Source organism: Xiphophorus couchianus, chromosome 16 (genome assembly GCF_001444195.1).
Source record: "Xiphophorus couchianus chromosome 16, X_couchianus-1.0, whole genome shotgun sequence".
Classification (NCBI taxonomy): Eukaryota; Metazoa; Chordata; class Actinopteri; order Cyprinodontiformes; family Poeciliidae; genus Xiphophorus; species Xiphophorus couchianus.
Genome location: NC_040243.1, coordinates 443,381 through 565,276, shown reverse-complemented (window position 1 = coordinate 565,276; position 121,896 = coordinate 443,381). Strand labels below are relative to the sequence as shown.

At 46.7% G+C, this 121,896-nt stretch overlaps 13 protein-coding genes and 1 non-coding gene across 34 annotated transcripts in view; 9 read left to right on the top strand and 5 right to left on the bottom strand.

Moving 5' to 3' along the window:
* Nucleotides 1-321: 321 nt before the first annotated feature.
* LOC114159662 (zinc finger protein 646) lies at nt 322-12,679 on the bottom strand. 8 transcript variants are annotated; one of them, XR_003598637.1, is made up of 6 exons: nt 12,404-12,679; nt 5,677-8,454; nt 2,712-3,821; nt 2,214-2,621; nt 2,021-2,103; nt 1,793-1,908 (listed from the first exon to the last, which is right to left on the bottom strand). XR_003598637.1 is itself a non-coding variant. In XM_028041712.1 (5 exons), exons 2-4 carry the CDS (start codon nt 8,223-8,225, stop codon nt 2,543-2,545), a joined length of 3,738 nt encoding a protein of 1,245 aa, XP_027897513.1. In that variant the 5' UTR covers nt 8,226-8,454; nt 12,404-12,678; the 3' UTR covers nt 1,779-1,910; nt 2,531-2,542. The 8 variants fall into 8 exon arrangements, 5 of the variants coding, with proteins under 5 accessions (XP_027897509.1, XP_027897510.1, XP_027897511.1 ...); XM_028041712.1 differs by lacking the exon at nt 2,021-2,103 and having other exon boundaries at nt 1,779-1,910; nt 2,531-2,621; nt 12,404-12,678; XR_003598635.1 differs by having other exon boundaries at nt 2,021-2,621.
* A 949-nt stretch (nt 12,680-13,628) lies between these two features.
* Nucleotides 13,629-17,089, top strand: thoc6 (THO complex 6). 2 transcript variants are annotated; one of them, XM_028041754.1, is made up of 14 exons: nt 13,635-13,783; nt 14,328-14,497; nt 14,626-14,717; nt 14,798-14,862; nt 15,172-15,275; nt 15,535-15,572; nt 15,643-15,691; nt 15,761-15,832; nt 15,902-16,004; nt 16,075-16,124; nt 16,200-16,262; nt 16,337-16,447; nt 16,523-16,651; nt 16,733-17,089. In XM_028041754.1, the coding sequence occupies exons 3-14, from the start codon at nt 14,635-14,637 to the stop codon at nt 16,811-16,813; spliced, it is 948 nt and encodes a 315-aa protein (XP_027897555.1). In that variant the 5' UTR covers nt 13,635-13,783; nt 14,328-14,497; nt 14,626-14,634; the 3' UTR covers nt 16,814-17,089. The 2 variants fall into 2 exon arrangements, with proteins under 2 accessions (XP_027897554.1, XP_027897555.1); XM_028041753.1 differs by lacking the exon at nt 14,328-14,497 and having other exon boundaries at nt 13,629-13,783.
* A 440-nt stretch (nt 17,090-17,529) lies between these two features.
* Nucleotides 17,530-26,877, bottom strand: LOC114159669 (mediator of RNA polymerase II transcription subunit 15). 4 transcript variants are annotated; one of them, XM_028041729.1, is made up of 12 exons: nt 26,184-26,867; nt 25,803-25,913; nt 25,288-25,401; nt 25,101-25,216; nt 24,893-25,023; nt 24,012-24,146; nt 23,377-23,440; nt 21,003-21,069; nt 19,396-19,571; nt 19,161-19,327; nt 18,013-18,111; nt 17,530-17,922 (listed from the first exon to the last, which is right to left on the bottom strand). In XM_028041729.1, the coding sequence occupies exons 1-12, from the start codon at nt 26,538-26,540 to the stop codon at nt 17,786-17,788; spliced, it is 1,674 nt and encodes a 557-aa protein (XP_027897530.1). In that variant the 5' UTR covers nt 26,541-26,867; the 3' UTR covers nt 17,530-17,785. The 4 variants fall into 4 exon arrangements, with proteins under 4 accessions (XP_027897530.1, XP_027897532.1, XP_027897531.1 ...); XM_028041731.1 differs by having other exon boundaries at nt 19,396-19,553; XM_028041730.1 differs by having other exon boundaries at nt 25,803-25,910.
* On the bottom strand, nt 26,761-30,070 carry LOC114160364 (mediator of RNA polymerase II transcription subunit 15-like). The gene is made up of 7 exons (XM_028042940.1): nt 29,887-30,070; nt 27,818-27,911; nt 27,695-27,746; nt 27,591-27,614; nt 27,300-27,455; nt 27,023-27,164; nt 26,761-26,830 (listed from the first exon to the last, which is right to left on the bottom strand). The coding sequence occupies exons 1-7, from the start codon at nt 29,952-29,954 to the stop codon at nt 26,761-26,763; spliced, it is 606 nt and encodes a 201-aa protein (XP_027898741.1). The 5' UTR covers nt 29,955-30,070.
* Nucleotides 30,071-31,594: 1,524 nt separating this feature from the next.
* On the top strand, nt 31,595-42,797 carry nr1d1 (nuclear receptor subfamily 1, group d, member 1). 2 transcript variants are annotated; one of them, XM_028041728.1, is made up of 7 exons: nt 31,595-31,976; nt 37,216-37,455; nt 38,538-38,771; nt 39,757-40,304; nt 40,421-40,606; nt 40,997-41,207; nt 41,972-42,797. In XM_028041728.1, exons 1-7 carry the CDS (start codon nt 31,856-31,858, stop codon nt 42,190-42,192), a joined length of 1,761 nt encoding a protein of 586 aa, XP_027897529.1. In that variant the 5' UTR covers nt 31,595-31,855; the 3' UTR covers nt 42,193-42,797. The 2 variants fall into 2 exon arrangements, with proteins under 2 accessions (XP_027897529.1, XP_027897528.1); XM_028041727.1 differs by having other exon boundaries at nt 31,598-31,976; nt 37,213-37,455.
* Nucleotides 42,798-43,885: 1,088 nt separating this feature from the next.
* On the bottom strand, nt 43,886-47,647 carry LOC114159682 (uncharacterized). The gene is made up of 10 exons (XM_028041752.1): nt 47,139-47,647; nt 46,206-46,319; nt 45,915-46,008; nt 45,511-45,634; nt 45,201-45,358; nt 44,974-45,116; nt 44,725-44,902; nt 44,511-44,650; nt 44,276-44,438; nt 43,886-44,052 (listed from the first exon to the last, which is right to left on the bottom strand). The coding sequence occupies exons 2-10, from the start codon at nt 46,220-46,222 to the stop codon at nt 43,987-43,989; spliced, it is 1,083 nt and encodes a 360-aa protein (XP_027897553.1). The 5' UTR covers nt 46,223-46,319; nt 47,139-47,647; the 3' UTR covers nt 43,886-43,986.
* On the top strand, nt 46,943-54,437 carry LOC114159676 (WAS/WASL-interacting protein family member 2-like). 6 transcript variants are annotated; one of them, XM_028041742.1, is made up of 9 exons: nt 46,943-47,118; nt 47,654-47,733; nt 47,809-48,100; nt 49,901-49,930; nt 50,091-50,141; nt 50,576-51,199; nt 51,282-51,494; nt 51,634-51,735; nt 52,495-54,437. In XM_028041742.1, exons 2-9 carry the CDS (start codon nt 47,671-47,673, stop codon nt 52,533-52,535), a joined length of 1,416 nt encoding a protein of 471 aa, XP_027897543.1. In that variant the 5' UTR covers nt 46,943-47,118; nt 47,654-47,670; the 3' UTR covers nt 52,536-54,437. The 6 variants fall into 6 exon arrangements, with proteins under 6 accessions (XP_027897543.1, XP_027897544.1, XP_027897541.1 ...); XM_028041740.1 differs by having other exon boundaries at nt 46,944-47,118; nt 50,091-50,213; XM_028041743.1 differs by lacking the exon at nt 49,901-49,930.
* A 732-nt stretch (nt 54,438-55,169) lies between these two features.
* utp18 (UTP18 small subunit processome component) lies at nt 55,170-59,319 on the top strand. Its single transcript, XM_028041735.1, has 13 exons — nt 55,170-55,555; nt 56,063-56,211; nt 56,289-56,384; nt 56,778-56,848; nt 56,906-57,012; nt 57,108-57,233; nt 57,302-57,476; nt 57,554-57,654; nt 57,738-57,828; nt 57,911-58,034; nt 58,133-58,307; nt 58,380-58,522; nt 59,140-59,319. The coding sequence occupies exons 1-13, from the start codon at nt 55,337-55,339 to the stop codon at nt 59,162-59,164; spliced, it is 1,602 nt and encodes a 533-aa protein (XP_027897536.1). The 5' UTR covers nt 55,170-55,336; the 3' UTR covers nt 59,165-59,319.
* Nucleotides 59,320-61,446: 2,127 nt separating this feature from the next.
* On the top strand, nt 61,447-72,428 carry btr30 (bloodthirsty-related gene family, member 30). 2 transcript variants are annotated; one of them, XM_028041721.1, is made up of 14 exons: nt 61,524-61,580; nt 61,901-62,071; nt 64,807-64,942; nt 65,010-65,453; nt 66,242-66,346; nt 66,421-66,516; nt 67,586-67,819; nt 67,954-68,158; nt 68,228-68,317; nt 68,446-68,472; nt 69,047-69,073; nt 69,225-69,400; nt 71,102-71,257; nt 71,653-72,428. In XM_028041721.1, exons 3-14 carry the CDS (start codon nt 64,835-64,837, stop codon nt 71,860-71,862), a joined length of 1,878 nt encoding a protein of 625 aa, XP_027897522.1. In that variant the 5' UTR covers nt 61,524-61,580; nt 61,901-62,071; nt 64,807-64,834; the 3' UTR covers nt 71,863-72,428. The 2 variants fall into 2 exon arrangements, with proteins under 2 accessions (XP_027897521.1, XP_027897522.1); XM_028041720.1 differs by lacking the exon at nt 61,901-62,071 and having other exon boundaries at nt 61,447-61,580.
* A 3,278-nt stretch (nt 72,429-75,706) lies between these two features.
* On the bottom strand, nt 75,707-80,397 carry ube2m (ubiquitin conjugating enzyme E2 M). Its single transcript, XM_028042419.1, has 6 exons — nt 80,093-80,397; nt 79,224-79,318; nt 78,488-78,526; nt 78,160-78,263; nt 77,837-77,900; nt 75,707-77,232 (listed from the first exon to the last, which is right to left on the bottom strand). Exons 1-6 carry the CDS (start codon nt 80,205-80,207, stop codon nt 77,092-77,094), a joined length of 558 nt encoding a protein of 185 aa, XP_027898220.1. The 5' UTR covers nt 80,208-80,397; the 3' UTR covers nt 75,707-77,091.
* Nucleotides 80,398-81,605: 1,208 nt separating this feature from the next.
* Nucleotides 81,606-95,354, top strand: fbxl19 (F-box and leucine rich repeat protein 19). Of its 2 annotated transcripts, XM_028042416.1 has the most exons (12): nt 81,606-82,398; nt 82,562-82,615; nt 85,982-86,182; nt 86,811-86,954; nt 87,568-87,654; nt 87,737-87,922; nt 87,996-88,028; nt 91,227-92,440; nt 92,519-92,682; nt 92,775-92,936; nt 93,019-93,234; nt 93,310-95,354. In XM_028042416.1, exons 2-12 carry the CDS (start codon nt 82,568-82,570, stop codon nt 93,543-93,545), a joined length of 2,691 nt encoding a protein of 896 aa, XP_027898217.1. In that variant the 5' UTR covers nt 81,606-82,398; nt 82,562-82,567; the 3' UTR covers nt 93,546-95,354. The 2 variants fall into 2 exon arrangements, with proteins under 2 accessions (XP_027898217.1, XP_027898218.1); XM_028042417.1 differs by lacking the exon at nt 82,562-82,615 and having other exon boundaries at nt 81,612-82,398.
* A 771-nt stretch (nt 95,355-96,125) lies between these two features.
* On the top strand, nt 96,126-110,691 carry kpnb1 (karyopherin (importin) beta 1). Its single transcript, XM_028042418.1, has 22 exons — nt 96,126-96,423; nt 97,827-97,885; nt 99,091-99,273; nt 99,341-99,541; nt 100,230-100,382; nt 100,454-100,513; nt 100,600-100,689; nt 101,081-101,191; nt 101,275-101,376; nt 101,450-101,674; nt 101,740-101,931; nt 103,409-103,539; nt 104,116-104,263; nt 104,337-104,408; nt 104,484-104,628; nt 104,709-104,791; nt 105,679-105,786; nt 105,960-106,103; nt 106,733-106,838; nt 107,065-107,179; nt 107,362-107,523; nt 109,510-110,691. Coding segments are annotated over exons 1-22 (2,631 nt in total). The 5' UTR covers nt 96,126-96,383; the 3' UTR covers nt 109,511-110,691.
* LOC114160572 (small nucleolar RNA SNORA79) lies at nt 106,863-107,001 on the top strand. The gene has a single exon (XR_003598792.1). It is a non-coding gene; the product is annotated as a small nucleolar RNA SNORA79 (small nucleolar RNA).
* Nucleotides 110,692-115,632: 4,941 nt separating the features above from the next.
* The window catches only part of LOC114159837 (suppressor of cytokine signaling 7-like), a 13,679-nt gene continuing 7,415 nt past the window's right edge, over nt 115,633-121,896 (top strand). The window contains exons 1-3 of one of the 2 annotated variants that reach the window (XM_028042032.1): nt 115,633-117,523; nt 118,851-118,912; nt 121,030-121,134. In XM_028042032.1, the coding sequence (XP_027897833.1) occupies nt 115,983-117,523; nt 118,851-118,912; nt 121,030-121,134 (1,708 nt within the window). In that variant the 5' untranslated portion in view covers nt 115,633-115,982. The remainder of the gene's footprint in view (nt 117,524-118,850; nt 118,913-121,029; nt 121,135-121,896) is intronic. The other variant, XM_028042033.1, reaches the window with a different exon arrangement.

The following is a 121,896-nucleotide window of genomic DNA, read 5'->3' as shown; positions in this document are numbered from 1 at the left end:
ATAAAGTTTGACTGACCTATCTGACTATTTTGTTGACATTCCAATTAGCGCAGCTCCATCTAATGGATGCATAACGTAACTCCAGCCTCTACTGTAGCGTCTATTATATGCACCTTATAGTGCGGTGCGCCTTATATATGAAAAACGTTTTAAAATAGGCCATTCATTAAAGGTGCGCCCTATAGTGCGGAAAATACGGTAAATTGCAAGTTAATTTCTGGCCCTGAAATTAATACGTTTAAATTGAGTCTCACTACTATAAAAATAGAAATAGAAATCTGGCTGTTCTTTCTGAATGTTAAATTTCTGATATTTTTTTCCTCTGATTTCACTTAATTCAACCCAGTTCAGCTGAAAGTTGTGACTGGAAATCTGTAACGTTGAAGTTGAGCTCTTTGAGCCACCGTAGCAAACAGATGTTCTTCCAGCATCTGCACCGTTTCAGGGTTGGACCGGGAATGTTGAGACTGGTCCAGGACTGAACACCAAATTTCCTGTGCAGCGTCAGCGGCGGAGGAAAGAGTAGAGCAGTAGGAGAACTTGTTACGGTAAATCCGGACACTGTTGGATACAAACACGTATCTGTGGTTTGATAAATGCGAATGAAATGCGTTTTAACGAACTCGTTGGCACAGAAATCATCCGCTCTGAGTCCATGTGTGTGAACCAGATAATAGGAAGTGTCTCTCTGCTGCAGCACACATACGCGTCTTAAGTCTGAAAAAGTCCCACGAGTCTTTGCTGCCCGATGGCGGCGTGAAGGTCCGACAGCCGAGCTCCACTCGTGCTACGTTTTAGAGTGAGAAGGCTTTAAAACACTGACGAAGGCCACCAGAGGAACCAGCAGCGACCCGACGACCCCACAGTCCGGGTCAGGCTCAGGAGCTGTGGGGGGGCATCATGCAGGGAGGCATGGTTAGCAGAAGGTCTGTGTTTATCTGTCCTCGCACACACTGCCACCACACAACGAGGAGGACGAAGGTTCAGCTACGGTTTGGCACCACCCTGGACACCCGCTCAGACTAAACGAAAGGTCCGCCGGGCATGCCCAGGTAATTGGGTGCTGCCATTGCCGACGGTGGCGGCGTGGTGCCACTCCAGTGCACCTTCATGTGGTGCTGCAGGTTGGACTTGGAGGAGAAGCGCTTGTCGCACTGCTGGCAGGAGAAGGGCTTCTCCTTGGTGTGGATCCGGCGGTGGCAGATGAGCTGCGTGGACACCCGGAACGACTTCCCGCAGTCCGGGCACTGGTAGCGCTTGGGCTCTGTGTGAATGCGCCGGTGGTTCTTGAGGGACATGAGGTTGGGGAACTCCTTCTGGCAGGAGGAGCAGAAGAAGGTCCCGGTCTTGTGGCTGTTCTTGTGGTTGAGCAGTGAGCTAGCGTGGCGGTACGAGCGTCCGCACTGGTTGCAGATGTGGGGCTTGGCGACCTCATCGTTGCCCTCGCAGCCACGGCCTTTAGCCAAGCTGCCGGGATCGAGTCCTTGCTCTTGCATGAGGGTGAGGTCGAGGCCTGACCCCCAGCCCAGCTCCTGGGAGCCACCCGGCCGGTGCTGCTGGGGTCTGGGCTGGCGGGGTTGCGGCATCTGGCCGTGGGTGATCTCCATGTGGAGCCTGAAGCTGGCCTGCGTGGGGAAGGCTCGCTGGCAGGACCGGCAAGTCAGCTCCCGCTGCTTCTGGTGGACCCGCCGGTGGTTGTAGAGCTGCGAGGAGACGCGGAACGCCTTCCCACAGTCATGGCAGCGGTGGCGGCGGGTCTCAGAGTGGATGCGGCGGTGGTTCTTGAGGGCAAGCAGGTTGTTGTAGGTCTTGAGGCACACGGCGCAGTGGTAGATGCCGACGGTGTGGGTGTTCTTGTGGTTGAGCAGGGAGCTGGCGTGGCGGTAGGAGCGGCCACACTGATCACATCTGTGCAGAGACAAACGGTAAGAGGAGAGAGCGGGGGAGGGGCGGGGAAGAGACACAGACAAGTTAGTGACGGGAGGCAGACATGCAACATCACCTGATAAAGTTTACATACAGGTATATGATCTGAAATCCGGCTCAGAGCTTTCTACAAACTGGTGCACCAGCTAACGTTTCTACACAGGTCACTGGGGGGGACTGCTGTGTGGACGGGTGAGGGACGGGGACATGGACACACAAGCAGGAGGAAAGTGGGAAGTATCTGCTGCTTCCTGCACTGCACACACAGCCTCGGTCTGCCTCGGTACCTAAAGGGATGCACTGAGCGAGTCTGCTGCCCATTGGAAGAACCAGCCACAGCTACCCTAAATTCCTGGTTGGTAATACCGACGTGTGGACATGTGCAGTGCAGCTAGCTCCAAATACTCCCTGCTCTTCCCAAACAAACATCAAAATGCAGCAGCCTCATTCTGCTCAGCAGCCATCAGATCAGACACAGAGGAAAGCTTCAGTCAGAGAAGAAAACAGCATGTAAACAACATCTGAACATGACATGAATGATTGAAGGCAGCCTACAAACTACAATGTGTGATATGCTAACTGAAAGCAAACGGGGATGACTTATCTGGTCTCTAATTCAATCTGTCCAAACTTCAGAAAAATCCGAATTCCGGCACGCGTATGGTCCCAAGGAAGCCGGATTGGAGATCATATACCTGTAATAGACACGTAGAGACCTAAATTTATCTGCACTACTTCTTTTTGTTCCAACTTCGAAGAATCACAAACAACTGACAAGAACTCACGTGTACCGACACTCTTCTCCCTCTCCTGGGGGTGCAGCGGCCTTCCTCCTGACCTCCATGCCTACCTGGTTGTCCCCACAGCGGTGCCGGGCCAGACCGGACCTCCCCTGGAAACTCTTCCCGCAGCTGGGGCAGCCGAACGGCGTGGCGCCCTCTTCATGCACCTTCTGGTGGTTACGCAGGAACCTTGCCAACCGGAAAGCTTTCCCACACGTGTGGCAGATGTGTTTCTTGCGCTGCGTGTGGATGCGCATATGGTTGCGCAAGGCCATATAATTGGTGTAGGGCTTGTCGCAGAAGTTGCAGCGGAAGTTTCCGGTTTTGTGGGTGTGCTTGTGGTTGAGCAAGGAACTAGCGTGCTTATAGGTACAGCTGCAGAGGTCGCAGGCGTACGGCCGCTCATCAGAATCCATGTCCACAGAGCTCCTCTCCATGCTGATGTTGGCTGAGCTGCTGGTGGAGGAAGACGAAGGAAGGTGCTGAGCTGGGCAGTCGTGAGCAGACAGTTCGTCAGCCGTGGCGAATCCTTCGCAGCAGCCGTCGCACTCAAAGTCCATTTGGGCCCCAGGGCCCTGCGGGCCTTTGCACAAGCCAGCTGTAGTGTGAGTGGCAAGCTGCCGCTGAGTGCGAAAACCTTTGCCGCACTCTTGACAGTTGTGCTTCTTCTGGGCAAAGTGGAGGCGCAGGTGGTTCTTCATGGCCAACCGGTTGGGGTACGTGGAGTTGCAAACGTTGCAGTGGTACTCTCCAATTTTATGAAGGTTCTTGTGGTTGGCCAGGCTGCCGGCGTGGCGGTACGTCTTTCCGCATTCTTCACAGGCAAACGGTCTTCGCCCACTTTCAGCAGGGTCAAACTTCTGGGGCCTGGAGGTCCCGGCCGACGAGTAAGGCTTCTTAAAGCCTTGATGGCTGTACTTGACCCCCATGACTGGGCCCTTTGAGGACTCCGCTCTCATTGTCTGCATTTGAGATGGTCCAGGTTGCTGGAAGCGGGAACCGTTGGGACCGGTCCGGACAAGACCTTTGGCCCGGTGCTCCTCATGGAGACGAAGGTGGTTGATGAGCTGCTTTTGGATCTTGAAGGCTTTGCCACATTCCTCACACTTGTGCCTGGAGCAGGGACGACAAAACATGAAGGAGACACACAACAACCACAATGTTCCTACAAAGAGAAAATTCTGTACTACATACAACTGTTAGCAGAGAAAAGTAAGTGAGATACTGCCTGTGGTGTTCCACAAAGATACTTTCTAGGACCCATGTTTTTATCTTAAAAAGTAGACTGACTAAAAAAACATGATCAAGTTCTTCAAAACAAAAACATAAGCAGCATTACTTTCAACCAATTTCAATTGCACATTGTGATGCATTCGGTGTACTTTGGAAGAGACAAACTAACAGAGGTCCTACCAGGACATGGATGCTTGTGTTGATGAGGTTTTCTTAAACCTGGCCCTTGCTTGTAACTAAAAAGCATGAGCAATCCCACAACTGGAGAATAAGGTCATCATTTGTAAAGAATGTAACATTTCTTACTCTACAGAAAAGCACCTCTGACAGCTGACATCCCAGCAGATTCAGTCCAAAGCAGACAGAAATGACCAAACACCCCAGAGCTCTAATGGCCCCAGTTAGCAGGTTAAAGGTTCAATGACTGGAAGAGTTGAAAGAGAAACTATCTTTCCCTAAAACAAGATGGCAGCAGGACTTAGGTTAGCAACGCTGCATCTGGATGAAGGACAACACTTCTGGAAGATCCAAGCTGAAGCCGGGTCTAAACTGGATCAAGGCATGTAATCCAAGGCATGCCAAGTATTTCAACATAAACAGAGTTAATCTTTTAGTATAACATAGCAGAACATCAAAAGAATGCGCCCAAGCCATGGATCTGAAGCCCAGACACCGTTACAGGCCCAACCAAAAACAACGGCCACTCAACCCAGCAGAGGAAGGATCTGAAACCAAAGTCTTTGGGATCTGAGGGAGTTAAAGTTGCAGAGTTGAAACTGATAGTTTGGTATCGGTTCAACTGGTACAATATTTGTTACATTTTCAGCTGGTATGACTCTCTTACACACTACAATGAGTCAAACCAACCAAACCCTTTGAGCAGCCTGTTCCCCCCCTTGCCCTAGTTCAGGGCGCTGAACCAAGAACCACTGAAAGAAATGACACAAAAACCTGTGAAGAAGACACTGAGCACAACTTCCCTCTTTACCAAATGTCAACAAAAATAGAGTGGCCTCAGATTTTACCTACGTTTGTAAGCGGGCCAGAGTTCACTTTTTTGGTCTCTATCATAGTTCAATCTGCCCAAATGAACTGGACTGTCTAGCCAGAAACACTGGAGTTGGATTAAAGCTGGTTAACTCGGGCTGGTGGGAATCCAGAATTAAAGAAATTACGGAAGGCCACCACCACATGAGCCTGTGGCTTAATTTTACTCAACATAGGAAACCTCACCTAGGCTGGACATGGATGGACTGATCACTCTGTGATGGAGGTTCATGCTGTTGCTAGCTGACGTCTCTGGTGAGGCCAACAACAAACAAGTTTTTCACTTAGCGAGTAGTAAGCAATCCTGTACAGATGAAGTCTGACTCCTTTGGTGTTCAGTCACAACAGACAGAGCAACAACAGGACCGTGATGACCTTAATGTCCAGCCCCACTGGCCCCTCCAAAGGGAGCCCACGTTTCTACTAACATAGTGTTTGTTCATCTCTTTGAAAAACAGCATGATGTTTTTGGAAACAGCAAATCCAGATTTTCAAACTAAAGACATATTTTTCAAATAAGTTGCAGGGTTTAGCTTTCAAGACATTTACGATCATATTTAACCGTTCACAGACTAGTGAACATGTTTTGAGATTTCTTGTGGAATTTCAGATGATGTAATATAATTCTCCATAGCTCTCTTTTTAACTCCACTGTTTCATGACATTTAAAATTGAACTATAAGCGTACCTTTTGAGGTCAAAGTGGGTCCTTTGGTGGTTCTTTAGCGCCAGCAGGTTGTAGTAGCGTTTCTGGCACACCAGGCAGCGGAAAACGCCGGTTTTATGAGACTTCTTGTGATTGAGGAGTGAGCAGGGGTGTCTGTATCCTCGTCCACACTGGTCACATTTGTGTGGTTTGTCACTTTGATCAACCATTGGCCTGCGCCCATCGCCACTGGCTCCAGCTACACCTTCACTGCCAGACATCCCTTTGCCTCCATTTAGGCCAGACTTATTCATTCCTCGGTTCTTACCGGGGCACAAGTGAGTGACCAGGTGGTGTTGGTCGGTAAAAAACATGCCACAGTCCACACATATGTGGTTACGTCCATCCATCTTGTCATTGCCATTGGCTGAGCCACCGGTGATACCTTGCTGCTGGCCGTCTGGCCTCTGGGGGCCGTGGATTAACTGGTGATTCAGGAGGTCCTGCTTCCTGGAGAAGCTCTGGCCACAGGTGGAGCAGATCATCCTCCAGTCCTGATCCAGATTGGATGGTCCTGCTCCTATCGGGTTATTGGCGTGGCTGCGAAGGTGGCTTCTGAGAGCTCTTAGGCTGGCATAGTGATTGCCACATACCGAGCACTGATACACCTCTCCATCATCGTCGTCGTCTTTGTCGTTGCTGCCCATCCTCTTACCCCCGCTCTGGGAGTAGGGTCTCTGGCTGCTGCCTTCTTTAATGCTGCTGGAGCTCCCGGAGGGCATGGATGTCCCACCAGAGCTGTGGTAGTTCATGTTCCCCATGAAGCCATTAGACATGTTGCTTTGCTGCTGCTGTGGCGGTTGTTGCTGTCCACGGCGGGGACACATGTGCGACTTGATGCCCGAAACATCCCCGTACATCTCGCCGCAGTCGGCACACACGTGTCTGTCTGCCTGTCGGTGAGTAGAGTTGCTCTGGGAAAGCGAGCTGCCATCAAACCGATCATGGAACTCTAGGGAGTCCAACCCGCTGCTATGGCCGCCATCCGGCACAAAGTGAGAGGAATCACCAAGGTTTCCAGGCAGTGAGATTGGAGTGTTTGTGGTGCTGCCCTCCTGGACGTAGCTCTGCTGGGAATCCAGCGTGAGCGGCTCAGGAGACAGCCAGTCGCTGCTGTCGTTGCCGATTGGCTGGTTGGAGGGGCGGCCCTTGTGGCTCCGCAGGTGGCTATGAAGGGCCGCCAGGTGGGGGTACTGCTTACAGCAGATGGTGCACTGGTAGTGTCCAGTCTGATGGCATCGTTTGTGATTGACCAGACTCCCTGCATGCCGATAGCTTTTGCCGCATTCTCCACACTTGAAGCGGCGCTCTTCGTCATCTGGAGAATTGGCCTGAGGCACCCGGCCACCAGAGGGCGATGCCACTGAGCCCTGTGATCCAGAGCTGAGTGTGTCCGAGTTGAGTATGGAGCTGTCCTGACTGTGGGAGGGTGGATGAGGATCATGAGTTAGATAGTGAACTTTTAAAGTCTCTAGGTCTGGGTGTCCAGCCCCACAGTATGCACATGTGTAAATGGGGTTGTTGACTGGGGGACCCATGATTGGGTCGTACGGGCCCCTTTTATCTGCAGGAAGCGGGGGTAGGGGCAGAGGGTCACCCAGTGCCGGGGTGTACGCCGGGGACCGCACGGCACTCAGGTTGTGAGGCATGATGCCGGGGAAGCTGCGCGGCAGTCCGAGTGAGGGCGAGGCCGTGTTGTGCAGCAGGATGTGCTCCTGGAAGTCTGCCTTGTTCGGCAGCGCTATCTGACACAGGTGGCAGAAACAGGAGGCAGACTCATCGCTCTGAGATGACTGCGAGCTGGCGCTGCGCTCCGAATCATGGAGGCTGCTGCCAGCGCCGCTGCTCACCATGGTCACCCCTGGAGTCTTGAACTTTGAGTGAGTCCTCTCGTGGCTGTTTAGCGCAGCCAGATTGCTGAATTGTTTAAAACACACAGAGCACTTAAAAGTTCCTTGTTGGTGACACTTTTTGTGGTTCACCAGACTACCGTGATGCCGATAGGTTCGGTCACACTGGTCACACTTGAACGGTCTGTCCCAGGCGTCGTCAGATTCAGGGGAGCCTTTTTTCCCGTGGTCGTCTGTCTCGTGGCCAGGTAGGACACTATGTCCAACACCACTGTTGTTCAGATGGGAACGGCCAAACCCATCCGAGAGGTCCTGGGCCAGGCCGAAGCTCCTCTCGTCTTGGCCCGCCTCCTCAGGGGCCTCCTCGTTCTCCTCCTCTGTGTGTGCACTGCTTGGGGACAGAGTATGGATCCGAAGGTGGTTTTTCAGAGCTACCGCGTTCGGCAGCGTACGCGTACAGACTGGACACTGGAACGAACCCACTTCGTGAGACTTCTTATGGTTGGCTAGGCTGGCTGCGTGCTTGTAAATCCGTCCACACTGTTCACACTCAAAACGACCGCTCTCTTCCTGCTGATAATGTGCTTTCATATGCTCTAGAAGACTTGGAGTACTCGGGCAGACCATATCACATTCTTTACAGGGGAATCCCTTGGCACGACTCATATCATGCATTGCCATAGTACTCTACCCTGGAGCAGTTGGAAGGAGTCACGGTTCACAACGTAGTAATGAACAGTGAAGGGTTGGGGGGTCGGGGGGGATGGGGGAGGGGAGAAGACAAGGTTGCTTAGCTCTTTAGCTGAGACTCCAGGCCATATTCCACCACGAAAGGACATCCAGCCAATCACGGCCCGCCTTGGGGTGGCGGGCCAGCAGGGAGCGATGGGAACCAGCCAATGAGGAATCACTGTGGAGAGAAGAAGAACATAGTTACTGATGGATTCACACGGCTTCCAATCCAAAGTACCCGTCAACAACTCTTGATTTCTACAATCAAATCTTTAGTTTTGATGGGAAATGTTTACAAGTTCAATTATTGGGAAAGTCAAGGGTTAGTACTGGGGGTGTGCAATGTGAACTACTTATTTTCACAATATTTAATGTTATTTATTGTGATTTATTGTCACTGTGCTTGGTTTCCAGCTGCACAGTAAAAAGAGCTACCAAAAATGAATAATGCTTCAAGAACATCAAAGGAAATTCACAAAGACATCGATCCGCAGACAAGCACCGCTTCAACGGCTGTTTCAGATCGCTAAAGGCTACAACCGACAAACTGAGAAACCGTTTTTACCCATCAGGAAGATAGAGCACCTTACACCCGGTTTAAAGTCCCTCCACTGGCTCCCTGTAGCTCAAAGAATAGACTTTAAAATACTGTTGTTAGTTTATAAATCACTGAACGGCTTAGCACCACAATACATTAAAGATCTGCTGTTGTTGTATCAACCTTCCAGACCTCTCAGGTTCTGGTTCTGGTTCTGCTCTGCATCCCCAGAACCAGAACCAAACGAGGAGAAGCAGCTTTCAGCATCTATGCACCACAAATTTGGAACAAACTTCCAGAAAACTGTAAAACAGCTGAAACACTGACTTCTTTTAAATCTCCACTAAAAACCCACCTGTTTAGGATTGTATTTGAAATGTAATCAATTACAAATTTATTGATGAAACTTGACTTAATGATTGATTCTATGTTGCTTTGTGTTTCTGTGTTTGTAATGATGTAAAGCACTTTGAAATGTCTGCTGCTGAAATGGGCTATACAAATAACATTTGATTGATTGATCAGCCATCACTTCGCTCAGTGATCAGTTTGACCTCGCCTGTTTTTATGTCCATTTGAGTTTTCAGTTAACTTTTTATTCATAGTCTTGTTTTTCAATGTTTGATGTTACAATGACAGTAAAGATTCTATTTATTCAGCAGGTTTATTTGTATAAATCAATCACAGTTCTAATCTAAGTGTCTCTGTGGGCCAAAGCTGCGATTGTCGTTGGGCGTCACAAAGAATCATTCTGAGGGCTGCAGATGGCCCCCGGGCCACACTTTGGACATCCTGTGGCAGCCAATATTAGCCGAGTTAAAATCAGGCTCATGTTTGAAAGAAGAGGAGGAAAGAGTTTTGTTTGACTGGTCCGTTCCCTGAAGCAGCAGGAAGCAGCCGGTTCCAGTGTTGACCCGGCCCGTGTTTGTTCTGGGTCATGTGACCATCAGCGCTTCACCTGCCTGCAGGTTGACAGGAGGTACAATAAAACAGCAAACAGGAGCAGATCCCACTCAGAGCTGGACGTCCTCTCTGTCCCTCCACTTTCTCACACATGAAGCTGCTGATAAAACTTTTTGTTTTCTTATTTATGGTTGATACCACAGTAGGGCTGGCCATTCATCCATCATCATCTGTCATGATAAATTTCTTATGATTAGAATTTTGATTTATCATTGTCACAATAAATTCAAATTAATAAAGTTTAAAAACCCCACAAACTGTCCTTATTATCAGGACTAATAGTTTTATTATTTTCTCCACTGTTTGTTTAACGAAACCATCAATAAACACCAATAGGTTAGGAAATACAGTTACTGTGTGCAGTTTATTGATATAAATCTCTCTTCTTTGTGTGGCTGTTGTCCTAAAGACGCTCATTACAAATGGGAAAGTTTTTCAGGAACGTTATTTGAATTTGTGAAGCTATAATTGTTGTGCCATCCAGTCAGTCAGCTAATTAAAAAAACAAGTAATCAATTGTGTTTACACTGCAAAACAAAACCTTAGTAAACACTAAGATATTTATAGAAAACACAAAGATCATTTCTAATACAAATATCTTAAATGTAACTTTTCAACATGAAATATGAATCAATAATTCCTCGATATCGATGAAAAAGTTGTAATTCCATCGGCGGGAAAAATGTTTTGTTGTAAGTGAAATAACCTGCCAGCATGAATAAAACTTTTTCATCAAAATGAAAGTTATTTTTATCTTATTTCAAGTGTACTAAGATATTTTCACCAGAAACTACACCAAAAATACTTGGTAAGATTTTGTGTTTTTGCAGTGTATTGTCACTTTTATCACTATCAATAGCATCACAAAGATATCAGGATAAAACTTTAAGTCCATGTGACCAACTCATAGAACAGAGACTATTATTAGTTACTGTTTACATGTTTAACCATCTTCAGAGTTTGGTCCATATTTGGGCTCCATGCTGATAATAAAGCAATAAAAACTGATAAGTGTAAACAGCTGGACGGTTTTCCTGCAAACAACATTAGAAAAATAAAAGTTTTTCTGATGCAACCAATCAGAAATAAACTCATTTATAGTCATATTTAAGCTGATTTTATATATTATTATACAGTACATTATTGTTAAAAGCACATTTTTAAAATTGTCTATAAGTATTAAACACACTTTACATCAAACCACACTACTGTTTATAAAACTAGTTTTTTAAAAATCAGTCTGATGTAATATTCTAATTTTTAACGATTAATCCTTTTATTTCTGTCATAATTGACAGAAATAAAAGGATTAATTCATGGAAAAAAATCTACTTAACATTTAACACGAGAACTGGAAGACATTTTAAATATCCAAAATAAATAAACTAACAAATGGAGTAGAGACCAAAACACCAGACTGGAGACTTTTATCATTCAGATTTGGTAGAAAGAGAAAAACGATAATTAATGAAAAATGAAAATGATTGAGCTAGTTTTTATTTATGGTTTATTGCGACGGGCCAACTGGAGCCCCGTGATTCTGCCATGGTGGCTCTGGTCCAGGTTATGATCCCAGAACCCGGTTTTCCAGGAACTGTTCACACCTCAGCATGATGCTGCAGCAGCGGGTTCAGAGTTCAGGTGTGAAGCTGAGCTGCAGCCAATCACAACTTTCCCTTCAGCTCATCATGTAAACAAACCTGCTGAGGCCTCAACCCGACCGGAACGGCCCGGCTCCGTTCACACACCCCCGGTCTGACCCGCTTTAACGGTCCCCCTGCTGCTCCGGTTCCCCACCCGGTTCCTGGCCCGAACAGAGCCGGACCGGACCCAGAGAGCCGCCCGGGGCCGCCTGACCTTGGCCCGTCTCCTCCCGCCCCGGTTCGGCCTCGGCAGGAGTCCATCCGGACAAAGCGGGGCGATCCGACATTTCCAGCCGCGGACATTCTTCTCCGGGCGGGGAGCCGCGCTCCGTCATCCCGCTCCTCTGCGGTGGACGGCCGGCGCGGCGGACCACCGAGTGTTCCCGACATGATGCGGGGCGCCACCTGCAGCCATCAGCCCACTCCCACCGAGACCCACGAATATCTGAAATGGCTTTCAGCCGCGGCGGCGAGCCATTTTACCGCAGCTAGCGGGGTTAGCTCGCTTTGTAATCACAAACACAGACCCTCCTTGGTCCAACCGAGCTCCGAGCCCAGTCCACCGACCCAACATGGTGCCGAACCCCGGAAGAGGGTCCTGCGGTCATTTCAGAGTCAAATAACGGATATTTAGAGCAGAGGAGGCGGAGGAGGGAGCTGATGCTCGGCCGAGCTAACGGTTAGCGCCTGGCTAGCGATTAGCATCTTCGCGATGAGAGAAAACAGAAACGCGGACGTTAGGGACAACCAAACAGCAAGAGAAAAACGCACATCCAGCAGTCCCGCATAGCTGCGTGTCCGGCTTGGAGGCTGATCTCGGAATTTCCTCCACATTTAGTGCCGGAAAGCTGCCTCCGCTGCAGCAGCTAGCCGCGGTTAGCAGCGCAGCTAGCTCCCAGCTACACAAAGATCCCGACAAACACACCGCGGCCCCCCTTTCATGGAAAACATCGGCTTTCCTCCGTTTTCCGTCACAAACTCACCCCTCGGTTGGCCTCTGCGCCCGCAAGCAGAAGGATGCACGGCCTGGACCCACAGATTGTGCACCTTTCACAGACTAGACATGCTTATTTTCTCCTCCTGCTCACCCTCCGACTTTTTCTGCTGTGTCCCCCCGCCGCCGCTTCAGCAGCACACTTCCTGCCGCTGCCGCGCGCGGTCGAGTCGAGCGGCGCGGCGCATGATCCCAAACATGACAGTGTTCCGCGGCATCCAGGTCCAAACCGAGCCGAACCCCGCCTCTAAAGAAAACATCTTCAGATATTAGTCTGATAATTATGTAAATTAATCTGTGCGGTCAGGGCCGACCGAGGTCTGAATGGGGCCTTGAGCTGAATTTGATGTGGGGCCCCTTTTCCAGTTCAACAGTTTCAACACATATTTGTTAAAAAAAAAAAAAGGTCTCCGTTTAAGTGGCTGACCCTAAAAGCAGTCACACATAATTAGTTATTTGTGAACAAACCAAACTCAAACATAAAGAATTCAACTTTATGCTTGAGTTTGATTGAAACAATAAACAATGAAGATAATTCCTTTAAATCTCACTGTAAAATAATAAATACTTTAATTTATTAATGCTGAAAGTGTCAACAAATGTAATTATCTTCTCATTCTCAATAAACAAATGTGAAAAGTGCACATCATTGGTTTAAGCTAAAACGCAAGCATTAATGCAAGCTGTTGAGGGCCTGATGGGCCCTCAACAGCAGCTTAGTTTGCTTGTGTTTTGGGCCGGCCCATGGTCAAACAATAACACACCCAACCCAAAGGGAAAACACGTCAAGCTGGGGTTATAACAGTCAGTCATAATGAACACAACAAAAACTTGGAAATTAACACAAATGATGGAAAAACAACATAAACAAAGAAAAGAGAAAAAACTCAGAATAATGTAAAAAACACAAGAACAACAAACTGAGCTGCTGCAGGAAGCGCACATTTCAAACCCAGTCAGTTTCAGGAAGTTCTCAACTTCTGAAGTCCAAACTGATGAGTTGACCCTTTGCATAAACACACACACACACACACACACACACACACACACACACACACACACACACACACACACACACACACACACACACACACACACACACACACACACATACCAGTGCGCCTCAAAGATATGTAAAGTTCTGGTTCCACTTTGGGTTCTGAGTTTCTGAGCGCCCCCTGGCTGCTGCTGGACTACATGTCCCAGAATGTAGTGGCGTGTTGTGGCGCTGACGTCATATTCCAGCGTCCCGGTCGTGTTTTCCCTCCTGTGGCTCCGTTTGGGTTTCTGCTTGTTCCTGAGTTCTTTGTTTTTCCTGCAGTTTTTCCAGAACCAGGAGGATCCAGAGGCCAGGATGGGACCCGTAGAGGTGAACATTGTTTCAGTCAATATTCCTCCGTGTTTCCGTGGGATCTCTGGGAAGTTCAGGGACGGAAACGCTAAAACCCGCTGCGCTGTTTCTGTTCATCATATTTTAGAAGCAGCATTAAAACATTTTGAAATTCTTTCTTTAGCGAGCTGAGAAGCTAAAACATTAGTAGTAAAATTTTCTGTTAATTTTCTCCTTTTTCGGGCGCATAAGTTTTGTTCTTCACGAAGAAAAGTACTCAGTTTTAAATTAAGCAAAATAAAGATTTGTTTCCTTATTAATTAAAAGTGCAGATATCAAATGAAACATTAGAAAGAGTATCAGATTCGGTTCGGTGTAGCATTTAATTCGGGCTGACTCTGGATCAGTTTAGAGTTTGTTTTAAACAGGAAATGGTTTGACTTCTTGGGTCAAGGGTCACCAATCCCCAGGTCTTTGTTTCTGCAGGGCCTCGATTGGAGCCAGATGAAAACTGAGCATGCGCGCTTTAAGATGGGCCGTTAGTCCCCCAGAGGGAAACTAAATGCTGTTTTACTCCCATCAGGTTCTTCAGAGCTGTTGTAGGTGATGACGGCTCTGAGCAGGAAGAATCTCCTGTAGCAGTCTGCGTTACAGTGAATATGTAGAAGCTTCTGACTGAAGACATTGGTTCTGGTTCTGAGGAGGTTCAGGGTTATCCAGAAAAGCTGTCTAAGATCTCAGACTCACAAATAAGTTTGTTTTTAATCATTTCCTGAAAGTTTTCACCTTAGCATCATTTTGAGATTACCATGGTGACGTTTGATCCTCTCCAACTGGCTTTAACTAACGGCTCGTTGCCATGGCGCCTTCTCTGTCCTCAGCTCCTCCACATGTCGGTTTTCTCCCAAAGCTTTTCTCCCTGCGGCCGCTTCCTGGCGGCTGGGAACAACTACGGAGAGATCGCCCTGTTCAGGTGAGACGAAACAAACGCACCCACCTGCCTCACCTGTCCTCAGTGTGCAGCTCACACCTGTCACCACGCTGTGTTTTCAGCCTGTCTGCGGCTCTCAGTCCAGACGCCACGACGGCCAATCAGAAGCCTGTTCTGACGTTCACAGGTGAGACCTGCCAGCCTGAGCGGTGCGCTTGATTTATGAAAAATGAGTCAAATCTCACCTGTAAACTCACCTGAGTCAAGAGAAACACAGAAAATAGCTTTTAAAAGTAGAAAACCTGCAGATTATTGTTTCACGCAACAAAAATCTGTGATATTGGAGAGTTTTCATAGTATTATTAAAACAAGTCAACAGGTAAAAATCAACTTGGAAAATCTTAAAACAAGCACAAAAAAAAAAAAAAAACTGTTTTATAGCATAAACTAGAAGTTTGGTTCTGGTCCGGTTCTGAGTCCTGCCTGTCCTCTGCAGCTCATGAAGGTCCCGTCTTCAGTCTGCTCTCCACCGACTCCGTCCTGCTGAGCGCAGGGAACGGCGAGGTCAGCGCCTGGAACTGGACCGAACTCATCAAGAAGGTACGGAAGGCTGCGGAAAGCCATCAGAGCCAAAAGTCAGCATGTATTCAACCCATCAGTTCAACATGTCAGTGATGTAAAAGTGGTGAAACGCCCACAAGAATGAAACAACAGAGCAGAATGCGGTGCGTTCAATGACCGTACGCGTTTCAGGTGGTTTTTAGGAAATGTTTGATTATGGCTGTTAACAGCTTGCCATAGATTAATACATAGCAGCTGGAAGGTCAAGGGTTAAATGATGACCTTTGTGTCTCCTCAGAATGTGAAGCCGCTGTGGACGAAGAGGCCGAACTACAAGTGAGGACGAGCTTTCTACTTCCTGTCTGTCTGTCTTTTACTTTCTGTCTCATGTCTCTGTTGCCTTCAGGTCCAGTCTGGAGATTCCAGAGATCAACTCCATGGCCATCAACCCTCGAGTGAGAGCACACACTGACCTCTGACCTCTGACTGGCTGTAGCTTTTTGACGATGACTATGTGTTTCCAGGACGACAGCCTGGCGATCGGAGCGGGGGACAACAACGTCCACATCCTGGACCTGGAGCATGGCGCCTTCAAGGTGCATCTTCTTCTTCTTCCTCTTCTGCAGCTGATGTCTGGTCATGTGACTGACCTCTGACCCTTTCAGGCGACCCTGCAGGGTCACACAGACTACGTGCACTGCGTGTGCGTACGTGAGCGGGAGGCGGAGCTTCTGTCTGGCAGCGAGGACGGCGCTGTGCGGATGTGGGGTGAGCAGTGGGCGGCGGCGCCGTGTGGCCGTTCTGATGATGATGATGATGATGATGGTGTGTCGTTCAGACTGCAGGACGGGGCAGAGCGTTCACTGCATCGAGGTCCATAAGTACGAGGTGAGCTCTGTGCTTTGACCAGCTGACCTTTGACCTCTTCTTTCAGAGCTGCTGACCTTTGACCTCTCGTTTTAGAGCTGCGCCAGGCCTCAGCACGGGAAGTGGATCAGCTGCCTGACCACGGACTCTGATTGGATGGTAAGAGGTCATGTGATGAAGCTGCAGACCCAGACGTGATTTCATGTTACTGACCGGTTGCTATGGCGATGCAGCTGTGTGGCGGCGGCCCGTCTCTGTCCCTGTGGCATCTGCGCTCGCTGTCGCCGACCTCTGTGTTCCCGCTGAGCGGCTGCCAGCGCCGGGCCGCATTCCACCAGGACATGGTGAGGAGACGCACAGCGCCCCCGCAGGCCGGAGGCCGCACTGCAGCCTCACTGTGTGTGTGTGTGTGTGCACAGATCCTAGCTGTGGGCGACGGTGCCTTCGTCTCCCACTGCCTTCTGGGAGGAGAGGTCAAAGGTCAGATCCCGTGCACACCACCAAGCCTCAACACGCTGCAGCTGAACACAAAGAGCTCCGAGCACCGGGTGAAACCCTGAACGCACCATGGAGGGGGCGGGGCTAAGAGTGAGGGGCGGGGCCTGGTGACAGGTGTGTTGGTGTTCCAGGTGCTGACGGTCGGTGGCGGCAGCAGCAAGATTGACGTCTTCACCAACCTGTCCTACAGAGCCTTCTCCCTCAGCTTCTGACCAGAACCAGAACCAGGACCAGGACAGGATCGGATGAGGAGTAGAACCAGGACGAACTCTAAATAAAATTCAGTCTTTGTTACATTTCACTGATTGTAACTTTCGTCACTTGCAGTCCGCTGTCACTCGTTAATGCATCCAGAACCTCCCCTGGGTCCTTCTGGGCCGGAACCAGAACCAGAACGCTGATCCGTAAACAGGCCGTCGTCTTGTCGAATTTGCTCCTTTAGGAGATTTTAGGCAGGAAAATAAATTTTAATAAAAAATGAAAATGAATTTTTCTGAGCTCCGTATTTATGACACCATATTAGAACCAGACTCAGAAAAAAAAGGTGATTATAGAAAACATGGGTTGAAATGTTTTCATGTTTTCAACCCATGTTGAAACCCACCTGCGGTGAAAAAATACTAAAAAGTTAAATAAATATGAGAAATGCATTCAAACTTAATTTTAATGTCTGATATTTATCGGTAAAGAACTAAATTTAGCTTCTCAAAACTAATCAATTTCAAATGAGAGAAATGAATCTGATTAACTCAGACTTGCCCTGACTGATACCTTTAAACAACCTGAGCTGCTTGAACTCTGACCTCAGCTGAATGTTTACAGGATATTTATTCATATATTTCTGCTGATCTCATGTTTTTACATCCTGGCTCTTTAACGGAGGCGTGAAAACTTTAGTAAGAGACAAACCAGAGAAGTGACACTGCAGTTCATGATGAAATGGATTTTATTTATAAAAACAGCAGATAAATCTTTATTTGTTGCCGGGTTTCAAACATCTGACAGAAAAACTAAAGTGTGACGCATTCAGGGCTGGCGACTGATTGGTCGCCAGGTAACCAGGTGAGCAGCAGTTCATTTAATCCGGTAAGGTTTGAACCGGACCTGAATGTAGTGCGATACTGCGGTGGCTGAGTGGGCGGGGCTACATACAGTAGGCGGGGCTTCAGACAGTGGGCGGGGCTTCAGGCGGCGGACAGGCAGGCCTGCCGGACGCTCTGGGCCCAGGTGTTGAGCAGCTCCGTCACCGAGTGTTTGTCAGGGAGCTGCAGCAGTTTGGACGTCATGTTCCTGTGGACCGTCTGCAGGAAGCCGTTGGCGCCTGAGACACAGCAGAGACATTTAGACGCTTCAGAGGCGCCGCAGATTAAATCCTGGAGAAATAAACCCATCAGGACGCCTGTTTCCTCACCATACTGGTCTCCGTCGTCGGCCCAGTGCGGACTCTGATCCGGGTAGTCTGCAGGAACGCTGAGCTGCAGCGGAGGAACGCTGGGCAGGTTTTTATCGTCTGAGGGACAAAAAGAGCAACAAGGTGAGAAAACCAGAACTGGAGCTGATGGTCTTAGAAAACATAACGATTACAGCTAACGCATTAATGATAGAAAATGATTAGATCTGATATCCTGCAGCATTTCTGGTGAAAGAATCAACAGGAAGCACTTCCTTATATGGGCAGTGCCTTGGAGTTACAGCTGGTCATGTTGAAGCTAAAACCACTTCCTCTAAGCTTTGAGAGAACATTACGTTAGCAGAACGTTAGCTTCAGTTGGTTATTTTAAAGAATCAAACTGTTGAGAGAACTAATGGATCGAATAACGTCTTGCTTCTAAAGCCTGGTTTAGAAATAGTCAGCTGATTTTTCAAAGCTCACACATGACAATACAAAATAAAATAACAGCTATAACAGGTTTATGCATAATATATCAGATGGGAAATCTCTCAAGATCAAACGATAGTTCAGAGTAAGCAAACATGGCCGACGCGAAAAAAGCAGTGACGATATTTTGTAGATTTTCTGGTGCGCCATGGCGGTTGTTTTCTGCTTGGCTAAACGTCACATTCACCAGGCTGCGTTGTCATTGGTCCTCTGGGACCCAATCAACATGCTGAATATCATCGGTTATTGATCGCAGCTGATGTGAGAGAACCAGCTCAGTCTGAACTCACAGCAGGAAGATCGGTTCAGAGCTAGCGCCATAACAGGAACGTCTTTCGGTCGGAAACGGGAATAAAGATCTTGCAGGCTAATCACGCTGCGGTTCTGCAGTTCAGCCTGATTTAAGTGGAGGAATGTGAGGTTTGCTCCTTTGCTGAATCAAGCAGCTGCTGGTTATTGTGACACTGAGCACGGAGAGCTTTTATCTCCCCGGTTAATATGCTGGTTTGTTAGGTCTCCTCTTCATCCTCGTCAGGTAATTGTTCACTTCCTGAACTCAGATTTGAGCTGCAGACATTCAGTTTATCATTAATTTTCCATTTCTCACACATGAATCTAATCAATAGCAGTAATTACTGGAGCTAAATCAGAGGATCCATCAGCCAATCACAGCGTCTCACCCAGCTTGCAGATGAGGTGCACGGTGCCGTTGTTGCTGCAGAATGCCGGGTCCAGGTTGACCAGGAACTTGACGTCGAGGCGCGCTACCTCCCCCTGCAGGATGTTGGGGATGGTCTGCCGCTCGTCTTCCTCGTGCTTCCTCTTCCTCCCGCAGACGTTGGGCCCCCTGGGGAACAGAAAAGGGGGTCAGAAGGGGCGAGACGAAGCGGCGTGGAACGGAGGGGCGGGACCTACGTGATGGGCGGCTCGTGGATGGCGCTCATGGCGGGGGCGAAGGTCCGGTACAGGGAGTGGTTGAAGACCGGGGAGCGGATGTTGGCCATGACGGCGTCCAGCAGCGGCTGGCACAGATACTGCTGCTTGGTGGGAACCGGAGGGGGGGGTGGCGTCGGCTGAAACAGACGTGAATCCTGTCAGAACCGAGAACCGCCATTAAGACAGAACCTGAGAGGAGAAACTTTACTTTAACGAACGCCTGGTTAGCAAACGCTGGAACTCAGAGGTTGTTTTATTTTGGGATCTTTATTATTCTAAACAATATTCAGTGAAGTTAGAGTCAATGTGTCTGGGAACACGGAGTTACTGGCTGGAGCAATGTTTCTAGAGGCCGCTAGGGGGCACTGTGTGGCCTCCGAAGAGAGAATGAGAAAAAACATGCATGACTAAAATAAATTTAACAACATCTTTTATTCTTACATTTTTATCAGAAGTTTTGTTTTTCAATAATTTTTTGTCAAATACAAGTTGAAAAAATGTATTTAAATGTTATTTCTGATAATCTGCCAGTAAAAATCCTCTTTGCTCCTTAAGTTAGTGTAATGGCAAGAAATGAAAGTTTCTTAGAAAATAACCAAAGGAAAAAAACACAAGAACTGCCAGAATAAACTAAAATGTTATGTGATTAATAAAAGATATTAAATATTTTATTATAGTTAAAAGAAGGGATTGTGTTGAAAAGTCATAATATATTAAATGAAAATAAAATTTTCAGCAGATCCTCATCATGTGGACGTGACAAAAAAAGATGCTAAAAAAGTCGCCTGCACTTGATTTCCACGTGCGCCACGGCGCAAGACGTTACGGCACCCTAACTTATTAACTCCTTTCACAATAAAAGCTCACATCCTGTTCATGTTTAATCTACTGCAAGTAGATCAAACTACTGTAAGCGGCTTCAAGTTTAGACTTTGTTTTTATGCAGTTGCAAACAGAAATAACGTGTCGAAAATAATTGGGGACATTAAGCAAAGCTGAAAAACTCTGTTTCCAGCGACTTCTCTCACTTCTGGGTGGCAGAGGGTCACCTCTAGAACAAAACCAGCAAATATCAACCACATCTGATGTTTAATTTCAAAATAAAAGCCTTTTAAAATAAGACATTTTTATTTCTCTCCCTCTAAGTTGCCGTGTTTTTATATTGAAATTAAACATCAGATCAGGTTCATATTTGCTGGTTTTGCCACCCAGAAGTGAGAGAAGTCGCTGGAAACAGAGAATTTTCAGCTTTGCTTAATGTCCCCAATTATTTCCGATACATAATTTCTTTTTGCAACTGCATAAATACAAAGTCTAAACTTGAAGCCGCTAGAAATCGACTTGCAGTAGGTCAAACATGAACAGGATGTGAGCTTTTATTGTGAAAGAAGCTAATAAATTAGGGTGCCGTAATGTCTTGTGCCGTGGCGCACGTGAAAATCGAGTGCGGGCTTCACTGTCATTTTTGAAGAAACGCTAATTTATGAGCTTTAGCGCAGTCTAAAATAACAGTCGATTGGATGAAGTCAGGGCTTGAGCTCCAGTGAGGCGATAAAGGGTGAAACAGAAAGTTGAGCTCTTCTTACCACGGCCATGTCGTTCTTCAGCTTCTCCAAAGCGATTTCGCATTTCTGCAGCGTCTTCAGAGGACACCTGCAGGTCAGAAGAACAAAGAAGCTGCAGGTGAACCAGAGTCTCTCAGCTCCTGTCTAACTCCAGACCGGCCATGGCGCTCATTCTGACCGCCTGGTTTAATTATGGCATCAAATAAAATTATGTACATTTTCAGTAAAAAAAAATAATTCAGATTTTAAGTGCAACAGACAAATGAAACACCATCATTTCAATTTATTTTGGCCATTTTGTGCTGTTGTAGTTTGATTTTCCCAGGTGAGATCAAAACAGAACACCAAGGCGGTAAAGATGGCGGTGGTCGGACAGAGCTTTAATCTGCCTGGCCGCTCCAACCAGAGAGCTCCTGCTCCAACCAGAGTTCTTGAGCCAACCAGAGCTCCCGCTCCAACCAGAGCTCTCGATCCAACCAGAGAGCTCCTGCTCCAACCAGAGCTCCCGCTCCAACCAGAGAGCTCCTGCTCCAACCAGAGCTCCCGCTCCAACCAGAGAGCTCCTGCTCCAACCAGAGCTCCCGCTCCAACCAGAGAGCTCCTGCTCCAACCAGAGCTCCCGCTCCAACCAGAGAGCTCCTGCTCCAACCAGAGCTCCCGCTCCAACCAGAGAGCTCCTGCTCCAACCAGAGCTCCCGCTCCAACCAGAGAGCTCCTGCTCCAACCAGAGTTCTTGAGCCAACCAGAGCTCCTGCTCCAACCAGAGTTCTTGAGCCAACCAGAGCTCTCGATCCAACCAGAGTTCTTGAGCCAACCAGAGCTCCTGCTCCAACCAGAGTTCTTGAGCCAACCAGAGAGCTCCCGCTCCAACCAGAGCTCTCGATCCAACCAGAAAGCTCCTGCTCTGGCGTGCTGTGGTGGCATAGGAGATAGCGCGACCCATGCAGTAGCAATTTTACATGCATTGTTTGGAGGCCTTGAGTCCTCGACGCGGCTGTCGCCGGTTCGACTCCCGGACCCAGCGATGTTTGCCGCATGTCTTCCCCCCTCTCCTTCCCCCTTCCTGTCAGCCTACTTTCATATAAGGGACACTAGAGTCCACAAAAGACCCCCTGGAGGGGTACAACAAAAAATAGAGAGCTCCCGCTCCAACAGTCTGTTCACATCAGCTCTCATAAATTGGCGTTTCAAAACTGGAAGCCGATTTATATTGAAGGCTATAAATTGCTCCCCTCCCACACCTTTTTATGTCCTTTTACGTTCCAGTTCACACTCCATGCCAGTAGGTGGCTCCTTTAGTTTTACATTCGGCAGTAATAATAAGCAGCAGCGTCAGACTACAGCACAAAACATCTGGTATTTAAATCATAAAGAAAAAAAGCAGGAAAGTAAGCAGTTGTGTGCAAAGTATTTTCTATAACGAGTCAAACATATTGACTGCCGAATAGAGTTAGCATAATGGCGCTAAGCTAAGCAGGCTAATCATCGACACAGTAAATAATTTACTTTAGGGTAGAAATACACTTTATTTGCCCCTCTGTGGTAAACTTAATTTATATCAACAGGGAACTAACCAATGGAAGCACACACCTGCTCCTTATCTTCAGGACCTTTTAAAAGTTCAGTCTGCGTCCAGAATCCTACGATCAAATCATGACAATTCCTCGGACTCGACTTAAGAGGAAAGCAGATCGGGCTTTTTCTGTTGTTGCTCCTATTCTATGGAGCAATTTACCTTTCCAAATTAGATCTGCCCACTGCCTGGATCATTTTAAATCGCTTCACAAAAACATTTTTATTTTTTGGCATTTATTTGAAGTAGTGTTTTGATACTCTGTTTGATAACAATTTGTGTTATTGTCGTTCTAGTACAGAACTTTGGTGCAGTTTTACACCTGTTTTTAAAGTGCTATATAAATAAACTTGACATTAACACAGTAAAGATAAGCAGCTGTAATAAAATAAATATAATTGTACAACAGACACTAGCTTCCATAAAGTATATTAGAATAGAAATATCCTTTATTGTCCCAAAGAGGGAAGATGCAAACTTATAAGAAAACAATACTGAACAGTTATTAACATAACTTAACATGAACACTTTTACCATCTTGCTTACCGCTTTACTAAACAGAGAGATGATATTTTTAAATGATATATTTTCATAAATAATGGCTGAATTCTTCCCTGGGTTTGTCCTAATTAAGGAGACTACAGTTTTTTTTCATATTGTATTTATTCATAGTTTTTCTTAATGAGAAAGAAAATTGTGCCATGGTATAAAATATTTTTCTTAGCATCGGTATCGAGTTTACGTTTCAGCAGCGAGAAGCCTGAGTGCACTGAGGTCAAAATGGCCGTTCTGGTGTCAAAGTTCTGCAGACGGTACCGGTACCTGATGGTTGGATCAGTCAGGATGTTCAACAGACTCTTCATCTTGCTCAGGTCCTTCTTCCTGTCTGGCAGCACAACAACACAAACATCAACTTCCTGTCTTCGTACAATTTTACGTAATAAATACTCATCACTAAAAGTGGACCCAAACCGGTCCTCCTCAGCGTCCCGGTTCAGAAATTTACTTTTAAAATATTTAAAATGTAGAAACCTCAAATTATGAGACTGATTTTAACATTCGTCTTCAGGAGATTTTAATATTTTCTTTTATTAAGATTTTAAAAATGTTTGAGGAAGTTTTATTTGCTTTCAGATTTTAAAAGTTTTTTTTATAAATGAGACTTGCATATGATCCATTTCCATGGAAACCAGGTTTTAATACATAAATAAAAAAACATCAAAAATTATAATTAGAATAAAAAGATTTTGCAAAGACAATAAATATTTTATTAAGATATAAACAGAACAAGTAAATAAATCAAATAAAGGAATTGAAGATTAAAGAATAATACTGCAATTTAATAAAAAACATTTCATGTCAGAAATATTATTGCTTGATTTCTCTGCAGCCTTGCTGATGGTTTTTCTGAGGGGAACTAATCATCTGCAAAGAGAGGTCAAAGATCAGCCGCTCACCTTCATTCTTGTCGATCTTGTTGATCATCCGGCGAAGCGGCTCGATGTATTTGGACAGCTGCTTGAGCTTCTCCATGTACTGCTGCTCCTCCAGAGACGTGGCTCCAGCCGGACTCATTGCCGACCCGGGGTTACCTGAGCGCAGGAAGGAAGGGGGAGGAGCCAGCTGGAGTCACATGACACAGAACCGACTGACGGTTGTGGTTTCACTTTCACTAAACCATGCAACGGTTCTGTGTTTATTGGGCCTTGGGCCTCGAGTCCTGTTCTGTGGATTGGAGGTTGTTGGCCTCAGTGGCGCCTCCTACAGGTTTATCACACTCCCACTAACTGGTTCTGGACTGGTTGAGAACCTGTTCAGAACCCGTGGTTATGTGAATAAACACCAACTGAAAGTCTGAAAATGGATTAGGATGTTCAGTCAGAATGGATCCATATTTTGAACCTGTAGTACCAAGCAGGGCCACAAGGGGCGCTGCAGACCTGTCACTGTCAGTCTTATTCACCTACATACAGAATGGAATCGTCAGCCATATTGTGAGAGGCAAGTTAATCTCAGAAAATAAAGCCACTCCGCTTGCAACCTGGTTACAACTAACCTATTAAATTTAATAGAGTTTTTTACATTAAAGTGTTTTTAGTTGTGGATGTGAGAAATGAGGCTCACCTTAAGAGCCTTTTCTGTTAAACATATTTAAGGAAAAAAGATATAATTATTATTTTTTTACTATCTAATCTAATAGAGCAGAGGCTTGTGCTGACATAACATCAGCAATCTCTGGTTCCAGTCTGGAGGAAGAAAGCCACTCACAACATGGCCGCCGTCGCTGTTTAATCCCAGCTCCTCTGGCGTTGCATTCCACCCGCTGTATGATTGTTACCTGGCGTGTTGAGGGGCCCGGGCGAGGCCACCCCGTGGTTCTGCTGGGGGGTTCTGGCGGTGACCGGGCTCGGCGACGGCTGAGGGGAGGGGCTGGGTTGGAAGCCGCCTGGAGACGGCGTGGGGCCGGAGCTGCAGGCAGGAAGCAGGAAGCAGGAAGTGGTTAACAGGCAGAGAGAGGGGGCGTGGCCTCCAGGCTGCCGTCTTACCTGGCCGAGTTGGGCTGAGAGGAGGGGGGCTGCGGGGATGGCTGGGGGGGGGGCAGCATCTGTGGGGTGGGCACCTGCACAGGTGAGGGTGATGACATCATGGGATGCTGCTGCACCTGAGGAGAGCGAGAAGGACGGCTCAGCCTGCGCTCCTGTTACCTGGGTGACTCAGAGCAGAAGAACACACCTGTGGGGTCATCATCTGACTTCCGACCCCGGCCGTGCTGTTTGCAGGAGGGATGGCGGCGTTCAGAGGAGGTCGAGGGGGGCGGGGCAGATTCTGCATCGGGGGCCGTACCATCTGCAGAGGTTAGCATAACGTTAGCAATGTCGCTACGCTATCATAGCAATAAACTTTTGTAACAATAAAAGTGACAATATTCATTTCTTCTTTAAGTAACAGTGTGACTTTGTGTCACAGCAATTACAGTCCCACTAACACAAAAACATTCCCCCCAAAACGTTCTTCTTCATGACTCCGGTCACATGAAGCAGTGCATGATTTGTGTCACTGAGCTGTAACTGTATTTTTTAATTTACTGATAATTTCACTGAACAACCAGGAGAAAAATGTAAAACTTTCAACTTGTTTGGAATTTATCGTGACAACATCGAATCAAAGTTCTTATTTATCTTGATAAAAGGCCTCCCCTATCGTTAGCATGACGTTAGCATGGGGAGGCCAGCCTCGAGGTTTCTCACCTGTCCAGGCGCGGCCGCGGCCGCGGCAGCGGCGGCAGCTGCAGCGGCGTTGAGCTGCGCCTGTGCTGCAGCCTGCTGGGCCTGTTGCAGCGGCAGCGTGGTGCGAGCCTGCTGCAGACAGAGCAGAGCATGCGAGGGTTAGGGTGGGGAGCTGGATCCCCACCGCCTCCAAAGCTAACTATCTTAGCATCAACGTTTGAGCCGCTTTCATTTTAAAGATGTTAATAAACTTCTGATGACCCCTGGAAACTTTTTTACTAAAATGAAAGGGACACAAACCAAAATTTAACACTGATTTAGTTAGATGTGCAGGTGGAGGGGTGCGTCCAGCTTCAGTCCGGTGCAGTTCTGCTGCGCTTTGTTGGGCCAGTCCAAACCCACCTGGAAGGCCTGCATCTTGAGCTGCTGCTGCTGCTGCTGCTGCTGCTGCTGCTGCTGTTGCTGCTGTTGCTGCTGCTGCTGCTGCTGGCTCAGCGAGCTGATGGGGATGGACTGCGCCGGCATCTGACCCGGCAGAGACTGGGGGACGAGTCCGGGCTGGGAGTGAAGAGGCATCTGACCCGACTGGACCTGGACCTGCTGCTGCTGCTGCTGCACCATCTGCTGGATGGACTGGGCCTGCGCCTGGTGCTGCTGCTGTATCTGTAGTTGCTGCTGCAGTTGCTGCATCCGCGTCTGATGCATCTGCAGAGACAGGAAATGAGAGCTGGAGGACAGGAAGGAGCTGCTGACAAACATCACTGGAACCGTCAGAAGCAGAAACCGAGTGAAACATTTTACATTGCAAGAACCAGTTTCCACCAGCAGATGGCAGAGTTGCAGGTTGAGGGTGAAATTAACTCAAACAGCTTCGTTAATTCATTAATATCACTAAACATAAAGCAGACCAGAGTTTTATTAAAGAGGACCGGAGTCGGACTGAACAGAATTTTTGTGAATGCAGCCTAAGAGTGTTTGTCTACTTGGGCGCCACCATGTTGGAATGTGCTAATAACTGGAATGCTGCTCCATTGGTCAGACTTGGAGCTCTGAGGTAAATGGAATGCGGCCTGAATGCATCTGGACTCAGTTTTGCTGCTGGTTCTGCTGGGTCAATTTGTGGACAGACCTGGTTCTGCTGCTGCTGGTTCTGGGCGTGCTGCTGTTGCTGCAGCTGCTGGTTCTGGGCATGCTGCTGCAGAGCACGGAGCTGCTGCTGCTGTTGGAACTGCTGCTGCTGCTGCTGCTGCTGCTGCTGCTGCAACGCGGCGTTCTGCTGCGCCTGCTGTTGCTGCTGTGCCTGCTGGAACTGCTGGAACTGCATGGACTGCTGCTGCTGCTGCTGCACCATCTGCTGCACTGACATCTGGCCCGGGGTGCCCACTGCAGAGACACAGGGAGGGCAGGAATGACCCGGTTCTGGAGCCGGAGCCAGCCTGGAGTCGGCTCAACATGCCGAAGCAAGAAGAGAGAGAGATAGAGCGGCACGCTCGGCGCAGCAGCAGGAAACACACTCACTGGCTTGTGGGTTTCCCTGCACCCCGGCCATGGCATGCTGGCCTAGCTGCATCTGCCCCATGGCCCCCATGCCCCCCACCGCGGTGCCTGGGGGCCGGGGCCCCATGCCCATGCCCCCGCCTACCCCCGTCAGGTTAGTCAGGGCATTCATGGGATCTAGCAGAGGGCAAACAACAGACAACATTACGCAGCTCCGACATGCTCAGCAGAACCCCGATGAACCCGGTAGAGCCGGGTCCGGTCGGAGCCGAACCCCACCCAGAACCCAGCAGGGAGCAGAGCTCCACTCACCGGCTCCTCCCAGTGCCTTCTTATCTGCAACACAAAGCCCAGCGGCGGTTAGCCTCACCCAAACACAACTGGCAACCGGAGAGACAGGAAGCTGCAGAACTCACGGATGTCCCTGAAGTGGATGATGAGCCGGGCCACCAGGGACAGGTACTCCTCCTGAAACACACACACTGCTGTTAGCGTCGGCTGCTAACCCGTTTCCCATCAGCCACCGGGGCACAACTCACTCTGGTCTTGGCTTTGATGAAGACATGGTTCTCCATGTCCGTCCCAGACTTGTGTGTCGTGTTTCCAGAACCGGCCTTCCTCATGGCGTCTTCACTGAGGAAGACCAACACAAACCACTCAGCAGACTAAACATTCATTTTAACTGTCCAAAATATACAAAAAATGATCTCAGCAAAAACGACAGAGGAGCATTTCTCATTCCTCATATCTCAAACATGCAACTTCTTCAGACGCTTTTATTTATTTCACTTTCCTTGTGTGTCTCAGTGAGACACTACTTATAAAGAGACAGATTTATAAAGCAGAGAGCTTTATAAATCTTTGTCTCTAAATAGTTTCAGTGTTTTCAGCCTCAATTATCAGAATTTAACCTAAATTATATTAATCATAAATCCAACAGCTCAGCCAACCTCCAGGGTTTTAAGTTTTTTTCATTTTATTTATGCTTCAGCTGTGGTTATGTTTAAAAAGTTCATGTTTATTTTTCATGCTGCACGTTTTTCTAATTACTGTTAAACTGAACAAGTCAATCCATTTAAAATGTGCATTAATACGCCTCCTCTTTTTGGTCCTGGTGTTAAAATCCCTTCAAAATAAAAGGTTTTAATGATTTTAACTACTATAGGCCCATTTGAGAAGAAAAATGTATGTCTGCTGTTTAAGTTACATAAAACCTTTTTATTCTTCGCATCTTTCCTTCTAAATTATCTTTGCAGCAGTGACATGCGGTCAGGGGAGGCAGAGCCTCACCTGTCATCATGGGAAAATAATTTATAATGATAAAATAATTTTTATTGCTATTTTCACCTTGTGGTTTGTACTGTAAAGTATTTATTTTTCATTTAGCTTAACCAATTCTGATTATTTTTTCTTCAAAATTGCTGAATTTTCGCATTTTCTCATTCAAATGCCCGGAAACGAAGCTGGTGAGGCAGCAGCAGCTGAGCCTCACCGGGATTGATCCCAGACATTGTGCATGTCTTCGCCCCTCTCCTTCCCCCTTTCCTGTCAGCCTACTTTCATATAAGGGACACTAGAGCCCACAAAAGAAAGAAAGAAAGAAAGAAAGAAAGAAAGAAAGAAAGAAAGAAAGAAAGGAAGAAAAGATTAAGTGAGAGCCTCACCAGCTATGAACCTCACCGCACGTCACTGCCTTGCAGTCATGCGTAAATAGAGTTAGATACAAAGAATTCAGCAAGCATGAAAAGCCAAAAGTGCCATAGTTTAATAAATTAAAAAGTTAAAATACATCTGACCATTTAATCAAAACTTAATGTGGATGCATCAAATAAATCCATTAATCCCAAATAAAAAAATAATTTCCAAAAACTGAATAAATGGCTAACTTAAAAAAACACAGAAAATGTTTGTTATTTCTGCCTCCTACCTAGTGAAAGCATAAAACACGAGGCTCTAAGCCTCGTGTTTTATTTATTGAGCTCCTCAGTCACTCCTACAGCACACCTCACTGCTGTCTCACTCTCATACCTGTCCTGCACCAACATAACTGACTTCACTGCCACTCCACAGCTCCTCACTGCATCCTGTCTTATTCTTTTTCTACAGACACAGTGCAGCTCTCTTTACACTTCTCCCTAAGCACAATTTAAAGTAGTATACATGTCTTCATTAATCTGAATTAAATATGAAATCATCCGTCCAACAATGTCCCGCTGACTCCAATAGTTACTTTGGGTTTTATTTAGAGAAATTAAAAATGTTGCTTCTTTAACAGGCATCTCGATAGGATTTATATAAAACAATTGTGTTGTGGAATAAAAACGTATTGTTTATAATATTGACTAGCTTCAGCAGCTAATAATGCCAACAACAAAATCTGGTCAGAAAAAGACAAAAACAATGGATTTTAGACGTTTTATTTGTGCCGAATTAAACATCGGTTTCATACCCGTAAGACCACCTGAAATGCAGTAGAAGTTTAGCACCTGACGGATTTATATCTTCAGTTTTTCCTAAATTGGCAGTTTTTACAAAATGTTAGCAGTTAGCTAAACCAAAAGCTAGCCTAGCTGAACGCAAAACCGTGAAAAAGAAGCAACTTCCTCACATCTGAGCCACGACTTTCTGTCGGAACTGAGGGCTCCTCCAGTCGCTGTCGGCTCCAGGAACCTCCATGGCAGTATTGATCCAAAATTGACTTAATTTCTCTCGGTTCCGACTGTTTTCTCCTTCCTTCTTCCGCTGCAGAGATAATGGCGGCGGTTCGACGGATGTCAGCGCTGATGAACGCTTCCGCCTCCCACTGGTCAGATTTAGATACTACATGGCACCAAAACAACAACACAATGGCATTGTGTCATTTCTTTCCCCCATTTAGAGCCTCACAAAACAAATTAGAATATTTAATACGCATTTTAAATAGACAAATTGTATCTGTTTTTCGGTGTTAAAATAAAGAAAAGTCTAAAAACTTTGCAAATACATTGCAGGATATTAACGTCTGTGAAATACTTTTTCTTTCAAGCAAAGACAAGGGCAAAAATTGATAGAAAATAAGATTTCTGACTTTAACCTAAGAATATTTTTCCAGTGGCTCTATTTGTCTTAATGTCATTTAATTCTGGAAGTTCAGAGCAAATTTAAAACCAACAGAAATTATGCTAAAACCCACGTTTCTTATATACCAGTGGTCCCCAAAGTGTGGGGCGCGCCCCCTAGGGTGGGCGCTGTGCCATTGCAGGGGGGGCGGCGCAGGAAGCAGTATGGATGAATGAAAAAAAAAGACATTTACACTAAAGTGTTTCATTGTAAAGATGGTTTGTAGTTTGTTTTATTGCAACTTGAAGTGTGAAATAAACTTCAGTGGAGTTTGAAAATAAAATATGTGTTTAGGTTGAACCATGTGGGACCAGTTGATTCTTTTTCTTTTTCATTTTTGGGGGGATTTTATTGTAATCCATAGAGGGCCCAGAAAATCTTAGGGAACAACTGTCTTAAATATTGATTTATTTACATGTTTTTATTAAGAGTCATTGTGGAAAGTCCAAACATGGTGGTGGCAGTATCATGCTGTGGGGTTGCGCCTCAGCAGGAGACACTGGAATCTTGTAAAGCCAGGAGATAAATGAAAGCAACAGCAGAACTGTGGCTTCAGAGAACATTTATTATCCATAGAGGTGATGACCTAAAGCGTTCTGTAGCTACAGCTACACAGAGATGGTTTGAGGTTCTGGAGTGGCCTAATCAAAGCCCAGAGCTGTTCACAGCTGATCCCCACCAACCTGACAGGAAAAATGGAGGAAAACTGCAGCGTCCAGATGAGCAGCCCAAGGCACCAATGCTAAAAACTGACAGGAAGAGGTCACTCATTTGATGTTTAATATTTTTATTTAATGATTGATATTTTGTAGAAATCAGTTTTCACTTTGAAACTAAATCTTTTTCCCATTAATTTTTGTATAATATGACAGATTGTATTGATCATGATTGATTTGAAACAATGAAAGGATTATATTGCGGCTCTGTAATGTGACAAAAATGAAGTTTTCCTTTGTAGCTTTTTAGTTACTAACGCTAAACGGGATCAAGGATATCAAGGATATCAAGAAAAAGGGAAAAATAAAAATTATGATCTGAAAGAGTAAATTACGAAAAGTATAAACAATAAATGGACAATTCAAAGAACAAATTCTGTTTAATTACAATAAAAATATGTTATAGCTAAAATCTTAGGGATACAGGAGGTCAAGCAGAACCAGAACCCGCTGCAGTAACGGGAAAGAAGCGAACTACACTTCCCACAATGCCACTCTGCCTGCCCAGAGTAACAGTCTGCTTCCGCTCCACGTGCAAGGAGGAGGGGCGGGAAAGTGTGTCATTGGGGCACGAGGCGCTCCCCAGTCACGTGGTCCCGTTTTCTGCCGCGTGCGGCAGCAGAGAAGACCGGAACATGATGACGATGATGATGATAATGAAGGGTCTGCGCGCAGTTGGAAGCGCGAGCAGCAGCTGTGCCAGAGACAGAACCAGAACAACAGACTCTTCCTGCGGGATTTCTGCTCCTTAGCTGCTCCCGCATGTTCACGCAGCTGGCGGCGGCAGGTGTGCCTGACTATTACCGAGCACGCGCATGCGTGACTGGACGGCAGCTCGGCTTGACGACCACCGACATGGACTCAAACAACAACAATAACTCAGGTAAATAACGACTCTGGGTCGGGATCCTGGTCCACGGGGGTTAGAGTCGGGCACGGCGCGCGTGCACGGTGTTTAATGGGAATTGTTGAGCCGATGTGTCGGCGCGTGCGTGATGGTTGGTGCGCGGCTCGGAGCGGAGCAGAGGAGGTCACTGCGGCTGCGCTGCGGGGGGTTCGGGTAAAAACGGCCAGAACTTAACAGGAGTCCGGTCCAGTCATTTTTTTAACAGGAGTCCGGTTCTGCTCTAGGGAACGTTAGCCACACAGAGGGGGTGTGTTCCGGTCCGGTTTCGGTCATCAGCCGGGCCTTGGACCCCTCTTTCGGAGCCCTCGCGCACATGTCGGCCAGTCTGTCACGAGGACCGTCACCGTGAATGCGCTCGTGTTTACGGGAAGTGGGTCAGGATGACGGCAGGTCTTTCGGTTTCTGGTGGACGGTGCGGGCGTGTGAGTGTGTGTGTTCACATGGAGCGGCGCAGTCAGCCATGTGCGCTTTGTTTTCACGGAGCAGCACGGCCTCTGATTGGCTGCTGCGGTGTCTGAGCTCATTGCCCCACCCTCCCCTCCTGCTGTAGCCCCGCCCCCTGGAGCAGGTAGCAAGCAGAACAGGTGAGACGTTCTGGTAAATGCCCGGAAGCTGGAGTTTTGTTGTTAGCCGGAAGTTGAATCCTGTCAGATCCAGTCAGTGACTCACCTGCAGCAGGAAGCATTATCACACACACACACACACACACACACACACACACACACACACACACACACACACACTTATTGATCCTGCTTCCTGGATTTAAGAAGCATTGAAGGAATTTTGGGAAGATGTCTCCAGATTATGCTAACGCTAATTCCAGGATAATCTGGGTGAAGATGTGTGAAACGTGACAGGAAGCTGGTTCTCTCTTTCTGCTTCCTGATAGCAGACTGATCAGTGATTGATCAGTCCAGCTCGTTGACCTCTGGTGACCCCTGTCGTATTTCTGGTTCCAGAGGTTTGGATTGTTTGCGTCGCTTGGTGTTTGGAGATGACTTGAATCATTTGAAGCTGAAATTCTGACTCAGTCCAAACAGAAAGGTCTTGCTCAGGATGTCCAAAGGGCGGCCCGGGGGCCACTGGGGGCCTTGGGGTGATTGTGTGTGGCCCCCAGCTGCATTTCAGAAATGACACGGAGGTGGAGAAGTTTTATTTGTAGTCAGACTAACATTATTTCACATCATTTTCTTACAGGAAAATGTTAAGTTTTGCATTAAGCAGAGACTCTCAGCAAAAAGCATAACAATCAGCTTTTATTTAATTTTTTAAGTTTGGCTAAAAATAGCAGCATTTTGAAAGAAACCCAGATTCTGTTGTAGATACTTTTCTTTTAATTCAGAAATCTGCAACATTCCCTTTTAGGTTTTAGATTTACAATTAATATTTTTTTGGAATAAAAGTAAAATTTACTTTTTTTGCTTGAATACTTTTGAGACGACAACACGGTCTAGCTTCTCTGAAAGCTAACATATCACTGACTACGTTACCCATAAGTCTCTGCTACAGCTGGAGCCATCTCCATGGCTACCGTCTGTACCTTAAACTGACGTAGGTCAAAGGAACGTCAGGTTTCTATCTGTATGATGAAGCCCTGTCTTGCTCTCTGAGTGGCTGTGAAGCATTCTGGGAGTTGTAGTTCTCTGTGATGTGTTGTTTCCTGATGGGCAGCATGTGTTACCTGAACAGGTGTTTCCTGCAGGTGAGCTGTTGTCAGGTATGTCCTCTGTCCAGTCAGATCAGAGTCACATTTCCCAACCAATCAGGACGGACAGTTTTGTTTTCCCTGTAAAAGGAACGAGCCAATGGGCTGCAGCCGTTCTAATGTTACACACAGGTGTGTTTGACACACTTTCAGGGTGAAACACGTCCAGGTCATTTACCTGAGTTTATCAGAGACACACACAGCGTGACCTCAGAGAAAACGTCAGAAGATGGTAACTTTATTAAATTCTGTCCTCATCTCTTACTTGGTGCACTGTGAGATTGTCCTTCCTGTATAAAGTTTGTTCCTAAATGAGAATTAAAATGTTTTATTGTTGTTGGTAAAAGTGATCTAATGTAAATTAATATTCAAACCAGAGAAAGACAGAAAACGTCCAAAAGTAGTAGCAGAGGAACAGGCTGCAGGCTGAGAGAGGGCGGGACTTCCTGTCAATGTGACGTCACACTGACGGGTGGTGGAACGTGAGGACTGGGGGCGGGGCTTCCCACAGTCTCGTTGTGAGGCCGTGTGTGTGGAGGAGCCACGTGGCCTGGAGGCGTGACACCGCTGGCACAAAAAGGAGGAGGAGGAAGAGGAAGATGCTGCGTGAAGCTGTAGCCTCCAGACCTCCATTCTTCTTTACGGTCCCATTTCCTCTCCGGCGTCAGAGAGCCGTCAGGGCTGCAGGGATCAAACCTCTCCGTTTACACGCTTCATAGCTAGCTTTTATTTACACGTAGCCTCTAAAATATGACGAAGAAGACATTAAATTTCCTCACAGAGACGCAAAAAACACCCAGAAATGCAGGAAACACCCAGAAGGAGGTTGAACTAAAACCCAGAGGCAAAAGATTCAGAGGGATTAAAAACAACAACAAAAAGAAAATAACCTTCCAAGCAAATGCTAAGCTAACCCAGAGGGATGCTAAATTATGACACAGTTATGCTAAGCTACCCTACAGGGATGCTAAACTATCCCAGAGTAATGCTAAGCTAACTGAGATGTAAGCTAATCTAACCCAGAGCAATGCTAATGTAACCCAGAGTAATGCTAAGCTAACCCAGAAGGATGCTAAATTATGTCACAGGAATGCTTAGCTAACTCAGAGGTATGCTATTGTAACCCAGAGTAATGCTTAGCTAACCAAGAGTAATGGTAATGTAACACAGAATAATGCTAAGCTAACTGAGACGGCAGCTAATCTAGCACAGAGTAATGCTAAGCTAACCCAGAGGGATGCTAAATTATGTCACAGGGATGCTAAGCTACCCTACAGGGATGCTAAACTATCCCAGAGTAATGCTAAGCTAACCCAGATGGATGCTAATCTAACCAAGATGGAAGCTAATCTATGTCAATGTCAAATTTATTTATATAGCACCTTACAGCAGACAAGACTGCACCAAAGTGCTGTACAAAACAACAACACAAAAACAACAACACAAATGACAAAACAGAACACACATCATTTAAATGCCAGAGAGTAAAAGTGAGTTTTAAGAAGCGATTTAAAATGGTCCAGGCTGTGGGCAGATCTAATCTGGAAAGGTAAGTTATTCCATAAAACAGGAGCAGCAACAGAAAAAGCTCGATCTCCTTTCCTCTTAAGTCGAGTTCGAGGAACTGTAAGTAATAACTGATTATTTGATCGTAGCGTTCTGGACACAGACTGGAGATTTAAAAGGTCCCGAAGATAAGGGGGGGCTAACCCATTTAAAACTTTAAAAGTTAACAAAAGAATCTTAAAATCTATTCGATAAAAGACAGGCAGCCAGTGTAAAGATGCCAGAGTTGGCCTTATGTGGTCATGCTTCCTGGTTCCTGTGAGAAGCCGTGCTGCTGCGTTATGGATCATTTGAAGTCGCTGAATCTGTGATTTTTCCATCCCTCTATATAAAGAGTTGCAGTAATCCAGTCGAGTTGTTATGAAGGCATGGATAAGTCTTTCAAAGTCCTTAAAACCGAAATAAGATTTAACTTTTGCTAAAAGCCGAAGGTGGTAAAAACTCGATTTAACGACAGAACTAACTTGTTTATGTAGCTTTAGAGAGCTGTCAAAAGTGAAACCAAGATTCCTAGCAGAGGTCTGATAAGAGCGAGCTAAAGAACCAAGAATCTGATCTGGATTTGTAGTCTGAAGTTTCTGACCAAATAATAGAACTTGAGTTTTGCTTTCATTGAGGTGAAGAAAGTTTTTTTCCATCCATAATTTAACTTCAGCTAAACAGTTTAGCAACAGCTGAAGAGAATCAGTTGTACCATTTTGCAATTTAAGGGGCAAATAAATCTGGATATCATCTGCAAAACAATGAAAGGAAATATTAAATTTTTGGAAAATTTTACCAAGAGGCAGTAAATACAAGATAAACAAAATGGGCCCTAAAATTGACCCTTGGGGAACACCATACTTTAATGGTCTGGCCCCAGAACAGGATTGGTCAAGATGAACAGAAAAGGTTCTGTTTTCTAAATAAGACTTGAACCATTGGAATACTGAGCCTCGCAGGCCAACACAGTGTTTTAATCTATGTAAAAGAATTTGATGATCTACAGTATCAAATGCAGAGCTCAAATCTAGAAGTAATAAAACTGCAATGTTGCCTGAATCAACTGTTAATAGGAGATCATTATACACTCGGAGCAAGGCAGATTCAGTGCTATGAGCAACTTTAAACCCAGACTGGAACTTCTCAGTTATATTATTGTCTTTTAAAAACATTTCAAGCTGAATAAAAACTAATTTCTCAAGAATTTTAGATAAGAAAGGCAATTTAGAAATGGGCCTGAAGTTTGCTAGGTCACTGGGGTCTAGATTGGATTTTTTAAGAAGAGGTTTGACCACAGCATGTTTGAGAGTAGATGGTACACAACCTGACTGCAATGAGGTATTTATCACCTTAAGAATGTAGCTGCCAAAAATCAGAAAAATGTCTTTTATCAGACGAGTAGGAAGACAGTCCAGTGGATAATTTGAAGGCCGCAGATGGTTTATAACCAACTTCAGTTCATCCATGGAAACTGGCTGAAAGTGCTCTAGAGTTGCTGGGCATTGTGGCATTCCACAATCTAACCCAGAGTATTGCTAAGCTAACCCAAAGGGATGCTACATTATGTCACAGCCATGCTAAACTACATGTGGTGATGATGAAGCAGTCATTGAAACAGCAGAACGGTTTCCATGTGGCTGCAGCTTGGCTGCATCACTACTTCCTGTATCTGTTGCCTGAAACTCAGGCTGCTAGAAACGAGCCATCCTTCCATCTTTCTTCCTTTTTTCTCTGCTCCTTTCTTTCCTCATAGGGTAACAGACAGCGGCACTCTAGGTTTTATTTAGCGGCATCAGAATAAAGAGGGCTGGATTCATTCACATGCCGCACTTTTCAGATTTGATTTGTTCAAAAAGTCTTTGTCTTTCCTGAAAACATTTTGAAATTTGTGTTTGGACCGGGGTGTGAATACTTTGGGAAGGGGCCCATGCTCACCTGCAGGCCTCTGTCCTCCAGCAGGGGGCGTCATCTCCTACGTGGGCTCCTGCGGCGGCTCCCCATCCGGGGCCAGCCCGGACTCCGTGGACAGCGAGAACTCTGACGCCAGCTCTGCCTCCTCCTCTTCCTCGCTGCCGTCCTTCCTCAGCAACGACGGCTCCTCCTCCTCGGCGGGCGGCTCTCCGCGGGGGCGGGACGATGCCGCTGACGCCACTGGCCCTCACAGAGCATCGCCCAGCAAGTCTGTGGCCAGTTTGACCAGTAAGTGGTGAAGATGGATCCGTTTCCGGTTTCCTGTGAGGCAGTTAAACATCAGCAGCAATAATTTGGTTTATTTATCCTGAAAGAAAATGGAGGTTTATTTTCAAACTTATTTTCATTCATTTATAAATGTCACATTTTCAAACTAAATATATAGTTTACAAACAATTTAGTTTTCAAACTGTTTGGCGCTAAATATTTATTATTAATTTAGTCAAAGGTTTGCTGACTAAATGTTTAGTTTGGAACAAAATATTTATTTTGCAGGTAAATATTTTGCATAATGACTAAATATTTGGTTTAGAGCTAAAAACGTAGCTTGCTAACTAAACATTTAGCTAGCAAGCTAATAGTTAGTTTGCTAGCTAAATGTTTCATTAGAAACAAAACATTTCCTTTGAAGCTAAAAACTTAGCTTGCTAACTAAATACTTAGTTTGGAACTGTGACATTTAGAAATGAATGAATAACATTTAGAAAAAATAAGTTTGAAAAATCTATCTCAATTTTCTTTCAGGCTAAATAACTCTGGGTTACTCAAAATATGTTTTGGAAGCTGTTTTTTTTTTTTCAACTGAATTTGGACTTTGCCCTGCTGAATCCAAAAATGGGATCCATGTTTCTCAGTCAGGGTTTTATTCTAATCCGATCTTCTGACTAAATTGATTTTTGTGACTTAATTGATTCCGTCAAAATTTCTCATCCAAAACAAGTTCAAGAGAATAACAAGTTTTCTAAAAGTGTATTCATTAAATATTACAAACTTGGATTAATAAACTCTGATAAGGTTAATTACACCTGGAATCTCTCATTGATCCTCAGGAAACCGATCCACATGTGAGAACAACAAATGCATTTTGATGCTGATGTTGCTCCATAGTTCAGAAAGTTGACCTGATAGAGTAAAACCAATGTGATCTTTGGACACAGCTCATCAGAATGAGTCTAAAACAGTTGAAAAACCCCAGACAATGTTTTGGCTGCTGATGTTTGACTGCGTAGCAAACCGTGTGGCGGCTCTCTGGATGCAGCTAACTGTTACGTGAAGCTGTCTGCACTTCCTGACGGTCTGGTTTGTTTCAGAGCTGAACGGCATGGTGCTGCTCTGTAAGGTCTGCGGAGACGTGGCGTCCGGCTTCCACTACGGCGTTCACGCCTGCGAGGGATGCAAAGGCTTCTTTCGGCGCAGCATCCAGCAGAACATCCAGTACAAGAAGTGTGTGAAGAGCGAGAGCTGCAGCATCATGAGGACCAACAGGAACCGCTGCCAGCAGTGCCGCTTCAAGAAGTGCCTCTCTGTGGGCATGAGCCGAGACGGTGAGTCCGCCGCCGCCGCCGTCACACCGCGCTGTCACACCGCGCCGACACCCGCCGCTGCAACAGCCTGGAATCAGAGTCCACGGCGTTTCTCTCAAAAACATGACAGTTATTGAGTGAAACGTCATTAAATATAGAATCAATCATGTGTCGCAATTAAATGATCTGATTCTCTTTTAAGAACACAATATAATTATTTCATGATTGAATAAATTATTTCATGTTCCTAGTCTGAATCGTGAATTAATTTAAACTAGGGTAATTTAGGGTTATTATATAATTATACATAATAATTATATAATAAATATAATATATATAATAAATATATAATGATAATAATATATATATATATATATAACAATAATTATATATAATAGGACAGTTTCTACCCGATAGCAATAACAAAACTAAATGCAATCAAAAACAACCATTAATCATCATAAATGATGTATGTGAGAACATGGCTGTTCTTATTTATTGTTTTTTTTTTTTGCCAGTTTGTTGATTCTTGCGTTGTGTGTGAATTGTGAGACAGTTATTTTTTGTTTTTGGGCATGTGCACCGACTGATGGCACCTTTTGAATTTCGTTGTCCTTGTGACAATGACAATAAAGATTTATCTTATCTTATCTTATCTAATTTAACTTCAGCCATTAACCTCAGTGGGCAGGACTAGGGGAAACCCTGACATCTGATTGGCTGCTTCAACAAGTCAAGACAATTTATTCCTTGTTTGCTTCTCTGAAATAATTTATTAAATCATGAAATAATATATAATTTATTCTATATTTAATAAATTACTTTTGTATTTATTGTATATATTTAAAATGATGACATGTTTAAATATTTATAAGTCATTGTAATTTGTCGTAGATACTTGGTAGATTATGACACCTCACCTGTCCACCGGGGGAGCTGTCCAGGGTATCTCAGGCTCCGCCCCCTTCCTGCTCTCACCTTCCTCCTCCTCCTCTTCTTTCTGCAGCCGTGCGTTTCGGCCGCATCCCGAAGCGCGAGAAGCAGCGGATGCTGGCGGAGATGCAGAGCGCCATGAACAACATGGTGAACGACCAGCTGCAGAGCGACTTCCAGCGCGCCAGCCTGTCCTCTTCCTCCTCTTCCTCCTCTTCCTCACAAGAGGGCGCCATCGGCCCCCAGCCGTCTCCTCCTGTTCCTCCCCCTTCCTCGCCGCCCCTCAGCCCTGGGATCCACTCCACCATCAGCGCCATCGCCTGCGCGCACCGTGAAACCTTCCTGTACGCGCACGACAAGCTGAGCGAACCGCAGCTTAGCCCCGCCCACCGCCACCCTGGGGGGGCAGAGCTTTGTCCCAACCGCGTTTGGAACGGTTTCAGCAAAAACAATAATCACCAAAACACCATGGACTGCTTCCTGCAGCAGAGTCACAAGAACACAAGCAATCACCATGGCAACAAGGGGTGGAGTCAGCATTCCAGCAATGTGATTGGAGGACAGAGTCATATGACCCAGAGGCAGAGCTGTCCACCGAAGAGTCGCTCTGGGATTGTTCTGGTAAGACCCGGGTGCTAATGCCCATCGCTAACTGCTGCTAGCTTAACCTCCGCTAACAACTGCTAGCTTAACCACTGCTAAGTGCTGCTAGCTTAACGGGATCTTATCGTTCCCAGGCTTGTCCAATGAACTTGCAGCCCCATGCCGACCCTTTAAAGACGCCCCAGGAGATCTGGGAGGACTTCTCGCTGTCGTTCACGCCTGCCGTCAGGGAAGTGGTGGAGTTCGCCAAGCATATCCCAGGATTCAACGCTCTGACCCAGAACGACCAGGTCACCCTGCTGAAAGCAGGCACCTTCGAGGTAAACCATGATGTCATCACAGACATCAGGGTCATGATTTAGGAATTTATAAGTTTATACTTCTACCTAACAAAAACATGTTTTCTTAGCTAAGGTTAGCCTGACCTGTTTGTGCTCTAAAGAGATTCTGTTCATCAATTCTGTCAAATTTTATTTTAAAAAAGTTAGCTACTGTTAGCCAAATCCATATTTATTTGACTTATTAACCAAGAGAGTTTAGCGTCTGTCACTTTGTAAATAGACTCCTAATAATTATTTAAAGTTAGTGATTCTTGCCTAACTAAGGGAAACATTGAGAGAACATTTATACATTTATATATATTTATTACATATTTTATGTTCTTGTTTTTCTAGATAAAATATAGAAACGTTTGTTTCTTCTCGCTCCAGGTATTGATGGTGCGCTTCTCGTCACTGTTCAACATGAAGGAACAGACGGTGACGTTTGTCTCTGGCGCCACCTGCTCTTTGGAGGAGCTCCATGCGATGGGGATGAACGAGCTGCTGGCAGCCATGTTTGTCTTCAGTCAGAAGCTAGCTTCGCTGGCGCTGAGCGCCGAAGAGCTTGGGCTGTTCACCGCCGTGGTGCTGGTGTCTGCAGGTGAGCGTCAACACGCCTCCTGGACCCCCAGGTGTCTCCCTACCAGCTAACAGCCGTCCTCCTTTTGAACTACTTTGATTTGCAATGAAAAAGCCCACAGTATGGTGCTGCCATTGCCATACAGTTGGTACAACGTCCTTAGGTTTGAAAGTGACCCCAACCCTAAACAAACTAGATTAAGATTGCTGCGCATCCAGCAGTGGCTACTTTCTTTGATTGGCTGCCCTTTTTCATCCTGGCCGGTAACTGCAGCTGCCAGCACTGGCTAATGACAAAGAGGCTACAAGCTATGGGCTAGCGTTAGCTTTGGAGACTAGCATTCCTAAGCTGATGGCCTCCTACTGGATAGCCTTCTTCCTCTGCTGAATGTTAGCACAGATAAGCTAGGTTAAGAATAACATTGGTTAGGTTAGCTTTAGCAATGTACATGCTATCACTAGCCTTGAATGGGTTAGCGGTAACTTCGGATAGACTAGGGTTAGCAATAGATTGGTTAGCTTTATCATGGAGTAGGTTAACTTTAGCATTTGGTAGTTTAACATAGGCCTTGGATATGCTAGCATTAGCTTTGGATATGCTAGCATTAGCACTGGATAGCCCAGCTTTAGCATTGGATAAACTAGGGTTAGCAGTCGCTAGTTTGTTAGCTTGTCTAAAGCAAACACTAACAAGTAGCCTCCTCCTCCTTTGCTGGTTGCTAAGGTATGGGCTCTGGTTGCTAGGTAACTGGTGTCAGTGACCTAACTGCCATTATTCCTTCACAGATCGGTCCGGCATCGAGAACCTGTCGTCTGTGGAGCATCTGCAGGAGAACCTGATCCGGACGCTTCGCCGTCTGGTCAACAAGACGGCTGGCGGCGCCAACGGCGAACCGCCTGTCATGGATTCACCGCGCTTCACCAAGCTGCTGCTGCGGCTACCAGACCTGCGGACGCTCAACAACATGCACTCAGAGAAGCTGCTGTCCTTCCGCATCGACCCCTGATGACCCTGCAGCGCACTGCTGGAACAGACACATGCGCCCGCCAAAATAAGAGTCTGCTCGCCTGATCCGAACTATCATACATTCCCACTTCCTGTCAAGACCATCATCATCATCATCCCTGGTGCTCTCCAGAGCAGCTGGATGGAAACAAAGATCCTCTTCCAAAAGTCTCCTGCTTTTTGGCAGGACCCTCGTTCATAAAACATCTGCACCTGTCAGCAGATCGGCCCATCCAGATGTTTAGGAGCTCTGCTGATCCAGACTTCCAGCACTAGGTGCTTCAGGTTCAGCTCTTCCATTTGCTCTGAGGGATTAACTCTGCCCCCGTCGGCACCAGCAGCCAATGAGGAGAGGAGGCAGCTCCGTGGACCAATGAGACGGCGAGATGCTGAGTGGCGCCTCTGCTGAAAATTAGACCTGTAAATACTGAAACATCCAGATATACTTGAAGTGTTGCTATTTGTTACTCGTCTGTGTGAAACTCTGAAGCCTCTGGATGAGCAGCAGAGGCACAAAGTGTTCAGGCAGGAAATCTTCTCATGTCTGTATTTTAATGTTTGCAAAACCATTTAAGTATTTCTATAAATTCCCACTGAAGATGCTGATCTGTGACTCATTTCCTGCTTTCACCGCTTCGCCTGCCTAAAACCAATAAAACACCAAACAGCTTTTAATAATTAAAATCTTTATGATGGAAGGAGTTTAATTCATGATTTTTATAATAAAATGTTAAATTAAAAAATTCTGCCAAATTACTAAAAATCTCGCTGCACCCCTTCCGACGTGGATGGATGGATGGATGGATGGATAGATGGTTGGTCGCTCGCTCCTGTTGGGATAAATCCAACCAATCAGGCGCCAGCTGGCCGGAAGTGGAGCCGAGCTAAACTTCGAGTCAGTTTCCTGCTGAAATCACAGAGTTCGGCTTTAAACTGGACTGAAAGGTTCTGGTTCCGGTTCTGGTGTTAACCCAATGCTGAAAGAGATGAGTAGGAAGGGGAAAGTTTCAAACCTTCCGTCAGCAGAGGCAGACCGCCAGTCTGTATTTACCTGCAGTATTAATTTATTTTATCTGGTCACGTGACTCCGTGGCTGCACGCGCTCACCTGATCTGCGTCATCATCATCATCAGATCACGTGTGATTCATGAACATCAGCTGCAAGTTCAGACGGGGAGACATGCTACGTCACAGAGCTGCAGTGGAGGCGAACAGCGGCTCCTGGCGGCGGCTTGCAAAATGACAGCTTCGGTTTGTTTACTGTTAAAAACCGTTTCAACCATAAGCTGCTTAAATTCAGATTTTATTTACATTAGGAGGTTTTATGGTTTAGTTTCCATTGTATTTGTTTTATTTAGAAAAAAAACTACAGTGACTAATTTAATTCAAAGTATTTTTGATTTTATATACTATTTAAAATTTTTACATCCACCAGGAAATATTTTAAAAATTATTTCTAAAAATTATTTTTCTAGATTACATAATATGTGTAAATACATACAAATTAATCAATACAGAATATTCATATGACTATATAAACTAACTATATAGGTTCATAAATGTATATAAGTATTTTTATAACATATGGATCTAAATAGATATAGATAAGTAAATGTAGATGGATTATTTCCCCCCACAAACTTGAACCAGAAACATTAGAGAATATTTTCACGTGTGAAAAATGAATCCGTTACTATGGTTAGAGAGTTTATTTTATTATTTTATATCAAAGTAACACAAAAAAGAAAAGGGAGAAAAACCTGAGAGACAGACTGGAGGACAGCTTGTCCCTCCTTCAGATGAGCGGACTACTGCAGAGGAAAACCAGCCAGTCGGTCAGAGAGAGTTCAGCTTTACGAGGCTGGAAGACAGAAACAGAGAAACCGATCAGATCAATAATCAATAATCTGACTCAGTTTATCCAATAATCTCATCAGTAATTCAGAATAATCTGGAATCAGGTGACAAATCTGCTGAAACTTTCTCTAAATGGTTTGACATCTAAACTCTTTAGCCGCTTCTGATTGGACGGCACAGAGACACTCCTATTGGCTCACAGAGCGGCCAACCAGAGGCTGCGGTACCTTCAGTCCCTCCGTGTCCACTGGCCGTCCGTCCCGCAGCACCGAGCTGAGCCGGGCCGACCCGGCTGCAGGGTAGCCGTCCTCCACCTGCAGGTGGCAAACCAGCGCCGCCGACTTCAGGTAGACCAGCAGGCGCTTCGCCGGGCACCAGTCGATGGCGAAGCTGCAACACAACGCCGGACATCAGATACGACACAGCAAGACCACCTGGGCTGGACGGGGAGCGTGGCCTCACCTGGCCCTGAGGCTGTGGATCTCAGCCAGCAGCGCCGCCTGGCCCATGTAGCTCTGCAGGACGTCCAGCAGGGTGGCGCTGAGCACGTCGCGACGTCCCGACCCGCAGCCCTCCACCTGCCCGGCTAACTCCTCCCCCACCTGGAGACGCAGGTCACATGGTCACATGGACAGGAAGTGACATCAGCAGCAGCATTTACAGGTCTGAGCGTTACCTGCAGGGTGAATCTGTCGTCATGGCGCCAGCTGACCACCAGCCTCGGTGGCGGCAGCTCATTGGCTGATGGCTGGGAAGGGAGGCGGGGCCTGATCTCCAGCAGCAGCTCTGATTGGTCAACAGAAAGGAGCTGCATCTGCATCACTTCCTGTGTGGCCGTGGCGTGTTCCTGCAGCCTGACAGGAAGTAAGAGTTAACGGCCAATCAGAGCCTCTCCCCTCACCGGTCATGTGCCTCATCTACTCACAGGTCTCTGAGCCGCCGCCATGACACCAGTTGATGGAGCGCCGCCTCTGACTCCGCCCTTAGCTGCTCCAGCTGTAGGTCACATGACTGCAAAGCATTCTGGGCCTTCAGCAGCGACACAATGAGCTGATCCTGATGCTGTCGCTGCCGGGGAAACGGGGGCGGGGCATAAGAACGATGTGGACGGAGCAGGGGTGTGTGTATTTCTCTGTGTGTATGTGTGTCCACCTTGATGTGCAGCAGCTGCAGCAGCGCTGTGACTCTGTCTCTCCTGTGCTGGACTTGTTGGACTCGGTCCTGCAGGGATCTGAGCAGCGACTCCGTCTCCTCCATCCCTGACCTGGTCTCCGCCTTCAGAGCCTTCCACCTGCTGCGAGCCCCGCCCTCTGACACACACACACAGAGGTAAATACACACACACACCTGCGCTAAAGCTGCAGCACCTCCTGTTTTATTGATTCCAACACATTTCAGTAAAACGTCCATCCAGGTAAATGTGTGTGTGTGTGTGTGTGTGTGTGTGTGTGTGTGTGTGTACCAGATGGCGGGGGACAGGGCAGTGTCATCAGTTGCTGGGCAGATTCAAGGTCTTTCAGTAAGAACATCATGGAGTCCAGAACAAACAGCTGACGCCACAGAACCTTCTGGACTCGTCGACTCTCCTACACACACACACACACACACACAAGTTTGTATTTCTGCATATATGAGGGCTTTGTATTAACTTCCGGTCATTTTATTAACAGCTTTAACACAAACTCGATTCCTCACAAGGTTAGAGGTTTTAACACAAAAGGTCTTGACTTATACATTTGCATTATTCTGTTCCGGGCGGAATCATTTTACAGCACAACTCTCATAATGCTGATAAAAGAGATTTGGGTTCGGAACCACGGACCTCAGGTGTTCCGTGAATGACTGGACCAGAGACCAGGTACTAACCGTGAGGAACAGAACCGTCCCTGCTGCCTCGGCGCAGTCCGGTTCGGGCTCCCCGCAGGGCTCCAACAGGACCGGGTCACAGCGCTCCAGAACTCTGGCCGACAGAAACAGAGCGTCAGATTCAGACAAAACCGGACTGGGATTAATTAATAAAATTTCCGTTTTTAATGCTTAAGATCATTTTACAGGTATATACTTATACTTGTATATCGGGAAGTTAAAAGTCCTTCAAATTAAATAACCTTTTAACAACAATCTAAAAGATTTTCAAATCTTTCTGAGAAAACTTACCTCCGAACTTTCGCCATTTTTGTTTTCAAATCTCCCCGCTTCTTCTTCTTCCTCTGTTGGTGTTTTCAAGCGGTGAGCAACCAGCGTGGAGGTCTATTACCGCCACCCACTGGACTAGAGGGTAAAACAGCAGATAAACAGTCAATTCTATAACAATTATATCAATTCTTTAACTACTAAATTGATCATCATTCACGGGATGTTTCCCAGTAGATTTTTGGGAGTAAAGTTTTCTTCGTCTATTTTAATACTCTTTCAATTCTTTCTTTAAGCTTCTCCGTTTATTTTCATTTATAATAAATCTGATTGGATTTTTACTTCCTTTATAAAGTGCGTGTAAACATGTTCCTATGAGTTTTAATTTCTGATTTTTAACAATAGATTTCTTGTTTTTACTATGTTAACTTTCAGTGATTGGTTAAAATCTTGACTTCTTGCATTAATGTGGAGAACATTTTCCATAAGACACATGATCTATTTGAAGAACTGAAAAGCTCTCGGAGCTTTTTATTTCTTATTTTCCTCTGTAAAAGTTATTTATATATATATATATATATATATATATATATATATATATATATATATGTCAGACTCAACAAAAAATTACAAATAATAATAAATAAAAATGCTTTTTATTTAAAAACATATCTAGAAAAAATACAGCAGGAAGCAAAATAAATAGCATGAATTTTTAAGGCAGTTGAAAAAAAGCCAAATAAATATAAAAGCAGCTTCAGCAGCAAGACACTCAGATCACGTGACCTCGTGTTGCCTCTGCAGCTCTCAAGCTAGCGGTGTTCTCAATAGCGTCCGGACCGGACTGAACCGAACCGGACCGAGCTTCGGCCTGTTAACCCACAGACCCACAGCTGGGAGGATGAGCTAACCGGTGGAGAGGCGTTCAGGCTCTCAGGTAGGAGCAGCCAATCTCACCTGTGCAGGTGTGACTGTGATGCTGCGGTCAGCTTTTAGCAGGGGGAGCTAGCCGCGCAGCCCGCGGCTCTCTGTGATGATCAGAAGCACAGAGAGGCTTTGAACCGAACTTTGGATGGTTCTGGTACGGATATTACTAGTTTTTAGTAATTTAAAGTGCTTAACATGAGCTCATCGCCGATGCTAACCTAGCTTCATACAGAATCAGGCCTATGTTAGCATCATGCTAACGGAGATAACTGCAGCTGAAGAAAAACAGAAGGACCAGAAGAAGATGCGATGTGCCTCTGATTCCGTCTGTTTGGGTGTGACTGGACCGGTTCCAGTTTTAAAGAACCGGTTCCACATGGTTCCGGTGCTGAACGAGTCTTTATTCATAATCTTCCATTCATAAAACGGATCTAATAGACGGTGGATCAGGGAGACATATCCCGGATTAACTGGCGCAGATTATTTATTTACATGATGGGTTTGCAGAGGAAAGGTTCTGCTGGTGATAGGTTGTTGTCTTCCAGGTGTTATCAGCAGCAGGATGCCCATCCCGCCCCCGCCTCCTCCCCCAGGGGGGCCGCCTCCCCCCCCCACCTTCAGCCAGGTGAGGTTAAAGTCCAAACTGCCTCAGAACAGCAGCAGCAATCATCAAAACACTGACAGCATCTCCCCCCCTCAGGCCAACACCACCCCTCCAAAGCTGAACAGGGAGGAGGTCAAAGGTCGCGGCGCCTTGCTGTCGGACATCTGCAAAGGCACCAAGCTGAAGAAGGTGGCGGTGGTGAACGACCGCAGCGCTCCTCTGCTCGACAGTAAGACTCAAACACCAAAGAGCCAAACACCTCCCACAGAGCACCCATACATTCGCTTATACCAGTACCTAAGCCAGAGCCAGCCCAAGCAGCAGGGGGCGCTGTCTGAGGAGGCCCAGAAGAAGGCTGGAGGACCGAGCTCCTCTCCGTCCCTCCACAGTAAGACCTCTGTGTTCTGACATGCTTTAGGCCGGCTGCAGGAGGCTGCGCTCAGGGCTAATCAGCCGCTAGCGTCCACAGGGGGAGGGGGGAGGGGTCATAGAAACTGAGGCTGAATGTTGACCAAATAAAAATAAAACATAGTTACCCTTCGACAGCCAGTCACGATTGAAAATCAGGCTGGACTAAAACATTTTTTTATTACGTTAATAAAGTCATAATATCACAGAATAACGTCATAAACTACTAGAAAAAAGTTTTAAAGAGTTCCCAGTTCTTTCTTCTTAACACGCTGAGTCATTTCAAAGTTCTGCTCATAATATTTGGATGTTGATGTGTTAAAAGATGAATTATATCCCATTTTAAATTATTATAATAATTATTATTATATTGTAATATTATATTATTTCAATTATTTTCCATGTTGGAAATGACTACTTAATTCCAGGAATATTATGATCTTTTCTCAAAATATTACAATATCAGAATTTTTTTCATCGTTTGACTGTTCTATTATTATGACTTAATTTTTGAAATATTATGACTGAAATTTTGTTGTATTGTGACTTCTGAGGCCTTGGATCCAGGATGGGAGGCGCCTCACTGTCTCTCTCTCACACACACACACACAGACACACACACACACACTCCAAACACGCAGCGACCCGTGAAGCGCCCGACGCTGTCGTCCATGTTTCCTGTTTGTCTCTCTTTTCTCATCTGATCCATTCCTGTTTCTCTCCGTTTTCGACCGACATGTCTGCTCTTCCTGTCTCTGCTGAGTTTGAGCTCAGGTGTGTGTGTGTGGGTGTGTGTGTGTGTGTGTAGCAGGTGGACAGGTGACAGAGCGGCTGCTTAGCCAGACACTGCAGCTTCCTGCAGCTGCTGTTAGTTTAAAGTCTGGTTCAGGAAAAGCTCAGTTAGCGTTGCTGGGGGCGTTTCTAAAGCGCCAACACTGATTGGCTACAGAAATCTCACAGACTTGTAGAAATCACTTTAAAAAGGAGGTTTTGGGTAGTCATTTTTTAATCTTTCCATTCTGTTTTAATGTTATTTCCTGCTTTGATCTTTTCATGCATTTTTGAGAAAGTCTTAAATTACCATGGCAACCATTCAGCCGCAAAACGCCTGGGTGGACCTAGCCCCGCCTTTGAGCCAAAGCTCCTCCCCCCCTCAGCTCCTTCAGACTAGCCAGCAGCAGTTAGCAATTAGCTGGAGGAACTGCTGAGCTTGTTACAGCAGCTACTGCTCAGAGCAAAGCTAAAAAGCTTCAGAAAGGCAGGAGTTTCTTAAAGAGACAGAGACCCAATTTCAGTCCCTTAAATTACAAAGCCAATTTTCTAAGTCATATTTGGTATGTATAGCATTTTTATAACAACAGAAGGTATTATAGTTACTGGATTATACTAAAAAATGGGGCTATGAGTTTAGAAAACACATGACACTGACCCTTTAAGAAGATAAGGGGATAATCCTGTGTCTCAAGGTCAGCTTAAGTAATATTTTTATTTGAATAATAACTTTTTTTTTTTAAATTCTTATGTGAGTTTCACATAATTTCAGTAGAATTATGTGTATCAACATTCATCTCCCTACTTATAAACATGGTAGAAAAATTCCTCCTGTTAGTGAGTCATGTTGATGCTCTTATTTTGAAATCTGCAGCCCTGTGGGGGCGGGGCCTGAGCAGGAGTGGGAGGGGCTCAGAGTTGATGACCAGTTGTTGTATTTTGATTTCCTGTGCTCTCTGATCACCTGTGATGTCACTGATTCTTAACATGTTTCTGACTGTTTGTGCTGGCGATGATGTCATCGGAGCGGCGTGCGAGCGTAAACACTTTAATTTACCGTCTCACTCACCACCGCCTCATCCCACCTCATCCCACCTCACCGTCTCCACCCGCATCCCGCCTCACACTAACCCATCGTAGAGCACAGCGCCCACACCAGGCCCCGCCCCTTCTCACCTGTCCGTGGTTTTGGTCCCCAGAGCCCAGAGGAGGCGGAGCCGCCGCAGGAGCCAATGGCAGCGTGGCAGGAAGTAAGTCGAGCTCCGCTCCTCCAATCGGAGGCCTGTTCACGGGCGGAGTCCCCAAGCTGAAGCCAGTAGGAGGTCAGGAGCCGATTAGGAACACTCGGTGGAAGGAAGACCATTTGTCACTAAACAGCTGAAAAGTGTGGCAGGCTTCTAGTTTTAACCCCGGAGTCTCCTGACTCCTGACTCAGCTGAATTCAGGTCTGGACTTTAACTAGACCTGTCTAAACCATCCCATAATATCTGTAGCTGTGAGTTCAGAGTGGCTGGTTTTACAGCATGTTGCTGCCACCACCACGTTTTGTTCAAGGTGAAGCTGTAGATCTGACGGGTTTAATGCAGGCCACACAGAGTTTGTGACAGATTTTCCTTCCACTGAATTTTCAGTGGCATTGCTCCAGGGTGTGAATACGTTATTCTACCCTCTCTTTGTCGCTCAGACTCGTCGTCGGGACGACCTCCGTCCACCCGTTCTGCAGCGCCTCGCCCTCCGAGCCATCGCCATGACGACGCAGAGAGCCCCTCCCCTCAGGCGTTGTCGCCGACAGAGACGACTCGACCTCAGCGACCTTCGCTCCCCAACCTCTCCTCCTCCCCTTCTTCCCCGTCTGCCGGCATGAAGCACTCCTCCTCCGCCCCTCCTCCTCCTCCCCTCGGTCGCCGTGGCAATGCCCCCTCCCCTCCCTCCTCATCCTACAACAGAGAGAAACCCCTTCCACCAACACCCAGCAACACCCCGCCCCTCCCCGCCAAGCCTCCCCCGTCTCCTAGCAACAGCAGACGCCCCCCCACCTCTGGGGGAAACTCCGCCCCTTCCAGCTCCACGCTGGCCCCGCCCCCTCCGCCGTACCGCATCAACAGCCCAGCAGGGGGCGGCGAGGCGGCGCCCGAACTGCCGCAGCGCCACAACTCTCTGAGCAACAAGAGGCCCGCCCCCTCACCAGGAGGCCACACCCCTACCAGAGGCCCCGCCCCTCCACCGCCACCAGCGTCGCCCACGCCGTCCCAGCAGGGTGCCAGCAGGCCGCCGCCCCCTGTCAGAGAGCCGCCCAGCAGGGGTGCAGGTGAGTGACATCATTATCCTCCACCTTTTGCTCTTAGCCAATCACAGGACGCCGTTGATCTCCTGAACCAATCTCTCCTCAGCTCCTGCTGCTCCGGCGTCAGCGAGGGTGGCCGGCAGAGAAGCCCCGCCTCCTCCGCCCTACAGGACGCACGGTAGCCCCTCCCTCTCCTCGGACCCCCCCTCCAGAGGAAAACCTCCCCCCCCTCCCTCGCGCACCCCCGCCGCCCCTCCCCCGCCGCCCCCTCCCCTCCGTAACGGACACTCCTCCTCCTCCATCCCTCGCTCCTTTGTTGGTGAGTCTCTTCCTGATTGGTCGGTTGTGACGGCTCCTCTTGTGTTTTCCTGTTTCTCAGAGACTTGGCTGTTTCTGACCCTCCATGTTAGAAATGACTTGTTACTGAGTTAAAACTTGACTCGTGTCTCTTCCTGCAGACGACTTCGAGTCCAAGTACTCCTTCCATCCTCTGGGCGACTTCCCGCCTCCGGACGAGTACCGACACTTCACCAAGATCTACCCGAGCAGAGCTAGCCGAGGTAGCAGCTTCGCTAACTCTGCCTCCTCGCTAACAGACACTTTACCCTCTAAGCTGCTAATGTGCTAATAGCAGAACTTGTTTTTCTTTCAGTGCATTAGTCTTTGCTTCCATTAATCACCTGTTGGTTTCACTCTATAGCATTAGCACAGCCGATGTTTCTGGCTATGTCCTTAGCATTAGTCAAACTAATGTTTGCAATTAGCTCTTTAGCATTAGATAAGTAATTTTTATGATTAACTCTTCAGGAAAACTAATCCTAATGATTAGCACTTTAGTATTAGCAGAACTGATGCTTAGGATTAATTCTTTAGTGTTTGTGGAAGTAATGTTTCTGATAAGCATTTCAGTGTGAGTGAAACAAATGTTTATAATTACTTGATGTTGATGATTACCTTTTTAGCAAAAGCAGAGTTTCTGTAATTTTACGACTAGCTTTTTATCATTAACTGAACTAATTTTCATGATTAGCTCTTTAGAGAAACTTAAGTTTAGGATTACCGGTTTAGTGTAACTAATGTTAATGATTAGCTGTTTAGCATTAGCAAGGCTAATTTTTGTGATTAGCTCTTTAGGTAAACCAATGTTTATGATTAGTGTTCTAACTAATCATAAACATTAGCTAAATGTTTAGAACTTAGTAAGTTTTAGCAAACTAAGTCTCAACTAGCTATGCTAAGAAGCGTAGCTAGCAGGGGAACGGCTAACAGTTTAAAGTTGAATCCTGTCTTCTGATTGGCTCTTCCTGTTTCTGTTTCAGTGATGAGGGGAGCTCCGCCTCTTCCTCCTGTCGGCAGGTGAACCTCCAGCTCCTCCCTTCTCCTCCCCCTCACCTGCTTCTTCATCCTGTTTGTCCATCTGCGCCTCATCTTCACTTGCAGCTGATTGGCTGAGGAGATGTCCGACAGATCTACCAATCAGAGAGGAGGACTCTGGTTAAAGGAGCGGCGCGTCTTCCTCCACGTGTTGGATTTCTGTTTGCACTTTTCGTTTTGATCCGATGGCCGCAGGAGGCCCGCTGCTGGTTCTGTTAGCCAACCGGGCCGGGTTCTGACGGGTCCGGGAGGGTTCTGGAGGATGAAGATGAAGTTATTAATGACAGAAAACTAAGAGATTCTTTAATCATCACTGACAGAAACACTAATCAACGATCCGGGTCGGGTTCTGGATCTGAACTCTGAATCAGATCAAACTCTATGAAGAATTAAAAACCTGTAAATATTCACCATCATCATCATCATCGCTGACGACGCGTCCAAATGGGCCGGTTCCTAAACAGGTCGCCTCTTTAAGTGCCAACATGGACCAAACCAGGACAAACGGACCTGCTTCATAGTTTCCCATGATTCACTGCAGCTGCACGTTGGGCAACAAAACCGTTTGGTTCTGATCCTGAAATGTGAAAGAAAAAGAAAGTTAAAATTTGAAAATTTTGTACAAAATTCTGCAGAACCCATCTGTTGGTTCTGAAGGGTTAAGAAGAAGCTGCTAAGTGATGTCACTGGTTGCCATGGTGATTCCTTCCTTTTCTCAGAAAATTTTAAATCATATCAAAGTATTTTTTCTGACCTCCATCAGAACCTCCTGCTGGGTTCCCATGGTTCTGGTTCTGCTGCAGGTTCAATAGAACCTCCAGGTCCAGTTTCACCATTCAGATGTGAGAGTGGGCGTGTCTTTCTGCTCTCTGGGCTCTGATTGGACAGAAACAGGAAGTCCTCCAGAGACAGACTTGTGACTGGATGAGGAGCTGGCTGGATCTAGAAGGTCCTGGATGTTCTACCGGGTCAGAACCACCATCAATCTGAGCTGGAGCATTCTGGGAAAATCGACCCAGTTACAGAAACTGGGTCAGGTTAGATCCAGTTGGACTCTGGATGGAGGTTCTGATGGATCGGAGCGGTTCTGAGATTCTGAACATTATTTTCTGTCATTCTGAGAACCCAAAAGGTTCTGGTACTGAAGTCAGCATCTCCTAACGTTTAGGAGAAATTAATAAAAGATCAAATTTATTCTGGGATAAAATGATGGAAAAGGTCCGAAGGCGTTCAGATACCATGTGGATGAGACGAAAGGTTCTGAGTAAAGCCGAAGAGTCATTCGGACCTCGGTCCGGTTCTGACCAGAACCTGAGCCCAGGAGCAAATCTTTGATTTTACTAATAAAAATATTAAAATGATCATTTGTGGTTTCTGCAGAAATAAAAGTTTAGTTTTGATTTCCATTTCTTCTCCTCGGACTGGACTTTCTCCTGCGGTTCCGGTTCTGTATATATTTGTAATATTGCAGCTCCTGTGTGTTTTGGTCTGGCCATGTTCTTCGCGAACCTCCTGATGTTTCTGCATGCAGAACGTTCTCCTGTCCGGTTCCACTGGTTTCGGGTTTCCATGCTGGTTCAGAAATCTCCTGACTTGCTGTTTGTGTCAGAATACACTCGGTATCGCCCCCTGGCTGCAGAGGACGGTGTCGTCCTGCAGCAGTCCCAGTCCAGCTGCATGCTCTCTAACTGGTCTAACTGGTCTCTGAATAAACTCCAGCAGCTTCTGGTCCCTCTGTGTGACTCTTGGCTAAAGGATTCTGATTAATCCTGAGAATTAAAGTTGTAAAATTAATTTTTCTGGCTACAGATTTATAAACATAATTATTTACTTTGCACACATGTAAAAGTTTTTTTTTAGTTTGTCTCAATAAACAATAAAGGCTGCATTAATGGTTTCAAAAATATTTACATTTGGTGATATTTAATATATAATTAAACCAGATTTTCATTTATTTAAGTACAAAATATGTCATGAATTTTCCACATTTTGTCCCGTTTCAGCCTCAAACTTCAATGTTTTGGAACCCCTTCACTCTGTTGCCCCTAAATGAAACCCAAAGTTTCCATCACAGCTCCATTTGTATCAGAGTATAAATGCAGCCAGGGCCGGCCCAAGGCATGTGCAAGTTAGGCCCCCACACCACTAGAGGTTCCTAAGAGCACCGAGCTAATGTAATAAAAATTATAATTATTTTCATAATTATAATTTTTATCTTTGTTTTGAGTAACGGTGGTGTAAATAATTTGTATGTTTAAGTCATTTATCAAAATGTTTTGTTTTTTTAGCTCGCAGTAAGCATGGCTAATTTACAACGTTCGTTAGCTAATACTATGTTAGCTAATACTATGCTTTGTACATTTCAGTTTACGATGGCCAAAGTGAAGGCAGTGGTCAGAGGCCACTCTTCAATAAACACGTAAAAAGAAAGTTAAAGTTTGGTTAGTGGAGCAACGACGCTCTAGCTGTTGTAAAATCGAGAACTCAAGTCGAGGACATCATAGTGTGAATACTTTATTTAACAGTTATAAAAGGTTTCCACATACTGACAGTTTTCTTCCTGTAGTTCTCCGCTTGAACGGATGGTGGCAGAGTTTCATTTCCCCCCTGGTTTTTAGTGGCTGACTCCGGAAACACGTGATCGTGGTGAAGCGGAAAAACAGTTCCAGCACATGGGTTAAAAAACCTGCTTCATGTAGAGAAGAACCTGGAAATCAGCTCGTTTCTTCTGCGGGGCTTAAATCCTTTAATTTCTGTTGGGACTTTGGTGCCGTCGGCGGGATAAACATGGAGGACGAAAACGTTATCAAGCTTCCGGTGACCGAGAATAAAATAACGGCGAAGAAGAGAAGCCGACCTCCGAAGTTCGACCCGGAGGAAGAGGAGCAGCGGCGGCAGCAGAACCTGAAGAGGCTGGCGGTTCTGGGAGAGGAGGACGGCTCGGTGAAGCGGCTAGAGACGCTGGTGTTTGGGGCGGAGGAGGAGCTGCTGGAGAGGCTGGTGGAGGTGATGTTTAGCACCAGACTTCATTCAGAAAACAGTGAATTTAACTTTAAATCTCTCAAATGTTTAAAAATTACGTTAAAGTGTTATTTTTCTATAATAAAATCAACTTCTTGACATAAAAAATGGGCTCAGTTTAAAACTGTTTCTTAAGTACCTTTATTTGATGTCGATGCTGTTGTGACTTCACCAGACCTCATTCAGAAAATGATCAAAGTTTTAGAAGCTCACGTTTATAAATAAAACAACGTTTTACAGCAAACTGTGACAACTTATTAAAATTGTCGACTCAACTTTTTAATCAGAAACTGCTTATTTAATTTAATGGGAGGCTGCTTCAGGTCTCATCTTCATTTCACTCACTTCAGTTACTGGAGGAAAATTTGTCTCACAGTTTAAAACTTCACAATGCTTTGGCTGTTTGAGGTTCTTAATAATTCATCATCCTCAGCAAAAGCATAGTTCTACTCACAGGTAGAGTTGTTCAGCTTTAAATGTGTGTTATTGCAGGAGGACGAAGAGGAGCAGACCAGTGGCCTGCAGCTGGAGGATGAGGAGGGTGGTGGGGATGAAGACTCGGAGGGGGAGGAAGAGCCTCGTCAGCAGCCGCAGCCCAGGAAAGCTGCCTGGGTGGACGAAGACGACGAGCTGGAGGAAGAGTAAGTCCCAGCAATGAAACATTTACTTCCTGTTTCCACCTGTAACGAATTTAACAGCGTCTGTCTGTCTGTGTCAGGGTGGACTTGAAGCACCGTTACCGTAGAAACCTGATGAAGGGAGATGCAGAGTCGGCCATGTCCAAGCAGAGGCTGCAGCAGAGGATGAAGGAGCAGTGAGTTACTATTACAAACAATAATAATGCAAGAACACATAATCAGATTTGATCAAACTTTAAGCTCTAATGAACATTTAACTCTTTAACTGGAAGACATTTTGAATATCCAAAATAAATCAAATGAATTAGACCAAGTCCTTCAAAGGAGACCAGAACATCAGACTGAAGACTTTATCATCAGTTTTTGGTAGTAATAAATGGAAACGATTGAGTTTGTTTTAATTTATCATGTGATTTATTGATTATAGCGACAGGCCTGACAGTTTCCTGTTGAATATGAGCTACAGGCTCATAAAATGTTCTAAAAACATCAACATGGGATGTTTGCTTCTTAGACTCTTTATGATTTTCCATCCAAGAGTTGTAAATAAAAAGGAATTTTGTTTTCAGGTTTCAGAAGTCGATGGGAGGAACTCCATCCTGGGCGCAGAGCAGCGACCAGAAGAAGAAGAAGAAAAAAGGTGAATCCATGTCAGCCTCCTGGTTCTGGTTCTGGTTCTGACTCTGTGATCCTGCAGCTCTTGATGAAGAAGAGGAGGAGGAGGAGGAAGAAGAGGACGACCTCCTCAGGAGGACGGGGAACTTCGTGGCGCCTTCAGAGAGTCTTCCCAGCGGCGTCCTGAGGGTGAGTCTGAACGGTTCCGCCGCCGCCAAGGAATGGACCAACGCACTGACCTGCCGGTTCCAGTTCTGATTCTGGTCCCGGTTCTGCGTCTCCAGATGAAGAAGTGTCTCCATGCCAACAGCGCCCGCCCCTCGGCAGACCGGCTCACCACGGTACAGTTCCACCCGTCGGCGCAGGTCGTCATGACGGCGGGACTCGACCAGTCCGTCTCCCTCTTCCAGGTACGGCCCGCCTCTTGCGGCTCGGGGGTCAGAGGTCGCCGTGTGAGTCTAACCCGGCTTGTCTGCAGGTGGACGGGAAGACGAACCCGAAGATCCAGAGTGTCCACCTGGAGCGGTTCCCGGTCCACCAGGCCCGGTTCAGCCGGGACGGGCGGACGGTGATTGCCACCAGCCTACGGAACAAGATGTTCTACCTGTACGACATGATGGAGGGCCGCGTGGCGCCGGTCCGCTCCGTCAGGGGTCAGTCCCCCACCGCCGCTGAGGCCTGCCGCTGAGGCTGACCTTTCATAATAAAAGCTTCTCCGTGTCGGGTTTAGGTCTGAGTGAAGCCAGAGTGAAGGACTTCTCTGTGTGTCCTGACGGGGGCGCTCTGCTGCTGACCGGGACCAACGGATACCTGCACATGCTCACGCTGAAGGTTCTTCTTCTGCTGCTGGTTCTTCTTCTCCTGTCAGTGACTAATCAGCTCAGCTTCTTCTTCCTCTTCTTTTCTCCGTCTAGACCAATGAGATCGTCCGCAGCATGAAGATCAACGGTGACGTCAGCGGCGTGGCTTTCTGTCCCGACGGCAGCAAAGCCTTCGTGAACTCAGGTGAGTGTGTGACTCTGTGTGTGATGTCATCGCCCCCTGTGGGTCATGTGACTCTGTGTGTGATGTCATCGCCCCGGTGCAGAGGAAGGCGAGGTGTTTGTGTGGGACGTTCGCAGCAGTCGGTGCCTCAGCCGGTTCATGGATGACGGCTGCGTGAAGGGGACGGCCATCGCCGCCTCGCCAGACGGTCGTTACCTGGCCTGCGGGTAAGCCACGCCCACTCCCAGACCTGCTCTCTGATTGGCTGAGAGCAGATTGTGATATGCAGACCGTTGGGTCACGTGATCCCTCCTCCATGCCTCAGCTCCCAGGCGGGCGTGGTCAACGTCTACTCCCAGGAGGCGTGTCTTAATTCGACCAATCCGAAGCCTCTCAGAGCGGTGATGAACCTGCTGACCTCCGCCACGTCTCTGACCTTTAACCCCACCTCTGAGATCCTGGCCGTCGCCTCGCGAGTGGAAGACGAAGCCGTGCGGCTGGTGAGCGCCGGTTGCCGTGACGCCGGTTGCCGTGACGCCGCTGGTTGCTAACCTCCACCTGCCTCTGCTCAGGTCCACCTGCCCAGCATCACCGTCTTCTCCAATTTCCCCGTGGCCAGCAGGAAGGTCGCTCACCGGGTCAGCTGCCTGGACTTCTCGCCACGCAGCGGCTTCTTCTCATTGGCCAACAACAAAGGACACGCCCCCCTGTTCAGGTCAGCCAGCCAATCAGCTCTTCTGCTTTCAAACAGTGAATATCTGAAGCATTTCCTGTGCAGCTGCAGCTTCTGGAGCACCATGGAGATGACAGTGAGGACACCCACCAAACCGGAACCTTATGGGGGATTTAAAAGCTCTGTGGTGAAACAGTCATGTTGAACTCCAGGCAGCCAGGAGTTCTGACAATCTGTGCTACCTCGTCAGATTTTCCTACCGTAGCACGGATAGATAGCCAAGTCTATCTGTCTGTGCTACCCGTCGAAAACTGCTACCATTATGTTTACAAACTACAGCAGGTTGATAATGTTAAATATATTGGATTATTTGAGTGACTGTAGTGGAAGCTTAGCAGTTATAGTTAGCTTAGCTTTATAGCTATGATGAAACCACAGGAAGATCATTTCTTTCATCTGAATATCCTACCCATTTAAAATGAAAAGCACTAATCCTTTATTAGAATATCCTACCTGTTAAACACAGACGTGTTTGTCAGAATAAAACAGAATCAGAGGAAACAGGTTTTATTGGCATTAAAAACATTTTTACTGTTTGGTTCATGATAAACTTTATGCTCACAAACAGCCACTTCCTCTGGGTCTGTGTTTGTGTTCAGGCTGCTGCACTACAAGGACTTCTGAAGAGACTCTGGACCAGAACCAGAACCTAACCAGAACCCGGCTCAGTGATTCCTGAACACCTGAAGCCTGTTGGGTTTGGGTCAGTCGGTCCAACAGGAAACAGAACTCTGCAACTGGTTTTTATGTTTGGATTTATAAAAGGCTTTCTAACAGAACCAAGTTGACCCGTTTTGTTTTATTCTGAAGTTTTTCTCTCCTGATGTTTAAACTTAAATTATTTAATCAGAATTTTAACTTTAGATCAGAAAATCTTGGATTTTCCCAGAATAGCCCGATTTCTCCTGATCGGGTGTCGGAGATCATCTGTGACCTCTGACCTCACGACCTCTTCCTGGAAAAGAGGAAGACCATGGATGAAGATTCAATCTGCAGCTGAGTTTGATTCGGTTGCAGAACATTAAACTAAAATGTGACGCTAATGAAACGGCGGCGTTCTGCTTCCTGGTCCAGAGCAAGCACGCGGCGACAGTGGACAGAGCAACCAGTGCAGCTAGAGAATCAACATTACTGACTTTAGATTAATTACGCTCAGATGGATGAGTGTCATTTTATTTGTTCATTTTGATGATTTTCTACTTCCAGTTGTTACAAAACATTTAAAATTAGAAGATTACATCAATAAAACATTTCAAAACACACATATGTCCTGAATGAAACGCCTGATTAAAGGTTATTTTAAACTGACCTTTGGGTTTTATTGGGACGGATGTTTTAATTTATTTAATTTACTGAACCTGAAAGGAGAGGAAACATGAACAGTTTCAGTGAGATGAATATTGATGTAAAATTCACTCCACGCATCTACATTAATAATCCACAAACACAAAGAATCGGAACCAGAATCTGAAGAAAGCAGCTGAGCTGACGTCAAAATTCATCAACGTTCTGTGACTTCAGGAACTGAAATGTTTTTAAACACCAAGAAATTAAAAATGCAAAATAAATTCACACAATTACACAAACAATGAAATGTAACTTTGAGCCTCAGAAATGTAACTGAATTCAGAAAGTCTGGTTCTGTTCCTTAGTTACCAACAGAATATTAAGATGAACCGGAACTGGCTCTGGCGCTGACCTCTGACCTATGACTGCAGCGCTGCGGTTTTGGTTCTGGACGGGTTTAGACGGCTCTCAGTTTAACCGAAGGCTCTGACATCACCGGTTGCCATGACAATGAACTGGGACTGCTACTGATGTTTTCATTAAAACCGGATTTCAAACCAGCAGCCTGTGACGTCAGAGAGACCGCACTGAGCATGCTCAGAGCGCCGCGCCGCAGGAATGTTGTCCGTCCGGTCCGGGTTTGTTTTTTGTTTTTTTATTATGGCATCAAAATGTCAATAAAATGTATAGAATGAGGGAAAAGGTAAAAAACAGCAGGGCTTACATGGAATAGAAATAATAGAGAGTATAATACAAACAGATAAGAATGTTTCAGGGAAGACAGTTAAAGAATCTCAAGAGTCTTTACAGCTTTGGGATCGTAGAGTCTGTGTAGTTTCTGCATAGTGTTGTAATTCAGATAAAAACAGTTTAAATTGCATTTATGAATATGAAATTTAACTAGAATTGACAATAGATTAATTACATAAAATTGATTCTTATTAGCAGGACAGACATTGTAGAAACCAAAAAGTACATCTGTGTATAAAAGTGAAAAACTGTTGAGGATGTGAGACTGAATATAATAAAGTCTTTCCAGAAAGAGACAGTGAAGGGGCGTCGTCCGTCCGCTGCCCTCCAGCAAGGCATCAGCAAGGGTCAAAGGTCAGGCTTGACTTTGACTTTTTCAAACTGTTGTAGGTTTATGTTTTTTATTTTGTTTAGTTCTGTAAATTTTGTCCCCGAAAGTATCTTTAGTTACTTTACTTCTTAATTTACTTTTCTTTTAATTTCCTTTTACTTAATTTTTTGGGGGTTAATTTTATTTATTTTCTACTTTTTATTTTAATTTTTTATTTTACTAACGTTTTTTGTTTAATTTTATGTTAATCTCGGTTTATTTTATTTTTCTTACGTTTGTTTTACTTAATTTTTAATTAATGCTAATTTTATGCTAGTTTTATCATTATTATTATTGCTATTATTACTACAAAACACTACTTTTCTTTCTAAGTCATTTTTATTGTATTGGTTTTTTAAATTTAAATTAGTTTTACTTATATTCTTAGAATACTTTTCCATTATTATAGGCCCTAAAATAGTTTGAAATAATTTTTCTGGTTTTCCAAAACCACCAGGTTTATGAATGAATCCTTCCTGGATGATCTGTGACTAAAACAGCATCAAACAGGCGCAGCAGGTGTCTCCACCCGCAGACTCACCTGGCCACTTCTGTTATCCCCGCCTCCCGATCACGTCACAGACCTGACTTTCAGGGTTTGGGGCAGAAACTGGACGAGTGGCGGAGGAGAAGGTAAGGAACTGTTTCAGTTAACGAGATTAAATTTAAAGTTTGTTTGCTGTTTCCGGTTAGCTTGGTTTAATTTGAGTGAAATTAGAAACCGTTCAGATGTTTGGGTTTTTAAAATGAGGGTTCTGCTCAGCAGCCTGGTTCTGGATCAACCTCATTTCTGATGTCTGCTGGTTAAAATCAACTCCACCTGTGGCCCAGGTGAGCTGCTGGGAGGGAACAGGTAGAAGCTGCTGATCCGAGGCGATTCATGCGGAAACCTGCCGGGATTCCTGTCCGCCTACCCGGTCCATTCCTGAGGTTCTGTTCTGTTTGTCTCGCAGAGAAGGAGCTTCAGGTCGGGTCCAGGTGTGACGGACCCGGTCCACCTGTCAGCGGACTCCCCGGTTTTCCGGGGGAAATGACATCACGTTGCTGAGTTTTTGGGAAGTTGAGGTTCCCGTTTTGTTCATTTTTCCTGATCAGGTTGTGCTCAGGAACTGCATTTAAATAAGGTCAAGAAGTATTTACATGTAATCAGACTTATTTTGTTTCATCCATCCATCTTCTTCCGCTTATCCGGGGTCGGGTCGCGGGGGTAGCAGCTTCAGAAGGGAGGCCCAGACTTCCCTCTCCCCAGCCACCTCCCCCAGCTCCCCCGGGGGAATCCCGAGGCGTTCCCAGGCCAGCCGAGAGACATAGTCCCTCCAGCGTGTCCTGGGTCTTCCCCGGGGCCTCCTCCCGGTGGGACGTGCCTGGAACACCTCACCAGGGAGGCGTCCAGGAGGCATCCTGACCAGATGCCCGAGCCACCTCAACTGGCTCCTCTCGATGTGAAGGAGCAGCGGCTCTACTCTGAGTCCCTCCCGGATGACTGAGCTTCTCACCCTATCTCTAAAGGAGAGCCCAGCCACCCTACGGAGAAAACCCATTTCGGCCACATTTTGTTTCAGATTTTTTTAAAAACTAAAACTTTATCAGTCAGAAATAACCTGAAATAAGGTGAAACCTGGCCCTCCCCGCTGCTAGCTGCTAGCATTAGCCCCGCGGGACTGAGAGCCATCAGGATGTTTCTGGTAAAGCAGGCGGGCTTTGAGTTCTTTTGGGCCAGATGTGGTTCTGGTTGCTAACCTATTTCCTACGAAGTGCGTTTGTAAAGTTGCACAGTCACATATTAGCAGCAATAATTAGGGTTAAATAGTCTGTTAGAGGAGAAAAGGTTTTCACTTTTCAATCATGTAATTTATAAATGTTAGTTTCAAGCTAAACTGTTAGCAAGTTAAATATTCAGCTAAGAGCTAGCAAGAATATTTAATTTATAACCTAAATATTTAGTAAAGAAGCTAGCTCATATATATATAAAGTGACAATATTTAGTTTGTAGGTAAGTAGTCAGCTGCCTCTCTAAATATTTATCATAAAGCTAAATATTTATTTTGTAAATTAAATATTGTAAGTTATATGTTGGCAAGCTAAATCTTTGGTTTTATTTATTTCCTGATCCAATAAATAAAACCAGAAAAAATATTATGCTGAACATTTAGCTTGCTAACCCAAATCATTGTTGCTAATTTCTGACTGACTTAAAACCTTCAATCTTCAACTGTTGCCATGGTGATTCCCACCCTTTCTGTGTACAGTATGAAGGTCCAAACAGTGGCTGTCAGAATAATTCTTGATCCAGGAGCATCAGAACCATCTACAGAACCTTCAGAACCAATCAGAGGCGAGAGAGAGTGGGCGTGTCTCTCTGGGCTCTGATTGGACAGAAAACAGGAAGTCCCAATAGCCCAGCATTTTTCAAACGTTGGCAGTTTTTTGTGAATTTCACAAACTTTTTATTAATATTTTTGCTCTCATTTGCACCTAAATGGTCATGTGGATCTGGGAGTTCCCAGTTCCCTGATGGGAAAGTTAATTTTTATTATTTATTTACATTTATTTAAGGCAAACTGCTGTGAATTCATCGGTTTTTGCCTTAAAACTTAAAACCTTCAACTGATTTTATCAGTAAAAATATTCAAAACTTCACCTTTAACTTCCCAGTTCTGCTCTGCTCCATTGGTCCATTACATCCGATCGAAACGAGGGGAGGGAACACGCTTTATTCTCTCTTGCCCTTAAAACACAAAATAACTTTAACTTAACTCCTAACATCCTGAAAGTGAGGAGAGAGGACGCTGCAGCCCGTCTGGCTCCACTGGACAGAAACAACCTGCAGCCTAAACACTTCCAGCTCTATCAGCCAATCAGCTTCCAGGGTTTCCAGTCACATGGCCTTGGAGCTGCAGGAAGCTGGTCAGCTCTACCTTGACAGCTCAGCCCAGATGCTGAATCATCACTTCTGCCTGAAGGATTTGTGACGTTAACCTGGCTCCGCCCCCTTTTTTACCTGCTCGCACCTGTTCAGGGGCCTCATGTATAAAACAGCGCGCAGTTTTCACACTAAAACTTGGCCTACGGAAAAATTTAGAAAAGGGCGGCACACAAACCCCCGGATGTATAAAGGCGTGCGCACCGTTCCTTTATAGATCCTGGTTTAGGGGAAACAGAGCAGCTGCTGCTCCGCCTGTCGCCTCCATAAAAACATCTTAATATTAATTAGTATAAATACCAGGAAGTCTACCGCCACGTGAAGCAGTAACCATGGCAACGACCTTGTTCGTAGCAGACTAGGTATTTATGATCATTATTATTATATATTTTATTTAAAAGGTGCTTTCAGGACACATAAGGTCAGCTCATAAAACTAAAAATAATAAATTTAAAAACCTCCAAATAAATCCTGTGTGTGTGTGTGTGTGTGTGGGGGTGTGTGTGTGTGTGTGTGTGTGTTAGGTTATTGTCTGAGGATAAATGAGGTTCAGTTTAATCGTTTTAACTACTTGAAGAATCCTTTATTTTATAACCAAAACTTCAACACATGTCAAACTTTATTCAACTGAACGTTTGTACAACAGGCCAGGAAATTGGCGCTTTAGAATTTATCTGGACAAATAAGGGGAAGCTAGGCGTTAGCAAAAGCGCTAAGCTAAAACGTAGCTCTGCTATTAGCGCATTAGCAGAACTGAGCTGCTGTGTCTGAACTTAATAAACAGGAAGTGTGATGGTTAACCTTCCTGATTTCTTGTCATTTTGACTGAACTAGGAGTTAATTGGTCTAAATGTAAAGATTGATCTGAACTGGGCCGGAGAGCAGAGCTGGTCCAGTTCTGGTCCAGAACTCGCTCACCAGGTTTCTCCTCCACAGCTGGGTTCTGTCCAGCTGCTCTTTAAAGATGGCGGAGGCACCAGAACTGTTCTCGGAGCAGGAGCTGACCTGCTCCATCTGCCTGGACCTGTTCACTGACCCGGTTTCTACGCCCTGCGGACACAACTTCTGCCAGGTAACGCCCTCCTGATGCCCTCGGGGCGCCGCTGTCTGACTGACCTTTGACCTCTGTGTCCCTGCAGGCGTGCATAGGCGGGTACTGGGCGTCCAGCTCGGTCTGTACCTGTCCTCTGTGTAAGCGGCAGTTTGACGAGCGTCCCCAGCTCAGCATCAACAAGGTCTTTGCTCTGATAGCCGATAAATTCAAGCAGACGCGTTACGGCGCCACGGGGTTCTCGGTGCCAGTGGGAAACGGCTCGCCGGACGCCACAGAGGACGGCTGGAGCACCAACCCGTTCCTGTCGCCGCTCCCGGCGCCGGCGGCCCCGGAGGACGTGGTGTGGTGTGACATCTGCTCCGGGGTGAAGCAGCCGGCCGTCAGCTCCTGCCTCACCTGCACCGCCTCCTACTGCAGCGAACACCTGCAGCCGCACTACAACACCGCCTTCTACGTCAAGCACCCGCTGCTGGACCCCCAGGAGGCCCTCAAGGGCCGCACCTGCACCACACACCGCCGCCTGATGGAGGCAAGCAGCACAACCTGACCTTCAGGAACAGGGCCATCCAGATGCTCCAGACCTGCTGGATTCACACTGGGTTCATACTGGGTTCATACTGGGTTCACACTGGGTTCACATTGGGTTCACACTGGGTTCACACTGGGTTCACACTGGGTTCACACTGGGTTCACATTGGGTTCACATTGGGTTCATACTGGGTTCACACTGGGTTCACACTGGGTTCACATTGGGTTCACACTGGGTTCACATTGGGTTCACATTGGGTTCACACTGGGTTCACACTGGGTTCACGTTGGGTTCATACTGGGTTCACACTGGGTTCACACTGGGTTCACACTGGGTTCATACTGGGTTCACACTGGGTTCACACTGGGTTCACATTGGGTTCATACTGGGTTCACACTGGGTTCACACTGGGTTCACATTGGGTTCATACTGGGCAGAATGAGATCTCCTGTGTTTCCAGAAAATGTTCCAGCCTGAAATGTAGAAGTGGATCATTTTAGCCTCAATAAGTTGAAGCTGAAGAGAACTTTTATAACAAAAAGTTTAAATCATTCTACTGAGCTGCAGTTAGCATAGCCTGTCATTAATGCTAGAGCTAGTTAGCATAGCCACCGCTAACGGCGGATAAACTGATTTCCTGTAACGGTAATTTGTTTCTCCTCAATGTTCACTTTCCTTCACTGGCTGTCCGTGTCTGTCTGCAGTGTCTTGTCTCCATGTTGTCCTGCTGAATGTCTTTGGGTGGAGACCGGAGGACGCTCAACCTCACGTCGTCTCTTTGTCTCCAGGTCTACTGTAAGACATGTCAGTGCTGCATCTGCGCCATCTGCGTCCTGCAGGATCATCGCACTCACAAAACCGTCTCCGTCCAGACTGAGAGACTCGGCAAACAGGTAGAGAGGACAGAACCTGCATCCTGCTCGAGTCCAGCTAGCTCTGCAGGTTCTTCATCAGTGTTTGTGTTCAGAAACTGGTGGCGAGGACAGAGCAGGAGATCCTGAACCGCATCAAAGAGAAGGAGATCCGTCTGAGCGACCTGAAGAGGAAGCTGGAATCCGTGCAGGTCCGGTTCGCCTCACATTATTCAGCTCTAATGGTTCTGGTCCATTTCTCCATTCTCCATGGTTCCCATCAAGCAGTTGGACTCTCCCATAGTGCAGCAGATAATTGAACATTTCAGCAAAATTTTTACTCAAGAACTGCATGTCAAAATTTAAGATGGCAGCCATTTTTCAAGATGGCCTCCATTGTTGTCATAGAATTTTTGAACTAAAATTGCCAATTAGATGAAAGTGTTTGGTGTCAATCAGAGACCATAGAAATAAGATTTTTTTTCTTGTGTGATCTTGTTTCCTTTTTCTGGCAACCATTAGCAACCATAGCAACCATTTTTCAAATTGGTTGCTATGGAGAATTTGTTTGCACTAAGATCTTCAGTAGCTATAGCCAGCAGAGGGCACAGCTGACCAAAAAGTTTGTTTCACTAATTCAATAACTAAGAATCTTAGCTCTGCTTCTGCTAAACCGCTACACACAAAAACTTAGCAGAAGCTAACGCTAGACTGCTAAAAGCAAAACTTAGCAGAAGCGAATGCTAGACTGCTAAACACATAATCAATTGGTTTAAGCTAATGCTATGCTGCTAAACTGCTTAACACAGAAAAAATGGTGGAAGCTAATGTTAACCATTAAGGCAAGTGTCTCGGTCTGTTTCACGTTTTTATCTCCTTCCTGTTAGCCACTGGTTTAAGACTCGTTAACAGCAAAGTTCAATTTGTGATTTTTCTACATATTATTTTAAAGTCAATACGATGAAAACGTCTGATGCAACAAAGTTCATCCAAGTCATGAACATGGGGAACATTTTCTGACAATAATTGGTTTAAAAGTCTCAAAAATAGCAGCCATCTTGGAAAATGGCCATCATCCTGAAATTCAAGTGGCTAATGGGAGCATGCTAATGTTTATGTTTTTATCTGCGTTGAGAGATTTTTACAGTAATATGCTACTTTGATCCTCAGCATCAGCAGTTCTTCAGACTTTCTGAAGGTCTTTGCCGGTTACTCTGGACCGGGTCAGAACTTCTTGGTGAAGTTCAGTCAGTGAAAAGGTTCTGTGTGCTTTGGTCTCAGAACTACGCAGATAAAGAGCGAGGCGATGTCGAGCACCTTCTGGATGAAGTGTCCGCCTCGCTGGTCCAGATCCGGACTCAAGTGGTGGGTGGGATCCAAAGCCAGCTGGAGGCTGTGACGTCGAAGGGGGAGGCCATGGTGCAGCGCCTGGAGGCGGAGCTTAGCCAGCTGACCGACAGAAGGGCCACGCTGGAGGTCCAGGCCATCAGTCAGGATCACATCAGCTTCCTACAGGTAACAGCTGACCAGCCGGTGGTGGAGGCGTCACAAATAAAAGACTTCTTCACCTTCTTCTCCCTCCCAAAATAATTTCCCTGCTGGGATGAATAAAGTAATTCTATTCTATTCTCTTCTTCCCTTCGTCTCAGAGCTTTGAGGAGGCCACGGCTCCGCTGGATGGAAAGAAACATGATGACGCTGACGAAGAGGCCGAGTTGTCCCTTCACTTCCACTTGGACGATGTGAAGAGCAGTCTGTCCGACGTCAAGATCAAGGTAGACGAAATCTGGATGGGAGAGATCCGCCCGAGGGCCTCCAGAGATTCTAGAGGCTCCAGAGACTCCAAAGACTCCTGTAAGTCAAACATTCAAGAAGAATGGGTCTCCAGGTGAGAGGTCAGTGTCTGAACGGTCTCTGTTCCAGTTCCACCAGGTGACCTGATGGCGGCCGAGAGCATGATGAGTCTGAGAGGAAGCAAGTCGACTCTGAGAATGAGTCAATGGTCTCTGAAAGGTGAGACCAGAGACCGGGGTCATGACTCAGGGTCATGGCTCAGGTTCATGACCTTCCTGCAGTGGCTGGACAAATAAAGTCCTTATATTACTGGAGATATTTCAGTTTCGTTCTGTTTCCTCCCTCAGACACAAAGAAGAGTAAGCATGTTACAGGTACGTAGATTCAACAGTTTTACATTTGTTCAAGTTGGACTTCATCTTGACATGCAGAAAATATGTTGACAATCATCCCACTGAGATTGTTGGATTATTACTGCAATACACGGATTACAGATAATAATCCTTGATTTGAACTTTAGAGAACATGAGAAATCGACTGTTGGTCGGTTCATTAGTTTGAGGTACCAGGGTCACCTGAAACAGCCATGCAGAGGGTTTTAGGTGTTTAGATCCAAGAGTTATTAGATCCAGACCCAGATAAGGCTCTGCTTGGGATTCAAACCCAGGACCCTTTTGCTGCACGCCAATGGAGAAGACGACTGCTCCACCACCAGGAAATATCAGCTGGACCTAAAACTCCTCAAGCTTTTCTATTTTAATAGACAAATTGATCAGATCAGTGGTTGCTATAACAATGATGCTCAAAATGTCCTCTGCAGGTTCTCAGTCCACGAGTTGTTTTGGTCACCAAATCATCCGGTGCTCCAAGCAGTGCTCCGGAGAATAAAGGAAGGTCATTTCTGCATTGGAGTTGTTCTTCTCAATGTTCTTCTTTGTTCTGTTTTAGGACTGAAGAAAGCCCGGGCCTACATAGGTGAGCTGTACCTCGGGTCATTGACCTCTGTCTGATCTTATGGCTGAAAAGCATAAGATCTGAACTGTTCCTTTTTGCTCAGTCTGTCATGACCTCTGACGTCCAGCCGAGACCTGAATGTATTTCCACATATCATCCTGTGCTTCTTCAGAGGATGTGACGCTGAACCCGGTGACAGCGTACCCGTTCCTGATCCTGTCAGAAGACAGGAAGCAGCTGAAGAGAGGAGAGAAGCTGCAGTTTTTCAGAAACAGCCATCACCGATTTGACGTCTGGTCTTGTGTCATCGCCAAGGAAGGGTTTAGCTCTGGGCGTCACTACTGGGAGGTTAGTTAGGATCTTGTTTTGTTTGGTGTCAGAGTGGCGCTTACATTCATTTTACTGGTTTAGTTGTTGCTGACGATGAGGTAGATGTTGAGTTGCTTCTTGTCTTCCTTAAATGCCTCGTTTCCATTGACTGGTGTGGCACAGTTCGGCGACGTTCGGTACGCTATTTTGCCTGTTTTCGTAATGGCGACCTGCCGGTCCTGGGCTCCCTTCAGTTATAAGTCCAAAGGACAGTTAGTCAGTACAGTTAGTCACACAGCACAGCCCATTGATTGGGGGATGGGAAAAACGACACAGCAGTGCATCATGTTTGTTATTGTACTGGTACTGATGGCATCATGTCAGGTGTTTGGGTTTAACCGTGTCTGTCCAGTGAGAGTCCTGCTGGTGGTGGAAATGCTCTCCTGAACATAGTGGACCGTAAAATAGCGTACTGGACCGCATCAACCCGTACCGCGCAGTGAAAACCAGGCAAACGATCAGGATGTCGTAGAGGCCACAGGAAGATCCAAGTTTAAAGCTTGTCTTATATTTGGATTTTTTCATGGTTTGAGATGTTTGGAGATAAATATCTTGTCTAGATGAGGATCAGGCTCCTTCTTTGGTTGGGGATAAGCTGATGGTCTCACTTTATTTCTAGGCCAAAATCTCTCTGAGGCCAGTATTTGCATGAGATCTTCTCAAACACTGACCATACCAGAGAGTAAGAATCTTGTTGAAAGTAGGTCAGAGGGCCTTGACCACTGGAGATTAGGGCGAGGAACATGCTGTGGGTTCAGACTGTTGATCAGAACAATGGGGCTGAGACCCTCTATCAGGATCTTTGTGTGGGTAGCACCGAATGGTAAGGACTCGAATGTTGGAGCAGATTGGGACTTTCTGAATCAGGATCTTGACTTATTGGTAGACCAGCTCTAGTCATGGATGGCAGATCAAGAAAGCCAGAGTCTTCTGGAGTTGCTATGTGCTGAGATGTTGCCAGTTGAAGGTGATTCTTGTCAAAGGTCAAGATCTGATGGAGTTCTCCTTCAGGGGTAAGGTCAGGATCTCAATGTTTATGAATCTTACATTGTAGGGGATCCTGGTCAGGTATTAAATCTGGGGATGGGATCTCTGGATGGGATCAAGATGTGGATTAACAGGTGGCCAAGGTGAGGGTGACATGCCTCTGTTTGGTTTGTCTCTTCTTAGAGGTCAGGATTTTATCAAAGAAACAAACATTTGAGTCTGTTCTAGTTCTGCATTGATCTGGTTGAGGATGAGAGCCTTGTTGAGGGTTCAGATCTTGTTCTGTGACAGGATGAGGGTCAGGATCTTACCTTGTTGGAGGTCAAAGGGTTGGGCTCTTAAATAATGTGAGATCTTGGTGGTCTTAAAATCAAGGTGATGGTTACACTGTTTTCCCAGTCCAGCTCTCGTTGAGGACTAGTGGCATCTTCTGATGGATCTGTTTGTAAGTCTGGGTTTTGTGGAGGAGTCCTCAATCTGCTGATGTTGTGGAGATCTGGTTGAGGATCCGAGTCTCTTTCAGGGTTTTTTCTTATTTGGAATCAAGATCATGTCATGAGCAGGGATCTCTGGATCTGATGATCTCTGGTGGGAGGCCAAGGATCAGGACCTGGTTGAGTGTCAAGGTTTCTTCACAGGGTTGGTCAACAGAACCAGAACTTGCTTTAATAGACCCTGCTTTTTGTCTCGCAGGTTTCTGTTGGGGAGAACAAGGACTGGAAACTGGGTGTGGTCAGTGAGTCGGCCAAGAGGAAAGGCCTGTTTGACATGAGTCCCACAAACGGATACTACGCCATCTGGTGGTGCGGCAACCAGCTGAGGGTGCTCACTGCACCGCCTCTGACCAAGGTCTATGATGGCGCCATGTCTGAAGTTAAACAGTGAAAAATTAGTTAGAAAGCTAAATGTTTAGCTTCTACTCTAAATATCGTCTGGAAATTAATTATTTACCCTGAAGGAAAATAATCAGTAACTGTTTAGCTTGCTAATTAAACATTAACAAGCTAAACAAGTTTGACATTCACGTTTATAAATGAGTAAACATGGTGAAAAGATGACTTTGATATTTGAACACCCATTCTCCTCTTACGACAGGCTAGCAAACCCAAATATTGCTGCTATATTTGACTGGAACTTTACAAACGACGTCCTTTAAATACCTGAATCCAACTGAGAATGACTGTTTGAAAGCTGACGGCAGAAACTCATGCTGCCACTGGCTGCTCTCTGTCTCTGCCCGGCAGGTGAAAGGTCACCACCCAAAGCTGCGACAGGTGGGCATCTTCCTGGACGTGGAGGAGGGTCAGGTCTCCTTCTACAATGTCAAGTCAGGAACGGAGATTTACAGCTTCCACACAAACACAGAGTTCACCGAGAGGATGTTTCCTCTGCTCGGGACCGGAGACAAGGAGGTTCCTCTGATCCTGGCCACCGCCCAGCAACACCCCGCCTGAGGGGAACCGGGCCTGGACCAGAATCAGGCTCAGATTTTAGGGAGTGGGGAAGGAAGAGGTGGAGCTCCTGCAGAACGTGGAGGTTTACCGCAGATGAACCCACAGAATCCTCAGATAGAGGAGCCTTTTCCTCCTTTAAGACGATTATGTAATAATATATTAGATGTAGTGATTTATAAGTTAAAATGAATGAGTTATGTACATAGTTGTCATGTAGAGGCACAGGTGTCAAACTCCAGTCCTGGAGGCCCGCTGTCCTGCAACTTTCAGACGAGCCTCTGCTGCAGCACCTGAACAGAATAATCAGGTCATTAAGGTTCTGGAGATCTGATCTACACCAGGAGGAGGTCATGAAGCCGTTTCATTCCAGGGTTTTGTACCTGTGGCATATCTAAAACCTGCAGAACAGCGACTGGAGCTTGACACCCCTGATGTAGAGGCACAGAGTTTGTAGTCTATGAAGCCAATCTGTGAAGAACTTAAGATACTAATGGAGATACTTGGATGGTATTATGGTGAAAATGTGGAGTTTGTCCTACTTTAATAATAAAATATGGGAGAAAAAACCTGTGGCAATGTACAATATGTCTATAACATACAGAATAATCAGTTGTTTTAGAGTTCTAGTTTAGTAAATGAATTGATTTGGTTTTGTCGTTATTTGCATAAGGAAGCAGTTCTTACAGTAGATCTGAGTTGGAAAACCGGCTAAAGGAAAATGCTGGAAGGATTTCCCTGTGGCTCAGAGAATAAACTTTAAAATATTTTAGTTTATAAATCAAATATCAACCTTCAGACCACTCAGGTTCTGGTTCTGCTCTGCATCAGAACCAGAACCAAATATGGAGAAGCAGCATTCAGCTTCTATGCACCACAGATCAGGAACAAACTTCCAGAAAACTGCAAAACAGCTGAAACCCTGAGTTCCTTTAAATCCAGACTAAACTGTTTAGAGTTGGTTTGGTTAATAACTGGATTATAGATTAATTCTAGTCTGAGTTACATTTTTTATTGTTTCTCTTTATTCTGCCACTATAAAGTTTTTATCATGTAAAAACACTTTAAACTGCACCGTTGATGAAATCTGCTTTACACATTCATCAGATCATTGGTTTGAGAACAAACACTGCCCCCTGCAGGCGGAGGCCGGAACTGTCCTGTCCCAACAGGCTGAAGGGCCGCTCAGCAAGGAAGATAAGATAAGATTTATTTGTCATTGTCATCAACAGATTACAGATTGAGATTTGCTCGACTCGAGTTAAGATGCAGGTTATGTGTATATACATAATATACAAAGATAAAGAAATAAATAGTACAAAATGAGAAATAAAGAGACATCAGAAGATGGTTGCAGCGCCTGGAGGTGTCGCAACAGAATTTACATTTTTAACAAAGTGGTGTCAAGAGCAGAAGTTCTTATGCCTTTGAATTTAGTGCCATGGTTGCCATCGGGTAAAAACTGTGTTTTAGGCGATTTGTCCTGGTTTTTATTGCTCTGTATCTCTTGCCTGATGGCAGCAGCTGGAAGAGACCATGGCCAGGGTGTGAAGAGTCATTTAAAATGTCCAAAACTTTCTTGTGGAGCCTGGAAGTGTAAATCTGTTCCATAGTGGGGAGGGGGCAGCCTATGGTTCTCTCTGCTGCCCTAACAACCCTCTGGAGCGCCTTCTTGTCCGCGGATGTGCTGCTGCCGTACCAGACACACAGACCGTACGTGAGCACACTTTCTATGGAGCAGTGATAGAAGGCCTGCAGCAGGTCTGAGGGGAGACGGTTCTTCTTGAGTATTCTCAGAAAGTACAGTCTCTGCTGTGGCTTCTTCAACAGCTCCTTGGTGTTGGTGCTCCAGGTTAGCTTGTCCTCCAACTCCATGCCCAGAAACCTGAACACTGGGACCCTCTCCACACAGGTCCCACTGATGGTGAGAGGCTGGATGTCCGTTTTGTTCTTCCTGAAGTCGATCACCAGCTCCTTTGTTTTGGAGGTGTTGAGGAGCAGGTTATTGACTTTGCACCACTCTGACAGCCGCTTCACCTCATCCCTGTACTCCAGCTCCCCCTTCCCGCCTGAGATGAGACCAACAACAGTCGTGTCATCTGCAAACTTTATGATCTTGTTGCTGAGGTGGTTGGAGACACAGTCATGAGTGTAGAGGGTGTAGAGAAGTGGGCTGAGCACGCAACCCTGTGGCGATCCGGTGTTCAGGCTCAGAGCAGTGGAGGTGTGGGGGCCCAGTCTGACCCTCTGGGAGCGACCTGTTAGGAAGTCCAGGATCCAACTGCAGGTGGCTGATGGGAGCCCAAGGTTTGCTAGCTTGGACACCAGACGTTGGGGAAGTATAGTATTAAATGCTGAGCTGAAGTCCACGAAGAGCATTCTGACGTAGCTCCCCTGCTTCTCTAAGTGGGTCAGGGCAGCATGAAGTGCAGTGGATACAGCGTCCTCTGTGGACTTCTTTGCTTTGTAGGCAAATTGGAGAGGGTCCAGCTCCGCAGGCAGGCCAGCGAGGATGTGACTCCGCACCAGTCTCTCCAAGCACTTCATGATGATCGGTGTGAGTGCCACAGGACGGTAGTCGTTCAGGGTGTTGATGTTGGTTCTTTTCGGCAGGGGGACAATGGTAGAGGACTTTAGGCAGGGAGGGACAGTGGCTTGAGACAGGGACTGGTTAAAAATCTTTGTGAAGATTCCAGCCAGTTGGTCTGCACAGTCTTTAAGCACCTGTCCCGACACACCGTCAGGTCCCGCAGCCTTCCTTGGGTTCACCTTCCTCATCACCTGCCTCACCTCACACTCCTCTACTGTGAGAGCAGAGCTGCTGTGGACAGGCAGCTGTGATGGAGCTGTGGTAGGTGTCGCCTCGAAGCGGGCAAAGAAGATATTCATCTCCTCTGCCAGGGAAGTGGTTCCCTCCGTGCATGGCTGGTTGCTGGATCTGTAGCTTGTAATGTGCTGAACACCCTGCCACACCTGCCTGGTGTTGTTGCTCCTGAGCTGCTTCTCTATTCTCCCTCTGTATGATGCCTTAGCTTGGCAGATGCCTCTGCCAAGTTAAGAAGCCATAAGGGGACAAAAACCGTTTCTAGGGACTAAAGAGAGCGTTTGGACATGACCACCATCCTAACTGAAGTATGGGAGTGGCAGCATCATGCTGTGGGGCAGGAGGATCTAGTGCGCTACATAACATTGATTGATTACAAGCCTGACCCAGTTCTACTGGTTCTATCAGGAATGGATGAGAACTCGTGACCTGAGGTGTATGTCAACTTCAGATTTTAAGATAATAAATAAATCGGTCAGTTTTTATCATCATTTAGGCTTTTAGCAAAAAGAAATAATTTCAGGTTTTGATCTGAACCTAGAGCAATTTGGTCTGATTTAACGTCAAGTGAGAAAAAAGGTGTATGTAAAACTTCTGATCCCATCTTTTCACTTTAATATTTAATTTACAAAATAATTGTTAGTGTGAATTCACATGCTTGTTTCAGCGTTGAGGTGACTCCTGGTTTTCGTGTTGGTGTCGTCCGAAGCCAGAGGTCAACAGTTTTCTCGTCATTCAAGTTCATATTTTATTTAACATAAATCATATTGCAGTCAAAGTGAACAGCTGGGGTTTCAATATACACAATAGAATCGTAACATTTCAAGCCCCTCCCCCCCAAACCCACCCCAAAATAAAAATCAAAAGCCCACCCACACCCCACTCATTTAAACAAGCACCCCACTAAGCTAGGCCCCGCCCACATCGTACTAGGCCCCGCCCACCAACATTTCATGGGATTTATTGAGCAGCAAACTCCAAACAGATGGACTCCATCTTGTCCTATCAGCTGGTTCCTGCAGGAATAAGCCCCGCCCATGCCGATCGACCCGCCAATCAACAGCTACAAAGACATTAAGGCATGTTCCCTCCATCAAGAGTTAGCCCCTCCCACCTGCTACTCCTCCTAGACCCTCCCCTTAAAACTAGCTCCTCCCCTTTACTCAGACCCCTGACCTACCACAGCACCCCAGCAGGGGGCGTTGTGGCCACTTTAAGCTAAAAAAACTTAAAATATTTAAGAAAAAAATTAAGGCGAATCTGCTCCCTCCGATTTAGAAGCTCCGCCCCTCTGTTACACTTCCTGCGAGAGTGCAGTGAGAAGCCCCGCCTACTTTAAGAACGCAAAAAGCTCCACCCATCTGGTACACTTCCTGCAGGAACACTCGGGAAAGCTCCGCCCCTTTTTCAAACTTTGTGCAAAAATGTTAGGACAAAGCTCCGCCCACGTTTAATAACGAGAAACCTCACCCTCTCAATCCAAGCTCTACCCAGAGGCTTGTGAGAAGCCCCTCCCCTCTGCTAGACTTCTTGTGGAACAAAGAAATAAGCTCCGCCCCCTTTAGGAAGACAAAATCATCCAATCAGAGACTTCTTCTACAAAAACAAGTGAAGAAATTCCCACAGATAGAAAGCAAAAAGCTCCGCCCATCTTTTATACTTCCTGCATGAAAAGCTCCGCCTCTTTTATAAACTTTGTGCAAAAACATTAGGACAAAGCTCCGCCCCCTCTGTTAGACTCGGTAGGATCAAAGAGAGAAGCTCCACCCCCTTTCAAGACCGAGAAGCCATCCAATCAGAGACTTCCTGCAGGAAGGAAGTGAGAAGCCCCGCCCCCTTTGCTAGACTTTCTGCAGGAAGCAGGAAGCCGTTTGGAGTTTGCTGCTTTCTCTCTGATCTGTAGCCAATGAATGAAGGCGGTGACAGGAAGGGGCGTGTCCTACAGACCACCTGTGTGATGTCAGGCATCTTAGCCACGCACGCAAAATAAAAACAGGAAAACAATCTGGTGAGCATCATTATCATGGGCGTTGTGACGTTGACCAGAGCAACATTCACAATCACCCCTCCCCCCCACATCTGTCCATCCTCAGCACCCAGCCTTCATCCTCCTCCTCCTCAGTAGAGTCCGCTCAGATGTGTCGTCGTTGGTGCCCCCCCCCCACCGTGGCGTATCATGGCTGAAGTGAAACAGAAATGGAGGAGGAGGAAGAGGAGGGGACAGGTGAGGAAGAGGAGGAGAGGGAGGTGCAGCTTCTTCTTCTGTGGTAAAACTGGAAAGCGTGTTGCGTCGTCCTGCTTCCCGTCGCCATGGCGACCGAAGAGGAGCCGAGGAGGAAGGAGGGGTCAGGCAGACAGTGGGAGAGGGGGAGTGGGAGGAGCTTGGAGGACGGCGGGACAGGGCGGGGCTACTTCAGACATCTCTCGAAGTAGGTGGCGCCGACGTAGCCGCCTCGCAGCGAGCGGTGGACGTTCTGCTCAAAGAGCCGCCGGTTCGTCTGCAGAACCTCCGCTGCCTCCTTGTTCAGCGGGTCCTCTGGGTTCGGCTCCTGGGGGTCAGAGGTCACATGATCAGTTGGGGTCAGGAACATTAGCTCAGCTGAACAGAACCACCTGGAACCAGAACCTAAATGTTTCTCGCTGGTAGCTCTCACTGGGTCCAAACTGTTCTGGTTCTGAACCGGTTTCCAAACTGTTGACTGGTAGAGAAAAACCTCTGAAGACGCTGAGAGCAACTTCCTTCTTCACCAGATGGAAACAAGATGGAGGCGTCAGATTTTCCTCTTTAGTCTTTGGCTAAAGACCAGGAGCCATTTCTGCTTCTAGCGCTAGGCTAGCATGTTAGCTTTGGTTGTGTTTACCCAGAATGCCCTGCACTGCATTCCACTTCCTGCTTTTGGAGCGGTTTCTGGCGTTTACATATGGATTCAAACTGAACCAGAGTTCACTTCAACCGGACCCAGACTGAGGTTTGGAGGACCAGAGGTCAGAGGTCAACTAGCGTTCACACCTCACCAATCTGGCCGGACTTTGACTAGGCAGATGGACTGGAATAGGGTAGAAGTGGACTGAACAGGACTAATAAAATGCTTTATTTATTTATTGTTTTCAAAAAGGAACTGAAATGTTTTTTACTAGTCAGATTGAACTCACTAGAAATAGATACTGTAGACCGTAGATGATGGAGTTTATTGTCAGAACCGGCTTCCAGTCCTCTCTGGATGAAGAGCAGAGACAGCCGTTAGCAACATCTTCATTTATCACAACAGAAAACAATTCCGTTTATTACTGACTGCATACAAGAACTGAGCAAACATCTATCATTATCTAAATATGTCAGAATACTTTGTTATTTAGGTCAGAAATAGGACTTTCAGACAGTTTTAACCCAATTTATTCAATAAAATTAATCTAAAGATGACTGACAGACTGGACACAACAGAACCTCCTGGTCCGGTCTGGTTCTGTAAACTGACCTTAAAATATTTAGGCAGACATTTCCCTCCAGATCGATGTTGGGGTGATAAACCATCGTCTCGCACTTCACCTTGGGGGGATCGTGGGGGTAGCCCTGTCCTACCTGGAACACACAGACCGGGTCGGAACACCGGGTCGGAATACCAGGTCGGAACACCGGGTCTGAGACTGATCTTAAAGCTGAAATATTTCACTTTATGTGTGATAATTATGTGTAATATACGAGTTCCAGTTTCATTTCAGAAACTGGAACTCAATGTTCTAATGATCTGAACTGGATCCGGGTGTGAAGAAGAATTTCTGCCAAAATTCAAACAAAAATTTTACCTTAAAGCTGAAGACAAACTTTCCTCCTTTGTAAAAACCCTGAAAGAGAAAAAAACATTAAATGTGCATGATGAAGAAAAACTCGTCTCCATCACCACATTTCACTCCTGCCTCCATCTACAACCTCATGGTTCTGACCCGTTTTTACACCAAAACGTACAACTGGACCACAGCTGAGCTTCTACTGGAACAGATTCAAAACCAAAATACAAGTTTTGAATAAACAATCAGTGAATTTTAGACCAGTTTGGGAACCCGCCTACACCAGGTGAACATCAGGAAGATATTCTTTACTTTGCTGGACTCGGTAGGAACCCTGAACATTCAATGCAGCACGCTTCAACGTCCCGATGTGCCCTGAACGCAGCAGAGAGACCGAGACCAGACCAAAATGGCTGCCGGATTGAATGTCACCAAAAAGCTCGTTAAAGATCATCAGAGACCCGACCAGACGTTCAAGGAATGAAGAAAACATTATCATCATCATCATCATCTTCATCATGTCCCATTATTATTATTATGGGATGCTGGATGAAGAATTAGAGGAAAAATCAAAATTTAATCCAGTTAGGAAAAAGGCTGAAACATAAAAAATAAGGAAAATATAAAGAACTGGAAAAAACTACAGATGCAGCAAGAAAATGTGATTATTAATAAACTAATTTTACCATTACATCATGAGAAAGCAAAACGTTATCGTCCATGTTTTTAATGCTGTTAGAGTTCCTGAACTCACCTCGTCTGGCGAGATGATGAGCCTAAAGTTGAGGAGGTCGTCGTCATCAGGGAAGCTGATTTCACACGTCTTTGGCAAGTTTAACTCATTGATGTCTGCAACACAAACATCATCATCATCATCATCCTGAACCCAGCGCTTCAGCTCACAACAGAAAACACGGAGGTTAGCAGGAGGGACAGATCTGGAGTTTTATCATCGCTGTGGTAACAGCATCAGAATTAAAGGTGATGATGTTCAGGAAGAACCAGTAGCCGGTCAGAACCCGGTGGAACCGGGCCGAGCAGACATGTTGGTTCAGTCAGGATTCACCAAAACGCCCCTTGACCTCCAACAGCTGGTTAAAACCTCTGATTACAGCCGGCTTAATCAGAAGTTAAACCTGGTTTAGGTTAGTTGGTTTAATCACAAATAACAGGTTTTTGATTAAATAAGGTTAAAACCTTTGATTAAACCAGGTTAGTTGGTTAAAGCCTCTGATTAAACCAGGTTAGTTGGTTAAAACCTGACTAAACCAGGTTAGTTGGTTAAAGCCTCTGATTAAACCATTTTAACAGATTAATGCCTCTGATTAAACCAGGTTTCCATGGTACCTGGGATTAGGCAGGTGTTGGGTATAGTTATAGCAGGGTGTGAACGTTTTAGCTCCGACTCAGTTTGTTTTTAACTATGGCAGGGGGAGCTAGCCGTCGTTAGCTCCTGGTTACCCAGGCAGGCTAACTGTTAGCCTGCCTGGGTAACAACAGCCGGCCTGGACGTACTGATCCTCCTCCAGAGCGGTTGTTTTTAACCCGCTGTCTACTGCTCGGTACCCGGCCAGGAAGCCCCGCTGGGCGGCTAAGCGGGCCCCGGTCGGGTTACTGACCCACCTTTCTGTATTCGGAGCTGGGCCGCACTGGCTTTCTTCCCCCCGGCTCCGGCTCTGTTTCCTCCAGCAGATTCCTCGTCTTTCTTCTGCTGCTTCAGGGAGAACAGCTTAATCATTTTCACCTGTTTGTAAGCTGATGTCCGAACTCGGTGTCCCTATGCCGGGCGTGAATGTTCCACCAGATCTCTGTGAGGGGCACCGTACTATGGATGGAGCCGGTGCGTCTCAAACTAACTAACCACACCGAGAGAAGCTGCGAGCCGCCGAGCCAGCTTAGCTTGTTAGCTGCGCAGAGGCCGGGCAGGGAGGAGCCATGGACGCTGATGCGACTCGTCAGCGAGACCACCATATTGGTAGGGTGAAACGTTAACTGGAAAAGCCTTCAAAGGAAGGAGGTAGCTGCAGTTTTGGCTGAATTAAATTTTTTTTCATTGGCTGAAATTTCATTCAGCCAATGAAATTTCAGTAAAAACCCAGTCTACACCACCCATCTAAACTAAAAAGGGCTTTTACTTTGTTCTCAACATTCTTGGATGCATTATCTACATATCCCTTCCAATTTCAGTGAGGATTAAGAATAAGTACATTTATTTTAGTGATTAGTCGGTACTTTGTAAAAAAAAGAAAAAAAAGTAAAGATTTCCAAACTCGATGTTTTTACAAATTTCTAGAAAGGTTGCTGAACTCAGAATTATAAATAGTAACAATTTTTGCACCAGTTCAAACCTTAAATCAAATACAGCTGCATTAGAAATATATTTGTTGTACGAACTGCTTATCTGCATTCCTGGTGGTTTGTATATGATAACACAAAAATACATGCTCCTCTAGTGACTGAATACATAACATCTTGAGACAAACATATTAGCACAGATTTGTAACAGTAATAAGTTCAACAATTGGTAAATTCTTCAGATTTTCTTACTTTTAACCAAAAAATGATTCAACCAGGTTTCATATTATTCTCAGATCAAACTTTAAAGATAAATGGAAAACCCTATAAGTTTCCACCAGCACTTGTTCTTGGACTACTTATCTTTTGGGCTTGTTAGTTCTACATTTCAAATAATTTGCTTTGTATCAACTTTGCCAATATTTGAAATTTCCATTAAAGACAATCCATATACCACCGGAGATTCTTGTACAGTGTGAAAATTGTTGCGTTTATTTTTGTTCTGTTGATTTTGCGTTATATATGTAGTATTTTTGGGTGTTTTGAAGAATGTTATTTAAATTATATAATAATAATAATAATAATAATAATAATAATATAAAACCAATTTATTTCCAAGTTGGATTGTTCCGTGTTTTGATTTACTAAAGTATATATATATATATATATATTTTTTTTTTTTTTTAACCTTATTTACGTTATCAATTTCCACAACTTTTTGTCTTTATTAAGTATGTTTTGATTGTTCTTTATTTTAAACTGATCAGTTGAGTCATTATTTTAGGGTAAAGTTAAAAAAAACTACACACCCCAAAACTCCATGCTTGCGATGTGACGTCATTGTGCAGAGGTTGAGCGTGCGCAGTTTTCCTGTCCATATTTTATTTACTACATTTGTTCCACCATTTATTTATATATTTTTGTCGTTACGCTCCGAGGGTGAAGCGGCACGCGGCATCCTCGGTCACCTGTGTGATGTAATCAATGCGGAGGTTAGAAACGTGTCACAGGTGACAAGCTGGCTGACAACAGCGGTGATCCAAACTACTCACAACACGCAACAAGCAGGCGCCACACACAATAGACACGAGAACAAAAGCCGCGCGCAGCGCTTTAACTGATTCATGTTAATGCGCGAGGACTAGTTTTTTTAGCGGAGGGTTACACGGGGTTGTTGAAGGCAGCGCTGGTGAGACCGAGGCGTTAGTGTGTTTTTGTGTTTTTTGAAGCCTCGCAGGAGAAAGAGGAGCAGAGCGAGGCAGACTCTCACTGCAGAGAAAGAGAGAGACCGAGAGAGAGAGGAGTGAATGGGCACGACTCCGCCAGCTCCTCAGCGGCGGTGCGCCCTTCACCTTATCCACAGCGATCAATTCACCAACTGAGACGTTTCGACCCCCGCGCGGGTCCGTGAGGCTGGCCCGGCCCAGGAGCTCGGCGGAGCGGCGGAACCAGCGTGATGGGACACGAGTGAGGAGACCAGCCTGGACCACAGAGCAGCTGCAGCAGCCCCGCGGAGGAACAAACAAGGAAGCGCTGAGCTGAAGCTAACGGCTAATAGCTGAAGCTAACGGCTAACTGTTGGCTAATATCGATTCTAATGAGCCAGCGAGGAGCATGCGAGCTAGCAGGAAGAGGTGAGAGGCCGCCGTGTGTCTGTGTGTCCGCAGCCGGGGGCTCGCCCCCTTCTGTCTTCCCGGCTGCAGCTGATCAATGTTGGGATCCTGAAGGAGGAAGCAGCCGTAGGGGGTAAATAGCCTGCTAACACGTTAGCATTCCTGCCGTTGTGTTTTCCTGCAGGTGTGGATGGGGGTCTATGGACAGGGACTGGGTGTCTGTACAGGTGTGGTACAGGTGTGTGATTGTTCAATTAACACAACAATAACTCGCGCAGCGGTGCAGATGCCTGAATGGAGGCGGCTATAGCCCGCTAGCTGTTAGCCGTTAGCAGATCCTTATTATTCCTGGCTGCCAACATGCAGCTAACAGGTTTCCAGATGATCAATATTGCTGTTATTGGATCTATTGCGGTAATCATTAACGCTGTATTTAGATGCCTTTATAGGAATTGATTTAACACCTGCTGTGTTTTACACACAGTCACTGTGAATCTGCAGCTCTTGGTTACTGTCAGAATAAAAACCAGGCTGGTAGTAACTGCTTACTTTAACTGGAGATACCTTTTGGATCAGATGTATTTTTAGGAGTAGTTTTACTGCACTGTACTTGTACTTGAGTAACATTTCTGGTTCTTCTAGCCACTGTGAGTAACTTCACTAAATGAACAACAAACATGTTTAAACCTGCAGTTTCTGTTAAAGTGAGACCTCTTGTTTCTACAAAAGCTTTGTTTGAAATTTTTTTTTCTGCTGAACCCATGAAACATTTGGAAGTCAAATATTTATACAGGATACTATGGATAAATATTAGGATGGTGTTATATAATGTTCCTCCTTCCTGATTTCTTATTTCATGTTTGTTTCACTTCAGTGCTTCAGAATATCAAACCAAATTAAATATCAAAGAAACACAAGTAACCGTAAAATACATTTTAAACAAAGTGTTGCTTATTGAGGGAGAAACCTGCTGGTGTGTTTGGATCACTTTGCTGCTACAGAAGCAGATTGTTGTACAGCAACGGGACCAAGCGGACTGGCTGCTGGGTTTGGGTCTGTGGACGGTTCTGTTTTGCAGCCGGGTCAGCGCCAGGAACCGAGTCAGCTATAAAGCCTTATGTTCCTCCATGGTGGTTCTTGCTGCTGCTGGTTCTACTGGAGGGTCCAGCTGGCCGGGATGGGTGAAGACCTGGACTCCCTGGTAGACCCCAGCTGGTTCTACCGGGTCTGGTTTCAGAACCAAGCTCGGTTCACCAGAGGGAAATGCAGACTCTGGGCTCTGAGGTCTTCCAGAGCGGGTTCTGCTGCAGGTTCTGATCAATAATCGACTTATTTTGAGGGGGCAGGGTAAACCAGCTTTTACTTTTCCAGATGATCAATATTGCTGTTATTATATCTATTGCGGTAATCATTAACGCTGTAAATACATAAACAAACCTTTATGTAACCTTTCAGATAAATAACCATGTTTATTAATACAAAATAAACAATGGATGTGAACAGTGACATGTATAAAATGTTGAGGTTTTATGTTCAAAACATTAGCTCATACGTTGCAAAAATCTAATGTTTCCAATCTCTGAAGTTTATTTCTTTAAATGCAAAATGAATCTATGTAGCAATAATAATATTACTCAAGTAAATTACAACAGTACAGTGACGTAAAACTGTAAAAATGTTTTCCCAAAAAGTTACTCAAGTGAAGGTAACAAGTACTACCAACTTTTGAACATGAACACCAGCAGCCGACGGGCTACTAGTTAACAAGATAAAGGTGCTGTATTGGTGTTAGCTAGTCATCTTTTAGCTAACATTAGTTAGTCATCTTTTAGCTAACATTAGCTAGTCATCTTTTAGCTAACATTAGCTGCATCCAACAGCTTTACTCATTCTGTTAGTTTGGGAGAAAAACTGCAATGTTCTTTGCGTTTACTGGTTTGCTGCCATGATCCTAACACACCTGAGCAGCTCTGTGCTGCAGCAGCAGCAGCAGGTCTCCTTCGCTGCCACAGGTGTAAACCCAGCTAGTGTCTTAGCACTCATGTTGTGTTTAAAGATGGCTCGGAATAACGGGTCACAACATGTTAACAACGGATTAAACAGTTTTAATGGCTGAAAAAAGTGACGGAAGGCACAGATATGGGACGTGCAGAAGCCTCTACTGTATCAAATAAAGATAGGAATAACAGAAAGTTGGCCACTCTGAGGTAAAAATAAAAACAGCTTCCAGTCCAGGGGGGGCACGGCTGACTCTGTAGGCGGTCAATGCTCCGCAATGCCTGCCGGGCCTGGTGCTGGATCATTATGGTCTGTCAGAACCAGAGGAAACCAGTCTTCATTCTTCCTGTCACCTGCAGCAGCGTCCAATCAGAATTGAGTTGGAACGGATTGTAACACACCTGACTGCTGCCCTGACTAACATGGCTGCCGGAACATTTCCTCAGAGTCCAGCTCTGTGAACTCTGAAGCTCTCAGGTTGAGGAAGACGATCAGCAGGAAGTGAAAACCATAGAAGAAGAGACCTGGAGCGGTGTGAGCCCCAATCAGAGCCGGTATGATCCAAACCATAACTGTGCTGACTCGGGTGGTTTCTCCTCGGTTTACCGCTCTGACTGAATGATGCATGGAGGAGGAGGTGTCATGATGCGGGGCTGCAGGGCAACAGAACAATGTCACTCTTTGGTGCTTGGAAAGGAAAATCTAGATTATCTTTAATATGTGAGTCAGCAGAACTGACCGATCAGCAGCTTGACTAACCAATCAATCTAATCATTTCTGGAACAAATGATCTCTTATGGAAACTGGATCTTGAATATTAATTCTGGTTCTGACCTGAAGTGTTTTAAAGCCTTCAGAACCAGGAAACAGACCCGGTTCTGATTGACCCAGAGTTTTTCAACAGAACCGAAACCACTCACACCCAGAACTCGAGCTCATGCTGGCGGATGTATAAAACCGTGCTGGTCGGGTCGGTCTGCTGCGGTTGCCATGACGACAGTGATCGGATGGACTCAGCGGCCATTGAAGGCATCTGTTTGGGTTCTATTTGGGTTCTACACGTCCAGGAGGTTCTGATGGGATCCACTTGCTTCTCTGTTAGCATCTGGTTCTGATGGGCCCAATCGGAGCGGCAGGATGTTATTTATCGCATCGTTTCTCATTTATTATGAAATATTTCTTATAAGAATTGGATTTGTTGTTATGATGCATTTCAGTTACACTAAAAAAACAGAAATTTTGATCAGAAATGTTATTTTTTATATTTTCTCCACTTTTTGTTCCACAAAGCGTCAATAAATGTCAGTAAAGTGAAATCTGACTAAATGCAGGTTGTTGGTATAAATCCTGGGTCAGATGAAAGTGTGACTGTAAAACATTTTCCTAAAAATATATTTTCCATCATAATATTTATAGTAGCACTAAATGTTAAACCAAACTTGAGTTCATGTTGCCTCCCGTCTCTGCAGAGCCGTCGCAACTTTAACGTGTTTTATGTTTTCCTCACATCGTGCAGCCAGCTGCAGGAGTCCTGAGGTTCTGGAAGACTGCAGGCCGGGCCCGACTGGAGTCTGGTTCTGACCCGTCTCTCTCTCTCTGTGTGCAGCTGACTTGTTGGGGGATGTCGGGCAGTAAGGCGCTGGGCGGGGGGGCGGGCAGCGGGGCGCGGCGCAGGCGGACCCGGTGCCGGCGCTGCCAGGCCTGCATGAGGACCGAGTGCGGAGAGTGTCACTTCTGTAAGGACATGAAGAAGTTCGGCGGACCGGGGAGGATGAAGCAGTCCTGCCTGCAGAGACAGTGCACAGCGGTGAGACACACACACACACACACACACACACACACAGTAGTTTGTATTTCTTGCCATATCAGGACTTTGTATTAACTTCATTAATTTTAGTAACTGTATTTATTCCTCACCCAGACATTTTCCCTAACCAGAACCTAATTCACACATCACCTCTAAACTTGACCTCTGACCCCACTACATGTATCAGGATTCAACACAAAAAACACTCAAACGTTTCAAACAAAGAACAGAACATTCAGTCCGTTACAGTTTTATGTTTTCAGGCTTCATGTTTGTTTTGTGATTATTATTAAGTGATTGCAGTGGTAGATTAGCTACTGCTGCTATTAGCTTAGCATACATAGAATTGAAATTTGACTAAATATTTAAACTTTAAGTGTTTTACATTACTATTTTTATGGTTCAGCATCATTACATATGTTATCATTTCTTTTATAACATTTCTTTTCATTTTTTTATGACTTTAATCTGCATTTTTGAGTTAATGTGACTAGAATGAATTAAATAAAAAAATGCTGTATTGACCCCAAAGAAACATTAAATTGTATTTTAGAATATTCTGTAACTAATGGAGGTTTGGAATCTGAACCAAGAAAGGAGGAAGAGTAAAAAAAGTGTGTGTGTGCAGCCTGTGTTGCCTCACACCGCGGTGTGTTTTACGTGCGGCGAGGCGGGGAAGGAAGACACGGTGGACTCTGAGGAGGAGAAGTTCAGCCTCTGCCTGATGGAGTGCACCATCTGCAACGAGATCATCCACCCCAGCTGCCTCAAGGTGAGTCGGACCGGACAGACACCAGCAGTAGCGGTTGCTCATGTTTGAGAAATTCTTTCATCTCTATAGCAACCATTGAGCTGCAAAACGCCTAGATGGACCTAACCCCGCCTCCATCGCCCCTCCCTCATCCTGCTCCTTCAGACTAGCCAGCAGCAATTAGCAAACAGCTGCTGAGCTCATTATAGGAGCTGCTGCTCAGAGCAACGCTGCTAGAAACATTGAAGAGTGAATAGAGGAGCCATGTTGGGACAACTTCCTGGAGGCTGAGCCTCAGAAAGAGCAGGAGCTTCTTAAAGAGACAGAGGCCCAATTTCAATTGAATATTTATTGAATTCATATTTATGAAGCATTTTAATGACAGGTGGAGGAAAACGCAGAACACCAGCCCGTTAATGTCTGGACCAGGTTCTGACCTCAGTGACCTCATCGGTCCGGTCCAGAACATCTCCAGAACCGAACATTTCTCTCTTTCTGTCTGATTTAGTCCATGAGACTCTGAGCTGCTCTTTGGCTTCAGTTTGATGGAGATGAACCTGGACAGGTTCTGCAGCTGGATCGGTTCTGGAGAGCAGAACCTGCTGATGCCGTCTGTGTTTCCATCTCCCTGCAGATGGGAAAGGCGGACGGGATCATCAACGACGAGATCCCAAACTGCTGGGAGTGTCCCAAATGCCACAAGGAGGGGAAGACCAGCAAGGTGAGTCGGTCCGGCCCGGTTCGGTTCGGTCCAGTCGCCATGTTGGTAGTGAATTCTGATCAGGTCCGTCTCTCGGGTCCAGGACCAGGCAGACGGGTCGGGGAAGCGGCGGCTGGATAACGGGGAGGCGGGGCGCTGGAAGCTGACGGATGACCCGCCCCCCAAGAAGAAAGCTCCGCCCCCATTGGAGGAGGCGGCCAGGCCGGAGGGCGGGCACAAGAGGAAGAAGGAGAAGGAGCAGCCAATGGACAGCGGGCCCAAGAAGAAGGTGAGCCCGGTCCGTTCTGTGTGGTTCTGGTCTGGATCCGCTCTGATCTGCTCTGTTTCCTGTTGCCCTTCAGATTAAAGGCGCGCACGAGAAACGCCTCAAAAAGGTACGAAGCTTTTCATTTCTCTGACCAGCTCTGAAACATTTCAATAGTTTATCAATAAAAAACCCTGAAGACCAGAAGTTTACATACACCCAGTGAAGCCACGCCCACCAGTTTCCTGTCTGAGATTGGATCAGAACCAAACTTCTCTAGTTTCAGAATCACTAAAAGGATTTCCTTTTTTTTTTTTCCCAAAATATCTTTATTAGAATTTTAGCAGTTTAAACAAAGATCTTGAACAGTATATAAAGTGTGTCAATAACAGTATTAGTATTACTGTTCAAGTCAAAATAAAATACAAACAAAAAAGGACAACAAAATGCCTCACAATCCTGGTTTCAATGCAACCATCACACATTCCACATATCATCTTTATATTGAGATTTTAACAGTGTATGTCCTCTAATAAAATTGTCTTTGGGAACTGCAGTTAACTTGTTCTTGTACCGTCTTCTGAGATGTTCAGATCCTTGAACATCTCCCTAGTGAAGGGATCCACATGAACTCAAATAAATCCTGTTTTCCCTTTAATATATATAATTTTTTCCAGAGGCAGATAACATCTGCTGCAGCTGTTGGTTTATGGTCCATGAGTCTTTTTCCAAACATTGATATTCATCTTTTCGCATTAAGTAAACTTAAGTTTATAAATGTCCGTTCATTTTTAGTATAATTATGTTTTTCAGTGTACAGTCCAAACACAAACAGCTTTGGCTCAAGAATTATTTGTTTGGAAATGATTTTCTCAATTACATCTTTTACCTCTTTCCAAAACAGTGTAATTATCCTCCATGCAGCGAACCAGAGATCCTCTGTCCTCTGTGCATGTTGGACAAACATCAGGAATCTCCCTGTTGTACCTATTAAGGTCCAGTGTTATTATATAAACCCACATTAACCATTTGAACTGGATCATTTTAAGAGATGTGTTGATAGAGCTGGTGTTTGCCAGTTTACATGCTGTTTGCCAATCTTCCTCAGAAAACTCTAGCAGTAAATCTTCTCTCCAAGCCTTAAGTCTATCATGAGATCCTTCAGATAGATGTAGGCCTGTCACGATAGCAAATTTTGCTGAACGATTAATTGTCTCAAAAATTATTGCGATAAACGATAATATTGTCTGAAGACCTTTTTACACTGATTTAATGGAAATGATGTAATAATGATGTGATTTCTTGCCAAAGATAGATACACTTTATTTTCAGAAGAATATTTAACACTGGAATTGATAAACAAAATAAACAAAACAACCAAAAACAAAAATAAAATGGATTCTCAGTCTCCATTAACAAAAATGTACTTGATAAAAACTAAACAACATAAAGCCAAAGTGTAAATAAATACTGCATTCAACCAAAAGATCATGAAGTCTGTATATTATGTTGCCCTTCAGTAATAATTAGATTTAAATAGAGAAGATGGGCACATCGACCACCTGATGCAATAGTTCACACTACATGATTTTTTGCTCCTATTTTTCCCCTTATGACAATCTTAAAACGTTGGTCTTTCTAAGATTGTGTGGTGTGTTTCGGTAGATCGTCGTTGCTGCTCTGATCCAAATCAGGCTTTTTTCCCGACTGGGATCTTAACGCAGCCTGTTGAATGTGACAGGTAGCCAATCAGAAAGCGCGGATTCCCCTCCTGCTTTCTGAGGGTAAATTACAGAGGGGAATCCCAAACAGCTGAAACGGCGCAACCGGAAGTCCAGCGGACATTGGAGATGATACTGGAAACAACATTAATGTTTATTCAACATGCAAAGATTATAGAAATGACAAGAGGAGGAGTTGGAGCTAAATTGCTACTGCAGTTGATAAACCCAGTAACTTTTCAGCTGTTCTTCGTTAACGTGACGTAAACAGGTTCTAATGATTTTCATTCAGTCAGGACTTTACGCTGACACTAGCCACATGCATTGCAGGTAGACTGTAGTAAAGCATTGATTAATGCCTGGTTTTAAAATTAGTTCACTGAACTTGTAGCCATTATTTTGTGCCCATTGTTGGACACCACACGGCAGGACCGAACCCGATCGAACCGTTATACCTAGGATTTCTGTCGGCTAATGTTTGGTCTGTCAGGTTTTCAAAACGGGCCGACAATCGGCCGACAGCTCTAAGATCGGGTCGTCTGCGCTGGACTTTACACTAAGGAAATGAGGTCAGAGGTCAGTGGAGAGCACCGGAGTTGAGCCTTTTTTCATTCGGTGTCATTAACAGAAAGAGAAAAAGGCCGGAAGAGACGAGACGATAATGCTGATAATTGAAATGAAGTCGGAAGTTTTAATTTATCTAAGATTAATTGATTTATCGTTTATCGTGACAGGCCTAGATATATGTAACATTATTGAGTGATAAAACTCGGATATGATTCCTTTCTTCAAACTGTCCTTTGTTAACATTTTTTCTAAAGGTGACTTGGCTCTAAAGTCACCTCATCATTTTGATTTGTTCTTATGAAGTTTCTGAGTTGGAGATATTTAAAGAAATGTTTCCTATCTAGGTGAAATTTATGTTGCAGATCCTGAAAGCTCATTAGTTTGTCTGAGTCTGGTTCATAAAGACTCTGAATCATCATCCTTTGTCTTTCCATACTTTAAATATTGAATCGGCTCTACCAGGTACAAACATCGGTTACCCCACACTGGACTGAACAGCGATAAACAATTTGGTTCATTTTTTTTTTCTCCGAAGAGTTTTTGCGGCGCTAGTGGCTCGTATTTTTTCTACAGTAGGCTGACAGGAAGGAGCGTGAGGAGAGGGGGGAAGACATGCGGTAAAGGTCGTCGGGACCGGGAGTCGAACCCGCGACGTCCGCGTTGAGGACTAAGGCCTCCAAACGTGGGGCGTGCTAACCCGCTGCGCCACCACAGCACGCCCCACAATTTGGTTCATTTAAATTTTTTTTTACATCTCTCCATAGTCTTAAGAAATGGATTTTTAGTATGTTTCAGAAGCTTTGATATTGAATTTGAATATAAATATGAAGGGAGTAAAAGGATTTCTGTTTGCTAAAAGGCATCAAGCGGAAACATGAAGACATTAATAAATAATCTGACAGATTGTAATCCATCATTGCATCTTTTAGCAAAGGGAAACGGTTCTGAGCTGAAGGTTTGGTTCCGATCTAACAGACAGGAAGCAGCGTGTCGGTTGATGTGAATTTAAACACAGAAGTTTCTTTCTGTTCTGTGGTCAGAAACCCAAACAGGAAGTGGGCGAGTCGAACGGACCCGGTTCTTCCTCTGTGGCGGCAGGAGGCCAGCAGAGCTCGTCCTCATCCCAGCCAGCAGGGGGCAGTGCGGCGGCGGCCGGAGCGGCGTCAAGCGCTGACCAGCGTTCGCATCACCGCGAGAAGCTGGAGCGTTTCCGCAGGATGTGCCTGCTGGAGCGCCGCCCCGAGTCCTCCTCCTCCTCGTCCTCCAGCTCCGAGTCCGACTCAGAGTCCGACTCGGACGACTCGCTCCGGGACGAGCAGGGGGGTGGGTCCTCGCCCTCGTCGTCCTCCCCGGCCCCTCCCCCTCCCGTTGTCTATGGCAACAGCGGCGGGAGCCGCGCTGAGCGGGAGCGGAGCCGCAGCGAGCGGGAGCGGGCGCGGCGGCTGGCCGAACTCGGCTTCAGCGCCAGCGACGAGTCAGAGGGCGAGGGGGGGCGAGGCGAGGAGGAGCGGGAGGAGGAGCCGGCGCGAGGGGGCGGGGACAAGGCCCGGCGGAGAGGAGGGGGCGGGGCAGACGTGCCGTCAAGGGGACGGAAGCCCGGTCTGATGGACCCGGAGGAGGACGACGTTCCGGAGCGGAGCAGGAAGAACTCTGCCTCCCTGCCCCCCCCCTCGCCGCTCTCGTCCAATCAGATCCCTCCATCCTCGCTGCACGACGGCTTCGCGGCGAAGCAGCGCAGCAACGGACAGGAAGCGCGCAACGGGCGGACCCGGGGCGGGGCGGGGGGCGGGGAGAAAGAGAACGCCAGTGGCGTTCTGACCAATCACAGACACGGCGGCGGAGGGGGCGGAGCCAAAGGCAGCCGCGGCAACAAGATCCGCAACAACAGCAAGACGCCGAGCCAGAGGAGCGGCGTGTCATCCTCTATCCCCACCGCCAACGGGGGGGGCGTGGCCAGCAGCGGCCTGCTGATGTCGGCCATGGCGGCGTCACCGTGCTCGCAGCCGTCCCGCCTGGCGCCGCGCTCTCAGGTGATGAAACGCAGCCCCCCCGCCGTGCCCTCGCCCCCCCGGCCTGTCCAGATGGAGCGGCACCTGGTGCGGCCGCCTCCGACCTGTCCGGAGCCCAGCTGCCTGCTGCTGGACTGCGGCTCCGCCCATATCATGACGCGTGACGTCTGGCTGCGAGTCTTCACCTACCTGAGCCAGCGGGAGCTCTGCGTCTGCATGAGGGTGTGTCGCACCTGGAGCCGTTGGTGAGTCACTTCCTGTTTCTTGTTGGGCGGCTCGCCAGCCAGTCAACCGTTGACCTGTTGACCCGTTGACCCGTCCAGGTGCTGCGACAAGAGGCTGTGGACGCAGATCGACCTGAGCCGCCAGCGCTCCATCACCCCCCCGATGCTGAGCGGCATCATCAGGCGGCAGCCGGTCTCCCTCAACCTGGGCTGCACCAACATCTCCAAGAAGCAGCTGATGTGGCTCATCAACCGCTTACCAGGTGACGCTCTCGCGCACACCTCCGTACCGCTCCGTGTCGCTCTCCCGGATTGTTCTCGTGTCTCTCGTATCTCACCCTCTCTCCCCCTCCAGGTCTTCTGGAGCTGAACGTCTCCGGCTGCGCCTGGCCGGCTGTCTCAGCTCTCTGTCAGGCCGTCTGTCCGTGTCTGAAGCTTTTGGACCTCAGCAGAGTGGAAGATCTTAAAGACTCTCACCTGAGGGAGCTGCTGGCCCCCCTACCTGAGTCCCGGACAGGTGAGTCCCTCCCCGCCTCTCTAACCTTCTGTTGCTCGGCCCAGAGCGGCTCTGAGTGTCCTGCGCTCTGATTGGTCCTCAGCTCCCAGCGAGAGCAGGGTGGGGCGGTTCCAGAACGTGACAGAGCTGCGACTGGCCGGTTTGGACCTGACGGACGCGTCGTCCCGCCTCCTGGTGCGCCACACCCCCCAGCTGACCCGGCTGGACCTGAGCCACTGCCTGAACGTCAGCGACCAGACGGTCCGCAACCTCGCCGTGTCGCCGCTGAGGGAGAGCCTCACTCACCTCAACCTGGCAGGTAGGCGGGGCCAGCGCTCCTCCTCCTCATCCTTGCTCTTTGTCAGGCTCACTGTGTGTGTGTGTGTGTGTGCAGGCTGTGTGAAGCTAACTGAACAGTGCGTCCAGCTGCTCCAGTGCTGCTCCGCCCTGCAGATGGTGGACCTGCGCTCCTGCTCCCTCCTCTCCACCGAGTCGGGACAACTGCTCTCCTTCCCCTTCCTGTCCTCTTCTTCCTCCACCTCCTCTTCCTCGGCCGGCGCCGCCGCCGTTGCTGCTAACTCGTCCTCCTCGGCTCTTCCTGATGACAGAACGCTGCTGAAGAACAGCTAAGTCATGTGACTGCTTTAAGCCCCGCCTCCTCCCATGTTACACTACAAGCAGGTGAGGAAGAGGAGGAGCAGCTCTTCCTCGGAGGAGACTTGGTGAAACTTAGCAACCCTGAGCATGTACATATTCGTTCTCTGTACATTTATGGGTGTGTGTATATACCTGTAGTTTACTGTAAATGACCTTTGACCTCCCTGAACACTCCCTCCCTTCGACCAATCACGGCACCCCTCGTCAGCTGCTGATTCAGCCACACACACACACACACACGCACACACCCTGAGCTGCTTCCTGAAACGTTCCAGCTCAGCGTTCCTCCACATTCCCATCAGAACCTCTGTGGGTCCGTTCGGATCGGTTTGGACCCGGGCACAGGCCTCCAGTCTGTTCCGGCACCGGGTGTTTGGGCCGACCCTTTACCCTGCCCCTGTGTGTGTGTGTGTGTGTGTGTGTGTTTAAACTGAGCCTCGCCAGCCCCTCCTCCTCGGTTCCAGTCCGATCGGATCTTGATCCCGTGTTATTTCTCAGGAGTATTTTTTGTTGACTTTAATTTATTCGGTGCCACAGCAGCACTTCCCGCTGCGGTCTGAGCCGAGCCGGTTCTGGTCTGGTTCAGGGTTCTGCTGCAGCTCGGTCCGGTTGGAGGAAAGGGGACAGAGAAACTCCACAGAGTGACTCATCTTGGTTTTTAGAGGATCTTCATATCGCTGCTCGTCTGCGGCTTTGGGTCGCTGATCTCTGAGGAGAGGAGGTCCGGTCCGGTTCTGGGTCTGGATTTATTCTGGAAAAAGTTGTTCATCTCCTTTAGATTATATCAGAGCCTTTATGTCTTTATTTTCTATTTCAATTCATTTTCAGTATCAAAACAAATAAAACTGTCAGAAGGAAGGAGAGGCTCAACCAGGCAGACACCCGAAAACTGGTTCTGACCCAAAATGACCAAATCAACAGAATTCCAAAGATGATTGCGGCTCTGAACAGATTCCCAACCTAAACCCAGATTCTGAAACTCTGAACTGATTCTTGTTCTGACCCGGTTTCTGGCTCTGACCCGGTTCCGAAGACGTTTTCTGCTGAGATGCATAAAGGAATAATAATAATTCAGACATTTTCTGGTCGTTTCTCAACTGAAGCCGAGTGAAAAGCTGCCAAACCCTGGAAGATTTCAGGACGGGTCAGATCAGAACCAGTTCAGAAACTGGATCAGAACCAGTTCAGAAACTGGATCAGAGGACGGAGAACTGAACTTTACTCCTGAGAAAAATGATAAGCGGTTTATCACTGACTGCTGCTCCTCTCTGTATTAATTCGGAACCGACCCGGTTTGGCCCGGTTCTGTTCTGCAGAGTGTTTGCTGGTGGGCTGAATGTTGCGGCGCCTCCGCCCTCGTTGTGCCATAAACAGCAGCAGCTCAGCTTTTTATATGTTTTAAGTTGTTTTTTACAGTGTGGGGTGGGGGGGGGTCACTTTGTGGGCTTCACCTAGCAACAGGTGAGCAGATCGAAGCTGATTGGTTGAACATATCAGTTTCGGATCTTAGTATATTCTCCATGCACTGGATCAACCCGACGTTCCCTGCTCCTCTTTTTTTGCCAAATGTAGTTTTTGTTGTGGAAAAAGGGGCATTTCCTGTTTCTTTCTGTGTTCGGTTTGTTTTTCTATTTTGTCCACGACTCTTCCAATGTGTTGATGGGAAACGAGGAAGAAGGTGGAACAAACGGTGAAAACAGACAAAAAAAGACCAACTCAAGGCAGCTACGTATGAATGACTACTGTACAATGATGAATAAAGAAGCAATGGGTTCGTTTTTACTCCTGTCTCGGTGTGCTTATTTCTCATTATCTGCTGGTTTAGCCTTAAATTGACTAAAAAACAGGAGATCTCAGTTCCTCCATCATCACAGAGGAGATCCAGCAGCACTTCCGGTTCTGCCTGGAAGATTCATCAGAGTTCTGGTTCTGGATCAGATGATCCAGAGCAGCCGCTTTACTTCAGCTCCACGAGATGAAGGCTGTCAGCATAATCTTCATCGTCATTCAAGTTCAGATAGGAGCAAGACCCAACCCGTCCAGAGGACTCCAGACCTGCAGGGGGCGCTCCACTTCATTCTGGGTTGTTTCATAGGATAAAGCTTAACTGAACGGACTCCTGTTTTACTCACTTGTGAACAGATTCACAAAAACTGAATGTTTTGTGAACAATAAACATTGTTTTATAATTAAAGTCTGGACTTAATTCTCTGGCATAACCTTAAATGGGTCGTTTTTACTGGAAAAACCCTCCAACATGACTGACTGGGTCAAAGTTGCTCCACAATGATGCTTCAGACTTTGTACCAGTTATGTTTAGGGAGAAAGTATTTCTTCACAGAGAGGCAGGTTGGTCAGATAAGTTTTTAGATGGAGTTATCTCCTTAATAATATTTATGTATTTACTCAAATGATCTGTTATTCTGATCACCAGACTACACATGTACTTTCGGTTCTATGGGGTAATACACCCTCCGCAACAGGAGGTGGCGGTAATGGTGCCTTCCTCCCGGATGGTTCCGCGATTAAAAAAGGCATGGTGACGCCGTACGTGCGTCAGTGCGTGATATCCCTCCGCGTGAGAGAACCGCGCGCTCCTTTCCCTCGCGAACGGGCGGCGTTTCTGCGAGCTGCGGCCGTTAACATTTCCTGCACCGTCAGAGTAAATCCCAAACGAATCTAACTGAGCCCAGCCGAACCCGCCCTGTGGCTGCCTCAAACCGGGCTCCAGGGAACCAGATCATCCGGTGTTATCGAACCCGACCAAGTAAAGAGCGGCGGCGGCGGCAGCAGGAGCAGCCGGGCCACAGGATGGAGCTCATCACTATCCTGGAAAAAACCGTCTCTCCAGGTGAGTACCGGGGCGGAACCGGTTCCTCCAGCTGGATCTGGGACGCTATGTTCGGTACCGATGGAGTGGTGATGGAGGACCCGGGGAAGGTTTATCTTTGGGCGGAGGGAGCTGTTAGCTCCTCATGCTAAGTGAGCTAACTGAGGCCTGCCGTGATGAGTGACTCCGCACTCTGCCCGAACTTCAGGCACTATTTCAGGGGAATCTACACCAACCACAGTGCTCTGACCCAGTCGGAACTCAATGGGAGAGCGTAACCGAGGGGTTCAGGTCACTCAGCGGGTGAGGTGGCCGCTGGAGGAAGCGGCACCGGACGCCGACCCTGCCCATACCCAGTGCAGCTGCTCGGTTAGCCTGTTAGCGCGGCTCAGTTGCACCGTCGGCCTGCCCTCCCTCCGGTTCATTACCCAGAACCGAAAACTCTTCCAGGTTACAGAATCGGATGGTTGGGGTTGTTATCGCTAAACTTTGTTCCGGTTTTACTGACTCCCGTCACCAGAACCGGTCTTGTTCCGGTCAGCAGCTAGCGTTAGCAGCTAACACACATGTTGGTTCGTCGGCGGGTTCCTGCCGCAGAGCGGGCTGTTCCTGCGTGGAAATAGACCCAGTGTGAGGAGAGCTCAGCGTGGATCCACCGATGAGCCGCTTAGCAACACACTTCATGTCTCAGCTGCAGGTTAAATGGCTGTTTGGATGTTTTTAAGGCCAACGAACACAATCTGGACCGAGTTTCTGTACAATAAAAACAAGCTCAGCTGTTTTACTCTGTTAATAAGATCAGGAAATATCTGGAGTTGTTCTCATCCTGATCTCCTGAGATCAGAGCAGGAGTAAAACATGCAGCTCCACCCCAAGCAAACACAAGAGATAAAAATCAGCTTCGGCAGATTGTTTAAAAGCTGTTTGTCATTTTATCATTTCATCCTTTTTGCAGAATGTGTGATTTAAGAGAGCTTCTCCACACTAAACAGTAAAACTGATCTAACCTGGACTGGATCATTCTTTACAACACCTGTCATGATTTTATGGTTATTGCAGCATCAGTGATAAACATCAGCTGTGATGCGTTTCGGACCAGGATGATCAGATCTGGGGTCTGTCTGAAACCAATGCAAAGCAGAAAGACTTTAACTGTGTTTACTGTAAGTCGCGTCATTATTGCACGATTTTCTCAAAGATTCTGGAATATTCTACACTGCCACCTGTAGAAGGCAGGGTCAAAGGTCAAGGAAGGAACCCCAGAAGTGAAAAACATGAACATGTTGCTGCTGTTTCTCGCGTTTTCTTCATCAATCAAAGGAAGTGAGCTGCAGGAATCCAGCGGTGTGAAACTGGATCTGGTTCTGCTTGGTTCTGATCTGATCCGGCGCTCCAGAGTGACTCCTCTCCCTCTCTGCCCTCAGATCGGAATGAACTGGAGGCGGCGCAGAAGTTCCTGGAGCAGGCGGCCATAGAGAACCTGGTTAGTACCAGAGGGGGAGGTGGATGGAGAGCAGCACACACACACACACACACACACACACACACACACACACACACACACACACACACTCAGTCCAGTCACACACAGGGAGCTGCGTCTTTCTTCCACCTCATCTTCTTCAAGCTGATAATTAAAATCCCAGCTGGAGTTGGTTTCCATCCCAGTCAAACCAGTTCCTACAACATGGAATCTGTTTCTGCTCTCCAGATTTTATTCATGAGAATCCATGAATGAAATATCAGAGCTAAAAAGTAGCAAAAATGAAACTTCAGCAGCCCAGACAGTTTTAATGTTTCAATAGTTTTGATTGACTGTCTGTGTATGGCAAGCTGTTTTAACATAAAATCTGTTTTTCTGTAATCACATTCCAAAAATCTGAGTTTCAATTCATCCTGAATAATAAGTTAAGATTTCTGTATTTACATTCTGACAGACCAACATGATCTGTCACACAATCAAGATATCGGAAACATAATTGACTCACCATTACGACCCGGCTCGTTGAGCCGTAACCAAACCAGCGAGACACGAACCTCAACAATAATTAGGCTTTTTATTGAGCACCAAAAATGAAATAAAAACAAGAAAACTAAAGCAAATAAGCAGACGGCCCCTGTGGCCGCAGGCATTGCCAAGAGCCAGGCTGGAAAGCAGAGCTGGGCGGAGCAGTCGGTTCCAGTGGATCCGGTAGTAAACGGACGGATCCCTGCAGGTCAGCGGAGGGGACCTCATCAAAGCCCCAGTTTTAGATTCTGAATTAGTAAATTGTTGCTGAGCTGTCCGAGCAGATGCCTGCAGAATAAAAGCCAGCAGGATTTCTTCTCATGAGACTCGGATTGTATCTAAAGAGCTGCTGAGCCCGATCATTTTCACAATTTATGTATTGAAGCTTCTGTTGTAACAGAATAATTATTCAGTGATGAGTCAGGATGGGAAACATGTTTAATTGGTTTCACTAATTTATTGATGATCAATTGAACATTGATGATCAATTGTGATCAGAATGAACTGGTTCAGACATCAGAGCTGATTTTATGTTGTAACTGCCTGCCATAGCCAGGGAGGAAGCTGGAGAGAAACTGATTAGTGCGGTGGAGGCATCATGATGTGGGCCTGATGAACAGATTAGAGATGCTGAACATGTGTTGTGTTGGGTTCTGGTTCTGACCCGGTTCTGTCCCCAGCCCACCTTCCTGGTGGAGCTGTCCAAGGTTCTGGCCAACCCCGGAAACACGCAGGTGGCGCGGGTCGCAGCGGGGCTGCAGGTCAAGAACTCGCTCACCTCCAAAGACCCGGACGTGAAGACGCAGTACCAGCAGCGATGGCTGGCCATCGACGCCAACGCTCGCCGTGAGATCAAAAACTACGTAAGGACCCGGCCCGGTTCCGCTCCGGTCCGCTCCGACCCGACTCTGACCCGACCCGTCTCTGCAGGTTCTACAGACGCTGGGCACGGAGACGTACCGGCCCAGCTCAGCGTCGCAGTGCGTGGCCGGCATCGCCTGCGCCGAGATCCCGGTGACCCAGTGGCCCGAGCTGATCCCGCAGCTGGTGGCCAACGTAACGGACCCGTCCAGCACCGAGCACATGAAGGAGTCCACGCTGGAGGCCATCGGATACATCTGCCAGGACATCGTGAGTCCAGCTGCTTCTGATGGGTCCGGTCCAGAACCGACTGGACCCATCAGAACCAGTCTCTAGGACCGATCTGACCCGTAAATCATTTGGAATCGGAACCAAAACGAACCGGATCGATCGTTTGCTTTGGTCTGATTCTGGTTTCCTTTATTTTCAGATTTTTGTTCAATTTTTTTCAGATTGGATATTTTTAGTTTAATTTTCTCAACCATTCTGAATTCTGCTTCCTGTCACATGACGTCATCGGCAGCTTTTGATTGGCTCATTTCACCAAAGCTTAAATTATTTAAAATCATTTCTGTTTTTTGTTCTTTCAATAAAATGATTTGTAAACAGGCAGACAGGTTGATAAGAAATTTAGTTTTTATCTTTCAGCTGACTTTTAATTATTATTATTGTTGTTTTTCCAAATATTTTTCAATGAAGTTCTAATTAATTTATTAATTTGTTCATATTGCCATTTATATATATGTTCTTTCGGTTCTGATTTAGCTAAATTTCAACAAAAAAGTAAAAAACCTAAAAGTTTCGATTGGATAAAAATCCATCCAGATGTTTCCAGGAAGGAAACCGATTCTGTTTTTGTTTTTAATTAAAGTTTTTCAGCTTAAAGAACTGAAGTCAAAACCGGCCGCCTGTTCTACGCTGTTCCGTTTTGCCTGACGGTTCTGGTTCTGACCCGCAGGACCCGGAGCAGCTGCAGGAGACGGCCAACCAGATCCTGACGGCCATCATCCAGGGCATGAGGAAGGAGGAGCCCAGCAACAACGTGAAGCTGGCCGCCACCAACGCGCTACTCAACTCGCTGGAGTTCACCAGAGCCAACTTCGACAAGGAGGTCCAGAACCAGAACCGGTCGCTGCTCTTGAGGTGTGTGAGCGGCACGTTGACCTGTGTGTGTGTTTTCAGACGGAGAGACATTTCATCATGCAGGTGGTGTGTGAAGCCACGCAGTGTCCCGACACCAGAGTGAGTCCGATCGGACCGAGCCGCTGAAGCTCCACCCCTCTGCTGAGCCGCCTGTAACTCCGCCCCTCTGCTCTACCTGTGCTCAGGTACGCGTGGCGGCGCTGCAGAACCTGGTGAAGATCATGTCGCTGTACTACCAGTACATGGAGACCTACATGGGCCCCGCCCTGTTTGCGGTAAGAAACAGGAAGTGATGAAGACGGGTTTGGGTCCAGCCTCAGAACCGGACCGGATCAGGAACCGGGCCTCTGTACAGGCGGATAACTCCAGGTTTATGTTCCTGTCACCAGCTCACTACTGCCCCCTGCTGGCAGGTTTCATTAAAGCTGGATTCCAGTTCTGGTTCTGGTTCTACTGCCTGCAGAACCAGAACTTCCTGCTGAATATTCTCAATGCAGGAACGTCTGCCATAAATTCCCAGGAAGTTCTTTAATTTCCTGCTAAACGTGGCGTTGAGGTGCTGAAGAACCTGACAGGTTCTGGTCGTGGATATAGACTGGAGGTTAGCGCCCTGAGAGCGACGGCGCCCCCCTCTGGTGGAAACCCTGACGCTGTGTTCTGGTCCAGATCACCATCGAGGCGATGAAGAGCGACATCGACGAGGTGGCGCTGCAGGGCATCGAGTTCTGGTCCAACGTCTGCGACGAGGAGATGGACCTGGCCATCGAGGCCTCAGAGGTGCGTTTGTTTTGGTCGTCATCGGGCCGCCGTGCCGTTCCGTGTCGCTGACCGCCTCTTCCTGCCTCCTTGTCCCATCGCAGGCCTCGGAGCAGGGCCGGCCCCCTGAGCACACCAGTAAGTTCTACGCCAAAGGAGCGCTGCAGTACCTGGTCCCCATCCTGACCCAGACGCTGGCCAAGCAGGTGCCGCCCCGTCGCCCGTCTGCACGCGCTCAGCGTGAGTCCGCCCCGCTGACGGTGCGTCGTGTGTCCGCAGGACGAGAACGACGACGACGACGACTGGAACCCCTGCAAGGCGGCGGGCGTGTGTCTGATGCTGCTGGCCACCTGCTGCGAGGACGACGTGGTTCCCCACGTTCTGCCCTTCATCAAGGAGAACATCAAGAACCCGGACTGGCGGTACCGGGACGCCTCCATCATGGCGTTCGGCTCCATCCTGGAGGGGCCCGACCTGAACCAGCTCAAACCGCTCGTCATCCAGGTGAGCCGCCGCCGCGGGTCGGCCCGGTTCCGCGGAGCCGGGCCTGACCGCGCTGCCCCCTGCAGGCCATGCCCACCCTGATCGAGCTGATGAAGGACCCCAGCGTGGTGGTGAGGGACACCACGGCCTGGACCGTCGGACGCATCTGCGAGCTGCAGCCCGAAGCCGCCATCCACGAGGTTTACCTGGCGCCGCTGCTGCAGTGTCTGATCGAGGGCCTGGGGGCCGAGCCCAGGGTGGCCTCCAACGTCTGCTGGGTGAGCCGTGACATCACTTCCTCCACAGCGGGGGGGAGGGGGGACCAGAACAAAACCTGCTCATAGTAACGACTCAATAAGTCAATAATCTCAGTAATTTTTGTTTCAGTGAGCTGTTGTGCTATTCTGTGCGTTTCGGTTCTGCTGAAGAAAATTGACCGACTGACCATCAGAGCAGGGAGCGATTATTAATAATCACTAAATAATCATTAAACCTGAAACCTGATATCGTAACGGACTGAATGTTTTGTTTTAATCTCTGCTCGGCTTGCGAGGCGCAGGCGGTTGCCACGGCAACAGGTGTGCTTAAATGACAGAGTGAAAAGGTCCTCATGGTTTAGAGCCGATCAGTTTCTGAACGTTCAATAAATGACAAACTTGGACTAATGACCTCGTTTGTCTGAGTTTATGTCACAACAAACTTCAAGTAGGACAAATATATTTGATTAAGCAACAAACAAATGTGAGATTCAATTAACTGTCTGATATTAACAACAACCAGCTTGGTGCTCTCTGGCATGTTGGAGCTCAGAGCCTAAGAGGAGCTTTATTGGCTTGTCCTCCATCAAACATATTTATTTTTGTTTCTCATTCAGTGGAAATATTGATGTTGATGAGACTTTCTCCACAATGATAACCTCTATAGCTCCACTGTTGAAAATGAGGAGCAACATTCACAAATGAAATAAAATCCAGTCCAACATTTGATTCCTCTGGATCCTGTTGGAGCAAAAATATCCCAACTTCACAAGATGTGACTTTAACCTGACGGAGCTCTGCGGTTCCTCATGTCGCTCTGAAGTTTCTCATGTTTCAGTCGTCAAACCAAAGTTCAGATCCGCCAGAACTAACTGACACCAGCTGGCCTCAGGTAGGCAACCAGCTGAAACCAGTAACCTGCTCCCAGTGGCAGAATCTCACTGAGGAAGAACCTGCATCAGGTTTTCTATCACTTTATTATTTCTGTAACTGATGGAAATTCACATATAAAATAAGTCAATAGAGTTTAATTTACAATTTTTATGTCTTTGTGTCATGAGCCAGATCTCAGCCCTGGCCTTCAGCATCCTCAGCTTCTGATTGGCTCAGGGTTAAGCTTTAGCGTTAGCTTCTTGTAAACACCATGTTGTGATAGCACTTTTGCTAAATATCAAGCCAGAACAGCAATTTAGCGTTAGCTTCTGATACGTACCATGGTAATATGGACCCACTGCTGTCTGATGTCACATGTGCAAGACCCCGCCCCCTCCTGTTGGAGGGCAAAAGCTGCTCGCTAACAATGACTAGCATTGGTTATAGCTATTGTCAACATTATGCGCTAAAGCTGAAGCTTAAATGTTAGCCTGATGTATAAAAGAACAATGGCCGCAGTGCTTTAATGCCAGTTGTTAACACAACCAGATCATTTCAGATCCGGTTTGTATTCTGGTTTGGACCGGACCGCCTTGAGGCTAACAGGTCCTCTGCTCTCCTCCAGGCCTTCTCGTCTCTGGCCGAGGCGGCGTACGAAGCCACGGACGCCGCGGAGGATCAGGAGGAGCCCAGCACCTACTGCCTGTCCTCGTCCTTCGAGATCATCGTCCAGAAGCTGCTGGAGACCACCGACAGGTAGGAGCGCAGCCTACCGGGTTCTACACGGTCCTACCGGGTTCGGGTTCGGGTTCAGGTCCTACCGGGTTCTACCGGGTCCTATAGGGTCCTACCGGCTCCTACGGTTTTGATCTTCTAGCTGCACGCTTTGGTAATAAAGTGTAACGCTTAATTAAAAACCTAAATTGGGGAACATTATTTACAGTGTAAGCCTGATACTTTCATACAACAAAAATATTTTTTCCAGTTTCTGACCAAAAATAAGAAAAGTTTGGTCTGACTTAACTTCAGTTAGAATTCCCTAAATTATATAAAACTAAGAATGTTTTTTAGTGCTTGTTTATGTTTTGTATGTAAAACGGTTATTGAAATTTAAGGTTTTTTAGTGTTTAGTTGTCAGATCAGTCAGGTGTGTCAGCGGATTGAACACAAGATGTTTAATCAGCTTCTGTAGAAAACAGGAAGACGCCAACAGTAATAAATATCATATGATAGTGAATCAAATTAAATCCGACCCTTAACCTTTTGCCCTGAGTGTGTTGCGGTGTCTTTGGCGTGAGGAAACATGTCCGCTGCCTTCTGGTTCCTCTCCAGACCTGACGGCCACCAGAACAACCTGCGCTCGGCCGCCTACGAAGCTCTGATGGAGATCGTGAAGAACAGCGCTAAGGACTGCTACCCGGCGGTGCAGAAGACCACGCTGGTCATCATGGAGCGGCTGCAGCAGGTCCTGCAGATGGAGGTGAGTCCCGCCGGCCGCCGCTCAGGCCTTTACTGTGAAAGGACGGCCCGCCTGACGCCGCCTTCCTGTGCAGTCTCACATCCAGAGCACCTCGGACCGGATCCAGTTCAACGACCTGCAGTCGCTGCTCTGCGCCACTCTGCAGGTGAGGCTCGCCGCCCGAGCTCGGTCGCTGCCGCTTTTATTGTGAAGGAGTGCTGAGCGCTTCCTGTCCCTGCAGAACGTCCTGCGGAAGGTGCAGCACCAGGACGCGCTGCAGATCTCCGACGTGGTGATGGCGTCTCTTCTCAGGATGTTCCAGAGCACGGCGGGCTCCGGCGGCGTCCAGGAGGACGCGCTGATGGCCGTGTCCACGCTGGTGGAAGGTAGGCGGAAGACGCTGCTCATGCTAATGCTAACGCTAATGCTTCTACACACACATCACTCTCTCTGCCGCTCACTTCAGTTCTGGGGAGCGACTTCCAGAAATACATGGATGCCTTCAAGCCGTTCCTGGCCATCGGACTGAAGAACTACGCCGAGTACCAGGTAGGAAGGGGGCGGAGCCTCGGCTCGGCCGTTAGCTTCAGACGCTAATCCTGCTTACATCAGGGATCAGAGCGTTTTTATTTCCTCCGATTTATAATTTCATCCTTTGTCAGAACGCTCTCAGGTTTCCTTTGATGTTCATCTTTAATATAAAATATAAGTTTTAATAATGATTTACACTAAACATAAATGATGTATTTTTATTGGGCTTTTAATCAGAATAAAAAGAATCACCAGATTTATCCTCCAGAGTTTCTGTTTCCACCTTTTCTCCACTGAACTCAACGCTGTTGCTTTCACATCTACTAGTTTATTTATTTTTTCCAGAATTTAATCAGTATGGAGGACTGATCCTGCCAAAACATATTCATTCATATAAATAAATGAATATGGGAGGAAATTCAACATAACAATTTATTTTAAAACTAAATAAATTAGGACAACCTCAGAGAATTGGAAAATAATTAAATAAAGATTAAATATGAACAAAATTAAAAATAATTAATATGAAATCAGGAAATATTTAAATGAGGAAATACTAATAGAAATATGCAAAATTTAATTTCCAGATTTATTTATTACTGCATTTCTATTTACGTTTTTCTTCCCAGTAATGAGGTGGGAGTTTCTACTGCTGAGCTGTGATTGGTCAGCTACCAATCAGCTCAGCCAATCAGCTTCCAAGACATTTATACAAACTTCCTGAATCTGCCCTTCCAGTTCCAACTAAATTCATTTTTGTTGCTGAAAATATGTTAATGTAGACATGAAAACATTTTTAATCAGGTTTAGTTTTAAATCCATGAGAAAATGTAGAATGAAACGTTTTCTCCAACGTCGTGGCGACGCTCCAGGGCTCGTTCTCAGTTACCTGTCCTGTGCTGCAGGTGTGTCTGGCGGCGGTGGGCCTGGTGTGCGACCTGTGCCGAGCGCTGCAGTCCAACATCCTGCCTTACTGCGACGAGATCATGCAGCTGCTGCTGGAGAACCTGGGGGTGAGCGGCGCCGGGCCGGCCCGGTTTCTGTTCGGTCTGTGACGATCCTTTGTGCACTGCTCCGATCGTGACGCACACCCTCCGCGTCTATCTGAGACCGCTGTCGCTGTGGCAACGCTGCCAAACCTCCAGCGTGCGGCAGAACCGTCTGATCGCTCCGTCTGTGTCTGCAGAACGAGAACGTCCATCGCTCGGTGAAGCCGCAGATCCTCTCTGCGTTCGGAGACATCGCTCTGGCCATCGGAGGAGAGTTCAAGAAGTACCTGGACATCGTCCTGGACACGCTGCAGCAGGCCAGCCAGGCTCAGGTGGACAAGGTAAGCTCACCTGGCTGTGGGCTCGGCTCACCACCAGTCAATGAAATCCTTGGAAATGCTTGAATTTCAATTAGGTGTTTTCAAGGTCTGGAAAGTCCTTGATTTCTGTATAAAGTCCTTGAAAATTCTTGATATTCAAACTGCTCATTTTGATAACATCTGATTAAAAGGCTGAATTTGGAAAACATTATTTATTGTTGAAACGTTTCTTGGTTCATATTATTGTTATTTCTAATTATTTCTGTAAATAATAGAAATAGAAATTATATTTCTATTTGCTGAATCCCAGGAAACTTGGCAGGAACGGTTTTTAGAGATGTGTTTGTAGTTTTCTTTGTAAATTGTGTTTAATTAGAGCAGGAAGGTTATTGACCTTAACAGATTTGTTTGGATGAATATTGATTATCACTATTAAATCATATCAATCTGTGGAATTGAATCAAAACTTTGTTTGTAGTTTATATTAAAAAACATTATTGGATGTTTATCAGTTTTGTTCTTGTGTGAAACATTATTAACATTAATAAATGATAGTAAATGAAACCGTTAAATCTTTAGTTTATTTATAATTTTTCATGCTGGAAAAGTTTCTTGATTTTTCCTGAGGTTCTGATCCGGTTCTGTTGCAGTCGGACTACGACATGGTGGACTACCTGAACGAGCTGAGGGAGGGCTGCCTGGAGGCCTACACCGGCATCATCCAGGGCCTGAAGGGCGACCAGGAGAACGTCCACCGTAAGGCCCGCACTTCCTGTCTGGCGCCGGCGGTTCCTCTTCCTGTTTGCAGCCCAGCAGGAGGATTTACGCCGTCGCAGAGAAACCGGGTCGTTTTCACCCGGGAAGCTCCGGGCTCTGGCCCAAACCCAACAGCTTCCCGGTTTTGCGGGACCCAACAAGCTAAATTTGACCTGAGTTTGACCTTTGACCTTTCTGTGACCTTTGACCTCTGTTCCCCCTGTAGCCGACGTGATGCTGGTTCAGCCGCGCGTGGAGTTCATCCTGTCCTTCATCCACCACATCGCTGAGGACGAGGACCACTCTGACGGCGTGGTGGCCAACGCCGCCGGACTCATCGGGTAAGAACCAGAACCGGGACCAGAACCGGTCGGGTCAGTGAGGAGAAACCATGCACCACGCTGACTGTGTGATGTACAACCAGACCACAACATCTGAGACCCGCTGCAGTCAGAACCTCTGGGCTGCTGTGTGTGTGTGTTAATCTGTGTGTGTGTGTGTGTGTGTGTGTGTGTGACCGTAGCGACCTCTGCACGGCCTTCGGGAAGGACATGATGAAGCTGGTGGAGATGCGTCCGCTGATCAACGACCTGCTGACGGAGGGCCGGCGCTCCAAAATCGTCAAGACCAAGACGTTGGCCACCTGGGCCACCAAGGAGCTGCGCAAGCTCAAGAGCCAAGCCTGGTGAGGTTCTGAGGCCCCGGAGCCGGTTCTAACGGTTCTGACCCGTCCTGTCTGCGGGCAGCGCGGAGCAGAACTGAACATCTTCTAACTGGGTTTTCTCCAGCTTTGGTGTTTGATGTTAAACGGACCGACCCGATTACAGCAGAACTGCTTGACCCAAATCAGCAGGTTCTGCTTGGCGGGCCAGACCTTTAAAAAGTTCAGGGGGCGTGCCGTGGTGGCGTAGCGGTTAGTGCGACCCGTAATTGGAGGCCTTGAGTCCTCGACACGGCCGTTGCGGGTTCGACTCCCGGACCCGACGACATTTGCCGCATGTCTTCCCCGTTTCCTGTCAGCCTGCTGTCATATAAGGGGCACTAGAGCCACAAAGATCCCCTGGAGGGGTAAAAAAAAAAAGTTCAGGTGGTTCAGAGTTCAGTTAGCAGCAACGTATGGAGGCCTGAGCCTGCCATAATTAACAATGAAAAATTGCATATATATTTATTTATTTATCGAGCTTATTCTTTTTTTGTTGCATTTTTTATTTTATTCCTTGTTTTGTTTTTATTCTCCTTCTTGGTCTCCAGCATCAGCCCTCCATAGCGCTGGTTAGTGAATAACTGGATCAGAACCACTTCCAGCTGTTTTATTGAAGCTGCAGATCGTTGTTATGCCGGATGTTTGCCGCTGCTGTCGGCTCCGTCTCTGCAGCTGAACTTTAACCTTTCTACTGAATCCTGAACCGACATTAAAAAGTTTCAGAACTTGTCTTTGTGCCTGAAGTTCTGACCGAGTCCAGATGTTCTGCTGTAGGTCCAAACGAACATTTAGCTGCATCCAAATTTCTCCATCTTGTTGAGGAATTCTGGTCTTAAACACTACAAGGCCCATGATGCACTGCAGCGAAACGCAACATGAATTTATTCCTGTTGCTCCAGGAGTTCAAGTTGTAGCTCAAACAGGAACATTTAATTAAATAGTTCAAAATAACACAGATGTTAAAATTAAACCATAAATGACCTTTGACCTTTCAGCTATAGATAACCTTATCCCAACTATTGATTTAATAAAGTTCTGTTCAGTTTGTCTTTTACTGCCTCCTGGCTGCAGTTCAGTACTGTCACCACAAGGGGGAGCAAAGAATCTGTTGATCAGTCTAAAATCCAGCAGTTGAGTTCTGGTTGAAACCGGGTCAGAACCGACCCAAACTCAGTCTGTAGGGAGGCTTTTAGTGGTGGTGGGGGGGGGGCAGATTAGAGGCAAACAAACCCAATGTGGGGGGGGAGACACGGCCGGTAGACCAGGGGACAAACGTAAGAACTGGGGGAGAAATACGGGATTTTTACGGCACCTTCGTTCGTCACACTCAGAAACTCGTCTACAGCCATGAACCGCCACGACGCTCCGCCAGCCGTTTGTTCAGACCAGGATGATGTAAAATTTATTGTGCGGTTCGTCTGTAAAGCTACACTTACACTGTAACCATCAGCTACTCGCCGTGTTCAGTCCATCAGCCCACCTGTATTAATACCTGCAGCTCTTCCTGCCGTTCGCTCTGAAACAGCAGCTCCCGGAGGAGAAAGGCTGCCGTACTCCAGGCATGGCGCCAGTCATTTTAAAGATGCTTATTGGTCCCAAAAACCATGAAAACCTGAACGTTATTATCAATCCATAAAATCCCCACGGGCCGAACTTGAACATTGGACTTTATGCCGCTAACACTTAGCTTTCATCAACAACTCAGAGGAGGAAGTCAGAGCTCTGCGCAACGCAAATAATGTCCCGACCGGAACACGGCGCGCTAAATAATAAAACATAAATTAATGAAGCTTCAAGGCAAGTACATTTTCCTCGAGGAATTTTAATAATCGAGGAACTCGAGAAATTGTTTCAGTCCTAGTTCAATCCAAGGAGAACAAACAGGAAGTGATATAGAAACTGTTTATGTTGGAGCTCTGTTCTGATTGGCTGTTGTCTTCTGTCTCTGCTGATTGGCTCTCCCCTCAGATTGCTGCGGTCCGGACTCGGAGCGACGTGAGGTCAGTGACTCGTCTGGAATGAACTCGTCTGTGGCAGCGCTGGCTGCAGCAGAGGAAGTGACGTGAGATGAAGTGAGATGAGTGTCTGTGTGAGCGCGAGAGATGATGACATCACACCACCTTCAGTTCCAGCTGGCGACCCCCCCCCCCCCTCCTCCTCCTCCTCCTCCTCCTGGACGGCCTGTGGACTGGACTCTGACTCCTCCCCCTTAAAGAAACAAGCCCCTCCTTTGCCCTCTCGCCGTGTAGCTGGCCCCTCGAATGACATCATGATGACGTCACAGACCCGCCACCGCCCCCACGCTGGGGGAGGGGGGGAGGGAGAAACTTTTGTGGAATCAGATTAACGAGCGACTTTGTGGACTTCTTCTGTGGAAAACTTTAGATTTTTGTTGCTCTTATTTTTCTTCTTCTGAGCACTAAAACGGCGACCCGGGCCGAATGGCTCCGCCCACTCCGGCGTTCCGCGCTCTTACCTGGCGACAGCAGCACTGGAGCCCTTCAGAGTAAAAGCCCGGTGCTGCGGAGCGAGTGCCAAATGGGAATAGTTTTAGCTGCAGGCCTGGAAGCGCGTGCTGTGAGCTGCTTCACGTTGATTGCCCCGCTGCACTGGGTCGGGATCGGGTCACTCACCGGTTTTTGCTTGTTTCAAAGATTTCAGAAAATTGAAGACGTTTGTAAAAGGTTCTATTTTTCCATTGCTATGATGAGAAATACAGTTAAAAACAATAAAATGCTATGAAACATTCCCCGAGCAGTTCTGGTGATTTCGCTCTTCTTCTGGACTCGATCGTTCTGGACTCTGATTGGAAGCTGAACTCTGGCGCCTCCTGCTGTCGGTCTGTTTACTCAACGCCACAAAGAACCATGATTTCTCTCGTTTTTGTTTTGTTTTTGGGGGTTTTTTGTAACTTCACGGCTTGAGGTGCGCTCCTCTGGGTTTGTGAGCGCGCTCAGCGTGGTCCGACGCTGAAGGTCGCTTTCCAGCTCTTATTTTGTAAACCTGCAGCCGCTGCAGGCAGGATGGACTTCCTGTGTTGACATGATGATCCTGGAAACTCGATTACTGAATTGTGAATGATTTAAAGCCAATCTGCTTTTTATTTCATATTAAACTTTAGTGAACTAATAAAGTCTATATTGTACTGAACCTCCTGCTGCCTGTTCTGATGCTGAAGTCTGATCTGGGAGCAGCTGCAGAGGTAAGGAACCCGCCCAGCTTCTGGGTTCCAGAACTTCCTGCTGTTAGATGGACCAAAACGGGTCCCGGACAGAACCTACAGGAGAACTCTGCAGCTTTTTATTCTATCATTTACTTCCTGGGCTGAAAGTTGTTCCAGATCCAGAAACACTGAATCCAGTCCTGGATTTCTTCTGAGGCTGGTGTCCCGTCATAATGAGGTTTCAGCTGAGGTAAAGATGCTCTCAGTATAGATATGATTATTATGAAATACTATCTAATCATAACATTGTTGTCTTCTAATGAGATGCTGTCAGGCCTGGATTGGTTAACTGGGAGAACTGGGACATTTCCCACTGGGCCTGACTTTTCTATCTGGTTTGGGTCTTAAGGCTGTTTATGGCAAGTTGTTATACCATAAAATCATTTTTTTCCTGATTAATATTTCACATATAATGAGTTTTGACAGGGGCTGCACAGTGGCGCAGTTAGTAGCACTGTTGCCTTGCAGCAAGAAGGTCCTGGGTTCGATTCCCGGCCGGGGTCTTTCTGCATGGAGTTTGCATGTTCTCCCTGTGCATGCGTGGGTTCTCTCCGGGTACTCCGGCTTCCTCCCACAGTCCAAAAACATGACTGTCAGGTCAATTGGTTTCTCTAAATTCTCCCTAGGTGTGAGTGTGTGTGTGAATGGTTGTATGTCTCTGTGTTGCCCTGCGACAGACTGGCGACCTGTCCAGGGTGTACCCCGCCTCTCACCCGGAACGTAGCTGGAGATGGGCACCAGCAACCCTCCCGACCCCATTAGGGACAAGGGTGAACGGAAAATGGATGGATGGATGGATGGGTTTTGACACAAATACACTGAATATATGATATGCACTTTTGGAAAAAAAGCTACATTGTAAAGCAACTTTTGTGCTGAATTGGAAATATTTTAGAAAAATACACTGAATAACAAGACATTACAGAATAAGTATTTATGATGGACATATTTATTTAACATAAGATTACATTTACATGAGTTTAATAATTGGGCTATTCTGATACTATCTCATAATATGAAATACTGCCTCTTAAAATTATTACAATATGTTATTACATAAAGTGTGTCACAATAGTGATTTGGTTAGCTGTCATAACTAAGATATGAGATAATATGTATCTCAGTATTACACAATACTATGAGTTTTTTACCCCTCCAGGGGTCTTTTTGTGGCTCTAGCGTCCCTTTTTACAAAGCAGGCTGACAGGAAACGGGGAAGACATGTGGTAAACGTCGCCGGGTCCGGGAGTCGAACCCACGACAGCCGCGTCGAGGACTTGAGGCCTCCAAATGTGGGTCGCGCCAACCGCTACGCCACCACGGCACGCCCACCTCATATACTCTGATGAGAAAATAAGTTTCAATGAGGTCACTAAATCAGTTATTTTTCACCAAAGTGGCAGAAATTGATTTCCGTAGGCTTGATCAGATGGATAACAGAATTTAAATATAAATGCTATTTAGTCATCAAATTAATTAGGGGTTAAAGGTCATTTTATAATGAACTCATTCATTCAGGTTTAGCTGCATATTAACAAACACTAGCGGCAGTTCTTTAGATGGTTTGTAACCATAGCAACGAAGCTACCTAAGCACAACAAGCCAATGGTGAGCTCGCTGATGCCTCCTTGTGGCGTGGAGGAGAGGATAACCCAATCTTAATTCAACATGTCAAAGATTTTACCTTCCGGTTAAGAAGCGCTCGAAATCTCAGACCAAAACGTCAGAATGTGTGGTGAAAATCTATCAGTCGCTTTCTGGTTGGCCCGTTAGCTATTATGAAGTGATTCAAGTCTCATCCCCGTCATTTTTACTCTATACAGAAGAATCATCTGTTCTGTTGGGGATTGAGATTTGTCTCCCTCTGGCGGAGGCATTCTCAAATTACACCACCTTTCTATGGCTTACAGCACCAGCCAGACGTTTTCAGCGGACTGAATGTGAACTATTGGCAACTAAATTAAAACATTTCACGACGCTCTATAAAACCTGACCTTTCCACTGGATATCACAGTTGAAAGTGTGATCTGGGGGCCGGGAAACGGATCCAGCTGGACTTGAAATCCAATGGGTTCGAACCCTGCTCGCAGCGATGCGTTGCTTTTAATTTAAATCTTGTATTATTTTTTGGACTGACAGGTAGTCTGACAATTAATCTAATCTGCCTCCAAAGTCCTTGAAAAACAGAAATATAAACATCTCAAGGAAAATTAGATTTTAGAAATAAGATTTTAGCTCCAAATAATTGATCCTTAGAGATGTCAGCTGAAATCTTATAAAGTTTTTCATGATTTACTATTTATTTGGATAAAAACAACACAACACAATTAGTCAGGCATAAAAATATCTCATTATGTAGCAGAATCTGAAAATGGGTTGGAGTTTATGGATCATCTTTTAATGGATCATCTCAGTAGCATCTGGTGTGATGCAGTCACGGATCCAAAGTTAATGTTTTCTTGGGAAAACTGTGTCTTCAGTCAGAGGATTCTTCAAATTCACTGTAATACAGACTGCTACAAGATATCGTTCCTGACAACAGTAATCACTACAACTCTGTGAAGAATTTGAATTAAAGAGTTACAACAACATTAAATTTATCTTTGGGATCAATTAAGTATTGTTGAATTTGAAATTTGAATTTAAAGAAAATGTTCTGATGTAAGAGAAACTTCCACCAAAACCTACATCCTTCAGTAAAACATGGTGGAGGTTCTGTCATGGTATGGGACTCCATGTCAGTCATAGTTTAGAGCAGGGGTCCCCGGTGTTCTATTCATCTGTGCTACCCTTAAATCCGTCCTACCTTGTGGTAATGCGCATGCGCACATCGATGCTACGTCACATACTGCTGACTCAGCAGATTTCTTATAAATCCGTCCTTCCTGTGGAAGTTTTGTTTCATGTGTTTTATTTCATCACAGATTGGGGTAAGTTTTATTTCATTTCTTTTATTCCAGGCTTTCATTAAGCTGCTGAATTACTTCATGTTTTTACTTTACATGACAGCAGCTTATAAATTTATCTATAAATGGTTTTAGTTTGTAAACAAGTTATTGTTTGGCGGTTAATCAGGATAAAATACGTTGTTTTGTAGTTATTTTGTCCCTATACTTTAAAATATTTTAGTTTAATTATACTCTTTTTTAATTAAACTTTGCTAAATAGATGTTGGTAGCGATGCTATGTGGGATTGAAGCTGTAATAGCCGTGTAATATTGTGAATCATGTCCTATTATTTCAGGAACACAGTGACTTGAGCAGTTCGGTGACACATTGTGGCTGCATTTAATAAAGTCTGTCATACAGCAGATTAAGAAAGAATCACTGATCTGTATTAGTCTTTCATTTAATTCCAATAAAAACCTGCTTCCCCTGATCCGGTTTTATTCTTACAAATCTCTGTATTTCAAATAGTTTCAACAGGTAGGATAAAAGGATTAGTGCAAACATCTCCAGCTTTTCATTTTAAACAGGTAGATATTCAGATGAAGGAAGTGATCTTCTTGTGGTTTCGTCATGGATAGAAATTGTTCTGATGCTAAGCTAACCATAACTGCTAAGCTTCCACTTTAGTTACTCCAATAATCTGATATATTTAACACCATCAACCTGCTGTAGTTTGTAAACATGACAGTAGCAGTTTTAGACGGGTAGCACAGACAGATAGACCTAGCCATCTATTCGTGCTACTGTAGGAAAATCTGACAAGGTAGCACAGATTGTCAGAACTCCGGTATCCTCCATGTTTTAGTTTCTTCCTGGTACCAACAACCTTCTCAGCTTGTCAAAGTTCTTCTCAGGCCTCTAACGAGCCATCATTGGATCCAGGTGCGTTAAACCAGGGAGGGACTAAAACATGCAGGATGCCGGGCCTCCAGGACCCAGTCTGGGCCCCTCTGGTTTAGAGTGTACCATCATAAATGTACTAAATTAATTAAACAGAAAACCTGATAAAAATCTGCTTAAAAATATTTTAGAAATTCCTGCGCACAGCTCATCCCGGAGGATCCCAATGAATGTGGCTTTAAGTTTCCCGCTTCATCCATTTCTGTTTACTGGTAAATTATTTATGTCTTCCAAATAGTCAAACCATAAATAAAGACGGTTTAACTTCTGTCAAATAAACAAGCAAGAAAGTACGGTGGCCGACAGGTGCAAATGCGCAGCAAAAGAGAAAACATGCAAACAAACAAAAAACACGCGCACAAATTAAATGCGGCAAGCAAAAAGCGAATAAAATGCAGCAAACAAAAAGACAGACGCAAACAAAAAAGAAGACACCCCCGAATGAAATGCAGCAAACAAAAAGTGTTGAAAACGGAAGTGCTCCAGACCACTAGGGGGAGTTAAAGAAAATAGTATTCATTTCTATGGGACCAGATGCAAGATTCAGAGAAAGAAATTTGAAAGAAAGTAAAGGTACGTATTACTATATTTCTTTTCAGATACGCCGTCTTTTATAATATTATAGAATAACAGAATAATTTATGGGTAGCGTGATAGACTTTGTGTCAGTCATACCGTTCTGGGCTCGGTCTCGATTTTCTTTGACTCCCCCTAGTGGTCTGGAGCACTTCCGTTTTCAACACTTTTTGTTTGCTGCATTTCATTCGGGGGTGTTTTCTTTTTTGTTTGCTGCATTTAATTTGTGCGCGTGTTTTTTGTTTGTTTGCATGTTTTCTCTTTTGCTGCGCATTTGCACCTGTCGGCCACCGTAAGAAAGAAACAGAAATTATTTCACAAAAAAACTGTGAAAAAAATAAATAATTGAAAAAAAAGGAAATCTAATTTCTTTCTGTTCAGAATTACATAATATTATATTACCTAATATTTTAAATAATCTTGAAAACCTATTTAAAAACAAAAGCAAGTTCGTGTTCAATTGTTCAATAATAATAAGAATAGCAGCTGATCGGCTCTCCAGCCCCGCTGATCGATCGGCTCTGATCGATCACCGAAGCCGCCTGCGCAGCTCCGCTCCCCGCCCTCCTCTTCATCACATCCCGTTGTCTCACTGGAGGATGACTCGGTTGGAGGCTAGCGGCTAACCGGGCGGGTTTCTCATGCCCCTTGTTGTTCCGTGGGTCCCGTGGAGCCGTCCCCGTCCCAAGCCGGTCCGGACCGCAGGTTGCGCCGCCCGGAGCGGCCCGGAGCTCGGCGCGGAGATGCAGCAGCTGTTATGTAAGAGCGGAGCCGCTAACGTTAGCCCGCCGCCATGAATGACGCGCAGCAAGAAATGTCTCCGGACTTCGTCCTGATGCGGCTCGTCTCCGCCGCGGAGTACGACCGGCTGGACGAGCCCGACGACCTGATCCGGTCCGGAGGCGGCGGGTTCGGACCGGTGAAAGCCGCGCTGGGACACCGCGGCGGCGGGTTTGATGTGGAGTCCGGCGGCCCCTCGGCAGGCCTCGGATCCGCATCCCCGCACTACAGTTCGCCGCTCCCCGGGAAGGGAGAGCTGGATGTCGGTCTGGGGTTGTCGCAGGGCCCGCCGAGCTCCGAGGCGCCGCTGTCCCCGCCGCCTGAGGACTTTGCCGCAGCGGCGCAGCGGTTCGTGGACGGTTCGGGCGGACACGGATCCAGGGCACAGCTGATGGTGTTACAGAACCTGCTGCGGTCCGGATTGGAGCAGCAGCCGCCGCCAGCTGCATTCCTGCAGGAGGAACCGGAGAGACAGAAGCTGGAGCCGGGTCCAGGTTCGGGTTCTGCTAGCACAGCTGGTTCCCGACCTGGAGGCGGGAAGGAGCAGAACTCTGGCTGTGTCCCATCCCCGGAGGAGAACCTGCAGTGGCACCCCGTGGTCAGACTATCCAAAGGGTCCGACGGGCCTCAGAACCCCCCGCCGGTCCCTGCCCTGGATCCGGAGTCCATCCCCATCTTGTGCCACCGACACCGGCTGGCCAAGTGGCCCCCGGGTCTGCTGGACCAGGCCCTGCGCCTGGGCCTACTGGAGCTCAGGAGAACCTGCCCGTCTGGGGCTGAAGATCCGGTTCTGGTGCTGGCCCAGAAGCTGGGTCAGCTGGGCGAGGGCAGGGAGGGAGTGGGCGGGGGAGACGGGGTGCCGCCGCCCCCTCGCTGCTCCTGTCACGGCATTCTGGCGGCGGGTCCGGTTGCCCCCGGAGACGACCCCAGCGACACCAGCGACGCTCTGCTGGTTCTGGAAGGCCTGGGGTCCGATCAGGTCGGAGAGCTGGCGCAGGGGGGGGGCCGAGACGTCGAGGAGGAGGCCGGGGGGGGCGACGTCGGGGGGCCGGCGGGGGGAGCCGGAACCGTGTTTGGCGGCGGGACGCTGAGCGGCCTGATGCGACAGGTCCACCGACTGGCCGAGGAGGCGGGCGTCTGCACCGAGCCCACATGCCGTGCTGCCGCCGCCGCCGCCCCCCCTGCGGCGCCACAGGGCCCCCCGGCCGCCGGTGCCGCTCCCCCTGACCCGTGCCCGTGCCCGCAGCACCGGTCCCGGTCCCAGCCGCAGAGCCGCGCCGCCACCCCGAAGCTCGGAGCGGCGGCGGGCGGCTCCGGGCGCGCTGCCTCCCCATTGACAGTCCTGGAGGGGGGGGGCGACAGGACGCCGCGGAGGAAGTCGAGGAAGGGGGGGTCCCTGAAGGTCCGGCTCAGCAAGCTGTTCAGAACCAAGAGCTCCAGCGGCGGGTCGGCCGGCCTGCTGGACAAGCGGCCATCGCTGGCGTCCTCCACCTCGTCGGGGGGGAGCCTGCTGGACGTGTGGGGGTCCACCTGCAGCAGCACCGACCAGGACAGGTGAGATCCCTCTGTCGCCGTGACGACGGCACCTTTCACAACCTCATGGAGGCTGATCTGATTTCTCCAAACAAATCCTTGTTAATCTGAAGGCCTTCAGTCAGAGGTCGGGTAAAAGGTCAAAGGTCAGGGCACTGAACCAGTCCGGCTTCTTGGAGAGGCGAGACAAACCAAACTCCTCCCAGCTGTGAAGCACGGCGGTGGAGCCATGGTGATCGGGCTGGGCCCAGCTGAGTCCAAACTGGGACACCAGCAGCAGATGGGCTGAAGAAAACAGCGGCCCGGTCCGGTCCCGGTCCGGTCCAGTGTTTCATCAGCCTGGCGGCCACCAGACTGAATGTTGTTAAATCAGGTTTTTATTCACCAGTAACAGAAAAACAGATCAACTGGGTTTATTTCCAAATGGCTCATGTGCCTCCAAACTTTAGTAACTGAACATTTTTCGATACAGAACCAGGTGGTTCTGGTGGACTGCGCTCGGCCCAACCACCGGCCTTAGTGGTCTAGTCAAAGTCCTTTAGTTTCCACACCAACTGGTGTTTTTGATGACTTTCTAAGCAGCTCTTTGTTTCAGCCATCTGAGCAGCAGTTCTGAACCAACTCGGGTCCATTTGGTTTATTTGGAGAACTTGACGACAAACCGTCACCTTGTTACAGAGAACCGGGCCGGTTCTGGTCTGGACCTTCAGGGTGTCCAGCTGCAACCTCCAGAAACTGAAGCAAGGACTGCTGACCGGTTCTGGAGGTCCTGCCGGTTCTGGGTTTGGATCTGGACTCTGACTCTGCTTGTTCTAGTTTTAGTTTTCTAAAATCTAATCTGTCATCTTTTTGCTCATCTGATTCTGGACTTATCTGGTTCTGTTTAGTAACTGAGCCCGGTCCAAGGTTCTGATTATCAGAACCACCAGCGCTGGCTCAGTTAAGACCCAGATGTTCTGACTGAAACCGGATCTTGACAGTTCGTCTCCGTTTCTATTTCTGCTCTCAGATCCGACCCAACTTCATTCGGCTCCCGCGCAACTTTTCCCTGCAGCTGTTGCCATGGTGACCAGCAGTCTCACTGCTCAGCAGAGAGAGAGAGATGGGAGGTTACCATGGCGACAGCATCCTTCTCACAGACCTCAGATAAAGCTTGTCTCCATGGCAACAGTGTGGGGTTCCCACCAGGGAGGGTTTGGGTCACAGTCTGGTAACCATGGAGATTTCCAAGATGGCGGCCTGAGAGTGGTTGATTGATCTGACCACCATCAGGCTGAAGGCTGATGGTGGCTGAAGGTCGTGTGGAAACTGTTGAGTGTTGATGTTGTTTGTGTTCTGTTGTCTCCAGGCTGCAGGTCTCCAGGCCTCACAGTGCCTTCGCCCCGCTGCCGTTCACTCCTGCTTTCACCGGTGAGTTCACCTGCTCAGGTGAACACCTGGCAGGAACACGGCCTGTCGCTCGGCAGCCGTGAGACATCATGGGGTTTCTGGGGGGCCGAGTGTTTGCGTGAAGATCAGTGAGATGTTAACGAGCCGCTGCAGCTGATTGGTTGGAGGCAGTGATGCAGACATGGCGGACCGCCAGGCTTTACTTGGCGAAACGTCCTTCCATCCAATCAGAGCACTCCTAGCAAACAACTGAATCCGCTTGAATAAATAACAACCAATAACATCCAGCAGGTGAAAACACCAAAACACCAGAAAACTTAAAACAGTTCAAACTTTAACTTTCCGCCCTGCGGTTATTTAAACATCCATGCTGACTCGTCCATTTTACATATTTCTTTCAAGTTACTTTTGACTTGGTGTCCAAGTGGCTTGTTTAAGATCCACAGGTTGATTAATTTGTTAGGATTCAACTGCAGTTAAATCCAGTAAATCGTTTTAGTTGGAACTTTACACCAAGGAATAAATGGTAAAATCAAAGGCGAAATATTAATTTGATTAACGTTTTTTTACTGATGATCTTTTTGGGCGGGGCTGTGTTTGCATCCTCTCTCTCTCCCATCAGTTTGTCCAAAAATGTATCATCAACACCAAGAGTTTTGTTTTACAATTTATTTTAGATTCATTTTATTTTCCTCGTTTTAAGGCTCCGTAGTTTAACTACAGTTCATGTCTTTCAATAACATAATTTCCTCTTCGTGCTTTCAAATTTCCTGATGACTTTCAACATTTTTTAACTCAAAAACATGGAGGACTGCTAGTGGATCGCCATGGCAACTCAACCACCGCGATGAGCGAGACCTGAGGGAACTCTGGAGCTGTTAGCTGATTGGTTCAGAGCGCTAACGTAACTGTTAGCTGATTGGTTCAGAGCGCTAACGTAACTGTTAGCTGATTGGTTCAGAGCGCTAACGTAACTGTTAGCTGATTGGTTCAGAGCGCTAACGTAACTGTTAGCTGATTGGTTCAGAGCGCTAACGTAACTGTTAGCTGATTGGTTCAGAGCGCTAACGTAGCTGTTAGCTGATTGGTTCAGAGCGCTAACGTAACTGTTAGCTGATTGGTTCAGACTGCTAACGTAGCTGTTAGCTGATTGGTTCAGAGCGCTAACGTAGCTGTTAGCTGATTGGTTCAGAGCGCTAACGTAGCTGTTAGCTGATTGGTTCAGAGCGCTAACCTAGCTGTTAGCTGGTTGGTTCAGAGCGCTAACGTAGCTGTTAGCTGATTGGTTCAGAGCGCTAACGTAGCTGTTAGCTGATTGGTTCAGAGCGCTAACGTAGCTGTTAGCTGATTGGTTCAGAGCGCTAACGTAGCTGTTAGCTGATTGGTTCAGAGCGCTAACGTAGCTGTTAGCTGATTGGTTCAGAGCGCTAACGTAGCTGTTAGCTGATTGGTTCAGAGCGCTAACGTAGCTGTTAGCTGATTGGTTCAGAGCGCTAACGTAGCTGTTAGCTGATTGGTTCAGAGCGCTAACGTAGCTGTTAGCTGATTGGTTCAGAGCGCTAACCTAGCTGTTAGCTGATTGGTTCAGAGCGCTAACGTAGCTGTTAGCTGATTGGTTCAGAGCGCTAACATAGCTGTTAGCTGATTGGTTCAGAGCGCTAACGTAGCTGTTAGCTGATTGGTTCAGAGCGCTAACGTAGCTGTTAGCTGATTGGTCCGCTTTGCGTTTTGTTTCACCTTTTTCACACGTTTTAGGGTAAAAAGTAACAACGACTCTATGATGAGGCACATAAAGTCATAGAGCAGCTTGTGTCACAGCCTGGTAACCATGGAGATGTCCAACATGGCGGCAGCCCTGAGGAACCCCACGGCGGGTCGGTTCTGTCGTCCTTCGGGCTCCTTCAGCCCAGCTGGTTCTGAAGCACCGAGACGTCCAGCGGTCGGTTTTGTAGGAGGTTGAGTCGCCATGACAACGACCCCATGAAGGTTTGGGCTGTTTGTGGGTCCACAAGGTTCTCCTTTAGAACCGCAGGCAGGAACTCAGGATGAAGGCCCTTCAGCAGCTTCATCTTCATCACCTGTCCTCATCTTCATCACTCAGCTCTTCCTCTCTGCTCACTAACCCCTCCTCTGTCCAGGTGAGACGGTCTCTCTGGTCGATGTGGACATTTCCCGCAGGGGGGGGGGCGCTCAGCACCCCCCCACGCCGCCCCCCCCTCCCAGGCGGAGCCTCAGCCTGCTCGGTACTTCCTCTTCCTCTTCCTCCTCTTCTTCTTCTGTCCTCTCCTCCGATCGGGTTGCTCTCATTGTCGTACCGTCACACAACCTTGAAGCTCTTAGAAAGACTTAAATTCATTTGTTCACAATTAAGGCCTTAAAATATTCAAATTTTATTACAAACAATGAACTGTGTCACTCTGGCAGGATAATTTCATCTCACGTTGTTTGAGGGATTTTCTGTCAGACAAAGTTTTGGTCATACAGACGTCTTCCGTCGGTCCTGTGACTCGAGGCGGTTGAGGCTACCGCTAACTAGCTGCTAATGTACCTTTGCTAACCAGCTAGCTAGCTGACATTTTTTGTGTCGATCATGGGAATGTGTAAATTTATCATCAGTTTGCTGGACGATGTTTCCATGATGCTACGTCCATCCTGGGCTAAACGCTCGGCGCCACTACAGCCTAAAATTGAACGTTTCGGTCATGATGCAGGTTTTACATTTAGTTCATAAATATATTAAACAGAATTACCTTATATTAAAAACCCTGTGGAGCAGCAGGAAGATCGTTTTTCGTCCCGTTCTCTGACCTTTCTGCTCCTCTCTGAGGGACGGGAGAAATAAATTCTGTTTTTGTCTTTAGCTCCAGTTTTTCTGACTATTTCCGAGTGAATTTCAGGAAGTGATGGATGATAATCAGGAGTCAGATGGGATGCTGCCGTCAGGCTGCGATAGTGATGAAAGTCTGGAATGTTTCATGGATCGGAAAACATTCTGATCCATCCGG

Coding starts and splice junctions, on each gene's coding strand:
- LOC114159662 (XM_028041708.1), bottom strand. CDS start 8,225: ATGGCAATGCATGATATGAGTCGTGCCAAGGGATTCCCCTGTAAAGAA. Junction 3,822..5,676: donor ACCCACTTTGACCTCAAAAG/GTACGCTTATAG, acceptor TCCCTGCTCCAG/GCACAAGTGTGAGGAATGTG. Junction 1,909..2,711: donor GGAGAAGAGTGTCGGTACAC/GTGAGTTCTTGT, acceptor GTCTCTGCACAG/ATGTGATCAGTGTGGCCGCT.
- thoc6 (XM_028041753.1), top strand. Junction 15,276..15,534: donor GGACCGAACTCATCAAGAAG/GTACGGAAGGCT, acceptor GTGTCTCCTCAG/AATGTGAAGCCGCTGTGGAC. Junction 16,005..16,074: donor CGGCGCTGTGCGGATGTGGG/GTGAGCAGTGGG, acceptor TGTGTCGTTCAG/ACTGCAGGACGGGGCAGAGC.
- LOC114159669 (XM_028041729.1), bottom strand. CDS start 26,540: ATGTTTGTCAGCAGCTCCTTCCTGTCCTCCAGCTCTCATTTCCTGTCT. Junction 25,402..25,802: donor CCGCGGCCGCGCCTGGACAG/GTGAGAAACCTC, acceptor TAACCTCTGCAG/ATGGTACGGCCCCCGATGCA. Junction 19,572..21,002: donor TGAAGAACGACATGGCCGTG/GTAAGAAGAGCT, acceptor CGGTTCTGACAG/GATTCACGTCTGTTTCAGCC.
- LOC114160364 (XM_028042940.1), bottom strand. CDS start 29,954: ATGGAGGTTCCTGGAGCCGACAGCGACTGGAGGAGCCCTCAGTTCCGA. Junction 27,747..27,817: donor TCATCAAAGCCAAGACCAGA/GTGAGTTGTGCC, acceptor TGTGTGTTTCAG/GAGGAGTACCTGTCCCTGGT. Junction 26,831..27,022: donor CAGCAGCAGCAGCAGCAGCA/GCAGCAGCAGCA, acceptor CATTTACCTCAG/AGCTCCAAGTCTGACCAATG.
- nr1d1 (XM_028041727.1), top strand. CDS start 31,856: ATGTTCACGCAGCTGGCGGCGGCAGGTGTGCCTGACTATTACCGAGCA. Junction 38,772..39,756: donor TGTGGGCATGAGCCGAGACG/GTGAGTCCGCCG, acceptor TTCTTTCTGCAG/CCGTGCGTTTCGGCCGCATC. Junction 41,208..41,971: donor CGTGGTGCTGGTGTCTGCAG/GTGAGCGTCAAC, acceptor ATTCCTTCACAG/ATCGGTCCGGCATCGAGAAC.
- LOC114159682 (XM_028041752.1), bottom strand. Junction 45,359..45,510: donor GCCCTGTCCCCCGCCATCTG/GTACACACACAC, acceptor TGTGTGTGTCAG/AGGGCGGGGCTCGCAGCAGG. Junction 44,439..44,510: donor ATCCACAGCCTCAGGGCCAG/GTGAGGCCACGC, acceptor GTTGTGTTGCAG/CTTCGCCATCGACTGGTGCC.
- LOC114159676 (XM_028041740.1), top strand. CDS start 47,671: ATGCCCATCCCGCCCCCGCCTCCTCCCCCAGGGGGGCCGCCTCCCCCC. Junction 48,101..49,900: donor CTCCTCTCCGTCCCTCCACA/GTAAGACCTCTG, acceptor CTGTTTGTGCTG/GCGATGATGTCATCGGAGCG. Junction 51,736..52,494: donor CCCGAGCAGAGCTAGCCGAG/GTAGCAGCTTCG, acceptor TTTCTGTTTCAG/TGATGAGGGGAGCTCCGCCT.
- utp18 (XM_028041735.1), top strand. CDS start 55,337: ATGGAGGACGAAAACGTTATCAAGCTTCCGGTGACCGAGAATAAAATA. Junction 56,385..56,777: donor CAGCAGAGGATGAAGGAGCA/GTGAGTTACTAT, acceptor TTTTGTTTTCAG/GTTTCAGAAGTCGATGGGAG. Junction 58,035..58,132: donor GGTCGTTACCTGGCCTGCGG/GTAAGCCACGCC, acceptor TCCATGCCTCAG/CTCCCAGGCGGGCGTGGTCA.
- btr30 (XM_028041720.1), top strand. CDS start 64,835: ATGGCGGAGGCACCAGAACTGTTCTCGGAGCAGGAGCTGACCTGCTCC. Junction 64,943..65,009: donor GCGGACACAACTTCTGCCAG/GTAACGCCCTCC, acceptor GTGTCCCTGCAG/GCGTGCATAGGCGGGTACTG. Junction 67,820..67,953: donor ATCACATCAGCTTCCTACAG/GTAACAGCTGAC, acceptor CCTTCGTCTCAG/AGCTTTGAGGAGGCCACGGC.
- ube2m (XM_028042419.1), bottom strand. CDS start 80,207: ATGATTAAGCTGTTCTCCCTGAAGCAGCAGAAGAAAGACGAGGAATCT. Junction 78,527..79,223: donor TCATCATCTCGCCAGACGAG/GTGAGTTCAGGA, acceptor TTTCTCTTTCAG/GGTTTTTACAAAGGAGGAAA. Junction 77,233..77,836: donor GTCTACAGTATCTATTTCTA/GTGAGTTCAATC, acceptor TCTGACCCCCAG/GAGCCGAACCCAGAGGACCC.
- fbxl19 (XM_028042416.1), top strand. CDS start 82,568: ATGGGGGTCTATGGACAGGGACTGGGTGTCTGTACAGGTGTGGTACAG. Junction 82,616..85,981: donor TCTGTACAGGTGTGGTACAG/GTGTGTGATTGT, acceptor CTCTGTGTGCAG/CTGACTTGTTGGGGGATGTC. Junction 87,655..87,736: donor AGGAGGGGAAGACCAGCAAG/GTGAGTCGGTCC, acceptor TCTCGGGTCCAG/GACCAGGCAGACGGGTCGGG.
- kpnb1 (XM_028042418.1), top strand. CDS start 96,384: ATGGAGCTCATCACTATCCTGGAAAAAACCGTCTCTCCAG. Junction 99,542..100,229: donor GATACATCTGCCAGGACATC/GTGAGTCCAGCT, acceptor TCTGACCCGCAG/GACCCGGAGCAGCTGCAGGA. Junction 101,675..101,739: donor TCAAACCGCTCGTCATCCAG/GTGAGCCGCCGC, acceptor TGCCCCCTGCAG/GCCATGCCCACCCTGATCGA.